We start from the raw sequence: 144,179 nt of genomic DNA, 5'->3' as shown, positions 1-144,179 counted from the left end.
AAAATGTGCCATTTTATCGCTTGCTCACATGCGGTGACGGCAGAGGAAACTGCCAGGCTGTTTGTGGATCACATTTTCAGGCTGCATGGCGCCCCCTTGAGGGTTTTATCAGACCGGGGGAAGCAATTTACTTCCAGGTTCTGGAGGAAGCTCATGAGTTTGCTGCAGGTCGAGGTGAGCTTCTCGACGGCCAGACACCCGGAAACTAACGGACAAGCGGAAAGAGCGAACAGTATACTCCAACAATACCTACGCTGTTATGTCAGCGAGAGGCAGAGCGATTGGGTGGAGAAGCTAGCGCTGGCCGAATTCGCGTACAATAACGCGGAACATGTGTCCACGGGAATGAGCCCTTTCATGGCCAATTATGGGGGTCACCCCAGGGCTTTCCCAGGGGAAGGGGAAGAGAGGTGGAGTGTACCGGCAGCAGAGCAGTTTGTGGAGGAAATGGAGGCCTTGCACCAACAACTTAAGATGAACTTGGAAAGGGCCAAGGAAGTGTACAAAAGACAGGCAGACAAGCACCGCAGGGAAGGGGGAACCATACAGGTTGGGGACCGGGTGTGGTTGTCAACCCAAGGGTTACCGTTCAAGGGAGGTTGCAAGAAATTGCGGCCAAGGCGGCTGGGACCTTTTGAGGTGACCCAGCAGGTAAATCCAGTGGCTTTCAGGCTCAAGTTGCCGACCAGCATGAAACTACACCCAGTGTTCCATCGGTCATTACTCTCACCATATAGGGAGGGACGGGAATTTCCAGGGCGAGAGAGAGAGGTCCACACACACCCACACGTAGAGGAGAGGGAACTTAGTAGTCAAGCCACGGAAATACTCGATTCAAGATGGCGTGGGGGACAGGTGGAGTATTTGGTGGCTTGGGAGGGGGAACCCGAGTCGGAAAACACGTGGGTTCCTGCGGAAACCATCAGGGATGAGTATCTCCGGAGAGAGTTTCACAGCAGGTTCCCAAGGAAGCCCAAACCTACAGAGAGGTTTTGGGAGGAGCAATTTGGCACCACAGATGAGGAAGACGATTTTATGGGGTTCCCGGCCTCCGAAGAGGAGGAAGGAGAGGTATCCGAGGGAGAGGAATCGGATTGGGAAGATTACCCGGTGCAAAGAGATAGCAGCAGGTGGAGAGCTATGTTTGACTCTTCAGAGGATGGGGATAGCTCCTTCCGGGGATTCCCCGCATCACCGTCAGAGGTAAGGGAGGAATTTAGGCCAAAGGAACGGGACGGAGGTGAGGGGGGTCCTGGGGGGGAGGTGGATGTCAGGGAACTGCCATCGGAGCCCAGAGTGGAGATAACACTCCCAGACGATGCAGGAGAAGGGACCAGCAGGGGGAGAGAGAAGTTTTCCTCCGGGGAAGGGAATGGGCGTGAAACCAGGAAGTCGGAGGGATGGCTCCAAGACTCTGCCACAGAAACCAGCGGGGAGAGCCCAGGAACCCCGCTGGCGACGCCCACTCTGCGCAGAAGACTTCCACGCAGAGAATTTAGGAGGAGACTTGGTGTCAAACAGCCTTTATGTTGGAGGAAGTTTAGGAAACACCCACTAACGGATTCTGCCAGCGACTGACACAGCCACGGAGTTAGTGCTGTGCAGCCAGGGAAAGGTTTAGCCAGAGAACGTTGCCTAAAGCAGCAACCCCCCCTTACGCACGAGCAACCCCTAATTCCTTTACATTGTCATATGAGAACCAAAGAGGATCTCACACATTACATGTTGTATTGTCCCATCTATTCGGCCTTCAGGGATGCGATGTTACAAACTATTCCCAAATCAATAGCCAACTCTGAGCACCAAGTAAAGTTTTTACTGGTGGACGCTGATCCACGGATTTCTCACGTGGTAGCGGTCTTTGTGGTGAAGGCTATGAAAACTAGGGTATGGTTCCTGGAGGAAATGGTGAGGTTCCTCCCATTGCTCTCCTAACCTGTTGCTGTATCTTCTTTCCTGAATGGCGAGGTTTTTTGGGTAGTTTCCTTGCTGGGACAGCATGGCATGAATTTTAGCTTATTTTTATAATTTTATTGTTTATCTTTTAATAATGTTTTATGATATTTTGTGTAAAGGCATGGACCCCACAAATCTAATAATAAACTTTGACTTTGACTTTGATTAGGCTTATTTCAATTCGCATGGTATTTTTTGAGTGTGCACCAGAATCACCCCCAACCAAAGCAAAAAGGTGTTTTGGGTTCCATCTACATAAAAAGAAGATGATAAAGCTCTGATTGGGATTATTTCAAATTGGTGTTTTGGGGGTTAGAATGCATATTCACCCAAAAATCGCAGAGTGAAATGTTTATTAGCCGAAATCAAACATAGGTGTTTTGGTTCCATCTCAATAGAAAGAGGACGAATAAGCTTGGATTGCTCTTTCGGTGTTCATTCAGCCTAAGCCTAAGCCTAAGCCTAAGCCTAAGCCTAAGCCTAAGCCTAAGCCTAAGCCTAAGCCTAAGCCTAAGCCTAAGCCTTTTTTTTATAAGATTTTTATTAAGATTTTTACATTACAAAAAATAAAAACAAACAGAAAAAGAAAAAAAAATCTTTCCATCACATTATTTTTCATTTACCTGTTTCTTGGACCTCCTCATACCTCTCTTTTTTGTATTCCAATTCAATTTATTAGCTCAGCAATTTGTTTTCCTCTTTATTCTACCCAAATCTTTATTCTTAAATTGCTGTGATCTTGAAATTTTACTTTTATAAACCCATTTTTTTCATATTCTTTTAACCCATTACAGCTAGAAACCTCTTAATTTTAATCCAACATTATTCTAAAGTTCATTAATTTTACAATATCTCTGTAAATAATCTTTAAATTTCTTCCAATCTTCTTCCACTGACTCTTCCCCCTGATCTCGGATCCTGCCGGTCATTTCCACCAATTCCATATAGTCCATCACCTTCATCTGCCATTCTTCCAAAGTGGGTAGATCTTGTGTCTTCCAATATTTTGCAATAAGTATTCTTGCTGCTGTTGTGGCATACATAAAGAAAGTTCTATCCTTCTTTAACACCGATTGGTCAACTATGCCCAGAAGAAAGGCCTCTGGTTTCTTCAAGAAGGTATATTTAAATACCTTTTTCAGTTCATTATATATCGTCTCCCAGAAAGCCTTAATCCTTGGGCACGTCCACCAAAGGTGAAAGAATGTGCCTTCATTTTCTTTACATTTCCAACATTTATTATCAGGCAAATGATAAATTTTCGCAAGCTTGACCGGGGTCATGTACCACCTATAAATCATTTTCATAATATTCTCTCTTAAGGCATTACATGCCGTGAATTTCATACCTGTGGTCCACAACTGTTCCCAGTCAGCAAACATTATGTCATGTCCAACATCTTGTGCCCATTTAATCATTGCAGATTTAACTGTTTCATCCTGCGTATTCCATTTTAACAGCAAGTTATACATTCTTGAAAGTATCTTAGTTTTGGGATCTAGCAGTTCTGTTTCTAATTTTGATTTTTCCACCTGGAAGCCAATTTTCCTGTCCAGATTATATGCCTCGATTATCTGATAATAATGGAGCCAATCTCGCACTTTATTCTTTAGTTTCTCAAAACTCTGCAATTTTAATCTATCTCCATCTTGTTCCAAAATTTCCCAATATTTCGGCCATTTAGCCTCCATATTGAGCTTTTTCTGAGCTTTCGCTTCCATCGGTGACAACCACCTTGGGGTTTTATTTTCCAATAGATCTTTGTACCTTATCCAAACATTAAACAATGCTTTCCTAACAATATGGTTTTTAAATGCTTTATGCGCTTTGACCTTATCATACCACAGATATGCATGCCATCCAAATACATTATTGAAACCTTCCAAATCCAAAATGTCTGTGTTTTCAAGAAGTAGCCATTCTTTCAACCAGCAGAAAGCTGCTGATTCATAATAAAGTTTAAGGTCCAGCAGGGCAAATCCGCCTCTTTCCTTTGCATCCGTTAATATTTTAAATTTTATTCTAGGCTTCTTGCCCTGCCAGACAAATATTGAAATATCTCTCTGCCACTTCTTGAAGCAATCCATCTTGTCCACAATTTGCAATGCCTGAAACAAAAACAGCATTCTCGGCAATACATTCATTTTTATAGCTGCGATACGGCCCAGCAAAGAAAGTTTCAAATTTGACCATATTTCTAGATCTTTTTTCACTTCACCCCAACATTTTTCATAGTTATCTTTAAATAAATTCCCATTTTTTGCTGTCATATTGATCCCCAGGTATTTAACTTTCTTGACCACTGTTAAACCTGTCATATTGTGAAACCTCTCTCTCTCGGTTTGTGTTAAATTTCTCTCTAAAACCTTGGTTTTTGACTTGTTCAGTTTAAACCCAGCGACCTGACCAAATTCTTGAATCAGTTCTAAAACCCTTTTAGCACTAGATTCTGGCTCCTGTAGAGTCAATACTAAGTCATCTGCGAATGCTCTCAGTTTGTACTGTCTAACTCCGACCTGTATACCTTTAACCAACTGGTCCCTTCTGATCATATTCAGCAAAACCTCCAGAAGCGATATAAAAAGCAATGGGGAAATTGGGCAACCTTGTCGTGTCCCTTTTTCTATTTTAAATTCTTCCGTCACCACATTGTTCACAATTATTTTTGCCTTTTGTTCTGAATATATTGCACTTATACCATTTTCAAAGCCTTGGCCTACCCCCATACCCTGTAAGTTCTTTTTCATAAAAGTCCAAGAAATATTGTCAAAGGCTTTCTCCGCATCCACAAATATCAAAACTGCCTTAGTGTTTATATTCTCTTGCAGTTTCTCTATAATGTTAATTATATTTCTCACATTATCAGAAAGATGTCTTCCTGGGAGAAAACCTGCTTGGTCTTTATGTATCACTTCCACTAACACCTTTTTTAGTCTTTTTGCTAAAATGTCTGCAAATATTTTATAATCCACATTAAGCAGTGATATGGGACGGTAGTTCTTGAGCTGAGTCTTTTCAGTCTCTGTTTTCGGTACAAGTGTAATATATGCTTCTTTCCACGACTTTGGTGCCATTTTCCCCTGCATTATTTCATTACAGACTTCTTTCAGAGGTTGCACTAACCATTCCTTTAAAGATCTGTAGTATCTAGAAGTCAGTCCATCCGGTCCTGGAGATTTACCCAATTGCATATTCTGAATGGCACCTTCTATCTCCTGTTCAGTTATTTTATCACTCAACATTAATTTGTTTTCTTGAGAGATTTTTTGTAGTCCATTTTTCATCAAAAATTGGTCTAAATCAATTTCTCTCTGTGGCCCTTGTGTATATAGTTGTTTAAAATACCTCTGGAAGCAATTTCTAATTTCAGCTGGGTTCTGTATATTCCTTCCTTCCACTTCTAAGTTTGTAATTGTGTTTTGTTTTTGTCTTTTTTCATTTGCCAAGCCAAGAGTTTCCCACACTTATTGGCTGACTCAAATGTCTTTTGTCTCATTTGTTTAATTTTCCATTCAGTCTCTTGATTCATCATTTTCATGAGTTCCACTTGGTATAACTTTATTTCTCTCAAAATCTCCTGCGATTTGGGTTTAACTCTCATTTTTTTTCCGCCTTCCTTTATTTTCTCCAAAAAAATTTCCCTCTTCTCATTCTGGATTCTCTTTTTCAGTGCATTCTGTTGTATCAAGAACCCTCTCATAACCGCCTTACTAGCATCCCAGATTACTCTTTTTTCCACATCAGTATTCATATTTATCTCAAAATAGTCTCTCAAGGTTTTTTGGGCCTTCTTTAAAACTTCTTCATCTCTAAACAAGGTGTCATTCATCCTCCATCTTAACAGCATTATGGTCAGAGCAGGTTTTAGGGCAGATTTCCACTTTCTTAATCTTCGGTGCCATTCCTCTAGTTACCCATATTTGGTCAATTCTAGTCCATGTCATTTTGGCTTCAGAAAAGAAGGTTCCCTCCTTAGCCAAGGGGTTCTTTATTCTCCAAATGTCCACTAAATCCAAGTTGTCTGTCATCTCAAAAAAGGTCTTTGGTAGTCTACCATCCTTGGTGACTACCTGTTTTTGTGCTTTATCCATATGTGCAGATACCACTCCATTCATGTCTCCCAGCAAAACGACATTGTAATCCATATAGTCCATCAGGGTCTCATGCAACCTTTTAAAAAATTCAGATTTCCCCTCATTTGGAGCATAAACAACTACTATCAAGAATTTCTCTCCCTGTATTTGAATTTCGACTGCCACAATTCTTCCTTGGTCGTCTTTAAATATAAATTTCGGTTGCAATCTTTCTTTTACATATGTAACAACTCCTCTTTTTTTCACTTTGTCCGATGAAATAAACTCCTGACCAAGTCTTTTGTTAACCAATAATTTCCTAAGTGATCTTGTTATATGGGTTTCTTCTAGACAAATCCAATCCAATCTTGTTTTTCGATTATTTCAAGTCGTGTTCTTTGGTGTTAATGCACACTGACCCAGAAATCGCAAAGTGTGTGTAATGAGACCAAAACAACACAACACCGTCTTTTCGCTTCCATATGAATAGAAAGACGACGAATTAGCTTTGATTGGGCTTATTTCAATTCATATGGTGTTTTTTGGGTGTGCACTAGAATCACCCCCTACCAAAGCAAAAAGGTGTTTTGGGTTCTGTCAGAGCTGCCCGAGATCCCAGCTCACAAAGGACCAACGCCGCTTCGTTGTTAAGTACGAAAGTCTTTACTGAAGTTCAGTTTCACTTCCAGAGCCGCAGCGTGCAGCTCTACGTCTCAACCTTTAGACCGCTGATGTTCCGTCTGAGTCTCCTCCCCCCAGACACCAGTTTAAGCCTTACTCCACCTCTTCCTCTGTTCTTTCCGCCTCTGGTTCCGCCTGTCCATTGGGGTCTCGCCCTTTCTAGCCTCTTCTGACGCTGAATCCCCTGAGCCTTCCCCCTCCCTCCGGCTGGCTTTAGGAGCTGGTTCCCAATCCGGGTCTCCTGCTGTCCCCCGCGCATGTACATTTGAACTTGGCGCGCGTGCCCAGCCAGCAACTTTCCTCTTGACCGTTTCACTGCTGCTGTCACTGCTTCCCCCTTCGGGGAGGCTAGCTGCAACTGACCTCCCCTCCCTTCCCCCACTCTCCGATGGAGGCGTGGTCAGCCCTGACTCACCTTCTCTCCCCGCTGGAGGAGACGCTGGCCCTGACACATGTGACTCTTCCCCCCCACTACGCTCTGGTGGGGAAACTGGTCCTGATCCCCCGCTGCTGCTTCGGGGTTCCCCGCTGGCTCCTTGTTTCTGGTGCGTCCCCCCTGGGACCCCCCTTGCCCTGACCATCGGCGCCCCCTTCTGGGAATCTTCTGATTCGCTGGAGAAGCTCATGGAATCTCTCGGGTCACTGTCATACTCCCCTACGCTGCCCTCGGATTCTTCCCCTTCGCTCTCCATTTCCTCTATCCCCTGTGCTCCTGCTCCTGAGCCCCTGACATCCATCCCCCCTCGAAGCCCCCCCTTCCCCCTCCCCCTCTTCGGGTGTGGGATCCGGGTACTCCAGTGCTGTGGGTGTGAGTGCGGGATACCATTCTTCCCCCCCGGTGTGCAGCCGGTCCGCGGGATCCGGCCAGACCGCAATGGGCTTGTCGACGTCGATTTCTTCTGCTTCCATCTCTCTGCTGTTGTGCTCGAATCCAGGATCTTCCCACAACACGTCCATGTCCTTCCCTCCCCCGGGTACCTCGAGTGAGACTGCGTGTAAGGGTCCCCGCAGCAGTTCCCTGCGCCACCCCACCTCCGGTTGAGTGTCCCACCAATAGGAGCGGTCTGTGGCAAACCCCGAGAGTGACCCCTCCGGGGAGCTTGTTTCCGGCGTCGTCTCTGCAGCTGATGAAAAACCCTGGAACGTACTGGCTGAAAGTGTGGGTGTGAAAAGCCAGTCATCGAAATACTCTGCCGGCATAGGTCTGTGTGGGAAGAGTGCATGGAACTCGTCTTTGAGGTAGTGCTCCTCCACGGCATAGCACGGTACCCACCTGTTGGCGCTGGCTGGGGTACCTTCCCTGGCGAGGAGATATTCCACTCCTTCTTCCCTCCACCTCGAGTCCAAAATCTCCGTGACCTCGTTGAGTGGCATCGCCCTCCGTGACCCCTTCCTCGTTGGAGATTTGTTAAGTGGGTCTGACGCGTTCCCTGGCGCCTGAAACCTGTGGGGTGCCCTGTAGGGTGTGAGCACTGACCTATGAAAGACTGGATGCATTCTGGAGCCCTCCGGGAGTGTTAACCAGAAGGCCACTGGATTGATTTGTGCCGCGACCTGGTAAGGCCCCAGCTGCTTGTGTTTGAGCTTCCTCTTAGCTAACGTCCTGGCCGGCACTGCCTGGGCTGCTAACCAGACCCAGTCCCCCACCTGGATGTCTTCCCCGACTCCCCTGTGCTTGTCTGCCTACATTTTGTAGGCGTGTTTCGCCAGTTCCAATTGCCTTCGGAGTTGCTCGTGGACCTCCTGTAACTCTGCTGCTAAGTGCTCTGCTCCCCGTGGCTCCCCCTCCCCCTTCGTCTCTAACCCCGGGAAGGTTCTGGGATGCCGCCCATTGTTGGCGAAGAACGGTGTCACCCCTGTAGACCCGTGCTTCGTGTTGTTGTAGGCAAACTCGGCCAGCGGTAGGTAGTCCACCCAGGTCGAGGGTTGTTGATTCGCATAGCATCGCAGGTACTGCTGCATGATGGCATTGACCCTCTCCGCCTGTCCGTTGGTCTGCGGGTGTCGTGCCGACGCTAAGTTGATCTTGACGTTCAGGATGCCCAGCAGCTTCTGCCAGAAGCTCGAGATGAATTGGCGACCCCGGTCGGACAGGATGGACCGCGGCAAGCCGTGAGCCTTGAACACGTGGTCTATGAACAGCTTGGCGGTCTGTTCCGCTGTGGCCACCTTCGCGCAAGGAATGAAGTGCGCCATCTTGGTGAATATGTCTACGACCACGAGTACGGCTGTTTTGCCTCGCGAGCTGGGCAGATCTGTGACAAAGTCCAGGGCCACTTTCTCCAACGGTTCGAGCGGCGTCTGTAGGGGTTCTAGCAGACCCGCCGGCTTCCTGTGTACTGGCTTGGCCCTTTGGCAGGTGTCACACCTGGAGACGTAATCCGCGACTTCTCCTCTCATCTTGGGCCACCAAAAGTCTCTGGTTACTAATTCCGCCGTCTTGTCCTTGCCGAAGTGCCCAGCGCTGGGCGCGTCGTGTAACTGCTGCAGGACTTTCACGCGGAGGTCGTCTCCGTGTACGTAGAGAGCCCCTTTGCGGATGAGCAGTCCGTCTCGTATCTGGAACTCGTCGTCCTTCGCTGTGCCTCTTCGCACCTCCTCCATCTTGGATTGTGCGAACGAATCCGTCTGCAGCGCTCGACGCACCGCGTCCAGGTCCACGGCGGCTGAAGCGCACGCCCACGCTTTCGGTGCGAAAATGTGTTTGGCCGCCACCGGTGCCGCTTCCTTAATAGTGCATCCGCCATGACGTTGTTGTCTCCCGGGACGTATTCTATCCGGAAATCGAAATCCGCAAAGAACTCCGCCCAGCGGATGTGTCTCTGGTTCAGGAACCGCGCCGTGCGCCAGTACTCCAGGTTCTTATGGTCTGTGCGGACCTGCACTGTGTGTCTGGCTCCGACGAGGAAGTGCCGCCACGCCTTGAAAGCTGCATGAATGGCCAGCAACTCCCTGTCCCAGATGGTGTAGTTCTGTTCCGACTTGCAGAGTTTCCTGGAGTAGAATGCGCACGGCCTCCAGTCCCCTTGCGGATCTTGCTGCAACAGGACCGCCCCCACCGCTCTGTCCGAGGCGTCCGTCTCAACCCTCATTGGCTTGCTGGGGTTTACGTGTAGCAGCTGTTCTTCGGACGCGAAGAGACGCTTGAGTCTCCTAAAGGACTGCTCCGCCTGGTCCGTACAGGTGAACTTCTTCTTCTTGGAGCTGAGTGTGTCCGTGATGGCCGCCGTCTCCTTCGCGAACCCCTTGATGAACTTGCGATAAAAGTTGGCGAAGCCGACGAACTTCTGGACCTCCTTCCGATTGCGCGGGCTCTTCCAGTCCAACACCGCGCGGACCTTGGTGCTGTCCATGGCGAGTCCCTTGTCGGACAGCTTGTAGCCCAGGAAATCCACCTCCGTCATGTCGAACTGGCACTTCTCTAGTTTGGCGTAAAGTCTGTGCTCCCGTAGCCTCTGCAGGACCTCCTTGACGTCCCCCTCGTGAGCCTCCTGCGATTCCGAGAAGATCAGGATGTCGTCCAGGAAGCAGACGCACTTCTTGTAGAGGAGTCCCGCTAACACGTGATGCATGAAAGCTTGGAAGGTATGGGAGCCATTTTGCAGACCAAACGGCATTACGCGATATTCATAGGTGCCTAAAGGTGTAAACATGGCCGTCTTCCACTCATCGCCCTCCCGCATGCGTATAAGGTTGTACGCCCCTCGTAGATCCAACTTGGTGAAGAGTCGTCCCTTCCTCACCGTCGCGAGCAGGTCGTCGATCTTGGGCATGGGGAAGGCTGTGGGCTTCGTCCTGGAATTGATGATCCTATAATCAACTACGAGCCTGCGTTGGGGCGTGTCTTTCTTCTTCATGAAAAACACGGGACTGCCCCCCACTGCTTTGGATTCTTGGATGAATCCCCGTTTCAAGTTATGATCTATGAACTCCCTGAGTTCTTGCAGTTCGTCCTCAGACATGGAATACAGTTTTCCAGTGGGCAGCGTCGCCCCCGGCAGGAAGTCAATCTTGCAGTCGTAAGGCCTGTGGGGAGGCAGCTTATCCGCTTCCCTCTCGCAGAAGACCTCCAAAAACTCCTTGTACTTGTTGGGTACCGCTTGCACCATGCCTAGGTGTAGCTGCGGTTCATCCTCTTGCCCCTCCTCTTCCTGGCGGGTCCGGATGCAGTGTTCTGCGCAGTAGGAAGAGCAGAAGGTCAATTGACGCTGGTACCATGCTAATGCCGGGCTGTGCCTATCCAGCCAACTCATGCCCAACACTATGGGCGTGTCCGACAGGTGGGTGACGTTGAAGCTGATGACTTCCCAGTGGTTTCCAATTTGCATTACCATAGGCGGTGTTTGCTGTACCACCTCTCCTCCCAGTACCTTCCTGCCATCGACCGTGACGACGTTTAGGGGCATCGTGGCTGGTAGGAGTGCTATGCGATGTTGCTTGATGAAGTCCACTCCTACAAAGTCTGCGTTGCTCCCAGAGTCAATGGTAATTGGGACTTCCAGGGTGAGCCCATTGGGCAGCTGGAGCGATGCGGTGAGTTGCACCACTGGTTTGGGTGGGAGGGGGTCTGTGGGCTGTAAAATCTCTGGGGACTGCTTCACTGACTCGCCTGGCTGGGCCCCAGTGCTTCTGCTTCCAACCAGGCTTCTTCTTTTCCCTGCAGCTGTTCTTGCTGCTGAACTGCTCCCTTTACTGTTGCTGAGGCTGCAGTGTGCTTCTGGATCCTCTGGGGACACTCTTTGGCCATGTGCTGTGCACTGTCGCAGATGTAACACTTCCTGCTCCCTCTAGGAGCCTTCGCCTTGACTGCTCCTGGTGTTTGGGCTCTGCTTGCTGTCTGAGCCCTGGCACCACCTAGCTACATCGGCTCTTCTCCCCTCCCCAGTGGAGGCGTGGATAGCGCGCGCCCTGTCTCTTTGGGTAGGAAGGGAGTTGTTCTGGCTGGTGTGCTTGCCCTACGTCCCTCCTCTCTGCTCCAAGGGCGGTCTTCCAGGCGCACCCCTATCGCCAGCGCTCTCTGGACGACTTCTGTGGTGCTTTTAGTTCTTTCTCCCCTTGCCAGCTCATCTTTCATGGCCCCATTCAGTCCCTCCCAGAACAGATCCCTGACGGCAACGGAGTCCTTCTCCCAGCCCAGCACATTCACTAACGCAAAAAAAGCGGGAGTGATATTGTCTCACCGTGGCTTTCCCCTGCTGCAGCCCATGCATTTCCCTCCTGGCCACATCCACATCTACCGTTGATTTAAAACAAGCGTCCATAGCTTTGATAAATGCGTCGGAATCTTGGAGGGCGGGATCATTTTCGCGCCATAAATTCCGCAGCCACGATTTAGCTTCCCCATGCAGATGAGTAATTATGAATACCACTTTCTCTTCCTCATCTCTAAAGTCTTTCCGAAGCAAATTGAGCGCGTAAACTATGTCGGCTCTGAAGTTAGGGTACTGCTGCAGGTTCCCGTCGAAGTGGGCTACTATGCTGCCCCCCCTCTTCCCGAGGCCAACTCCCTCCGGCTTGGGTCCTGGCAGCCCCTCTTTGCCCCAACGTTCCCACCTGGTGTGCAGATCCCGGCAGAGCGCTACTGCTTCTTCTTCTCTTTTCCTGGATGCTTCTATTTCTGCGTACAGCCTCGTGACTGCGTTTTGCAGTTCTGTCACCTTCTCCTCTGTAGTCATCTTTGCCTATCTTCGTGAGCTTGCAAAACGCCAAGTCTTGCCCCTCGCTGCGCCAACTCACGCTGCAAGGGTTAATTCTAAAGGAGACGGAGCATACTGTCAGAGCTGCCCGAGGTCCCAGCTCACAAAGGACCAACGCCACTTCGTTGTTAAATACGAAAGTCTTTATTGAAGTTCAGTTTCACTTCCAGAGCCGCAGCGTGCAGCTCTACGTCTCAACCTTTAGACCTCTGATGCTCCGTCTGAGTCTCCTCCCCCCAGACACCAGTTTAAGACTCTAGCCTTACTCCACCTCTTCCTCTGTTCTTTCCGCCTGTGGTTCCGCCTGTCCGTTGGGGTCTCGCCGTTTCTAGACTCTTCTGACGCTGAATCGCCTGAGCCTTCCCCCTCCCTCCGGCGGGCTTTAGGAGCTGGTTCCCAATCCGGGTCTCCTGCTGTCCCCTGCGCCTGTACATTTGAACTTGGCGCGCACGCCCAGCCAGCAACTTTCCTCCTGACCGTTTCACTGCTGCTGTCACTGCTTCCCCCTTCGGGGAGGCTAGCTGCAACTGACCTCCCCTCCCTTCCCCCACTCTCCGATGGAGGCGTGGTCAGCCCTGACTCACCTTCTCTCCCCGCTGGAGGAGACGCTGGCCCTGACACATGTGACTCTTCCCCCCCACTACGCTCTGGTGGGGAAACTGGTCCTGATCCCCCGCTGCTGCTTCGGGGTTCCCCGCTGGCTCCTTGTTTCTGGTGCGTCCCCCCTGGGACCCCCCTTGCCCTGACCATCGGCGCCCCCTTCTGGGAATCTTCTGATTCGCTGGAGAAGCTCATGGAATCTCTCGGGTCACTGTCATACTCCCCTACGCTGCCCTCGGATTCTTCCCCTTCGCTCTCCATTTCCTCTCTCCCCTGTGCTCCTGCTCCAGAGCCCCTGACAGGTTTCATCTACATAAAAAGAAGATGATAAAGCTCTGATTGGGCTTATTTCAAATTGATGTTTTTGGGGTTAGATTTTATATTCACCCAATAATCGCAGAGTGACATGTGTGTTATCAGCCCAAATCAAACATAATTGTTTTGGTTCCATGTCAATAGAAAAAGGACGAATAAGCTTGGATTGTTCTTTCGGTGTTCATTCAGCCTAACCCTAACCCTAACCCTAACCCTAACCCTAACTCTAACTCTAGCCCTAACCCTTACAAAGCGAAGTGTAATAAGACTAAAGACTAAAGCTTGGATTGTTCTTTCGGTGTTCATTCACTCTATGCCTAAGCCTAAGCCTAAGCCTAAGCCTAAGCCTAAGCCTAAGCCTAAGCCTAAGCCTAAGCCTAAGCCTAAGCCTAAGCCTAAGCCTAAGCCTAAGCCTAAGCCTAAGCCTAAGCAGTTACAGATAGGTAGCCGTGTTGGTCTGCCATAGTCAAAACAAAAAAAAATTTTTCCTTCCAGTAGCACCTTAAAGACCAACTAAGTTAGTTCTTGGTATGAGCTTTCGTGTGCATGCACACGAAAGCTCATACCAAGAACTAACTTAGTTGGTCTTTAAGGTGCTACTTTAAGGGAAAAAAATTTTTTGTTCCAAATCCTTAGCATGAATCCTTAGCATGAATCCTTAGCATGAATCTCACTTACATATTCACCCCCTCCCTGCTTCCAGCCATCTGCAGGCTTTTTCTTTTCTTTCCCTTTAGGCTTTGGACAAAGACGCTGCAAGTGGCCTTCGTTTCCACAATGCCAGCACTTCACAGCTGCCAACACCTTGGCTCCCCCTGGAGGCTGGAATGCTGTCCCACACTGCTCCCCCCTGAAACACACAAGCTGGTTCCGCTGCGTTCCTCCTATCATATTCATTTTGGAGGGTCTCCAAATCCTTTGAAGCAGTGAGCTCCTGCGCAGGTAAAGTTGCCAGCTGGCTTGCCACAGCATGGTAACTATCGTCTAGGGAATCCAGGATAAGGATTGCAAACAGAGACTCAGGTATATTAAAACCTCTCTGAGTCAATTCCTGTCTGAGATGCTGCAAATGCAAAACGTGGGCTCTAAGGGTCTTTCTCTGGCCCCAAACGCTTCTTGTGAAGGAATGGGTTTCCCAAATCTAAAATCTGACTGTGCAGTCAGTCTGAAATGGGCCCCAAAATCCCCATTTTTCCTTCTCCATTAGCTAAAATGCATTAACTTGAGCACTTGAGCACTTGAGCCAAGAACCCAGCTGTATAAACAAAGCTCTCTACTTTATCAGTACGTGACGCTTAATGAATGGCCTTGTCAGTTCCAAAGTGGAGACAGGATGGCAGAGCTGGGGCTTATCTTATCTTGTGTGTTGTAAATATCCTGACACACTGATGCACAGATCTTGCAAGACACCCCCACACTCGGGAATGACGCCAGGAGTGCTCTTAGAGTTGGTGAGCTTCTTACCCCAAGATAAGGAATACAGGAACAGGAACATCCTTTCATGGTCAAGAGTACAGGAACAGGAACATCTGTTTATGGTCATGGATGTCAACTTACGTGTATAAGCTGACGTGTCTGGATTCCTGAGGAAGGGGGGAGAGGGTGCCTGGAGGATATATATACTGTATGCAATTTCTTTTGCTTTTGTGCTTGCTGTGAACCGATTCACGCAGAACTTTCTGCTATCCGGAGAGCAGAATAAACTCTTTCTCTGAACCAAACCTCGGTGTCATTTAACTCCTTCCTCCCTGTTCTGGGAGCAACGCTCACCCTACCAATCGGTAAAGTCTAAAAAGGCTACACTTGTGCAGCTTTCTGAAGTAAAGCAACACAGACCCAGCTTCCTGTCGGAGATGAGAGGCCTCCAGCCCCTGCCACATCTCACGCGACCTGGTTTTCCCAGCCAGGGTAATCAACTCTTCTGGAGCTACCGAGAGCAGAATTATTCCCATGCCTTTCGAATCTGCTGCAACCCATGCATCTGTTATAGGAGCTGGGGGATCCTCAGAAACAGTGTGCCACACACCAAGCTTTCTCACCTGACCCTCGCAATACCTTGCGGCCATTAAGCTTTGGACACGGAACCCCATCTGAGGCTTGTAAAAGAGAGGTGACAGGCCTGAAGCCCTTCCCACATCTCACGCGAGCTGGCCTTGCCAGCCAGGGTGATTAACTCTTCAGGGTTGACTGAGAGCAAAATTACTCCCATGGCTTTTGAATACTGTGCCACCCATGCATCCGTCAGAGGTGCTGGGGGGTCCTCATAAACCATGTGCCACACACCAAGCCTTCTCGTCTGGCCCAGGTCTGATAATTGTGGCCATTAAGCTTTGGGCACAGAACCCCATCTGAGGTTTTTAAAAGCTCCATTTCAGCTCTTTACTTCCGCCATGAGCCTTATTCCCTTCAAAGGCTCCTTATCTCTGGCAAGTCGTAAATCAAGAGACCTGCCTCTCACTCTGGCCTAATTACTTGGCTCGGACTTCAAAGACTCTCTGCCGCGGCACAGAAAAGCCTCGCTTTTCCACATACCTCTGTTGCTGCCAGGATCTCGCAGTCTTCAGCAGTCTTACTCTCCTGTAAGCGCCGTGAATCTGGGCCCGAAACCCTGTTGTTGGGATACTGCCAGGGAGACGGGGGCTTCAGGCAGGCCCCCAGCTGGCTCCGGACGATCACCAGTCTCTCGTGGAACAGCATCAGTCAATTCGCGACACAAGCCTCAGATACGTTCCAAGACCCGTGCACACCCTGTCAGCAGAGTGTTTTGAATCATGCACAATGGAAGATGCAGACAGAAAGAGATGTACAAGCATATCTACAGTTTTATTCAGCATAGTCAGGAATAAAAGAAAAATATGACTGCATCCCTTCGACTTCAGCGAAAACAGCAGTAACAAAAGCTATATACAAAACAGATGTTCCCAGCAGAAGCTGGAAGTAAACAGGCACGTGACACACAACAGCCTGTTCCATCTTAAGGTGGAACAGAACTATATCCTAACAGTATCTGGGGGGTGGTCTTAGGTTACACCCCTTCTGTGATGTAGGTATGATGTTCCTGGGGGTGGTCTTGATCTACAGGGTGGCAATTTCAAAAGTCTATATAAGGCCTTGCACGCCATTGTTCTGGGTTCCTCCTCCCTCCTGTGATGTGGTGAGTGAGGACCCTGTTGCAACAGATCAATAGAGATCAGGCTTACTAGGTGCTTTGCCTCTCAATATTCTCTGGTTGGCCTCTGTTATTTTCTCCTACCAATAGGGAACCCATGTAAGGACTCTATACGGGCTCTTGGATACCCCATAAGGGAAAAGGGCAGATTTTGTTTACAACAGATGGCGATGCTCGAAGGGACGTTTGGTTACCCGGATTCTGGGAGCGAGGAAGGACTGGTGATCCAGCGCGCACCAGCCAGTTTGCCAGGAGGCATAACCAGTCCTCCAACGATCCCAGGGTCTGGAAATAACTGGAGGTCCAGCGGGGTCAAGCAGAGGAAGCAAAGCTCGATCAGGCTGGCCTTAAACAACCAGTCAAGAGATCCCGGGATCACCAGGAACAGCGCATGCAGAAGTGTGCATAAGTAGGAAACACAGGTAGTGGGTTGGGTTCTCTAAACCACAGCAACCAAAATTCTTTAACTCTTCCTTTTCCCTTCAAATCTAAACTTTCTCCCTCCCTTATTCCATCACCTAATTTTCACCACAAGACCCAAATCCATCGGAGTTGCCCAGAGGAGGGTCTTGTGAGTCTCTTCCCTTTTAATTCTATTTGCCAACCTAGTCTCTCGCAGGGTTTCCAGAAAAGGTTGTGAACTTACTTCTGAACCAAACTATAACTCCCAGGCGCAGCCGCACCTCTGCCATGGCTATCTTTGTTAGAGATGACCTGTGAGCCAGAGAACGCAAGGGCACCTGATTCCTTTCCTTGCTTTCATTTCTGAGTCCCGATCTGGCCCTGCACTGTGCAAGCGTCCAGTAGGGAACTCTGATTTTAGATTGTAAGAGACAGGAGGTTGCTGTGGGCTCCCCGGCTGATTTAATAACCACTAAGTGGGGGGTTGAGATCGCTGACTACACTGTTAGCTTAGTAGCCAGGAAGGCCAGCAGCTGTACCAGCCTAGTAAGTCAGGCCAGACGAACGGTGGTGTGTCACAGTACTAATCCTTGGAGTTGTCCAGATTGAGTCTACTGTGGGTTATTTATTCTGTTTCCTGAAAAAGTGGGGATAAAACCCTGACTGCAGTATAAAAGTAAAAGCTAGCACTATTAAATTCTTAAAATGGGTGCAACTCATTCAAAAGAAATAAACCCGCAGGCTATATGACTATGAAAATATGGCGTTCCTTCTAGGAAAAATGGTATTAAAGATAGATGCTTCCATGGCCAGCAAATGTCTATCTGAGTCCAGTTTTAACTTTGATTCGGTTGGACAGAAGGGTTATTGTAAGGCTCCTGATATCAGTCTCTGTAAGATCAGCCAGAATTTCCTGGCCTCTTTTCTTGGAAAATGCCCCCACCCCCTCGTTTCAGTCTCTTTCTGTCCCCCCCCCCTTACTTCTGTGCCAGGTAAATTTACTCCCGAGTAAGCTTCCTTTAACAAGGAAACTGCAAGGGGGGGGGGCCCAATCTTTACTAAAGGTACCCCGCATCTCACTTTCCTAAAATAGGCTTAGTATTCCTTTTCAAGTTCAGGAAAAAATGTTCACTTTTGTATTCCTTTTAAATCAAATCTATGGCTGTTTTATTATTTGTGAGTGGTTATATCAACTCTTGAATTAACCCTATTCTTTATAAAAGATTCTCTCCCTATTTTATCTTAGGAAAACTGTTCACTTATATCTTTCTTTAAAGATCATTTCTCTAGGAACTTTCACTCTTTAGTCTAAGGAAGTAAACTCTCACTCAAACCATCTTAAGATCTACTAAAAGGGTTCTGTATAAAGTTGGGTACTTTTATTTTCCTCTTCCTTAGTATACACGTGTGTGCTTGCATGATAGGAGCATAGCTTGTGTTTCCTACCCCAGTTGTGTCTGTGTACATAAGTATGTGTGTGTCTCTTTGGTAGTACAAATCCTTGGACTAGGTGACCCCAGGGTCCCTTCCAACTCTCCCAATTTTATGGCTATGTGGAAGGCAATGAGTCTGCAAGCATTGGAGGATAATTTTTAAATTCTGGTGTATGGTGATGGGTTGAAGTTCAGCCCAGCTTTGCTTTTTGGTACAGTGTTATGTACTGAGTTGAATAGGATCCAAACTGCAGCAGTCTGATTGGTCCTAGAACAATAGGATCCAAAATGCAGCAGTCTGATTGGTCCTAGAACAATAGGATTCAGAATGCAGCAGTCTGATTGGTCCTAGAACAATGCAGCAGTATGATTGGTCGGCAGGGGCCACCCAATCCAGCTCCAGATAGAAGTGAATCCACAACCTGATTGGCCTACAGGAGAATTCCAGAATTAGCCAATCACATGCAGCCCATTGTGTAAATAATGTATATAAAGCAGATACTTTGAGGGGACATCCATTCCCTCCTCACCACTATGAGCTGAATAAAGAGCATGAAATCCACTCTCAACTCTGAGTATATTTCACTGGCGATGAGGATGGGATCCCTCTGAGCTGACCGCCACACACAGCACCGCAGCACCGCCACCTGCCGCACCGCTGCCTCGTACCGTGTATCCAGGCTTCAGCTCCGGGACCCAAGGAACTCAGGATGGCAACCGACAGCAGCTTCTCGCCGTTCAACCCAGCATCCGGAGACTGGGAAGCGTATGCCTCCCGTTTCACCTTCCTCCTAGAAGCCAAAGGGGTCACCAACGAAGAAGATGCCAAGAAGAGGGCGATATTCTTCAGCGTCTGTGGAGAGGAGACGTTTGAAATCGCCCGGGCTCTCCTGGCGCCTGAAGACGTTGTTATGAAAAAGGAGCAATGCTGAAGAGTGCTCCAGATGGCTGGAAAGCCAAACAGGATGTTGATGTTTTGGGACTGTACCGTGGGAACAAGGGACAGTCTATTCTGTGCACTGAGCACCGGATGTTAGCTCAGAGTGTCACATGACCCTGTACTGGAAGTACATGGGAGGAGTTATTCTCTCTCTGCTGTTGATGTTGAGAGAGTGCAGACATGTTTTCTCTGCACTGCTGGAAAGACAGAAATAAAGGCATGTAAATACATTTCTGTCTGTCTCTTTCCCCTCCCTGGGGATGGGGGAGGAAAGGTGTGTTCTTCTCATGTTTGAGGAGGATCGCCGGGATCTCGCCTTGTCTTGCCGGGAGTCGCTGACGGGGGAGATCAACAAGGAATCCAAGCCGGGCACCTGGAGAGTGGCCAAATTCCTCTGACTGATTAGGGCTTGATTCCGACAGACGTCGCTACTGTTCCATACAAAACAATAATGGAACGGCTGAAGGGGCACTTTTCGCCGCAGCCCTCAGTGGTGGCTCGTCGAAATGCCTTCTATGCAAAGCGGCAAGCCCCTGGGGAAACCATAACTGGGTTTGTGACCTCTCTCCGCCAAGCTGCCCGGTTCTGCAACTTCTCAGAATTGGAGAACATGCTTCGTGACCGCCTCGTCGGTGGCCTGAAGGATGAGAAGCTGCAACGACGCCTCTACGCTAAGAAGGACCTAACGTTCCAGGTCGCCCTGGAGGAGGCCCTGACAACAGAAGCTGCCGAGAGGTCGACGCAAGAGGCACTGCCGAGCCTGCCGTCCCAACCAAGGGTCCACCATGAAGACCTCACCGACGACTCAGGATCTGACAGGAGGAGGTACACCGAGTACAGCAGCACACTCAAGCAGTGCACAGGCCACAGCTGCCTCGACGAGAAGGAGGGAACTGCGCAAGCTGCGGGGAGAGTCACGAGAGGAGGACCTGCCGTTCCTGCAATGCAGAGTGCAGGCAGTGTGGAAAATTGGGACACATTGCCCAGGTGTGTCGGGCTCGGCCCACCCGACGCCAGGCATCAGATGACCGATCCAAGAGCCCCAGGTCCCAGGGCCCAACGCACCAAGGCAACTCGACGGAGCTCACAGACTTCCAGGTATACCAGTTGCCTCACCCCAACGTAGAGAAAATTTATGTAGAGGTACAGATAGAGGGGGCCCCGTGCCGCATGGAGCTTGACACGGGTTCAACTCTATCCATAATCTCGGCAAGAACCTTAAGGAAACTGTGTCCTAGTGGGGGTCCCAAACTCAGGCCGTCCCCATTCACCCTCCGGGACTTCCAGAAACGTAAGGTCCCCACAATGGGGGTGGGGACCTTCAGGGTGCAATATTGAGGGCGAACGCGGCAACTGGACTTGCTTGTGGTCAAGGGCCCCTACATTAGCTTACTGGGATTGGCATGGTTTGGACCACTGGGGCTAGCCGTCACCGGGGTGAACCACACTAGCTTACAAGTGGACGTGGACGCCATATGCAAGGAATTTCCAGGGGTTTTCGATGGGAAATTGGGACAGTATACAGGCCCCCCATTGCTCTACAGCTTGACCCCGCAGTACGACCTGTCAGGCTCAAGGCCTGCTGGGTCCCGTTCACCCTGAAACCCCGTATAGACGAGGAATTGGACCGGCTCGTGGAGCAAGGAGTTCTGGAACCTGTGCCTAATGCCCCCTGGGAAACCCCGATCGTCACACCCGTCAAGCCTAATGGTTCGATCCGCATCTGCGCAGACTACAAATGTACTATAAACAAGGCCCTCACGGCCCACGCATACCCAGTGCCAGTGGTCAGCCATGTCCTTGCCACCCTGGTTGGGTCAAAAAATTTTGGCAAGCTGGACTTGGCCCAAGCATATCAACAGCTGCCAGTAGATGAGGCCACAGCAGAGGCACAGACGATTGTGACGCACAGAGGAGCGTTCAGGGTAAAGCGGCTGCAATTCGGTGTCAGCGTGGCACCAGGCATATTCCAGAATCTAATGGACTCTCTCCTTAAAGGGATTCCTGGCGTCACCCCCTTCTTCGATGATGTGCTGATTGCTGGGCCCACACCAGAGGAGTCTGAGGACCACCTCCGCACCATTCTGCACCGTTTCCAGACAGCGGGTCTCAAGGTGAAGCGGGAAAAATGTCTACTAGGAGTGCCTCAGGTGGACTTTCTGGGATTTATGGTGGACGCAGAAGGGGTCCACCCGACTGGGGACAAGGTAGGGGCCATTTGTGATGCCCCAGCTCCAAAGAGCAAGACTGAATTTCAGGCCTTCTTGGGACTATTGAACTTTTACCATTCCTTCCTTCCCCACAAGGCGACGGTAGCGGAGCCCCTACACAGACTCCTGGACAAGCGGGCCCCTTGGGTGTGGGGCCAGCGCCAGGAGGCCGCATTCCAGGCAGTCAAGGACTTGCTTGTCTCAAACTCAGTCTTGGCACACTTCGACGAGAGGCTGCCGGTGGTGCTAGCATGCGATGCCTCGCCCTATGGCATCGGTGCTGTCCTGGGACACCAACTCCCGGATGGAAGAGAGGTACCAGTGGCATACTTTTCCCAGACACTCAACGCAACCGAGCGGAACTACTCGCAAATCGACAAGGAGGGTCTGGCAATCGTGAAGGGTGTAAAAAAATTCCATGATTTCTTGTACGGGTGGCCCTTCACCGTGGTGACTGACCACAAGCCGTTGCTTGGCTTGTTTGCCCCCGAAAAGCAGACCCCCCAAGTGCTGTCTCCTCGCGTCCTCAGGTGGTCAATTTTCCTTGCCAGCTACCAATATGCACTGATTCACTGCCCTGGGAAGGCGATGGGCCATGCGGACGCCCTTAGCAGGCTACCACTACCGGAAACAGGCCCCCGACCCAGCACCTGCACAAGAGGTTATGAGCCTGGAGCTGCTTCCCAAGCGCCCCATTCAGGCACAAGAAGTTGTACACCATTCCAAGAAAGATAGGGTCATCTCCCGGGTCCTAGACTGGGTGTGGAGGGGATGGCCCAGCAGCAGCCCTGGGCCCGAATTCGCCGGCTACACAACCCGCAAACATGAACTGTCGGCCCACAAGGGGTGCCTGTTATGGGGAAGCAGGGTCGTTGTTCCCCAGCCCCTCCGCAAAAGGGTCCTCACAGCCCTACACAAGACACACCCAGGGGTAGTGAGAATGAAGGCCCTTGCCAGGAGTTATGTGTGGTGGCCGGGGATCGACGGAGAGATAGAGGCCTGGGTCAAACACTGCCAGGCCTGCCAAGAATCCCGCCCAGATCCCCCAAGGACCCCAGTCCAGTCCTGGGAGTCCGCCCGAGCACCATCGTCATGCCTGCATGTGGACTTCGCTGGCCCCTTTCAGGGGAAAACATTCTTCATAGTGGTGGATTCCTACACCAAATGGCTGGAAGTTGCACTGGTACCGTCCACTTCCACGTCCGCAGCCATCCAGGTACTACGCAGGCTGTTTGCAACCCACAGGCTCCCTGACACTCTCGTCTCAGACAACGGGACTGCATTTACGTCAGGAGAATTCCAAACCTTCACAGTGCAGAACGCCATCCGCCACATCCGTTTGGCGCCATTCCACCCTGCCACCAATGGCCAAGCAGAACGCATGGTGCGGACCACCAAGGACACCCTCCGCCACATGACGCAAGGGGATTGGGAGTACCTCCTTGCCACATTCCTTCTAGTACAGCACAGCACCCCCAGCTCAACGACTGGCCGGAGCCCCGCTGAACTACTAATGGGTTGGACCGCCTTCACCCCGATAGAGCTCAGGATGAGTTAGTGGTGGGGGAAGGCAGGAACCCCCAGACCTTCGAGGCCCAGGACCCAGTGTACGCAAAGAATTTTGGGGCAGGCCCAGCATGGGTACCCGCCACAGTCACCAGGGTCACTGGCCCCGTGTCGTACGAGGTGCTAACGGATGGGGGGCAATGCTGGTGCCGCCACTGCGACCAGATACGGTGACGATTCCCGGGAGAAAACCAGGAGGGGGACAGGTCAGAGGAGTCCCAAGGGAACAGTGGGGCAGTGAGGTCCATAGAACAGGAGGGGCCAGCAGGAGATTCAGAATCAGTAAATACAGAGAGGACCCGTGAGGCCGAAAGGACACCGGAACCAGAACCACGACTGAGCAAGCTGGTTACACCAGACCAAACGGCCCCATCACAGCCAGCATCCTCGGAACATGAGCCAGAACCTGAACCCCGGACCAGGGAACACCCCAGGCCGCAACGCATACGTAGGCCGCCAGCGTACCTTGAGGACTATGAATGTGACCTCCCGGGCAGGACTGGAACTAAGAGGGGAGAGGTGTTATGTACTGAGTTGAATAGGATCCAAACTGCAGCAGTCTGATTGGTCCTAGAACAATAGGATCCAAAAGGCAGCAGTCTGATTGGTCCTAGAACAATAGGATTCAGAATGCAGCAGTCTGATTGGTCCTAGAACAATGCAACAGTATGATTGGTTGGCAGGAGCCACCCAATCCAGCTCCAGATAGAAGTGAATCCACAACTTGATTGGCCTACAGGAGAATTCCGGTATTAGCCAATCACGTGCAGCCCATTGTGTAAATAATGTATATAAAGCAGATACTTTGAGGGGACATCCATTCCCTCCTCACCACTATGAGCTGAATAAAGAGCATGAAATCCACTCTCGACTCTGAGTATATTTCATACAGAAAGATGGAAAGATTGGTTTTTAGAGTTTAGAATAAAGTTTTAAAAGGTGAGAGGTGAAAGTCGTGATGTTTTTGAAGCAGAGCTAGTGATATCAAGCGTTTGAGTGATTAACAGTTTTTACCATTTTGTCTATAGTTTAAAAAAATCAGACTTCAAAGTATTCAAAGTTTAAGCACATACAAATTTATAATCAAGTAGAATGAGCCTTGCCCATCCCTGTAAATAAAGGGCAGAAAATTTTGTCTGCAAATGGTAGGGCTGAAATGACTGAGAATGTTAAATATCTTATGAATTCTGACTCTCTGGCCATTTTTACCCATACATAAGGGAGCAGGTGATTGTTCCGCAAATGACCAGAGGGGGAGCACACAGAATAATGATAGCCCACATTTTTTAATAGAGACCTGCACCCCAATTTCCTGTACATAAAGAAGACAGTACTCCCTTTGCCTGGGCTGCAGGAAACATGATCCCTTAGAACTGAGTTAACAGAAATTCAATTTGACCAACTTCTATTGCTGTTTTTGGTGAAAACTTGAATTCCTGAGTTTCTCTTTTTTGTTTTAAATCTAATCCTATTTTTTAAATCTATTCCTTACCCTTCCCTTCCTTTATTCAAATGGTAATTTAGCCAAAAGATGCAACACTTTTAATGGTAGAAGAAGAAGAAGAGTTTGGATTTGATATCCCGCTTTATCACTACCCGAAGGAGTCTCAAAGCGGCTAACATTCTCCTTTCCCTTCCTCCCCCACAACAAACACTCTGTGAGGTGAGTGGGGCTGAGAGACTTCAAAGAAGTGTGACTAGCCCAAGGTCACCCAGCAGCTGCATGTGGAGGAGCGGAGACGCGAACCCGGTTCCCCAGATTACGAGTCTATCACTCTTAACCACTACACCACACTGGCTCTCTCTATGGTATAAAAGATTTGCTGAAACTTGAACTCTGCACATGCACAGAGGCTATGTCAGCTTAAAATAGAGGAGGGGGAGAGAGGGAAAAGGAAAAAAAAAGGAGGTTTGGAGAGAGAGCAGACTGCAGGGAGAAATTTATTCAAATTTCTTTATGTAAAACTTGGACCCATTGAGGGAAATCACCCTTATGTGTCCTTTGCTCCAGGGGCTACTTAAGACAAAAGGGTTAAGTACTGGACCATCAAAAGTCAAGAGGTTGCCAAGTTCCAAATTTAACATGCAAATTCTTTTCACAGGTAAATATCAGAGCACTGCCACTGTGAGTTCCTCTCTTGAGTAGTCCCCCCCTCAAAAGGAATTTAAATGAATTTTATAACCGGTTTTGTTTGTGTGCCTATGCATTTTAGGAACAGCATTTCCTGAAAGATTTTCACATGGGGAAAAAAATTTTCCCCTTTCAACAGGATACGTGAACCTCTAAGAAGTCTCAACCCCATTAACAAAGTGTTTGTCCCTTCTTTTCTCCAACAGCACAAATAATAATGAGGGGATTCAAACAGTAATTTAAATATTCTATATCCGAGGTTCTCAGAAAAGTAATTGCATTTGTATTAGTGGCTTTGACAATTTTTAAGTTACAAATAATCTGTTTTCATTTATTAATCTAAGCACAACCAAACATTGTTTGTGGAACGGTATTTGTTTACCTTTTTGCCTGAGTATTTCTTATTAATTGTGTCATTGTTACAGATAGGTAGCCGTGTTGGTCTGCCATAGTCAAAACAAAAAAAATTTTTTTTTCCTTCCAGTAGCACCTTAAAGACCAACTAAGTTAGTTCTTGGTATGAGCTTTCGTGTGCATGCACACTTCTTCAGATACACATTGTGGCTAGTTCAAGGTACTTGCACAACTTTAAATTGCCATTCATTTTTTCTCGGTATTAACTCATTTCCCAGTATTTTGCTATTAACATTCTAGCCGATGTTGTCACATCAAGAAACACTCTTTTATTTTCATTTGGGATACTCATTGTTAGAATGACAAAATAGATAAGCTTCGGGTTTCTTAATTGTGTGTCCTAGCATTTATTTATTTTCGGTTCCTCATAGGTCATGTTGTTGTTGTTTTTTGTGTGGTTTTTTTTTTTTAACTTTGGGGACATATCCATCATATGTGGAATAAGGTTCCTTCATTTTGTTGCATCTCCAAAACTTATTGCTGATATTTATTTATTCTGACTGATTTGGATGGGATTAGGTACCATATGTAAGTCATTTCCATGAAGTTCTTTTTATCAGATAGCACATGGTGAATTTTAAGCCTTTTTCCAACGTTTTCCCATTTTTCAGTCCAGTAGTAATCTGTGTGGTTTTGATGATATCTTTGTATTATTTAATAATAATTCTTCTCTAAATCTGATGTCTTTGTGTCAAGCCCGTTTTCATCTGACTGGTAATCTAATTTTTTATTTTCTATTTTTTTAGAGATATATTCACCTTTCTTGTATTTCTACCCTTTTCTTCCTGTATATGTGGAGTAACTAAGTGAAGGAAAGCAAACAAACTTAGCAGATAATAATAATTATATGGAAATGTGATGATAATATTCAAATGAATAAAATGCTTAACACGCTAAGATGTTATTATTTGCAACTTCCCAAGATAACTCAAGGAGATTTTTTGGAGGGGCTTTTGCCCCTTTTCTAACTGTGTCTTTAAGTCGTCCCCCCCCCCCAAAGAAAACCTTTACAGGATATCCTTTCTACAGATGTTAATGCAGACCCAATGATGGAAAACCCTCAGCCCAATTCCTCGTGACCACAAGACTATTTATTACCTGCAACAAAAACAGACACCAGAGTTTTCAAAGTGGCTACAGCAATCTCTTTCCAAAGGATATAGACTGACAGGGGAGGGGGGAATGACAAAGGGGGGAAAGTTGAATTGCAAGGACATTCTCTCACTTTTAAACCTCAAGACTCTGTGCTCCAGGAATGAAAAGATATGCAAAAGATCACAATTGCCTCAAGATATGCAACTGATATTTAATTAGTTTGTTGTGTGATATTATGTAGAAATGCTAAAATGTGTCTGACAGTATGTTATTTCCACAAAGGGGGGACCCAATTATTGTGTGTACTGTAATTGTTTTTATGTTCAATGTATGGTGTCTTATTGCTTACACCAGTGGAGGATTCTCATGCATTTTAAGCCTTCTGATAGATCAGGCTATTGCGTAATCCAGTATTTAGATTAGATCATGTTCCACCTGGCACTCTCTGCAGTGTGCCAACCTTCTGTACCCATTTTTAAATTGTTTTAATTCATTTCACGAAAAATAAAAAAGCAAACTTCAGGATCCATGCAACAGCAGATGCATGAAGGTGTATATGCTTTGGTATAGCAGGAATGATCCCTTATAGAGTTAAATTGATTAATTTGGACAGGTGCCCATTTTAAGATTTTTTTTATTTTTTTTTACAGATTGGTTTGAAAAGTTGAGAACCATGGCACTATCTAAATTCTAATTGGACTCAGTTTGAATTTGACAAGTGTATCCAGGCTGCAACTAGCTTTTTCGTCCTTTAAGAGCAAGTGAGCAACTTCCCCACAGTACAAGACTAGAGCCTATAATAAAAAGATCCCATTGAAAGGTCAAGGCAAGGACATCTCTCTCACGACATGTCCAAACCTGTCCAAATCTATGGCAAGGTGACATGGTCTTTATGAAAGCCCTAAAGGGATTCACCAGGGATTGTTGCTGCTGTGGTATGATGGAGGAGAGCTAAGTTTGACGCCTGAGAACACACATACACAAAAGGCATAAATAAAACAAACTGCATTTTTCAATTGTTACTGGACCTTCCTGCTAAGTGAAAAGCATAGACCACTATTGAGTAAATGTTTCTCCCAGAGTGTTAGAATGCCGCAAGTAATTTAGTAACAATGCAACATGTTATTTTTATGTGATATCCTATATTTACACAAAGGCATCCATTTACAACATACCATGTGATTATTTGTGGGGCAAAATTTTTAAAGAAAAATTCTAGCCCCAAAGGGGGGATATTGTGATAGGAATTTTGAGGTCTTGATATATGGTAACGTTCATAAGTGTAACAACCAAGCACACACATAGACCAGCACAGGAAGACCGACCTGAAACCATTTTGATTCCCAAACTGACCAAATATTTTCCCTGCAAGGAGGGAGGGGGCGTCAGGGAACTTTCCCATTGTCTCAGGAATTGAGTAATCAGCATTTTAATGGGTGACACACTATCAGGAAAGGCAATCAGATAACCTGGCAAATAGGAAAAACTGTGGGAATGTTCAGGGGTGCAGGAGAGGATATATTGTGAGATTATATCCTAATCCAACTTGTGCTAACAGGTTCCCAAAATATCAGCAGAGTTTATAGACATTCCCCTTTAAGTTCGCAACGGTAACGCTTGCACAGGTTCACTAGAACCTCTATAATAATTACTCTGCTAATTTCCCCTTTTGTTCCCTCTTAAAATACAAGACACAACACAGTCTTCATAAAAGTATAAAAGAGTTTACTCACGTTCTGTTCACAATATGATCCCAGAAGGCAGACAGCTTAAAAAGGTAAAATACATTTAGAATCTATCTTGTAGCAAGATAGTCCTTATCTCCTCTCTTGGCTGGGAGCCAAGAGAGCATCCTTAGATGTTTCCTCATTGAAGGAAGATGGCAGAGAGAGAGAGAGAGATGGCTGCCTGCCCTGTCCTTTTATCATTTACCTGCACAGGTGAGGCCACACCCACCTCTGGTCACATGCGGAGGAAGTCCGTCCCCAGGAAGTTTACCTGCTTGCTAGACAGACATCCCTCCCCATGTTCTAACATGTACACTCTAGGAATGTTGTCATTGACTGCTCCTGTGTTTACATCCCACAAAAACAACATTCGAATTTCTGTTTTAGACCGCCTTTTCTGTGATGTAGGTATGATGTATCTGGGGGGTGGTCTTAGGTTACACCCCTTCTGTGATGTATGTATGGTGTTTCTGGGGGTGGTCTTGATCTACAGGGCGGCAATTTCAAAAGTCTGTAGAAGGCCTTGCGCGTCATTGTTCTGGGTTCCTCCTCCCTCCTGCGATGTGATGAGTGAGGACCCTGTTGCAACAGATCAGTAAAGATCAGGCTTACTAGGTGCTTTGCTTCTCAATATTCTCTGGTTGGCTTCTGTTATTTTCTCCTACCAATAGGGAACCTATGTAAGGACTCTATACGGGCTCTTGGATACCCCATAAGGGAAAAGGGCAGATTTTGTTTACAACAATCCCACCCACTCTAAAAGGCTGTAGAGATAGTTAAAAGCCAAAGGCCTGGTTTTTGCCTAGTGCCTAAAGAGGTGCAATGAAGGTGGCAGGTAAGCCTCGCTGGGGAGAGCATTCCTCAAGCAGGGAGTCACCACAGAAAAGGCCAGTTCTTGTGTTGCCACACTCCAGATATCCCACGGGGGGGGGGGGACACACAAAAAAGCCTCAGGTGACAATTGCAGGGTCCAGGTTGATTCCTGTGGGGGAGGGGCACCATGGTGGGGGGCAGGGATCCTGGTATTTTAAAATGCACCTGCTAGTCTTATGTAGCTATTTCCTCAGCTGAAGAGGAAAAGGCGGGGGAAACAGCAGCAACTGCCACCCTCCGTTGGGTGCCATCTGTCCACAGAGGAGTCAGTTGGGGAGCAAAGTTGTCTGACATGCAACAGACTTTGCAGCTAGCTTTGCAGGCTGCCTGGAGGACTGAGATTGTCCCACAGGCTGGAGGTTTCCGCACTCCTGCTCTGTGGTGTGGCTGCGTCTTACACGGGGGTTTGACTCCTAGGGTTCCACGTATATGCAGAAAACTAGCATTGCTTGCACAAGATCTAGTGGGAACTTGGATGACCCTAGGACAGGCATGGCCAAACTTGGCTCTCCAGATGTTTTGGAACTACAACTCCCATCATCCCAAGCTAACAGGACCAGTGGTCAGGGATGATGGGAATTGTAGTCCCAAAACAGCTGGTGTGCCAAGTTTGGCCAAGCCTGCCCTAGGAGATCTCACCAGCAGAATGACAAGTAGTCAGAATGCCACCACACACACACACACACGGGAGGATCCAGCAGATTTCAGGGACCCCCAAGGCCGTGACCATGAGGGTAGATGTCCTTTCCTAGCTGGTTTCACAAGCCATTGATCACATCCTTCCAAGCCCATTTTCAAAGTCTGAAGAGTTGTTGCAGAGAAAACAGGGTGCCAAATCCCCCCCCCCTTGCATAGTGTGGCTGTCTCTCACCTGGCTGTTGTAGATTGCATAGACCAGGAATATGTAGAGACCCTGTAGGAAGACAGAGGAAAGAATGACCTGGAAACAGACTTCCGGGTTAGCGCGAACGGCTAATGGCGGATTCCCTCCGAGCTCCGGAGGGAATCGGCTCTTCAGGAGCGGGGTTTTGCCGCTGCGGCGACGCGGGGACCCTTAGAAATCACAGGCGGGGAAGCCTGTGAACTTGGTGACTCGGCGGGCACCATTTGCGTCCCCCCCCCGACCCGTGAAGAAGCCTTTTTAAAGGCTTTGGAACGGGGAACGGGGTGAGCGGCGCAGTGCTGAGAGTCGACTGCTTCTCCTGGGGAGTGAAGCCACGAGCCATGGTCGGAGGGCGCTGACTTCTTCCTGTGAACAATCGGACCCTAAAAGTAACAACCCGTGAGTAGTACGGAAATTGGACTTTTTAAGGAAATTTCTTTGGAATTTGGCACGATCGGGGAAGGTGCAAACAGGAAGTCCGCCTCCCCGCCTTGTAAAAGATCTAAAGCAAGGACTAGTTAACTAAAGTCGAGAGAATTGTCTTTTTGATAAAAGATATCAATTTCACGATTTGGCGATATAAGTATAAGAAATTATGCTGGAGGATAAAAGTTAATTTTGAGAGTTGAAGTTCCACCCCACCCCCCCCCCGGACCCGGGAGTGATCCGCGAGAGAGCCTGCTGAGGAGACATAGAGAAGTTTGACAGCTGTCAAATTTAGCTGTCAAAAAGGAAAAAGAGAACTTTGTTTCTGCTGTCTCTGCTGGATACAGTTGCTGCAACTTGGCTATATTTTGTTGAAAATAAGTAAGAACTGATACAAATTAACCTGACTTTTGGATTTTAACTGGAAAGAATACTAAGTTACTAAATCCCTCTAGAGGAGGATTTGGGACACTACAAGAATGGCTGGAAAAGGGAAAATCCAGGCTGGGCTGGACAGAATATTTGTTCTCCTGGGAAAGTTACAAGGTCAAATTGAGGTTTTGTCTACAAATGTAACAACCTTGAGTTTAAAAGTACATAACATTACGGAACTTGATAAGGACTTGACTCAGGAAGCCCATGCAGCTGGACAAAAAGAGGACTTTGAGAATTCTGAAAGTGTGGAGAAAGAGATATATGTTGTTCCTGAGGAGAAGGAAGGAGGAGCTGTAACCTTGCAAATGAAAAAGGAGAGCCAGAGGCCTGACATCATGCTCAAAAAGGGAAACAAAAAATCAAACCAAAGGCCTGACAGGATGATTACAAAGGAAAATAAGTACTGGATGATGAAATTCTGGTTTAAATTGGTGAAGGAAGAATGGAGAGATTCCTTTGTGTGGAGACCTGAAGATCTATGGATTACAAATTTGTCTAAAGTGGAAGCTGGAGTCTTGGTGACAATTGGACTTTTGGACCTTGCTTTTAAGTATGGAGGTCTGGCTGGAAGAAATTTGGACTTTATTGAGACAGAGCTCCTCCGAAATTTGGAGTTTAATATTAAGGACTATCAAAAAAACCGGCAGAGAGGAACTGAGAGAGAATTAAGAGCCTCGGACATGAGATCTCCAGGCTGATAGAAGATTAAAACTGGACATTTGTTGGGGATCGAAACCAGGAAAGGGGGTGGTGGGGTTTGAGAATCCAAAGGGTGTATAATTATGATCTGTCTTTTTTTTGGTCTGGTTATTAATATGAAAATTGGGAAATTCGTGGAATGGAATCAGGGTCGACTTAAGGAAAAAGATTTGTGTACTGAGGTACAAATATTGATGTTTATAAGTTAAAATAAGTTAAAAAAAATGAATTAAATATAAAAAGGTTAAAAATTGGGGATAAGAACTCGTGGAAAAAACAACTTGAATTGGAATGCAAGAAGGGGAAGTGTGGGGAAGTCTGGGAAATATGGTAATGAAAATATGGAATTGTAAATTTTATGTGTTTTTAAATTTTTCCTTTTTTATTTTTTGTATTTTTTTTGTTTTTCTTGATTTTTTTTTGTATTGAATTTGAAAATCATAATAAATATTTCTTTTTTTTAAAAAAAGAATGACCTGGAAACAGCCGCTGGGCCAGCATCCTTGCTTCGTTAGCCCCCCAAACAGACATATAGGGAAGAAGAAGAAGAAGAAGAGGAGGAGGAGGAGGAGGAGGAGGAGTAACTAAGTGAAGGAAAGCAAACAAACTTAGCAGATAATAATAATTATATGGAAATGTGATGATAATATTCAAATGAATAAAATGCTTAACACGCTAAGATGTTATTATTTGCAACTTCCCAAGATAACTCAAGGAGATGTAGAGACCCTGTAGGAAGACAGAGGAAAGAATGACCTGGAAACAGCCACTGGGCCAGCATCCTTGCTTTCTTAGCCCCCCAAACAGACATATAGGGAAGAAGAAGAAGAAGAGGAAGAAGAAGAAGAGGAAGAAGAAGAAGAGGAGGAGGAGGAGGAGGAGTTTGGATTTGATATCCCGCTTTATCACTACCCGAAGGAGTCTCAAAGCGGCTAACATTCTCCTTTCCCTTCCTCCCCCACAACAAACACTCTGTGAGGTGAGTGGGGCTGAGAGACTTCAAAGAAGTGTGACTAGCCCAAGGTCACCCAGCAGCTGCATGTGGAGGAGCGGAGACGCGAACCCGGTTTCCCAGATTACGAATCTACCGCTCTTAACCACTACACCACACTGGCTCTCTCCCAACCAAGGCCAAATGATGTCTCTCTCCCAACCAAGGGGCAGAACTGCCCCTTTCACAAAGAGATGGGCAATTGCCAGCCCTTGGCCTGATTTCATGCAACCGTTGGCTTAATTCATCCGGGGGAAAGGAGGACAAAAGGGGGGGCAGAAAAGAGAAAGTGTGGGGATTGGTAGACAAAGTGAGAGAAAGGGTCCCGTCCATTTTTTATTCCTAGTAACTGAGACAAACTGCCTCCGACTTTGGAGGTAGAACACAGGCCAGTGTGTGTGTATGTGAGCCCCCAAACCAGCCCCCTTTTAAGGCAGCGTACAGCAAAAACTAACTTTTGACCAATATGGCCTCAATACCTAGCCAAATTTTTGTTTCCCTCAGTCCCCCCACCCCTGCCCACATCCTGAAGAAGAAGAGCTCTGGTGGATTCAGAAGCTTACCTCACTATTTTGTGACATTTTGTCTGGTCATAATGAAGGGCCTTTGGGCATTTTTCAAAATAAAAGTGGCACTGCATGCAGAAGTCTAACCTTCCTCTTCCTCCTCTCAGCACATTTGGCGTTTTCTGCTCTAGAGCTGGCACTTGCAGCAAAGAGAGGTTCAGTGATGTCTCAGACAAATACAATACAAATGAATTAACTGTGTGTTGTGTGAAATGACACTTCCTTTGGTCCATTTCTTTCTCTTGCATTCGGAGACAGGAAGCCACCTCAGAAGTCTCAGTTGATGAACCTTCAGAAACACAACTGCAGGCCAAGAGTTTTTCTAGTACCTCCCTCCCCCCCCCCAACTTAAACAACATCCTGCTCTCAAGTCCCTGAGCTCAAAAATTTCAACGGAAGATGTCTCAAAAGCCTCAAAAGGACAGTGTCTCCAGAATGATACTACTGTTTTGTAATAGTCTTCATCAGCTGGAAATAAGATACAAGGCATACAACCGATGAATGATAACAAAACTGAGCTACCTGCATACACATTGTAAAATAAAGCAGAGTATACAAAACACAATAAAAGGTACATACCCAATATTTTCCAACAGAATATGTAAGTGAGATTCATGCTAAGGATCACTCCAATCCAATCAAACCACATTAAGTACTCCAAATTATACAAATACATATCATATAGTCCAAATATTCTGCCAAATTATAAATTTTTGTTGGGGCTTCCCATGCTTCAAGTTCAGTGGGGCTCTAATCACCTTATGTTTCTACTGCCTTGAGTTTCCAATATTTCCTTCTTTAAATCTTCCTGTAGTTATCCTTCCTTCTTTTTGTGGCCTCTGAGTTGTTTCCACAGGCGAGTTGAAATAAACAATAATGTGCTTCTGTGTGAAATTTGTATGACTCTCCTTTTTTTTGCAGCTGGTAAGTCTGTTGTTTGCAGAATGTCCTCACATGCTGGTGTTTATGCCGAATCAATCCAAAGTCCTTCTCTGGTGGCAGACGCCATCTTCACTCAGTTCCGATGAAATAAAATCTGGGCGTTTGCACATTAATTTTCTCAGACAGGTTGCATCAAACATTAGTCTTTCTAGGGGAGATTTGCCAAATCGGACTTAAAGTACAGATATAATAACAAATTAAGAGCTCACCTCCCCCAAGACTATTTATCTCTGCAACTCGTTCTTATTCCGTAATGGCAGATCCCAATTAAAGAATGCGTCACATCACCCTTCTCAGAATCCGTCCAAAGTTTTTTGGTGTCTCTCCAGCGGCTAACAAGATCCTGCTTCTTTCTAATATCATATTTGGAGAGTCTTTTATCTTCTTCCAAACGTTTCAAAAAACAAAAGCTTTAGTTATATAGTATTATTATTTCCACACAGTTTATATTTTCCCATCTCACTTGCTGTAAATAATGTAAACGGTTCTTCGGGGGGTGGGGGTTGTTAGGTATTATCGTAGTAGAAAAAGAAAAAGTTTTATCCCCCCTCCTTTCTATTCCGTTCCAACATACCGGCTTAGATGTTATTCTTAGATGTTATCTTTCTTCCTCTCTGTCACTCTTGGCACCTCAGTGGCTGGCTTAATTAGCAGATTAATTACCCCTTCTTCGCTTGAAGTATGTCCAAAACTTAAATCGAAATTTTTATCTTAAGAAATGGAATTAGGTGCGCTCGCGGAGACAGCGTCCAGGAGATCCGAACTCCCTCGGGGGCTTTCCATCCAGTGCCCCCACCCCCTCCTTCTCTATGAACTTGGGGTGGTTTGTTGGGCACCGCGAATGAGACTGCATCTTCCCTTACACCGGGAAGAATTTGGGACACTGATTACTCCCATCTCAGCCTCTAAATTACCTTGTGGGAGCTGGAGAAATGGTATTGTCGGTCATCTTCTGTGGCACACCTAGCAGAGCCCCCTGAAAATGTGGGAATTTTCCAGAGTCACCCACAAGAGGATGAAGAGGCTGAGGAAGAAGAGGAAGCTGAGGATGATGATCAGAGTTCAGATTCCAGCTCAGTGGGCGGCGCTGCTGCTGATGTCAGCGACAGTGATGACACAGCAGACTACAAGAGCGCAAAGGCCTCAGTCAGACCATCTGATACATCTGACACTGAACTGGAAGAACCACTGTTCACCATTGGCCACTTTTCTCCTAAGAAAGAAGAGATGAGTGCAGAAGACTTGCGTCTAGTACGCAGATCTGAAAGGGCCACAAAAGACAAACCTCCAAACAGATTTGCTGATGAGTTTGCTAAGACAGCAACTGCGGTTCTTCGTAGCTCAGAGAAGGTGTGGGAACCTGCAAGCTTCAAAGAGGTTCAGGTGTTAACCTCTAAAGATGCTGAACCATGGCTTAATGCCATGAAGGCTGAAGTTGATTCCTTGGATAGGAACCAAACCTAGTGCCAGTAGTCCCAGGAATGAGGCTGGTTGGCAGCAAAAGGCCAAGACAGACCAGACTGTCAAGGTTGTCAGACACAAAGCCAGATTGGTCGCCAGAGGTTTTTCTCAGGTACCAGGACAGGATTACCACGAGACCTACTCACCCACCGTCAAGTATGAGAGCATTAGGCTAATGCTCAAGATTGCTGCAGAAGAGAAACTGCATGTTTCTCATCACGATGTGAACACAGCCTTTTTGTACAGGGTTTTGGCGGAGGAACTGTATATGCTTCCACCTGATGGAGTGCAGGTACAGAAGGGAATGGTCTGTAAACTACGGAAATGCCTATATGGTCTCAAGCAGAGTGCCAGGTGTTGGAACACAAAACTCACCGAGACATTGCTTTCTCTTGGTTTTCACCAAGGCAAAGCTGATCCATGTGTGTTTGTCAAGGAGGAGGGGCAAAACAAACTGTATTGTTTATGTTTTGTTGATAATCTTCTTTTGTTTTGGAAGAATCAGGCTTTGTACGAAAGCACCCTAGCTCAGCTGAAGGAGCACTTTGACATGAAGGATCTTGGTGAGGTATCCAACTATCTTTCTTTGCAGGTGAAGAAGGACCAAACAGGTAATTTTCTGGTACACCAGACACAGAAAATTGCTGATGTATTGACCAGGCTGAATTTGGTTGATGCAAACCCAGCAGACACACGGATGGTGACAGGTTACCAGGTAGATAGTACTGCTGAAGCATTTTCTGACACCACACTGTACAGATGCATTCTAGGCAAGCTGAATTTCATTGCTAGATGTTCAAGACCTGACATAGCTGTAAGCACTAACCTGCTTAGCACACATGCCAACAATCCTACTGTTCAGGATTGGAAAGCTCTGAAGCGCATAGCCCGCTATTTGAAGAGGACTTTGCACTACAGACTGAGGTTCACTAGTCAGAAGACTGCAGGTCTTGAAATCTTTGCAGATGCTTGCTTTGGAAGTGATACCACGGATGGTACAAGCACTTCTGGAGTATGCTACATGTACAACCATTGTCTGTTTGACTGGTTGTGCAAAAAGCAGACAACAGTAAACCTAAGTTCCTGTGAAGCGGAACTCAATGCCCTGTCATTTTCACTCATGGATTGTGAATGGTTGGTGCAACTGCTTCAGCACATCAGAGCTTCTGTGAAATGTCCTATACAAGTGTATCAAGACAATAGATCCTGTTTGGCTTTGCTGAACTCAGAGAGTTGCAAGCAAAGAACCAAATACTTGCAGATTAAATCCTTGTGTTTATACAATTCTTGTTGTCTTTCTGTATGCATTTACCACTACTGTTAGTTATATTACCGTATTTTTCACTCTATAACACGCTCCCAACCATAACACGCACATAGTTTTTAGAGGAGGAAAACAAGAAAAAAAATATTCTAAACGAAACAGTGGATGTATGATTTTTGTGGTTCATGCTGTGGCCACAGACATGTGATCTGACAGTGAGTTTGGGGTAGCCCAATGCAAAAATCCTGAGGATCCATGTGGATCCGTGCTTTGTAACCACGTTTTTGCACCACTGCGGCCCCAGGCAACAGTGGGTGTGTGATTATTTTGGTGCAAGCTGTAGCCATGGACATGCTATGTGATCTGATGGTGAATTTGGGGTGACCCAGTGCAAAAATCCTGAGGATCTGTGTGGATCCGTGCTTTGTAACCATGTTTTAAGTGGGGAGGGAAGGAAAAGCACTCAAGGGACAAGAAACACGCGTGGGGTGGGTGGAGAAGGATGCTGTTAATAATGCAGAAGAGGGGTATAAGAGGAGAAGGCTCTTATAAGAGGAGTGGGGAGGAGAGAGAGACAGAGAGCCTGCTTGCGAAAAACTTTGCTGCTATTTAGCGAGTGGGGAGGAGAGAGAGACAGAGAGCCTGCTTGAAAAATCTTTGCTGCTATTTAGCGAGTGTGGAGGAGAGAGAGACAGAGAGCCTGCTTGAAAAAACGTTGCTGCTATTTAGCGAGTGTGGAGGAGAGAGAGACAGAGAGCCTGCTTGAAAAATCTTTGCTGCTATTTAGCGAGTGGGGAGGAGAGACAGACAGAGAGCCTGCTTGAAAAAACGTTGCTGCTATTTAGCGAGTGTGGAGGAGAGAGAGACAGAGAGCCTGCTTGAAAAAACGTTGCTGCTATTTAGCGAGTGGGGAGGAGAGACAGACAGAGAGCCTGCTTGAAAAAACGTTGCTGCTATTTAGCGAGTGGGGAGGAGAGAGGGACAAAGAGCCTGCTTGCTTTAAAGGAGCCAACCGGACAGGAGCCGCTTACGTTCGTGTAAGCGGCTCCTCTCCTCTCCTCTCCCGCTTTGCTCCTTTAAAGCAAGCAGGCTCTCTGTCTCTCTCTCCTCCTCACTCAGCAGCTCTTCTCCCACTTTGCTGTTTCAAAGCGAGCCACGGAGGAGGGAAGGAAGGGGAACCATGGATCCTCTGCTCACGACTGCAGCAGATCCCCCCGCCATCCGTAGGCATTCGCTCCATAACACGCACAGACATTTCCCCTTACTTTCTAGGAGGAAAAAAGTGAGTGTTATGGTGCGAAAAATACGGTAGTTTCCTTATACATTTCCCTTCTTCTTATTTTCATTATCAATCACTGTTCTTAATCTTTCCTGTTATGAGGTTTGTTTCCAATTCTACTGGTTTTACTATTTCATCTTATCTTTCCTGTACACAACATAAATTTTCCCCATTCTAAAGATTATTTGAAAAAAAAGGAAAAAAGGAAAAATGGTGGCTCGTATTTTAATTCTGGTGCCCAGACAAATGCCATTGCAGAAGGCCAGCATTTGCCCACTGAAGCCAATTAGTGCAGGAGACTAATGAGTCTTTAGCTGAGGATTATGGGGAGGGTGGTGTGTGTGTGCATGCGTGTGCGCCCCTGCCTTTCCGTACAGAGCCGGCCAACTGTCCATGCATAAGAATTTCAAACTCCCCCAAACTGCTGCTATTCCCAGGCTCATTTGTGAGGACACTATTCGAACAGCTTCAGCCATGGGAGGTCTGTAAATAGCCTGCCTACCATCTGCTGCAAAAAGATGTCCTTCAGAGAGGGAGAGAAATGTGCAGAGACAGGGATGTGGCCCTGCTGCTGGAAACTTCTTGCACCCAAGGTGTTGACCACCCATATCATGCTCTCATGCAGGACTCAGCCCTGAACCTGTAATGTAGTGATAAATTGAGCAGAGTCTCTGATCAGGTGCAGAGTGCCTTTCTGCCTACCGCCCTGAATGGTACCCAACCAAAGATGCAGACTTTTTTGAGGAGGGGAGGAAAAGAAAACACGCACACACAGAGCTATAACTGAATTGAAAACTTTATTGGAATGTCTTATTTGGTAAGATAGTTCACCACTAACCAATGCTCAGAAGGACCTTCTGAGTAAAATGTTGAGAAGGGAGACACTTAAGAGCACTTTTTATTTCAGAAAAAAAAAGCACATACAGGCAGAGCCTGGCACTTCCAAACTGTCTTCTCCAACTCTTTCAAACCAGAAGAGACACACAAAAGTAGTCCAAACATTATATGTGGAGCAGAAAACGCTGCAAAGTGTAATCAAAACCCACAGGGAAATATATATGAGAATGCAACTAACAGATAACCAACGCAAACTATAAAAGGAGCACCGGACTTGCTCAACTCATAGCTGCAAGGCCTCGGAGAAAGGTCTCCCAAAATGAAGCCCCAAGGGGGAGAGTGGTTTCAGTGTATCTGAGGCACAACAAACTCGCTCTCATGGTGGCCCATGGGCCATAGAAATCATCCTTGTGGCCAACCTGGCCACTACCTGCAGAGGGACAGACGGGGTGCAGGGGCCTTCCAATGGGTAGCTGTACTGGGCCTTTTTCTCTCCATCTTTTCCCAGCCATCTAGCTAGAGGACCATGCCTGGAGAGCAGGTGGGGAGCTCGGGCAGATGCCTCCTCTCTCACAGACCCTGGGAGAAGACTCCTCTCCCGCCCAGTTAGGAAAGCCAACCCCCACCCAAAGCATCCCCTAAACAGTCTCCAAGGGCAGTCCCCACACAGCTTAGCCCCATGGCTTTTAGAGAGCGAGAGCCTGGAACTCAGGAGGAATCACACCAAAATGCAGGCAAGGGTTGGGGTTTGCTCCCGCAGCTGCCTGGTGGGGAAACCAAGCGACCTGGAGCTTCTCTATGGCATGTATGAAAGTCAGAACTGGGAGAGGTCGCCTGTGGGGAGGCGATGACAAGACACTCACCCTTCCCTGTCACCCTACACCCCCCCCCAATACTGGGGCCTGACCTATCTGCCACCACCCTTGCACCTCTGCTGCCGTGAGTCTCTTCCCCAGACGAAGGGGGGACAGAGAGCCTTGCTTTGCGCTCTCAAGTCCGCTTGGCGTGGAGCATTTGAATCAGGAGGCTGTTGCAGGGCACGTCCCCGCTCAGGTGCTTGTGGTACAGGTACTCCTCCACTTGCATGCTCAGGGACCGGACGTCAGCCAGCTGCATCAGAAGCTGGCGGAACTTGTCTGTGGCGTGTGGGTAGTTGCAGAGGGTGTACTCCATCAGGGCTGCGTTAGCCTTTTCCTGGGCTTCCTTCACCACACTTGAATTCTCCACGAATTTCACATCTGCAGCAGGGGGGGGAGGGGAAATAAGGGGGGGATGCATTGAATGGGGTAACCTCTCTTGAATGGAGGGACTTCCTCCTGGGCACACAGGCCGCAAACATGGAAGGTGTCGCTTGCAAAGGTCGCAGAAGCCATCGGCTGAAATCTGCAAAACGGCTGAGGTTGATGGAGAGGCTCCCCTGCGAGGAGAGCCTGCAGCGGTCGGGGCTTTTTAGTGTAGAGAAACGGGGACCAGAGGCGACCTGATGGAAGCATAAACAATTGCATGTGGTGTGGAGAAAGCGGAGTTTTCTTCCTCCCTCTCGCATTAGGCTGGTAAAGGCTATGCAAGATAAATAAACCATATCTGACAAGCGATCTTCTTCTTACTTTCTGATGTTCCCTAAACAAACCTTCACTTCAAAGCCACTCTGTTGTGTTCCTCTCTAAACACCAGCTGGAGGGATTGGGGCTTAATCTGTTTGGCCTTCCCAGGTGAAAATAGGGCTCAGCTGACATGGAAACCATGATCCAAGGTGCCTCAAGCAGCTCAGCCAAAGAACAAGGGGTAGGAGGATGAGAGAGACGGGTGTGAAGGTGCAGTGATAAGCACATCCCTCTTAAGCTGTCGCCCACCTGCCTGAAAATGTGCCTGCTCTATGCACACTGCTCTTGAAAACTCGGCAAAAGCTGCCAATGCAAACTTCCTTCCTTGGGCCTGACTTCATCTGTGGGGTGTGGAGGGGGGCCACTGAGGGAGGGCAGGGGCCAAGCAACAGCAGTGGGAGGGGGCTTTAGCTCAATGGTGGGCGGCCACCTGTTCCTTCTATTTTTGCCACGCTCACAAGGGGGAGATGAGACAGGGCCTTTTCAAGGCTAACTGGGAAGACACAGCGGGCCCTCTGGGGGTGTCGCCAAAATCTCTCCTCCCTCCCTCTCACTTCCAACACTCAGCCTAGAACCACAGAATTCTGGCCTCACCTCCAAAAGAGCATTGGAGGGGCTTTGAAAAAATGGCAGACGAGGTGGAGCAGCAACAAACCACAAATACTGTAGAAGAGCCCTTGGATCTCATCAAGCTTAGTCTTGATGAACGAATTGATGCAAAAATGAGAAATGACCGAAAACTTCGAGGCAGATTATTTGCTTGTTACCAGCACTTAAATAAGATTTTGGGTGATGTTGAGGAGACTGTGACAACAATAGAAATGGATGAAGAAACCTATGAAGAGATTTATAAATCTACCAAAAGGAATACAGTGGTACCTCGGGTTAAGTACTTAATTCGTTCCGGAGGTCCGCTCTTAACCTGAAACTGTTCTTAACCTGAAGCACCACTTTAGCTAATGGGGCCTCCTGCTGTCGTCACGCCGCCAGAGCATGATTTCTGTTCTCATCCTGAAGCAAAGTTCTTAACCCGAGGTACTATTTCTGGGTTAGCGGAGTCTGTAACCTGAAGCGTATGTAACCCGAGGTACCACTGTATTCCGATGCTGTTTGTCCGAGGAGATGGAGTTGTACTTGTAGCTCCTCCACTGTGGGTTGGCTGCAACCATGAAGAAAATGGTCATTGTTTCAAAAATGTTTGACCTCTGGACACTGTCTTCTGATACCCTTAAACATTAAGATTCTGCCCTTAATTCTGAAAGACCATCCAAACCTGATTTGTTGTGAAGGCGTAAGATCATTTCGCATATAAGTTGATATAAGGGTCTCCCCCCGAAATAGCTTAAGTGCAGGTGTCTTTATGTGTCAGATCAGTGGATATAACCATTTTAGTTGCTCTTGTGGCTGCTGATCTTTTTAAAGAAATAAATCTGTTTGGGGTTTTTTTGTATGTATGTGTCTATAAGCACTTTTCCCATTAAGGGGGGGGCATTGTGTGGGATGTGAAACACAAAAGCAGTCAAGTACAACATTCCTAGAGTGAACATGTTTACACATGGGGAGGAATGTTTGTTCAGCCAGCAGGTAAACTTCCTGTTTCCTTCTGGGCTGGGACAGACTTCCTTTGCATGTGACTAGAGGTGGGTGTGGCCTCACCTGAGCAGGTAATGACAAAAGCACAGGGCAGGGCAGCCATCTCTCTCTCTCTTTCACCACATGCATCGAAGAAGCAACATCTGCTTAGCCAAAGATGCCCTCTTGGCTTCCAGCCAAGAGATGACAAAGGGACTGTCTTCTTATGAGATAGTTTCCAGGTATCTGTTACTTTTCTAAGCTAAGTCTGCCTTCTGGAATCCTATTGTGAACAGAATGATATGTGAGTAAACTCTCTTTATACTTTTATAGAAGACTGTGTCGTGTCTTATCTTTTATGAGGGAATAAGGGGAAAATACCAGAACAGTTACTATAGAGGTTTTAGCGAGCCTGAGCAAATGCATCCGCTGAAAGTTTAAAAGGGAGAATGTTACTCTGCTAAATTGTGAACTTGTTAACACATGTTGGAAAGGCTATTATCAGACAATATATCCTCTCCTGCATCCCTGAACAATCCCACACATTAGAAAAGGTTCAGAAAAGGGCCGTCAGAATGACCAAGGGGAGGATGGAGCAACGGATGGAGGCTGCAGCACTGGGGACTTTTTGATTTGGAGAAAAGGTGAGTAAGAGGCAGCGTGGCAGAAGTGTATAAAATGATGGAAGGCACAGAGGAAAGAGAAAGTTTTTCTCCCTCTCTCAAAACAAGAGAACTCCAATGAAGCTGGAGTTTGCTGGCACTGAAGGACAGCAGCACTCCAGAGCCTCAGGCAAAGCACATTCCAAGCACTGCATGGAGATGCCACTCACTGAACCTGGGATTGAACCTGGGACCTCCTGCAGGTGAAGCAGGTGCTCTCCTGCAAAACTACAGCATTTCCCTTAAAAACAACAGTGAGATTTCAGTCCTCAGGGTTCTGAAGAAAGGGCTGGTTTAAATAGGGATGGAGGAAGCTGCTTCACTCACCCACCTAGATCAGTACTGTCTATTTCAGATCTGAAATTGTATCACGATGCAGTTTGTCTCACCTGGATTTGGGAATGGCTAACGTTAAAAAACACCGACTTGCTGGATCTAGAAGGATTCAATAACAGATACGGCTGGCATGCCCATCTGGGATATGAGAAGGTCCACAAAGGGTTTTTGAACCACATGATCAGGAAATTGCTTTACATGGTGTGGGCCAAATATAAGGACTTACTAGAACCAAAAACGCCATGGTGGCTGTCCCCGGCAGAAGCGTTCTCAGTTTAAAAAAACAGCACGAGAGAAGTAATTGGGCAACTTATAAAGACTTATTGGAAGAAAAAGAAAATAAGCTAAAATTAAAGAAATTTGAAGCAATTCGGACACATTTGATTGATTGGTTGCAGTATTTTCAGTTAAATGAAACATTCCAAAAGGACAAACAGAAAGGCTTTTCCACAGAAATTTCAAGATTTCCACGTACCTACGGGACCGCCTCTCCTGGTATGCACCATGGAGGAACTTAAGGTCCACAAATGACAACATTTTGGAGGTCCCAAGTCGCAAGGTGGTTAGATTGGTCTCAACTAGGGCCAGCGCCTTTTCAGTACTGGCCCTGACTTGGTGGAACGCTCTGTCACAAGAAACTAGGGCCCTGCGGGACTTGACATCTTTCCGCAGGGTCTGCAAGACAGAGTTGTTTTGCCTGGCCTTTGGTTTGGTCTCAGTCTGACCCTTACGTTTCCCTCCCCTTACGGTTTTGATCTATGGGCTACTTTGAAAATGAGGCTGCATTTTAAATTGCATTTTAACCTGCATTTTAAATTGGTCGGTCCCCCCCATTATGTTTTTATTGTAATTTTACTGGTGTTAGCTGCCCTGAGCCCTGGCCAGGGAGGGTGGGGTACAAATAATTTTTAAAATTTTTTATTATTACTGTTTAATAAACACACACACACAAACACTCTCTAACATGTACAGGTGCCTCCTTGACTGGGAGGTCAGGGAGGAAGAAGTAAAATCTGTCATTGTACAATGGGCCAGAGATTTTGGGCACAACATCCAGATGGAATCATGGGAGAGGTTGTGGAAGGAGGACCTAAAATTCACAGTGTGCTACAATTTGAAAGAGAATTTCATGAAGATGCCCTATAGATGGTACTTAACACCTGTAAAACTGGCCAAAATGTATAAATCTAGATCAAACATCTGTTGGAGATGCAAGGAGGCGGAAGGCACCATGATCCACGTGTGGTGGAATGACAAAAAAATCAGGGAATTTTGGGAAACAATCTACAATGAACTTAAAAAATTGTTTAAATGTTCCTTCCCAAAGAGGCCCGAAGCCTTCTTGCTAGACATAATGAGCAATGAAATCCCTAAACAGGTAAGGAAAATCTTTATGTATGCGGTAACAGCAGCTAGGATTCTAATTGCTAAGGTATGGAAAGGAGATTCTATTCCCTCAAAATTAGACTGGCAAAATAAAATGCTAGAATATGCAGAACTAGCAAGATTCTGAGACCATACAGATCAAGTATTTAATAAAGAGTGGAATATCTACAGAGAATATTTAAACAAACATTGTAATAACATAAATTCTTTGGCAGGCCTGGATTGATTTCTGCATGAATTAAGAAATCATTACAGAATTAAAATAACAGAAGAATTTAGGAGAGAAAAAGTTAAATGCGTAGCGTAATGAAATTTAGGAACCACAGTGGGGGGACCGGAAGTTACGTTAGAATTAGCGATGGATGAACTTAATCTTTTCTTTTTCGGTATGTACGTATGGTGTAGGGAGTATTAATTACTGGATTGCCCTTTGTGGCTTGATGCATCTTGTTTTGTTTTGTATTTGTTTTGTAATGTTATGTTTTTAAAATTAATAAAGCATGGGGGGGATTCTTAAAAAAAGGATCAGTACTGTCTACACGTACTGGCAGCCATGGCTCTCCATGGCAGGAGATATTTAGCCCCCTCCCAGGCCTACCTACCTGGAGATGCTGCTGAGGATTGAACCCAGGACCTCCTGCACGCAAAGCGGAAGCTCTTCCACTGAGCTATTGCCCTCCCCCGGGAGCCTTTTTGCAAATCTGCTTTTCCTCGAGATCCCTTCCTAGAACCTTCTCTGGAGAACTGGCTGTTAGAATTCCTGATCTATGATTGCAGTCATGGGATTGTTTATCACATGACGGTATATGTTTTGACTCCGCAGAGTGGGAAGTGACGGCAGCAGGATGTTTGTGTCACTGTGTTCCATGAAGTGGGACTATTGTCCTTTGTTCTTTTTCTCTTTGCTGTCTGATGCTAGAGAGGGAGGGAGCCATGTTGCAGTGCTCCATGTGTGTTTATACTGTATGTAAATAAAGTACAGTGGTACCTCGGGTTACATACACTTCAGGTTGCATACTCCGCTAACCCAGAAATAGTACCTCGGGTTAAGAACTTTGCTTCAGGATGAGAATAGAAATCGTGCTCTGGCAGCGCGGCGGCAGCAGGAGGCCCCATTAGCTAAAGTGGTGCTTCAGGTTAAGAACAGTTCCAGGTTAAGAACGGACCTCCAGAACAAATTAAGTACTTAACCCGAGGTACCACTGTAGATTAGCCAAAATGCTGAGTTGCTGAGGTCTGTTACGCAATGCTGCGAAGACTCTGCGGATCCCTAAGTGTGCCGATGTCGGTTGGCATCGGTCGCTGTGATGTTCGGGCTGAAGAAAGCTTATGAAGCTCCTGAACAAAAGACCAGGAGGGGGAGAACATGCCAGTCAGGCATGTGTCTCTGCCAGGGTCCTACTCGAGTGTAGGCTGAACTCCTGACAGTGGCAAGCTCTCATTTTGTAGACTCTCAAGGCATCCAGCAGCAATGTTGGAGATGGGGGCACCATGAGTGGCAGCCCTCCTTCAGGGCCCAGATTCGCTGTCAAAAGGCCCTCAAGTGTCCGCCAATGTCTCAAGAGACATCTCCTTCCCCCAGGGGTCTTGCAGACAACTGTGGACAGCCTGGCTTCAGTGGCACCTCACCCTAAGGCTTGCACACAGTTCCCAGGGGATACAACCGAGCCTAACCACCTGTAACTGAAAACAACAACAACATATTGCTTCCTGCTGCATCCCACCTGGGTAGAATTTTAGGCTGCAGGGTCCTTGGGGCAGGGACCTGCCCTTGCGTCCTCTGTAAAGCAGTTCTGGAAGGCCTGGTGCCCTCCAAACATTGCTGGACACACTGCTCCCATAGTCCCTGACCAGGCTGGCCACGGCTGATGGCAGTTAGAGGACTTCATGGCTCCCATCCCTATAAAAACACTCAGGTCATGCTTCTCTCAGCCGTGCCAAGTTCTGGATCCAGCCCAACTAAAGGCCAACAAGGCCTTCCCAAAAGGTTGTAGTCCAACGACATCTGGGGACCCACAGGTGGAGAACCAGCTGGAAAGAGCAGGAGGGGAGAGGGCACTCTCTGGCGCTTGGGCCCTGCTTGTGGGTTTCCCATAATGGGCATCTCACTGGCCACTGCGAGAACAGAACGCAGGGCGGGGAGGGCCACTGGTCCCATCCTGCCTCAGGGCTCTTTTGACATTCCCCTGACCTGGGCCTTGTGCTTAGCAGTTGAAGTGCTGACTGCCCCCTTTCATTTCTGAGTCACTGCTGGGATAATCAGGCACACAATTATGGAATCTCTTCATCTGCATAACATTACAGTCATACCTCTTGTTACATTCAGTTCAGGTTACGTTCTTTCAGGATACGTACTGCAGCGACCAGGAAGTAACTGAATGGGTTACTTCCGCGTTTTGCCGCTCGCGCATGCGCAGACACTCAAAATGACGTCACGCGCATACGCAGACGTGGCAATCTGCGCACGCGCAGACACAGGTTGTATTCTGCTCAGGTTGTGAACGGGGCTCCGGAACTGTATTGTGATTTTCATTTTCAGGAGAAAGGGGGGGGGGGACACGCAGTCCTCACACTCACACACCCTAGAAGTTACACTGCTAAAGCCTTCTCTTCCCTACCATCCCCCCCCCACACACACACTTTGAGGTGGCACAAAAATAGAGGGTTCGTCTTGATCAACTCACCTGGTTTGGAGAAGAAACCCTATTCACGATTTAATTGAATATTTGAATAATCTTTTCATTCCTGTAAGGCATAAAGAATGTTGTCCAAATAACATTGACGCACTCCACTGAGAGAGAGCGGCCGCAAAGACTCCGTCCTGCGACAAAAGCCGCCTCACACACAGGCAGAGCTGCCGGGACCATTTCTATGCCCTTAAGAGTTCTTTGCATTCAGTGCCGCTTTTGTCTGCTGGAGGCGTCAGATAAATTGCAATCGCTTAAGGGAATGCAGGCGCACAAAAGCCGCTCTTGCTCCATGTTAAATAGTGGGGAAGATGGATGAAGGACACAGCTCTGTTAGATTCTCAGCTCTTTATTACAGCAGTTAGAACTGCTCCTGGAGTCAGACTGACTGCAGCCTAGCTGGCTGCTTTATATAATACTAAGTAACTTGTAACAGTAACAACTCCCAACTAGCTAACCAGTCAGTGAGCGACAGTTCTCAGTCCTTCATTTGCATACTGGTGGCCCTGAGTGAGAACTGCAGCTGATCTTAATACAGTCATACCTCGGGTTACAGACACTTCAGGTTGTGTTTTTTGGGGTTGCAGGCGACCGAAACCTGGAAGCACCGGAATGGGTTACTTCCTGCTTTCGGCAGTCGCCCATGAATCGCAATCCGTGCGTGTGCAGACGTGCCGCTGCGGGTTGCGGACGTGCCTCCCGCACGGATCACGTTCACAACCCGAGCGTCCACTGTACATAACACTTCGCATCCCCTCGAGTGGCTGGCTGGAGAATGGAAGTCAGGCTGGCACATGTGGAGGTGGGGTGTTGATCCATTAAGCTTCTATTAAGCCCTTCTGGAGAACAAAGCTAACCTGTGCCGCCCCTCATAAATATTGCTGTTCAGAGGAGCCCTAATTTTAATTAAACCTCTTTTACCTGCTCATGAGAAAAATCTATTTAGACTCAAATGACGCCCTTTCCTCCCCCTCTCGCACGCCTGTGTTTGTGTGTGTGTGCACGCGCACACAGTGGCGTAGCGTGGGGGGTGCAGGGGGGGCCGGTCGCACCGGGCGCAACATCTGGGGTTAGGGCAAATCCATGGGTTAGGGGGCGCAAATCCACGGGTTAGGGGGCGCAAATTACTTGCCTTGCCCCGGGTGCTGACAACCCACGCTACGCCACTGCGCGCGCGCACACACACACACACACACACAGATGCCAAGTGCAGCTTGTGAGCTGGAGGGAGAAAGAGAGAGAGAGAAGACATTCTTTTCTTCAGGGCAAATACAGCCGGCATATATAAGCGAGGAGGTGGCAGCTCCCGTACAGCCGAGCCTGCAGAGGGCACACGGCTTGCAGCATAATCGGCACCACGCTCAGAGAGGGAAGTTGGGCACGGGGCATGGGCAGAGGGCAACCTTTTGTTCCTGATTTTCTTCGGTGAAGGAGAAAAGCTTCCACACCGGCAGGTGAAAGTTTTAACACAATGCGCAAAAAGGGAAGGGAAGGCATCATGGAGGCGGGGGGGGGGGTCCTTTGCCGCAAAGCCAAAGAGAAACACCAGTTGCTGAAAACCCACAGGAGAAGAGAGTGCACTGGCACTCAGGTCCTGCCTATGGGCTGCCCATTGGGGCATCTTTGAGACCAGGGTTCTGGACTCGATGCGCCCCCTTTGGCCTGACCCAAGTGGAGAGCTTGTCTTATATGCTCTGAAGAAGATCATTTGACCCAGAATTCTTCCGGCAGGAGGAAAGGAAGCCCTTCTTCACACAGTGCATGATTAAACTATGGAGCGCTCTCCCCTAGGAGGCAGTGATGGCCACCAACTTAGATGGCTTTAGAAGAGGATTTGACAGATTCGTGGAGGAGGAGGAGAGGGCTATCAAAGGCTAGTACAAAAGCTACTACAAAGGTTATTTCCCGCTTGGACTACTGCAATGCGCTCTACGTGGGGCTACCTTTGAAAGTGACCCAGAAACTACAACTAATCCAGAATGCAGCAGCCAGACTGGAGACTGGGAGCGACCGCCGAGACCACATAACACCAGACCTGAAAGACCTAGATTGGCTCCCAGTACGTTTCCAAGCACAATTGAAAGTGTTGGTGCTGACCTTGAAAGCCCTAAACGGCCTCGGTTCAGGATATCTGAAGTAGCGTCTCCACCCCCATCGTTCTGCCCGGACACTGAGGTCCAGCGCCGAGGGCCTTCTGGCGGTTCCCTCACTGTGAGAAGCCAAGTTACAGGGAACCAGGCAGAGGGCCTTCTCGGTAGTGGCACCCACCCTGTGGGACGCCCTCCCACCAGGTGTCAAAGAGAACAACAACTACCAGACTTTTAGAAGACATCTGAAGGCAGCCCTGTTTAGGGAAGCTTTTAATGTTTGATGCATTACTGTATTTTAATATTTTGTTGGAAGCCGCCCAGAGTGGCTGGGGAAGCCCAGCCAGATGGGCGGGGTATAAATAATAAATGATGATGATGATGATGATGATTAGTCACAATGGTTATGCTCCGCTTCCACTGCCTTTGCTCAGTTCCCGAGCTTGAAACCTTGCTCTCTTTGGGAATGGGGACGGCTGCAGTTCCTGTTGCTTTGCACCATGTGGCTAAGGGACAAGGCAGGGAATTGGTGGTATTTAGAAGCTTTTGAGTGTGCTAAATCTGAAGCAGCCAAACCTGCAACGTTCTTTTGTCTGTTTATGGAGCTCATGCTTTGAGTTCAAGATCAAGGAGCTAGAAGAGCTGTGTGTGTCTATACCAGTTCTTAATTTCCATTATTGCTCAAGTTGCAACCTTTAGCTAGCGGTTCTGACTTCCATACCCTAGTCTCTTGACCACTACAGGAAGCGTCCCTAGAGGGATGCCGTACAGAATGTACCATGAAGCCGTTTCACAGCTGTGCCACTCTGCAGCTGGGTCATAACTGGCTGATGGGAGACAGGTCCATAGCTAGGGGGTAGTGAGGTGGCCCCCTGCCAGGGGTGCAGGTGGTGGTGGGGCCCTCAAAATTGACTAAAAATATGTCCATAAATATAAATATTGATTATTGCCTCATAAGAATAGAGAGTGAATTGAATTGGGGGGGGAGAGAGAGGTGGAAAGAAGAGCTAATTTGTCCATGGCTAGGGGGCACAATCTGGACGGTTCTGCCAGGGGTGCAAGATCACCTAGCTATAGCTCTGGCAGGAGGGAAGAGTGTTCATGTGCTCAAGCCCTGCTTGTGGGTTTTCCACAGGGGCACCTGGCTGGCCAATGTGGGAACAGGAGGCTGGACTAGGTGGGCCACTGGCCTCATCCAGCCTCACGGCTCGATTTATGCAAAATAAAGAGGCTTGATTTGCATTCAGGTTGCACAATTCAGGTACAGAATCCTGGGCAGGTTTTAGGCATGAAATGGGCAAACACAGCATTTGCCAAAAGGAGAAAACTTTTCTGAACCTTTTTTCTCAAAGGAGCCTGGACAACAGTTTTGGCAAACGTCAGGAAGGATACTGCTGCTGGTGTCATTTTCCTCAGAGAACTGCAGCGCTGAGCACTTCCACAGAACAGGCAGAAGCTCTGCATTTCAGTTGCTGGGTTCAGTTGCCAAATGGCATTCTATGGGTAGAGGCTGGGATAAAACCGCAAGCCTGAGACCCCAAAGAGCAGCAGCTGCTGCCAGTCAGTGTAGGCAACGCTGGGCCGGACTGACCAAGATCCTGAGACTTCAGCACTAACAAAGCAGCTTCCCAGTACAGAAAAGGTCACTGCTTGACCCCTGCCGCCCCAGGGCTGGTGTGCAACCTTGCAGGCCTAGCAGATGCAGCCAATACCACCCTCAACCACTGCTGGTGCAACTATTTGTAGGAGAGGTTGTGGGGGGCGAGGTGTCGCTCATACCCACACAGACGGCCCTGCTCCACTGCCATGCGCAGGAGGGGAGGAGGCAAGGCTGCCTGAACTGGTGCAAATCAACTTCTGAGCAGAAAGAAGGGGTCTTTGGGGGCGGGGATCAGAAGCAGGTACCAGACAAGCCAAACCTGGCTCCTCTGCAGACTGCACTCCCACATTTCCCTGCATATATTGTGTCAAGGTCAGATGTTGTGCACAGTTCCTCTGGGCAATAGGCAGGGCTGGAATCTGCTGCAATCTCCAGTGTGGCTGACCACATCCGAGGCTGTCCTTGAATTCCTCTGGACACAAACACAGATGAACAGGAACTGCCCCTCACCCCCTCAGCTCTCAACAACATGCTCAAGGAGACAGTCAACATCCATGTTTTGGAAAGGCCTGTCCAGCAATGTTCCAGATTACCAGCTGCTGGAAGCCGCAAAGGGGGGGGGCTCATTGCTTATGTCCTGCTTGCCTGGGAGGCTGGTTAGCCACTATGAAAACAAGAGGCTGGAATAGATGGACCTGGTCCAGCAGCCAGGCTCTTATCACGTCCTTCTGGCAGTAGGGAGAAGGCAAAGACAATGGGGGCTCGGCTTCCAGCCCCACCCGCCAAGCAGACGAACCTATAAGCAAAGCAAGTCTCCTCCAAACACCTCATGTGGTTGAGATCTCAGGGTGGGGGGGCTGAAGCACAAAGCTCTCCATGGCAGCCCCTGTTTGCTCTTCCCAGGTGTCTCGCTGCCCCATCCACACCCCTTGGCACTTACCAAGGCTGAAGAGGATGAGGAACTTCAAGCAGACAAACTCCTGCCTGTCCACCTGGAGAGAATGGAAGTGAAACACCAGTTCCTGCACTCTCAGCACCAAGTTGTTCAGGATGGATCCCGCCTGCATGGCAACGGTCGACATGTCTACCTGGAAGAAAGGGGAGATGGGCAGGGCTCAGGACCCCCAAGAAGTACCATCTTGTCAGGGGAACAAGGAGGTTCAAGAGCTGGGTGGTGGGGGACAACCTCCATCAGAAAGACTTTTGAGCAATCAGCTGTTAAGGCTTTAAAGCAGTTAATGGACTCAGTTGTTGCCTAAATTACAATAAATATGGTTATATCTGGGTGCTGGCTTTACACAGAAGGATAAGCAATAACGACCAAAGTCTAACTAGCCAGGAATCCAATGCAGGCTGACTCACAAGTGATGTCCCTTAGCATCCCATAGGGCTTCCTCCCAAGTAAGTGTGCAGAGAACTGCAACCCAAAGTCTAAATATGTGCAATGGAGTACTTGCAGATTCTCTTCCCCCACCCCCATGTTTACTCCCGCCTCTATCTCCCTCTCCCGTGGGGCAGGGGACCTGTGTCCTCTTACACTTTGTACATTCCTGGCAAATCATCGCTCTTATATACCCACAGCAATAACAGCTCTCCATGTGTGCTGTTGTTTATGTAGCCAAAACTGTCCCACCCATGCTTGGTGGTGGTGGTGGTGGGATTTTGGGCGGAAGAATGTAGAGGGAACGCCCACACTCCCCCCCCCCAAAAAAAAAAACAGAAGCCCAGTGGGCAAAGAAGGCTGACCAACCTTTGGGGGTGGGGGAGATGAGACAAGGGGGGTGGGCATGGGGAAAGGAAAGGAAGTGGCCAGAATCCTGAGCCGCAGCAGTGGCACTTCATGCTACAACATTTTGCAGCAGTATTTCTGAAAATGGCCATTGTGGAACCTTGCAAACACTAGTGCTTTTACCTCCTGGCCTGTCACCAGCAGGATGCTGTGCTCCTTTCCATAATGCACTTGGCGGAAAATGTGGTCAAAGACCAGCAGCTCGCTCCAGCAGTTCTGCAGCAGCTTCATCTGGTCACCCACCTGGGACGAGGAGGAGGAGAAGGAGGAAAAGAAAATAGCTGAGAAGCTTCCTCCAAAGAGGATTAATAGTTGAGATGATGATGATGATGATGATGATGATGATAATAATAATAATAGCATTTGTATAATAATAATAATAATAATAATAATAATAATAATAATAATAATAATAATAATAATAGCATTTGTATATCATCCTTCATCCAAAAATCTCTTGGCAATTCACAACATAAAAATACAAAATGAGAACACAAAATACATTTAAAAAACCAAAAAAATAAATCAATAACCTTCCTCCTACAAACACATTTAAAAGGACATAGAATGCCTGGCTGAAGAAACACATTTTCAGCTGACCCCTAAAGATATATAATGCAGGTGCCAGGTGAGCCTCCCTGGGGAGAGCATCCCACAAATGGGGAGCCACTGCAGAAAAGGCCCCTTCTCATGTTGCCATCTTCTGGACCTCTCAAGGAGGAGGCACATGGAGAAGGGCCTCAGAGGATGATCTTGGGGTCCAGGTTAGTTCATATGGGGAGAGGCAGTCCTTGAGGTACTGCAGTCCTGAGCCATTCAGGCTGTAAAGGCCGAAACCAGCACTTTGAATCAGGCTTAGAGACTAACTGGCAGCCAGTGCCATTGGGTCACCCTCAGTGTAACACGCTCAAATTGTCTTGTCCCAGTGAGCGCAACCTGGTCACCAAACTCTGCACTAGCTTAAGTTTCCAAACCATCTTCAGAGGCTGAACTATGCATAGACGACAGAAGTTAGGCTTTCCCTGTCCAGATAAGGACATAGCTGGCCACCAGCCAAAGCTGATGGAAGGTACTCCACACCACCAAGGCCACCTTAGCTTCAAGTGACAGCAATGGATCCAGGGCCCCAAGCTACATACCTGCTTCTTCAGAAGGACTGTGACCCCATCAAGAGCAAGAATCTGACTGGAGTTCTCCACTCATGTTCAAGCCACTTCCTAGCTTGTTTCCTAAGCTCTGGCGTATACCAGGGAGCCAGGTGGGCTCCATGAAGCAGGAGAAGGAACTCCGGGGCATTTGGTGTCAATGGTCTGCGTCATTTGGATATTCCAGGGCTTTGACAAGTGTGGCATGACCTTCAGCATGCAGAGCAGATGTTCTGCCACTGAGCTGGGGCCCTTTCCAGGTCCAGGTCCTGCTAGGTGTTACAGATCAGTTAAACGAGAGGCAACAGGGCTATGCATCTGATGTAAGGACTCTTTTCTCACTTTATAGGCAGGGCCCCAGGACTTCAGCAAGACCTACTGAGGATGCCTGCCTACCATGCACCCTGTAATTCCCCCCTGCCCCCAGCCAGACACACTGATGGGTGCCTTGTGGCTACATACAGCCACTTTTTTAAAAAATTGTGCACAGCACCTGACCTAACACCATTCTGGGATCTTTTAAAAGCACCTAAGAACCAGAGGTGCTTAGAAGGCTGGTCCCCACAGCCAGGTAAGCCCACCTGGGCCACCAATGGAGAAGGCCACCCACCAGCAAACACATGGGCCCCACTTAAACCTGGAGCCAGCCCTGCCATAACTCCACGGGGCAAATGCAAAGTGTCCTTCAGTGGCTTCTAGGTCAATTATCACCAACCTGCTACTGTAAAAGGTTAAAGGTGTGCCAGTTGAACATATATTTAAGCCTTAATTGTCACTGACTAATTCTTTTTTTAATAATTTTTTATCAAATTTTCCATTTTAACAATCCAATCAAATCACATTAAAGATTCCAAATTATACAAATACATATCATATAGTCCAAATATTCTGCCAAATTATAAATTTTTATTGGGACTTCCCATGCTTCAAGTTGGGGGGGGGGGGGGCTCTGATCATCTCATATCTCTGCTGCCTTGAGTTTCCAATAGTTCCTTTAAATCTTCCTGTTGTTAAACTTCCTTCTTTCATGGCCTCTGAGTTGTTTCCACAGGCGAGATGAAGTAAGCAATGATGTGTTTCTGTGTGAATTTTGTGTACTTGACTCTCCTATTGTTACAGTATCTCCTCACACGCTGGTGTTTATGCCAAATCAATCCAAAAGTCATTTCGCTGCTGGCAGACGCCATCTTCTCTCAGTTCCGATGAAATCAAATCTAGGCATTTGCTCATTAATTTTCCCAGACCGGTTGCATCAAACATTAGCCTTTCCAGGGGAGATTTGCCAAATCGGACTTAAAGTGCAGATATAATAACAAATTAAGAGCTCACCTCCCCCTATGACTATCTCTGCAGCTCGGTCTTATCCCATAATGGCGGATCTCATTTAAATAATGCATCTCATCACCCTTCTCATAATCCGTCCAAAGATTTTTTAAGTCTCTCCAGCGGCTAACAAGATCCTGCTTCTTTCTAATATCAATATTTGGAGGGTCTTTTATCTTCTTCCAAGCAATTCAACAAACAAAAGCTTTAATTATATAGTATTGTTATTTCCACACAGTTTATATTTTCCAATCTCACTTGCTGTAAATAATGTAAACAGTTCTTGGGGGGGAGGGGATTTGTCAGGTATTGTAATAAATCATAGTAAAAAAGGCTTTACCCCCCCTCCTTTTCCATTCCGTTCCAACATACCAACTTAGATGTTATTCTTAGATGTTATTCTTTCTTCCTCTCCATCACTCTTGGCACCTCAGTGGCTGGCTTAATTGGCAGATTAATTTCCCCCTCCTCACTTGAAGCATGTCCAAAATTTAAATCCAATTTTTCATCTTAAGAAATGGAACTTGGTGCGCTCGCGGGGACAGCGTCCAGGAGATCCGAAAACTTAAATCCAATTTTTCATCTTAAGAAATGGAACTTGGTGCGCTCGCACCGAACTCCCTTGGGGGCTTTCCATCCAGTGCCCCCACCCCCTCCTTCTTTACGAACTTGGGGGTAGTTTATTGGGCATCCGCGGATGAGACTGCATCTTCCCTTACACCAGGAAGAATTTGGGAGGCTGATTACTCCCATCTCAGCCTCTAATTACCTCGTGGGAGCTGGAGCGATGGTATTGTCAGCCATCTTCCGTGGCGCCTCAAGCGGAAGTGTCATTGACTAATTCTTGCATCTCCTTGCCATTCTGCTCCCACCATACCGTTTCCCCCAACTAAGATTTCAATTCAGGCATCTGGCAGAGTGAGCTGGAGTAGCAGCAATAAATTTCTTGGCCTTTAAGGTTCTCTTGGAAGGAAGGCAGGAAAGAAGGAGGGAAGTGCAATGAATTGTTTCAGCCTCCCTACCTCCTCCTCGAGCTCCAGGGACAGTTTGTGGGGGTAGCTCAGCAAGGCTGGCTTTGGAGACCCCACCACCCACCACCCAGCTGCAAAGCAAACACAGCCCACAGCGGGAGAGCAACAATGGCTGCTTGGCTCATCTGCACTCTTATCTGAGTCCCTTCCTGGGCCAAGCATCTCGCCCAGTTCTCAACACAGTGTCTTGCTGGGCACATCCCCCGTCCAACATCCCTGAGGGAGGGAGGGAAAACCACCCCGTTGTTTGCACACAAAAAGGCCAGCGTCTCTCAGGAGGCTGCTGTCGATACATTTTGCCCTCCAAGACACAGTACGTGCACTTCCAACAGCCGTGGCTCTCCAGGGTCTCAGGAAGGGCGTGACCCCAGCCCTACCTCAAGATGAGGCCATTGGGGATTGAACCAGAGAACTTCTGCATGCAAAGCAGGTGCTCTACCCCCGGAGCTGTGGCCCTTCCTCTGTCAAGACTTGCAAAATGTGCTTTGAATACATGAAACTCCCCAAAAAACACTTTGGGGCCTCTCCAAACCAGGGATGGACACACACACACACACACACACACACACACACGCACTGTCAGGTGTCTTCTGCAATAGTAATAGCTCATTAGCGGTGGATTTGTTCTGGACAAAGTTCTCCGAAAGTTCCCATATTTTTGACACCTGGAGGGGCATCTCTTGTGTTATAGCTCAACAAAAGTGGGACAAAACAAACAAATAAGCAAACAGGAACATTTGTGGTATGCAATGTTGCAGGGTTTCAGCAGGAAGTTATGGGACAGGCACTGATTGGAAAGGAAGCAGTTTGTACCTGCAAACGTTTCAGTGAGGACATACCGCACCAAGTATAGCAAGATTGCCCATAAGTACCCAGATGCCTCCACGAGGAGAACAGGTCATCACAAACACGCCCTCAAATGCAAAGCAAATCCTGGCATCCCCACTGCCCAAGGCGGCTGCCAGCACAGCCAAGCCAGGGGTTCAGCTTCTCCAGGGACACCACCCTCAGAGAACAGTCTTCAGTCTAGGAGGCAGAAGTGAAACTGAGGATGGCACACAGAAGTGAAACTGAGTGTCAGGGGGACCTCCCCCCCCCCAAAAAAAAGGAACAGTTCAGTAAGAAGGGCAGTTTATTATTAGTTTAGTGTACGTACTTAGATAACTGTGAATTGTCCCATTGTATAGTTCTCTGGGCAAAGCAGAATAAAAAGTTTATTCCAACCCCCCGAAAGGGTTCAGCTGAGTGGATGGAGAATATTACCATATGTGGTGGACGTGTGATAAAGTGAAGCCATTTTGGGAGTTGATTTATAATGAACTTAAGAAGATAGTAAAATAGACCTTCCCCCCAAAGCCAGAGGCTTTTCTACTTGGCTTGATGGGAAAGGAGATTACCTGTAAGATAAAAGATCAAAGATTATTCGTGTATGCCACAGCTGCTGCAAGGACTTTGTTGGCCCAAAATTGGAAATCACAAGAAGTTCCTACCATTGCGGAGTGGCAGGCGAAGATGACAGACTATGCGGAGTTAGCCAAACTGACCGGAAGGATTCAGGATCAGGACAATCAGAGATTCCAGGAAAATTGGAGTAAATTTATTGTATGTTTAAAGGACAGCTGTATAAATCTAAAGACACTAGCAGGACTGAAGTAACTCCTACAATGTAGATGATAGAAGATGTGAAAAGATAAAATACGCAAATGGATTTGATAAGGGATACCAACTGAAGGGAGGGAGGGAAGTCATAAGCTCGGCAGAGCAAAAATGTTTATATGTTGATTAATGTATTGAAAGAAAGAATGTGTAAAGAAAATAATAAAAATTTATTGGGGGGGGGGAAGGGTTCAGCTGAAACACAGGACAGTCAAAAATACCACAGCAAAATCCAAAATCCAGCAGAGAAAGTAAAACTGACTCTCAATCAAGCTTGTCATAGTCCCAAAAGCTCTGGGCAGTGTCAGTTTGGACAAAGTTACTCTGGAGAGAATCAGAACTTACAGGGTTAAGAAGTTCTGAGTGACGTCTCACATTCTGAGGCGTGGTTTAGAATACTGAGGGGAGTGTTCTACTGTGTCTCTCAGAGAGTGTGTGTTGCTCCGTTGCGGGAGAGGAGCAGAAAAATGTGTGCTTTGTCACCAGGAGAGTTATGAACTGTTGTTTTTGCTATGAGAATAAAGCTATTTGTAAGATAAGGAAGACACCGTGCGTTACGCCTGATTTATTACGCACACACGGCAACAGCTTCTGTTTCTAGGCTGTGTATGCACTCTGCTGAAGCTGTGAGGAGCCCTTTGGAGCAGAGCACCGCAGCGGAAGCGTGTGGACTCCGGGGGCAAGCAAAGCTACTAATCAATCATCCCATAGGTTATGGGTGTTGTCAGCAAACGCTGTGAAGCAAGCTGTGTTCGTGTCGGTGTGTGTGCTGCGGCCAGCTGAAGAGACACTGGAGAAAAGCTGAAGCCGGCTGGAGCTGTGCCTACGTTTGAGGCAGGGAGCTCGCTGGGAAGATCTGCGCTTGAACCGGGTGCAAGAAGAAGCTACTACTGTTCGTAAGTAAGCTGGGCCCCGGGGGAGAAGATGGCAGACAGCCATGAATCGTACTCAGTCCCTTTTGAAAAGGTGGACGGGAAGGAGCCCTGGGTCGCGTGGCAGGCACTGAAGACGGCATGTCAGGCCGCAGTGGGAGCCAGACCAGAGGGGGCTAGAAGCTGCCCAGAGGGAGCACCAAGCCCAGAAGGAGCTGAGGGACGCCCAGAAAGCCCAGTGGGGGCTGGGACTGTGTTTGGAAGCTGTTGCAATGCTTCGACACGTCTGTGTGATGGGCTGTGTGCTGGAGAGCGGCTGAGAGCAAAGAAGAGGAAAGCAGCGGCAAGCTGTTCCTCTGGAAGCTGTGCACCCGGGAGTGGGGGTGCAGGCCAGATAGGCCATTCCAAGGGTCTTGAGAGTGCCCAGGCTGTTTGGCAGGAGCTGGAGAGGGTTTGCAGAGAAACCACAGCGGAAGCCAAAAGCCACGTCCCCAGATGCAGTATGGCCTCAAGGAGAGCTGCTGGCAAGGTTGGGGGGGCAGAGAAGACCAAAGGCAAGTTTGCAAAGTTTTCCACTCGTCGTTGCTTTGTTTGCAATTCCCCTGACCATCTGCGCCGCTGCTGCCCACAGAGAGCAAGGGAGACAGGGCAGGATGTTTCCAAGGTCGCTTCCCATGGGAACCAGCCGGGTTTCCTTTTTTTTTTATTATAAATTTTTTATTGGTTTTTCAACACATATTAAAAGACAATACAACACAATACATAAACAAACAAACATACAAACACGTATAATTTCTTGACCTTTTTTTCCTTAAACCTTCTTTCAGCGACTTCCCCATACCTCCCCTTTCTGCATCCCTGTTTTAAATCTTTCCAGCAACCCCTAATTTCAGTTACTTGTAGCACTTTCTTTAAATCCTTTTTCTCATATCCAATTGTTTGTCACTGCAATTCTATTTTGCATTACCCAAGACATTTTAACACTCATTAATTTTACAACAGTTCTTAAGATAAACTTTAAATTTCTTCCAATCTTCTTCCACCGTCTCTTTCCCTTGGTCACGGATTCTGCCAGTCATCTCAGCCAGTCCCATGTAGTCTATCACCTTAGTCTGCCATTCTTCCAATGTGGGTAGCTCTTGTGTCTTCCAATACTTCGCTAAGAGTACTCTTGCTGCTGTTGTAGGAACCAGCCGGGTTTCCATGGCAATCAGTCCAGCAGAGGAGGCAGGTGTGGGAAGACGCAGAGACGACCAGAGGGGGAAGACGGCGTTTATCATCTATCTGCTTCGATGGCAGTTTTAGAGAACACCTGCAAAGGCCCCAAGGACGGGGGCAACGGAAGGTCTGTTGCTAAGGCAACAACGAAGGACAGCTCCAGTGAGGACAGAGTGCTGCGTTGGGTTGTGGACTCTGCTGCAAATAAACATCTCGTGACTGAGACACCTGGTGTCAAGATAAGGAACTGCAGGGCTGTTTCAGCTGGGAAATCAGTGTGTTTTGCTGATGGGTCACAAAGACGTGTAACCAATGTGGGAAATGTGTTTGTTTCTGTTTTACAGGCGCAGCTGGAAGTCTACGTGTCGCCAGGGATAAAACATTGTCTTTTATCTGTACCTTGTCTCTTACAGGAGGGGTATATGGTTTGTTTTGAGAAGAATGTCTGTACAATTTCCAGAGGGGGGAAGCAGCTAGTACGTGTTGAAAGAAATCAGAACAACCTCTTTGTTCTGGAAACATCTCTGGAGGGTGAGGGGAATGCTGGCAAAGCCACCATTCACACTCATGTTTCATGTGCTTGCGTGTGGCACAAGAGAATGTCACATGGCCCCTGTGAAGACATTCAGATGTTATCAGAGTGCACCAAAGGGTGCAAGGTAAGAGAATGTGGTGAACTTCTAAATTGCAGGGCTTGCAGGAAAGCCAAGACTAAGGGATACAGTTATCCCAGGGTGGAGAGAGTAACCACAAAGCCTTTTGAGCTTGTGCACGTAGACCTTTTTGGTCCCATGCCACAGCCAAGTCTGGGCAAGGCCAAGTTTCTGCTGACGCTGACAGATGATTTTACGCAGAACTCATGGGCGTTCACGCTGAGAACGAAGGAGGACGCAACGCAACTGATCAAGGATTGGGTTGCAGAGGTGGAACTAAGGTTCTCCACCAAGGTGCAGGGGTTCAAGTGTGACCGAGGTTCAGAGGTCACTGGGTCTGCTCTAAAGAGGTTCTTTCGCCAGAGAGGGATACGTCACAAGGTGACTTCTCCTCAGGAGAGTGGCGTGGCAGAGCTGAGGAGTAAAGCTCTGGTTCAAGCATCAGAGATTCTACTGTGTGACTCTGGTTTGCCTCAAAGTTTTTGGGGGGAGGCGGTAAAGACGGCCAATTTCACGATGAACAGGTGCTACAATTCAGTGGTAGGTGACACCCCGTATTTCTTGCTCAACGGACAGAGACCGCAGGTGCATTTCTTCCATTCGTTTGGTTGCAGAGCCTTGGTGCCTGTACCAAAGTTTCAGCAGCAAGAGGGTGGCCCAAGGTACCAGGAAATGATCTTCTGTGGATATGAACCTGCGACAAAGGGGTGGAGATTTGCATGTCCAGAAGGTGATCAGACCAAGCTTCTGATCAGTAAACATGCTGAGTTCTATGAGCAGGATAGTAGGGCAAGGCGCAAAGCGAGCCCTGACGTTCACTCAGATTGTCTGTCTGAATCTGAGGAGGAGGGAGAGCCAGATGATGGGGACCAGGTCCATGATCAGGGTCAGCACCAGGGTAGGGCGTCTCCACAGGTTGTTAAAAGAGTGTCCAAGAGTGAGCCCTCATCTCCTGTTAGCATAAAGGAGAAAGCTCACAGACGGTTCAAGTCAGAGGGGGAGTCGTCTGATGAAGAAGACGCACTTGCTGGCCCCAGTGGGTCAGAAGAAGCACCCCAGTTTGTGCCCAGGCGGTCATCTCGGGCAACAAAGGGAATTCCACCTGAGAGGTTTCAGGTCACAAATGCGTGGGTTGGTCTCGCACAGTGCGAACCTGAGATTTGTGAGGAGGTTCAACAGGTGCCTGACAATGGTGCCAGGAAGGAGCGAAAGGCAGTGGAGAAGGTGCTGAACACTCAGAGGTCTGTAAATGTGTGTTCACAACTCCTCTCAGAAAGTGATACGAGAGGGGGTCTGGAGAGAATCAGAACTTACAGGGTTAAGAAGTTCTGAGTGACGTCTCACATTCTGAGGCGTGGTTTAGAATACTGAGGGGGGTGTTCTACTGTGTCTCTCAGAGAGTGTGTGTTGCTCCGTTGCGGGAGAGGAGCAGAAAAATGTGTGCTTTGTCACCAGGAGAGTTATGAACTGTTGTTTTTGCTACGAGAATAAAGCTATTTGTAAGATAAGGAAGACACCGTGCGTTACGCCTGATTTATTACGCACACACGGCAACAGCTTCTGTTTCTAGGCTGTGTATGCACTCTGCTGAAGCTGTGAGGAGCCCTTTGGAGCAGAGCACCGCAGCGGAAGCATGTGGACTCCGGGGGCAAGCAAAGCTACTAATCAATCATCCCATAGTTACATTATGCCATTCCCTCATTTCTCCCTCTGCCCCACAAAAGAGTGCAACTTGCTACCTTGACCCTCTTTCAAGCTCCCCTCAGTCCACCTGCTTCCTCAAAATGTTGCTACTCTCCTGCAACAGACACCTTGACAGTGTTGGGATTTTTATATCTCACCAGCTGCGAGGAGCAGCACAATGGTTGTTGACATCATGTGATGTCTGTGAGCGTGAGACAGGAAGTCTCTGCTTGTTCTCATGTAACTGGAGAGTTACTTTCACTTCTGAGTGAAGCGGGTGTTGAGTCGTACTTCTGTGCTTGCTGCTCAGGAGAGCAGACATGTTGGATGAGAGCTGCGTGTACAGTCTGTAAATAAAGTAGTGTGTAGACTGCTGACTGTTTCTTTCTTCTGTGATGGGATACCAGAAGACGAGTGTGCTATTCTCAGGATGGAGGGGTCGCTTATTACCCGTCTCTCTGGACTGAGGGCAATTTCCAGCTAGAGAGTGGCACCCTTCCTGGGGGCGTTTTCCCAACAGACAGTGTTGTGGAAATTACGGGGGGGCCCACATCTTTCAAGTTGTTAAATGTTACAAATATTAAGCATAAATATATCCTTTCGACTTGACAGCTCAGGGAAGTTACCTAGCTTTAACAATAATCTAAAATCAACTCCTTTGCCAGTTTCCTCCATTTCAATTCCATAACAACAGTGTTGGCAAAAGTGAGCAGAGCATTTCATGGACTGTGAAGATGCACACACACACACACACACACACAGCCCTACGCTTCCTCCCGAGAGCTCTGGCTTCTGCACCCATTGTGCAAGGCACTTATAATAGAAAAAAGATGGGTGTGGAACTAGGGAAGCAGAGGACACCGGGATTCCCCAGCAGAGAGTGGCAATAAAGCAGGAGCCAGGAGAAAGATTACTCAGGGAATGGGAGGTGGAGTTGCAGGAGACTTCCAAGACTCAACATTCCTGCCTCAGCCAATGCATAATCCCAGGAGCTGCCCCACTCAAGCAGTTCCTGTTGCTAGCAGAGGGCCAGTGTGGTGTAGTGGTTAAGAGCAGTATGTGTTTGGGGTCTGGATGTGGGTCCTAAAGATAATGTGTATTTCAAATGATTAAATATATTGAAATACAGAACTGGCTCTAAGTTCATTCACAAAACTTTTTGGTTTTTTGGCATTCTCAATATAGGGGGTTCCTTTGCTTTCTAAGTTCACATTTCCTGAGGCATGCTTTAGAAATGCCTGCAGGTGAGAGATCCAAAATGATAAAATACATCCTTTAATAAAATGCAGTCAGGATGCAAAGAAAGAAAGAAAGAAAAAGAGTGGTGGACTGGTAATCTGATGAACGGGGTTTGTGTCTCCGCTCCTCCACATGCAGCTGCTGGGTGACCTTGGGCTAGTCACACTTCTCTGAAGTCTCTCAGCCTCACTCACCTCACAGAGTGTTTGTTGTGGGGGAGGAAGGGAAAGGAGAATGTTAGCCGCTTTGAGACTCCTTCAGGTAGTGAGAAAGCGGGATATCAAACCCAAACTCCTCCTCCTCCTCCTCCTCCTCCTCCTCCTCTTCTTCTTCTTCTTCTTCTTCTTCTTCTTCTTCTTCTTCTTCTTCTTCTTCTTCTTCTTCTTCATGCTCCTTATTTGCAAAGACGTTAATTACGCCTGCCCACCTAACAAACCTAGAGGGGAAATAGGCCCCCATTGTTGCCATTTTGCAGATGAGCAACTGAGCACGAGTCTAGGCAGACGGGCCCCAAGTACAGCGGTTGAATCTGCAGCCAGCCAACCCAGACCTCAGAGACTACCACTTTCTCTTTCAACCTTGCCAGGAGTCTCCTCTTCCCTCCCTGTCCTACAAGGGTGTAAGCAAAGCACTATCTCTTCCAGCCCAGAGTGCAAACAAAGTTTCAAAGTGTGTGCATGGTGCAAACAAGGAAGAAATGAACATGAACAAAGTGCAATTCCCACAGTCTCTTTTTGTCATGAGATCACCTCTTTGCACATGCAGACTGAGAGTTTGCTTTAAGGACCTTCATGCTAATGGCCAAGGCACAGATCTCATCCAGGAGACCTAAGCAGAGACAGCTCACACCAATCAAAACATGATGCTACTGGAGCCCGCTGCTTGATGGTATTAGGCAATGAACCTCGGTTCACAGCCAAAAAGAGGTATAATCCGTGTGTGTGTGTGTGTGTGTGTGTGGGGGCTAGTGGGGAAAGGAGAAGGGCTTTTAATTGTCTTTGGAAACCTTCATAACAGCAGGATGCAATGTGGGCTAGAACTCCACTGCTTGAAGCTGACAATTAACTCCTTGGTAGTTACAGAAAGTATCTTTTCTGGCATCAAAGCTTTCCAAGAGGAATTAGGCTGGGGGGTGAGAGACACCTACAAGCCCATGTCACTCTGACCGATGACCTTTGGTGCACAGCACTCCAACACAAAGAGCACTGGTCCCAAGTAGCTATTTAGAGGTGCAAATTGTTTCAAGGTCTGGGTAACGTGCTTGGCTTGTGTAACAAGGGTGCTACAGAGTTCAGGGAGTACAGAGGAAATGGGTGCCTTGAACTGCAAGTGGAACAGGCCAAGGACACAAGAAGAGCCCTGTTGTTCAGGCCAAAGGGGCCCATGCAGTCTGGCATCCAGCTCTCACAGTGGGCAACCAGGTGCATCTATTGGTAAACCAGCAAGCAGGATTCAATCACAGCAGCCCTCTGTCCCCTCCTGTGATTTCCAGCAACTGGCATTCAGAAGCATTCCTGCCTCCAACTGTGGAGGCAGGGCAGAGCCATCGTGGCACGTAGATGTCAATAGCCCTCCTATCCATGAATCAAGAACTCCACAAGATTTGAAAATCTCAAGCCAAATTCTTCCATGCAAGTCACCAGGAGGGTTTTGAACACACCAGTTTTGCCTCCAAAGGAGGGCGGGGTCTGTGTGTGTTGGAAGATGTGCAGCCTCCGCCAGAGGCAGGGTTAGGGGAGCGGGACCAGTTCAGTTGTGATGGGTGCAGAGCACCGTTGGGGACACTGCAACTATGTAGAGGAGGCGGGGGGTGCTGAATTTGGGCGTTGCACAGGTCACCCATTGCCTCTGCTCCCAAACCAAGGAGAGCCCTGTGGAGCTTGGGGCTGCCAACTGCTTTCACTGCCCTTGCTTCTGCACCATTGAGAGCAGCCACAAAAAGGGGGAAAGGCAGAGGAGAGGCAGAGGCTTTCCCAAGCACCTGATCTCCAAGCCGCAGAAATGTCTGCAGGTGCTCAGCCTGCTGTTTGCAGTGTGTGTGTGTGTGTGTGTGTGTGTGTGAGAGAGAGAGAGAGAGAGAGAGAGAGAGAGAGAGAGAGGGAGAGAGAGCTATATTCCATGCCAAGGATCATTAGGAATAAGAGTGAAAATAAAACTGCCAGTACCATACTGCCGCTATGCACCTGGAATACTGGTTGCCTCATCTTAAAAAAGGACAGTGTAGAGTTGGGGTGTATGGCATGTTAGGGGAGGGGCAGTACCTCAGGTGGGGGGAACACATGATGCTCCTTCTGAGGTAGTTCATCCCCTTTTGGTCCCCACCCTGCACTCAGCTCTCAACTGTGGCTCCCAGAAGCTGTCAGCATGAGACAGGAGCCACAAGCCCAGCAGCAATGGCTTCGACTGGCTGGCTAAATCAGGTGAGGGGAGCTAATGGGTTTCAAACCCTCAGTGAGTTAGGAACTTCCCCTGCATGCGAAGACAAGGTTCTCACACATTGAACAGATGAGACCAAGAGCGGGTCAAGAAGGCAGTTTCTGCCTGCGCTGCAGAGGAAAGTGAGGGGTAGGTGGGGCTTGTCCACCTGGGAAGGGAGCCCATCTAGAAGAAAGAAAACTGATCTTAAACATCTGCTGCCTTGCAAGATACCTTTGGGAGGAAAAAAGGCTAAGGAGCAAACCCAACACAAATGTGGAGTGTGGTGCCTTGCACACCTCCTTCCGGCAACTCCTGCAGCCAAGCTGGTGCCAAACGTCTTGCTCTGCTCTCCTTTGGAAGCAGGCTGAGAGTATCATCTGAGCAGCCCAGAACCTCCAGACACACTGCCTGGGTTTGCATCCCAGGGAGGTCACTTTGGTGCTGCTAAAAAGAAGCAGCTTGCCTTCTCGAGACAGATGGATGCCAACCACAAGGTGGAAAAGGTGCAGAAAAGGGCAACTCAAATGATAGATTGGATGGAGTGACTTGCCTATGAAGAAAGGTTGTAACTTTGGAGACTTTTTAGTTTATAGAGAAAAGGCAAGTCAGAAGCGTCGTGACAGAAGCTTGTAAAATTACACATGGTGTGGAGGAATTCCAATGAAGTTGAATATTGGAAGATATTGGAAGAAAAGAAAAGAAAAGTTAAACTATGGAACTCCCTGCCATGGGAGGCAGTGATGGCCACCCACTTGGATGGCTTGAAAAGATGACCGGGCAAATTCATGGAGGAGGAAGAGGAGGCTGTCAATGGCTTCTAGCCAGGATGGCTCTGCTCAGCCTCCAAAGTTTCCCATCCTAGGCATCTGACTGGCTGCTCTGAGAGCAGGATGGTGGACTCAATGGACCACTGGCCTGATCCAGCAGCCTCTTCTTGTGCTGTTATGATCACTCAAAATGAAACATGTCCACAAGTCTCTCTGAGAGGCTGCTATGGATGCAGCCACTGCAGCCGGGGGTGGGGGTGGGGGGAAGAGTTGCAGAGGGCACAATTATTTGGTGAAGATTGGATGTGTCCCCTCGACTATTGGGAAGGGACAAAGCTGGGCCAGGAGATGACAATCAAAACCTTTCACAAATTGAAGGGGTTAATAAGAGGTTAACACCCTTCAGATGTCACAGTGACTGACCTATCCCCTCCCTCAACCACCACCAAGATCATCAGGAAAACAAGATGTTGTTTAATTGCCTGCCTAGATGTCAGTTCAGCACAACAGGCTTGCAACTTTCTCCTTCTCCTTCTCCTCCTCAGTCCTAAGAACTGTGTGTGCAGGACATTTAACCCTACCTAAAAGAAAGCAAAAAATGCAAAGAACTAACTTTGCTCCTTGCACAGCCTTGCCAATGGATGTTATCTGACTGCAACTCCCGTCGCTGCGGACCTCTAGCCATGTTGGCTGGGGCTAATGAGAGGAATCTGTCAATTTCAGTTTTGTGTTTTTCTAATATTAAATTCAGCTTTCCACATTTCCACAAGTAAAAAATAAGAAATCCTCATGAAAATTCATCAGCATTTAATTGTGAATTTCACCTAACAAACACTATTTTTAGATGCACCTTTGATGAACTTAAAACATTCCTGCAATCAGTTTCCCCAAACAGAATGCATTTCTATATCTAATTTTACTAATGCATGCCTTTTTAGGCACACTTCCTCCTAATGTATGCATTCTTGTACTCACTGGATGGAGAACCGCATTACTTAATTCAGAGAAGTACAAATTTTGAAAGATAATTGTGCTTCAACTCACTTAGAATCACAGATTTGTAGGGTTGGAAGGGACCCCAAGGGTCATCTAGTCCAACCCCCTGCAATGCAGGAATCTCAGCTAAAGAATCCATGACTGATGCCCATCCAACTTCTGCTTAAAAACCTCCAAGGAGAGTCCACACCTTCTGAGGAAATCTGTTCCACTGTTGGATAGCTCTTACCGTCAGAAAATTCTTCCCTAATGTTTAGGCAGAATCTCCTTTCTTGTAACTTGAATCTGATAGTTTGGTCCCTGCCCTCTGGAGCAGCTTGCTCTATCTTCCATGTGACAGCCCTTCAGATATCTGAATATGGCCACTTCAGTCTCCTCTTCTCCAGACTAAACATCACCAAATCCCTCAAACATTCATTTTAAGTCTGGGTCTCAAGAACCGTTATCATTGGTCGCCCTCCTCTGCCCCCGTTCCAGCTTCTCAATATCCTTCTGAAGGATACTGTTATTGGTTCAAATTGTGTGAACTGGGTACTTTTTCATCAAAATGCAGACAAAAATTATTCTCTCCCTTATAGCTAATTGGAGTGGAGATTCCCCCTATTACTTGGCATTCCAAGGGAAATGGGTGGTTTCATCTAGGTTTAGCTCAACTAGATTCAAAAACCATCCACATAAGTTAAGCACAAACTCCACAGTGGAAAGGCTGTCCCCACCTGCCCCAGCCAACCTCCGCCACAAATCTATAGGCAAATCAACAAAATGAGCCCATCCAGATGGAGCTGTAAATGTATCATAACTTTCAGTTTTAGTATCAGATAATATTGCTGCTGAAACATCGCATTGTTGTTCCTGTATACACACTGCTATAAGAAGCAGGGGTATATTATTACTGTTTTTTCATTGTTCTGGTGTATTTTGATATTTTGCTGGGAAAGCTATGGTTTTCCCAGTAGTGACGTATGGAAGTGAGAGCTGGACCATAAAGAAGACTGACCACCGAAGAATTGATGCTTTTGAATTATGGTGCTGGAGGAGACTCTTGAGAGTCCCATGGACTGCAAAAAGATCAAAACCTATCCATTCTTAAGGAAATCAGCCCTGAGTGCTCACTGGAAGGACAGATCCTGAAGCTGAGGCTCCAAGACTTTGGCCACCTCATGAGAAGAGAAAAGTCCCTGGAAAAGACCCTGATGTTGGGAAAGATGGAGGGCACAAGGAGAAGGGGACAACAGAGGACGAGATGGTTGGACAGTGTTCTCGAAGCTACGAACATGAGTTTGACCAAACTGTGGGAGGCAGAGGAAGACAGGAGTGCCTGGCGTGCTCTGGTCCAGGGGGTCACGAAGAGTCGGACACGACTAAACAACTAAACAACAACAAATTTTGCTATTATTATTACTGGTTTTTTAAATTTTTCTGGTGTATTTTGCTATATATTCACAATAAATAAATAAATAAATAAATAAATAAATAGACCACAAACCTGTCATGAGTCAACAGTGTGATGCAGCAGCAGCAAAAAGAAAAAAAAAGGGGGGGGGAGGACAGGCGTACCTTGGTTGTCGAATGCCTTGGTACTCATCCGTTTTGGCTCCCGAACACTGCAAACCCGGAAGTGTGTGTTCCGGCTTTTGAATGTTCTTTGGAAGCCGAACGTCTGACGTGGCTTCTGCAGCTTCTGATTGAGTGCAGGATGCTCTTGCAGCCAATCAGAAGTCACGCCTTGGTTGTCGAACATTTTCAGAAGTTGAATGGACTCCTGGAACAGATTCCGTTCAACAACCAAGGTACGACTGTAATGCAATGCTATGTTGCGTCAACAGAAGTCTAGTGTCCCGATCATTGGAAGTCATAGTATTGCTCTATTCTGCCTTGGACAGATCCCACCTGGAGTCTTGTGTCCAGTTCTGGGTGCCACAATTTAAGAAGGATGTTGACAAGTTGAAATGTGTGCAGGAGAGGGTGACCAAGATCAACGGTCTCAAAACCAGTGCTATTTTTCCAGAAAAAGAGGTGCCGCAACTCACCCTGAACGCCTCTATTGTTCTCTTATAATGGCAATGGTGCCCACCTGAGAGGTGCAGGAACTAAGTTCTGGTGAGTTCCGGGGGGGGGGGAGCTCTGTTCACAATCAAGACTTATGATGAAAGCTTGAAGGATTTGGGGATGTTTAGCCTGGAGAAGAAAAGACTAAGAGGTGATGGGATAGCCGTCTTCAAATATATGAAGGATTCTCACTTGGCAAATGAAGCCATCTGCTTTTCTGCTGCTCTGATGGGTGGGACCCGAACCAATGGATTCAACTTTTTAAAAAATGGGATTCCAACAAAACACTAGGAAGAACTTTCTAACAGTAAGAACTGTCCAGCAGTGGAATAGACTACCTGGGAAGGTGGTGGTGGGCTCTCCTTCTTTGAAGGTTTTTAAGCAGAGGTTGGCCATCTGTCCTGGATGCTTTAGCTGAGATTCCTGCTTTGCAGGGGGTTGGAGGTCCCTTCCAACTCTACAATTCTATGATTCTATGAAGATAATTACAGCTGAGTCCAAGAGCAGCCATGGCCCTCCTTTGCAGACCATCCCGCTACAGACTCTCCAATGAGCTTTCAAAGTATTTATCAGACACAGGAGAGCCCCAGGGAAGAAGGCTTCCATCAGGAAACTAGCCACAGATCTTGGAAGCAAACGAAGTTCCAAAACTGGTCATTGTACATTCATGATGGTATCAGTAGAGATGTAAAAATTCCAGAAATTTTGATGCCGTGAGAAAAAAATGTTCCCCTCCCTCCCCTGTTTTTTTCCAGAAAAAATAGAAATTTTGGGAAAATTGAAAAAATGTTCAGTGTAGAGTAGTTTTACAAATTGCATGAAATGCAATGTATGTAAAAGTATTATGCTTGCAATGAAACAGGTAACCACCCCGCTTTCCCTCAAAAGCAACAAAAAAAAAGCAAGAAACCATCAACATAAAAAATAATCAGATTTGCCCCTTAGCACCAACAGCAAATGAAGTTAAGGTCCACCTCAATATTTAAGCCCCATAGAAGGTCTATCCTTTGAGTAGTGCTTAAAAAAGAAAAGAAACAGAAGACACAACATATGCATGCAGTTTCTTCTATCTCATTTCCTGAACTACTGCTATCATTTCCATTTCTTCTTCCTCTTTGTCATTTTTCTCATGGACTTCTAAAAAACAGCTTTCAATTTTTTTGCATGCCAGGCCCAGAAGTGTTGCACTAAGGCTCAAACTCTGTTTGAAAGGAAAAGGAGTGTGTGTGGGTTTTTTAATTGAATTTGTTATTATATATTATAAACTGCATGATAGTAAGACAGCTTCTAAACAGTTAACACAAATATACAACAGAACATTAAAATGATTGATAAAACACAGTTAAAAGCAGGTATTTAAGAGTATTCAAAAGATGATTAAAGTCAGCAGTGGTTAAAAGGAAGTAAATCGCATGCAGCTTCTATGTGTTCAGATGGGCTGTTTACAACAGCCCTAACAAAAATGTTTTGAGCAGTTGCTGGAAAGAGTACAGTGAGAGCACCTGCCTCCTGGTGTCAGTGGGGGGGAATTGAAAAATTGGGGGGGGGACGGGACCAGGCTTTTTTCTGTTTTTTCCCAAAGCCGTTTTTTTCAAGAAAAATTGAAAAAAAATGTGTGGAATATTGAAACTATATCAAACTATTTTAAAAAAAAAATTCCGGGGGAAAAGAGTTTTGGGGAAAAACAGAAAAAAAAACCTGGGGGTTTTTTCGATTTTTCCGGGGGGTTTTCCAGGCCTTCCCATCTCTAGGTATCAGGGTGGTTATAGGTTATCCCACTTTCAGGACAGTTTGCCCCTGCAAAAGTTTCAGGGAGCACAACTGGTGCAGGCCCCATAACTTCCTGCTGAAATCCTATAACATTTCATACCAGAAATGTGAGGGCTATTGTGTGGAGCGGTGGGCTGGGGCGTCTTTTCATTCAGCATCTGTTGCACAAGAGTTGCTCCTTCAGATAGTAATAGCACAATAACACTGCAGAACAACTAATAAAGCAGAATGATATTTGGACAGTCTGGTGCAACTCCACCACAAACGCGCTCTTATTGTGTCAGTGAAATGCTGCAAAATAGAACCCACACACCAGTCTGGAGGGAGAGCCCAGACACTGCAATTGTCCAATCTATCGGCAGGAGGCGGGGAGTGGGGTGGAGGGGGTCTTAGCTTCTACCACCAAGGCACTTTCCTGCCCTCTCCAATTATTTCAGAGTCACTTTTGCAAAACATTTTCCATCTCCCACAGTTTGAACACAACACCACTCCCCGCCCCCGTGTCGACTCATCAATTCACAGCACTGATCACTTGCACAGTACTAATATCTTCAAATGTTTTATCTTTTTTTTTTTATTACAGTGGACACTCGGGTTGCAAACGTGATCTGTGCGGGAAGCACGTTCGCAACCCGCAGCATCCACAACCCGCAGCGCCGTGTCTGCGCACGCACGGGTCACAATTCGGCACTTCTGCGCATGCGCAAAGCGCAATTTAGTGCTTCTGCGCAAGCACAAGTGCTGAAACCCAGAAATAACCTGTTCCGGTACTTCCAGGTTCGGCGCGGTGCACAACCTGAAGCATCTGCAACCCAAGGTATGACTGTATCATTATCATTAGCATTAGCATTTATATCCCAGCTTCCCCCCCCCAAGGAGCTCAAAGTGGTGTACATGGTTTTCTCCCCTTCCTCATTCAATTCCCACGACAACCCTGTGAGGTGGGTTAGGCTGAGAGAGGCAGCGAATGGACCAAGGTCACACCCAGTGAGCTTCATGGCAGCCAGGTGGGGATTTTAACCCTGGTCTCTCCCAGGTCTTAGTCTGACACTCTTAATGACTACACCACACTGGTTCTTTCTTGTAGCCAGCCTCAGATTTCTCCATCCACACCCTCAAGCCTCCCATCACCGGGAGAAATCCATCTCTATATAATTTATTAAATTATAGGTTGTCACTGGAAGAGGACAGAAGAGCCCAAACCCAGGAAAAACCCCAGGAGCAATCTATCCCACCTCCCTGCCCAGAGGTGAGGGTCTACTTTGAAATCACAAGCGGGAGAAGCTTGTGAACTTGGGATTCGGCTGGCACCTTCTGCGCCTCCCCTACTCGCGGGGAAACCCTGTTTTGGGGATCCGGAGCGATGTGGGGTGAGTGGCGCGGTGCTTCGAATTGACTGCTTCTTTCACGGAGTGAAGCCGCATTGCTGTTGCCGGAGAGCGCTGACTTTTTCCTGTGGACAATTGGATTTTAAACAACTACCCGTGAGTAGAACGGAAAATTGGATGTTTAAATACCTTAATTTGGCATCGAAACGGGGAAGGTCTTAAACAGGAAGTCCGCCTTCCCCTTTTGTAAATAGATTGAAGCAAAGATGTTATAAGCTAAAGTCTTTGAAAGCTTTTGGCAAAGGATTAAATTTTCATCGGTTAAAACTACAAAACCCCCCTTGGAAGCAGGAGAAGAGGGGGGAAATTTTGGACTTAGCGAGCCTGCAGGAGAGAGTGAAAAACCAAATTACCACTGCTCCAAACCTGGAAAAGGGCTGCCAGAAAGAGTGAAGTTTTGGGAGAGTCCATTGACTGCGAACAGAACATTTTTGACAGCTAGTTATATAAGAGAAAGATACTGTTTCCATTGTCCTCTTCTGCGTTTAAAAAGGAGGAAAAGTAACTGGAAATTGAAACTATTTTTATGGCTTGAATTGTGTTCGAAAGGATTGATACAAGTGGAGACTGTTTTCCTCTAGAGGGAGTCTTTGAAACTGTCACAGGAGTGCAACTGGGGAATCACCAGCTGCAAGATAAGTAATTGTGAGAACCAGAGATTGACCTTGGACCATTCAAAATGTTGACAGGAGAAGCCATTGTGACGGTATTATGTAAGATAAGCTATTCGCTGGAACAGCTTCATAAGAAGACGGATGACATGTCTTTTAAAATTGACAACTTGGATCAAAAAGTGACTAATTGGAGTCAAAAAGTGAGCACCAACACAGAAACAATTCAGGACTTGGTACAAGAATCTACTTTGGCAGGACAGATTGTGGAGGAGAAAGAGAAAGCTGTGGTTGTTGAGCCTAAAGGAATACAAGCGGGATCCTCAGCCTTACAGAAGCAAATTGAGGATTACAAATTGAGGCCTTCTATGATTGAATCTAGAAAAAGCCAGATTTTGAGGATTGGATCCCGGCTTGGACGGAAGAAGGAAAGTTGGAAAGATCCCTCTATGCAGGGATTAACTGACTTTTGGGACATGGACTTGGGTCTGGAGGAGATTGGAGTTCTGGGGGCCTTTGGATTTGGAGGAATTTTGAAACATGTCATGAAACATCTTATAGACCTCAGCTTCAACTATGGAAATTTGGCTGACCTGTCCGGAAGGAATAAAAGCATTGTTAGGTTGGAGTCTTCCCGAGATCTGCTCTTTGGCATTAAAGAATATGAAGAAGACCTGCAGAAGGGACCTGGAAAAGAGTTAAGAGCCTCGGACATAAGATCTCCAGGTTGATGGACTATATGGAATTGACGGAAAGGACTGGCAGAATCCGAAACCAGGGAGAGGAGATGGTGGAAGAAGATTGGAAAATTTAAAGTTTATATATAGAAATACTGTAAAATTAATGAATGATAGAAAAATGGTGGAAAGGAATTTTATGGGCTTAGCAGAAATGTTATAAGGAGTTAAGCATATATAAGTATTTTAGTTTTAATGATAAAAAATATGTTAAGATATTTATAATATGACAGAAAATAGAGAAAGATGGAAAGGATTTGCTGAAACAATTAATAGAAGTGGAATACAAAAAGGGAGGTGAGAGGAAGTCGAGGAAACAAGGGAATGAAAGATAGAGTATGGAAAAGGTGTGATGTATGCTTTTAAATGGTTATTGTTTTGTTTTGTTTAGGGTTAAGGTGGGTTAGGGTTTAGTTTAGTTTAGTTTAATGTGTTTAGGTTGTGTTTTGTATTGCTTATATATTGTATTGTATTGTTTCTTTTCTATTTTTTGCTTTTTTTCTCGTCTTTTTTCTTTTTCTTTTCCTTTTCTGTAATCTTTAAAAGTAATAAATATTATTTAAAAAAAAACACACACAGAGGTGAGGGTCTAAGGCACGCCCCCTATCGGTGACCCCGGGGGAGTTCCTAGTTGATGTGCATCAGCAGGACTCCCCCTACTGGTGGTTAACCCTTCCTGGACTTCAAGCGGATGGGCTGAAGCCGGATATAGTCGGTTAGGACCAATGCCTAAGCCAATACCGTTCATCACCTGTAACCAATAAAGTTGTGGTCTTATTTAGCCCATTAACCTTAATAATTGTGTCATGTGTCTTTATTTCCACTGGGGGGGGGGCATGAACTCGCCATGCAAGCAGGACATTTGCGGGGGGGGGGGGTGTTAGCAGTTCTCTCCCACTGTTGAGCCCCAGGCAACTAGTATTCACTCTGGAGGTGCCATCATGACTAGTAGCCACTGTTCACCTTACACCCCACGCATTTGCCTAACCCTCCTTTTACTGTTATATCACATTTATATTCTACCTTGGCCTCCCCTCTATTTTATCCTCAAAACTACCGGTATGCTGTGAGGTACACACTGGTGTTAAGTTCGTCATCATTTCAGGACAGACTGCTAAGAGAATTTTGCTCCCAATCTACTGTTAACTTTTTCCTAGTCTGACACTCTAACCATTGAGCTCTGCACGTGCTCAAAGCAGGCCTCGCTTCAGCCAGCTCCAGCCACAGTTCAACCTTCCTCCTCACCACCCACCCCCACCCCCGGGACCAAACAAAGCAACCGCTGGAAACATGTCCAAGTCGGGGAGATGTAGGTCGTGGAAAGCCATTTCCTCTCAGGGTTCATCCCCCCACCCCACGAAAAGCAACAACCCCCCCCTCACCTCCAGCTCTTTGAAGAAGATGCAGCTGCGTGCCCACTCCACGATGGCGAAGAGGGTCTGATCTGCCATCTTACACATGAGGCCAAAGGCGCTGAGCTTGTTGTGGAGGCCCTTGCTCTGCTCCTCCTGCAGGCAGGACAGGATGCAGGCCTTGACTTGCGCCTCGTCGGGCTCCTGCTCCAGCAACTTCAGGATCACGTCGGGCATGTCGGCCCCAGTGGCTGGGGAGCCGCCACTGGGGTAGACCTCTGGGTAGGGGTACGGCGGGGCTGCCTCATTTGGATGCATCACGTATGGGTTCGGGAACTCGGACTTGATGGCCCAGCTGGCGAAGGGCGGGTAGTGGTAACCCGAAAGCGGCCCGTGACCCGAGGACACCGGCATGGCCAGCGCGGGCGTCCCGTAGGAGCTGCACTCATAGTCGATGGGCGTCATGGCGGTGGAGCTGCTTATGCCACCGCCACCGCCACCGCTGCCACTGCTGGAGCTGCTGCTGCTGGGCGGGGGTAGCCCCTTTGCCACCTCAGGCTGGTGGTGTTGGCTCAGGCCGTGGAGCGAGGCCGACAGCCCGCCGAACTCCTCCGCCGCCTGCACCGGGGACACGATGGGCGGCTGGGCCGCCGCCTCCAGTTTGAAGCTGTTGGCGTGGATCAGCGCCTTCTTCTGCTGTTTCATGGCTCGGTCCTGCTTGTACATGGGCCTGAACCTGTTCCAGCCACCCCGCATGCGGTTGGCACGCACGGCTGGAGGGAGGAGGGGGGGAGGAGAAGAAGGGGCAAAGGGAGAGAAAGCGGGGAAAAGGCGTCAGACAAAATCCGGCCAGGAAGGCCCAGTGTTATGTATTGAAGTTCTTACCCTGGCCAACAGGGGTATTGTGTATATAGTTTTCACTCAGGTCCACGTAAGTTAATTTAGGCGGGAAACCCTGGGCTGCTGTTGTTACAATGCTGACAGCTGGCTGCCTATAAAAGCAGGCCGGCTAAGCTGTTTGCTGTTCAGTTCAGTTCCAGCTTACTTATAAAGAACTACTTGGAGAAATCTCTGTGTTGCCTGCTATGTCCACCCACTATTTAATACTGGCAACGGGGATGGGATCAGATGGACATCAGAGCACAGCCACATTTGGACACTCACTGAGCAAAATCACTGAACAGAACCCAATTCAGAGCTGACCATACTGGCTAGAGCACTGTGTTCCATCCATCGCCCACCACGTCGGCATCGGAACCATGGCTTCACTCGTGCCTCTACTGCCATTTGCCCCAGCCTCTGAATCATGGGACTCCTATCTTGCTCGGTTCGGCTGCTGCCTCCAAGCAAACGAGCTGACGGAAGGGTCAGAGGAGCGTAAGTGGGGCCTATTCCTCAGCCTCTGCGAGCCCGAGGTGTTCGGAATTGTCTACACTGACTGGCAGCATCTCCTCATGAGTCTTCTCCCAGCCCTGCTTCCTGGAGATGTCCCTGGGGACTAAGCCTGGGACCTTCTGAACTATAGCCCTTCTCCGCCCCTCACGGCGACCCCTGGTGGATAAAGCCACGTGAAGGCCAGTCGCAAGGCATCAAAGGGTATGGGCACTCTGCATGCACTCAAAGGCACTGCAATGGTATTGCTAGAGAGTGTTGAGATGGGATTCAATCGGGAAGGGAGAACCCTGTACCTCTGCCACCTTAAGCTCCTTGGAGAACGAGGTGGGATATAAATGCAAACAAAGAAATATTTTGGACTACAACTCCCATCAACCACCATCAGCTGGGGCTGATGGGAATTGTAGCTCAGAAACCTCCAGGATGAGGCCCAAGGTTTCATCACACCTGCTCCGCCAAGGCACAGAACAGAAGAATCTGGCGGACACTGGTGGGGGTTCTAGCTAAGGGCCCATCTAACCCACCGGTATTGTCTGCTGTGCTGGCAGCAGCTCTCCGGCCAAGGGTCCTTTTAAATGGGGGGGGGGGTGCCAGGGATTGAACCTGGAGCCTTTGGCATGCAAAGTGAGGGCACTTCACCACCGAGCAGATCTCTCCCCCCCCCCATGGCGCCTGCTATCAGAGGGGTTCCAGCCAGCCAGGTTCTGCACAACGGGCGTGCCCAATGGACTCCAGTGAGTCGGGACCGTGGCCGAGACACTCGGTACTGCTCAGGATAGGAGGCTATTTCCTTGCAACGGTAGAAAAAGCTGAGCACCTGCCGGAATAAATGTCCGGACTGCTGGGATTTAAACAAAAAACAAATCTTAATATTTTTTTATTCCTTTCCCCTGGGATCTTTGGAAAGGGAAGTGTCTGCTAGGGTTAGAACTTTTTTACAACCTCATGTTCCTGTAGCTTAGTTAGATGAACTTTTGCCTAAAAACAAAGGAATGAACTGTCATTTCCAAACCTTTTGAAAAAAGGTCACCCTGAAATCAATACATCAATTTTTGTATATGTAACTGTATAATGTATTATGCATAGCATGTATACAGGAAAAATAGAGCTTGCAAATTTTCTAATACATGTACAATATTTTATACATGGTTCATCACTTCTATTGCTGAGAATAAATTGAGGATCTTGTGCGACATTGTAATGATTATGATTATGATTATATTTATACCCTGCCCATCCAGCTGGGTTTCTCCAACCACAATTGTATATTGCCACAGAAAGAAATATTAAAAATTAAGAAGTTTAGTTGTTTGCCCAAAAATCTTTCCCTATAGACCAATATTTGGATTCTTCTTGAACATTCGCCACAGTTTTAGGAAGTTCCAGGCAGCTGTAAAAGTTATAAACAGTTCCATGAAGTTTTTAAAAGTGCTGATAGTTATGAGTAGTAACTTTACATATACAGTGTTTCCAACTTTTCATTTCAGGGCAACCTTTTTCCATAACTGAGAATTAGTCCCTTTTTCAGTGTTTTTAAGCAAAAGTGCATCCCATTATGATACAGGAAATTGGTATACCCCTAGTGCCCAAACAAACACACAGACACGCCTTCTTGGCACTGCCTGCTTTCATCCACATGCCTTGGGATATGTGTAGAAGGTGCTTCTGAGCATGTACAAAGTATCTCCCGCAGACGTACACGAAAACCCTATCTCCACTGGCTTATCACACAGCTCACCCATAAGCATGTCTGAGTCTGTATGTGCAACTGGAGATGGTGAAGGGACAATCACCCTTAACAAAATTTGAAAATTACAATGGGTAGAGCAGGGAAAGGATTAGATTTTAATTATACTCTATATTGCTTAATGTAGGTTATCAATGGATCTATGGAACCCCTCAAAAAGATATGGGAACTATATATTTGCACACAAATATGGGGATATTTTTTGGGAAGGACGGGAATAAAATTTGGGAATCACAGTTCTTAAAATCTGCTTCCAGATTTCTTTGGGAAAACTCCTTGAAATTATTTCACAGATGGTATTGCACTCCTTTGCAAATGTCAAAAGTATTTCCTTCTTTATCACCTACTAGTTGGAGGGACTGCAATAAACTTCGTACATATTATCATTTACTGTAATTTGGTGCAAGATTTTTGGAATTTATTCTTGACATGAATTATAAATATTGCTAAAGAAACTATTGTTCGTTGCCCAAAATTAATGTTACTGAATATTTTTGATGATACAAATGTAAATATATTGTCAAAAGAATCGGTCTTATATATGACCTTGGCAGCATGAATAAGACAGTTTGAGCATATAATGCCAGGTGTGGCTCAACTGGCTGCCACTTAGTTTTCAGGCCCAATTCAGTGCTGGTTTTGACCTATAAAGCCTTAAATGGCTCAGGAGCACCACTCCTCAAGGACCGCTTCTATCCATAAGCTCTGAGGCCCTTTTTCATGTGGCCCCTCCACGAGAGATCCAGAGGGCAGCAAGATGAGAAGCGGCCTTTCCTGTGGTGGCTCCCCACTTGTGGGATACTCTCCCCATGGGGGGCTAGCCTGGTGCCATCTCTACATATCTTTAAGTGCCAGGCAAAAACATTCCTCTTCAGCCAGACCTTTGGCTAATTTTATTATGTTTTTAGATATGCTGTAAGCCACCCAAAGTGGCTGGGGAAACCAAACCAGATGGGTGGGGTATAATTATCATCATCATCATCTGTGGCCTTTTAAACTGTGGGGGGACATTGTTTTTTAATTGTTACTAAGGGATGTATTTTTGTGATTTTATATTGTACACTGCCCTGTGATCCTCGGATGAAGGGCAGTCTAGAAATGTAATTAATTAATTAATTAATAATAATAATAATAATTTCAACTCAGAGGAACACAGCCCAAAATCTTACACTGGACACTTTGTACCACACACTCTGGAATACAGCTTTAATGGAGAGAAGCACACATATCTGAGATTTTGAAGACGAGTAGAACCTCCGGACACTTTATATGATTTGGCATTCCTTTATGACATAGGCAACAGAACCATCATTTTCAAGACAACCCTCATCGCAAGCCTGGCAACTATGGAACTAGCCTTAATGATCTGATAAAATTGGTAGTCTTTACTTGGGCTTTGTTGGGAGGAAGCCAAAGGGTCGTCTAGCCCAACCCCCGCAGTGCAGGAATCACAACTACGGAACCCCTGACAGGTGGCTCTCCAACCTCTGCTTCAAAGCCTCCGAGGAAGGAGAGACCATCACCTCCCGCGGGAGACCCTTCCACTGTCAAACAGCTTTGGCTGTCAGAAATTTCTTCCTGATGCTGAGTCTGAATGAATCTCCTTTCTTGTCGCTTGAAACCATGGGTTCGGGTCCTACCCTCCGGAGCAGGAGAAAACAAGCATGGTCCATTTTCCATGCGACAACCCTTTATGTATTTGAAGATGGCTCTCATATGATCTCTCTGTGTGTCTATTTTTATCTTATTTTTATTATTTGAAACCCCAACTGGTTCCCGGAGACACATGTCCTTCCAGACCTAGACTACTATGCTGTGGAGCAGCCTCCTGCGGGACCAGCGCCCAGCCTCGCCTCCTCCTTTCCACCCCATGGAGGAATTTGCTTTCACTTTATGTCGTTCAAAGCCACCGCCCCATCCTGCTCTCCAGGCTGCCACGCCGCTGCAAGCTACAGGCAGCCCTCAGCTCTCCAAGGCAGGAAGGTCCCCACGAACAAGACAGCAACCCGCAGCGGCAGCGGCAGCGGAAACAGAGCTGGAAAGTCGGGTTTTAAACTGGGAGTACCAGCAAATATGTAGTGTGCATTAAATCGGTACTGCGGCTTTTTAATTGCTAGACTCTAAATGGGAAATATACCAATCTTCAGCTCACTCAGTGGAAACAGAGCTGGAAAGTCGGGTTTTAAAAGCAATATAAAAATAAATGCGGGTTTTTTTCAGGACTTCTCCAGCAAAGCGCACCGAGCATCAGGAATTGGGCCTGGGCAATGAGACGTGGGGAGGGAGTCCTGTCAGATTTAATTATCGCCCTATTGCTAGCCCTTTCTCAAAGAGTCAGCATTATGACGCGGGTGGGGCGGCGGGCACGAAACGCTCTTTGGACATAAGAGCGTCAGAAGAGGCTGCACAGGCATTTTGCCTCAAGAACATAAGAGGAGCCCAAGCGGGGGGGGGGGGGCATCCAGCCCCGCATCCTGTTCTCACAGTGGCCACCCAGATACCCCCATGGGAAACATGCAAACAGGATCTGAGCACGTCTGAAAGCATTGCTGCCATTGATAGCCTTATCATCCTGCATGAATTCGTCCAATCCTCTTTTAAAGCCTTCCAGGTTGGTTACCATCACTGGCTCCTGAGGAACCACAAGAATACTGTCATCATTATCCGACTTTCCCAATGATAACGGCCTTAGGGGGCCTCCACTCAAATGGAACACTGAATTAATAGTAATAAGGATATTGTGGCTTGCAACTAAGCTTGACAGCATACACAGAAAAAGCACTCAGCTCCTTTACATTTTACATGGTCTCACTTCCAAGAGTCCTTGCAGGGTAAGGTCCCTGCCCTTCTTCTAGAGACCCACACGGGACACATGGAAACCCAGCAGAAGGAGAAGGGGGGGATTACTAGGGGACGGGGTGGGTAGAGGGGAAAGAGGCTAAAGATATAAAGGAAGCAGATCTAGAACATCTCAAAAAGTCTCTTTTAAACCACCTGGCACTGTTGTTTGGGTGGACGCTGTGTGTGGAGGCGCGCTCTTTTCAAAAACGCACGTCCTGGCCAGGGAAGGTTTTGCATTCTAGGCAAGAAATGCATGTATACCTATATGTTTTGCTTCCCCGCCCCCTCAGAGGTAGAAAAGCAACGGGGGTTAAGAGGGGGAACGAGGAAGAAAATGGCTGGTAGGAGTCAAGTCACCAGTCCTTCCACCCACTCCCGCCCACGTCAAGTCTCACGTCCCCACATCTTGTTTGGGCTGAAGCAGAAGCCCTCCTGGCCGCGGTTAACTCAGAGGCAGCAGCATCCAGGACATAGGCTGGATATCAGGATCCCTCCCCCACCCCACTTGGCAGAAGGCACTTTCCCGTCAGCACCTACCTTCTGTGTTGCAAAGACTCACCCCCTCCCACCCGCCCAAGACTATGCCAACTGGAGTCACCTTCGAGTTTCATGCCCACCACAAGGCACTTCTGGAACCGGCAATAGGGACACCTCTTGCGTTGTGTCTTGTCGATCTTGCAATTCTGGCTCTCCGTACACGTGTAGTGCTTGTTATTCTGCACTGTTCTCTTGAAGAAGCCCTGAGGAGAAGAAGAAGAAGAAGAAGAAGAAGAAGAAGAAGAAGAAGAGAAGAAGAAGAAGAAGAAGAAGAAGAAGAGGAGGAGGAGGAGGAGGAGTTTGGATTTGATATCCCGCTTTATCACAATCTCCTTTTCCCATCCTCCCCCACAACAAACACTCTGTGAGGTGAGTGGGGCTGAGAGACTTCAGAGAAGTGTGACTAGTCCAAGGTCACCCAGCAGCTGCATGTGGAGGAGCGGGGAAGCGAACCGGGTTCACCAGATTATGAGTCCACCGTTCTTAACATCTTAACACCACATCTTAATAAAATGTGCGGGGAAAGTGTGAGAAGTTCAAGGAGTTTGGAAGTGCGAAGAATTCCCCAGAAACGGGGATCACAGGTGGGTCCCACACTCCTTGCCTTGAAGACCCCACCCTGCCCAAAGCAGCTGTCACTTGGGAAGAGAATTCAAAAATGCTCTCTGAGTATGCCCAGTGGAACTGTTTACGGGATCACCTCTCCTGATATGCCCCGCAGAGGTCCCTAAGGTCCATGAATAATCATAGTTTAGAGGTCCTGGGTGTGGGATGTGAAACACAAGAGCAGTCAAGTACAACATTCCTAGAGTGAACATGTTTACACATGGGGAGGGATGTTTGTCCAGCCAGCAGGTAGACTTCCTGTTTCCTTCTGGGCTGGGACAGACTTCCTCTGCATATGACTAGAGGTGGGTGTGGCCTCACCTGTGCAGGTAATGACAAAAGCACAGGGCAGGGCAGCCATCTCTCTCTCTTTCACCACATGCATCGAAGACACAACATCTACTAAGCCAAAGATGCCCTCTTGGCTTCCCAAGAGAGGACAAAGGGACTGTCTTCTTAAGAGATAGATTCCAAGTGTATGTTACTTCATTAAGCTAAGTCTGCCTTCTGGGATCTGAATGTGAACAGAATGTGAGTAAACTCTTTTGATACTTTTGTAAAAGACTGTGTCGTCTCTTCTATTTTATGAGGGAATAAGGCGAAATTACCAGAACAGTTATTATAGAGGCTTTAGTGAGCCTGAGCAAACGCTGCCGTTGCAAACTTAAAATAAAGGGGAATGTGTTACTCTGCTGAAATTGGGGAACTTGTTAAACACAAGTTGGATAAGGATATAATCAGACAATATATCCTCTCCTGCATCCCTGAACATTCCCACACTGGGCCCTAAGGAAGTCAGATTATCCTCCACCAGGGCCAGGGCCTTCTCAGTGATGGCTCCGACCTGGTGGAATGTTCTGTCCCATGAGACCAGGGCCCTGCAGGATTTAATTCCTTCCGCAGGGCCTGTAAAACAGAGCTATTCCACCTGGCTCTCAATTTGAACTTAGCTTAATCTTTTATTCCCCTTCCTTCCCTCCCCCTCCTCTTTTTATGAAGATTACCTGCTCTGGGATCCCACAGCTCATTCTCCCCTGGTCTCCTCACTGGCCCAAATAGGACTAACTCAGCCAGCTAGCCCTGGTGATCATCTAATGTTTGTTGGATGGATTTCCCCCCCAATTGATTTTTGAATTCTGAATTTATTGTTATTCACGTTTTATACTGTATTTTAAGCTGTTTTTTGTTGCCTCAATTAAGTGCTTTAAATTTGTTGTTAGCCGCCCTGAGCCCGGTTTTCTGAACTGGGAAGGGTGGGGTATAAATAATTTATTATTATTATTATTATAACTCTCGCTTTAGTACAGTAAATATGCCAGACCTTCCAGAGCAGAGCCTATGATTCTGAGGAACTCACGGTGAACCCGACACAGATGAAGCTCGGGTGCAGGAGGGAGAAGACTGTACCACCTGAGGCCCTTCTTCGTTTGCCCCCTCCACTGGAGACCTGGAGAGCTGCAGTAGGAGAACGGGCCTTTTCAGTGGTGGCTCCCCGCTTGCTGAACGCTCTCCCCAGGGAGGCTCGGCTGTCGCCTCCAATACATATCTGCGGCGCCTGGCGAAAATGTTTTACTTCAGCCAGGCATTCAGCCAATTAACATTCTGTGTCCTTTTAAATGTGTTTAGATAGCTAGCTCTGCTCCTTGTCTCAAAACCCAGTTCCCTCTGGCGCTCTTTGGGACACAAGGGGGGCAACTGGGAAAGCAGCAGGGTGGAATCGGGAGACCTGAATATGTGTGAGAGTGTATCCCACTACACATGTACCAAAGCATTATGATCATCAACTCTGCTCTGGGAAGGGTGACTGTAACCATTTTTGCATCCTTTATCACGGGTATCTGAAGGACTGTTCAAGGAACAGCAACACTGCAAAGGGGAGACCAACCTGGCCCCATCCGTGGGCCAGTCAGGAAGCAACTGCTCCAACACTTGCTTTCCTCTGCCTTCCTCCTTGTTTATTTCTTTTGTGCCATGTCTCTCTGGTGGTGAGTCTGTGGGCATAGACTGTTTTTGTCTTTACAGCTGATAGATACTTTGGGGCCCTTTGTAAGATGATAGTGATACTATTAGTAATCATAAATCCATTTAATTTCCCTCTGATTTCACAGTTAACGTTCTCTCTGTCTTTCAATCATTTTATTTGTGTGCTGCCTTTCCAAAGTTAAAACCATATTCAAGGCAGCTTACAACATGTAAAAAAACCCACACAATTACAAACATTCCAAAGTAGTCATAAATAATAAACAACAACAACAACAATCTCTAAACAATACCACAACCCAAGAGTCATGTCCCCATATGCATCTGATGAAGAAGCTTATACCATGTTAATTTTTTTGGTCTTAGCAGTTCAGGAAAATGGAAATCTGCTTCATACCTAGGCAGAACTTTGGTTCACCTGACTCAACACTGCCTGTATGGACTGGCAGCAGAGCTCACGGGCAGGGGTCATTCCCAGCGCTACTTAGAAAAGCTGGAGATCGAACATGTGGCTTTTAAAATAAAATAATAGTTTCCACGTTTGGATGTTTGCTTATTATAAAGTACCTGTTGTAAATTATCACAGTTTGGAACTACATGCAGAAGACCACACATCACACCAGGAGTGAAATCATATCATATCATATCATATCATATCGTATCATATCATATCATATCCACATGAGGCAGCTCGGAAATGGAAGAGGGAGACGTTTGAGCAAAGCAGGGATGGAGCAACGGTGAGAGGAGGAAGGAAATGTGGCACAACTGGGGAGAGTTTCAGGGCTGAGCAGGGACAATAACCGGAGCACCCTGGACCCAAGCACTTGATAGCAAAGGGTACAACTCCCATCACCCCTAACCAGTCCGGTGGCCATGCTGACTGGGGCAGAGGAGAATTGGGAAGCCAGGGACCCCTTTGGGGACCACAGCTCCAATATAATTAGCATCTAATCAAGCTGTCCCATTCTGGCCCCCACCATCGCCACCTCCCTGACTCCTATCAAGGAGGGGCGACAAGCACCCAAAACTCTGAGGTCCAGCTCCGAGGGCCTTCTGGCAGTTCCCTCACTGCGAGAAGCGAAGCTACAGGAAACCAGGCAGAGGGCCTTCTCGGTAGTGGCACCTGCCCTGTGGAACACCCCCCCATCAGGAGATCAGTAATTATATAACATTTAGGAAACATCTGAAGGCAACCCTGTATAGGGAAGCTCTGTAAGGTGTAATGTTTTACTGTGTTTTACTACTTTTTATATATATACTGAAAGCCACCCACAGAGTGGCTGGGGCAACCCAATTAAATGGGCGGGGTAAAAATATTTTTTTCTTATTATTATTCCAATTCCATCACATCACATCACCATCACCACCTCCACATAAGGAGAAGAACCACATTATATTGTGATTATTTTAAATAAAGCACATTTCCGCAAGTCATTTTGTCTTGTGAACTTCTGCACGCCGCCGATGACGTCACAACCTCAGGCAATTAAATAAAAAGATCTTCGACTCAGAACGGGGGGGGGGGGGGCGGCTCAGCTCCAGGGATGAATCCCTAGAAGAGGTGGCCTCACCCTGGGGAAAGGGAGCCTCAAGAGCGCGCCTCTTCTCAGAATGCAAGATGGGCACGGTTCTTCAGTTGGCTCCACTGCCCAGACCCCCTCGCTTCAGCCCCGGCACCTGTCTGCAGATACCCCATGCCCTGTCATATTCTGCCTCCTGGAATCTAACCTTCAGCCAGGATGTTAAGCTGCAAGAACCACGGGGGGGGGGGGGGGGAGCAGTGCCGGCTTACCACACATTGTTAATTCTGAATTTCAGATTGTTGTAAGCCGCCCTGGGACCTACTGGTGAAGAGTGAGCAATACATTTAATAATTCTAATTATAATTCTGAAGTGTAAGTGAAGGAATACACTTTTTCCAGCGAGAGACTGAGACAGGGTGGCAGATCTTTCTTAAGACTAGAGTTTCTCACAGGACCTAACTGGCAACCCACCCACCCCCGCAAGGCGCTTAGGGCATTATCAGACCCCAGGGAAAGCGCATCTCCCTTTCGCTGGTGGTGAGGGTGGGGGCGGCCGGGCCTTCAAGCTGGAGCTGCCGATCCCCCCCCCCCACACACACACATGATGGGGGGCACCTCCGGAAGTTTGAAGAGACTCCATGGACCTTGCCCTTCCTTTGTGGGAGCCTCACGACAAATGTGACAGACATACCCCGAGACACATCCTGGTAAACTGAGGCTTCCGTCTTTGGGCCTCTCCCTCCCCCACCTTCCTTGATCCTACCATTAAGGTGGGAATCTCAAAAGCACCGTCTCAAAACAAGCAAGCAAGCAAGCAAAAACACCTTTAGAGACAGCAAGGGAGGACGGGGAAACTGGAAAGAAACTAAACCGAACTGAACGAAGAAAAACAGAATAATGTCTTCCCAAATAAATAAATCCACAAAGCAGAAAAATGACCAAGAACAGACATTTTTATTTTATTATTATTATTATTAATAATACCCCGCCCATCTGGCTGAGTTTCCCCAGCCACTCTGGGCAGCTCCCAATGGAGTGTTAAAAACAATACAGCATTAAATATTAAAAACTTCCCTAAACAGGGCTGCCTTCAGATGTCTTTTAAAAATAAGATAGCTGCTTATTTCCTTGACATCTGATGGGAGGGCGTTCCACAGGGCGGGCACCACTACCGAGAAGGCCCTCTGCCTGGTTCCCTGTAACCTCACTTTAAAGGGATGCCCTTGCTGGGTGTCATCATTTGGTGGGGGGGGGGTGGAGGGCAATATTCGCTTCATCCCCCCCCCCCATTTCTCCCTAACCCTTCTCGCACCCACCGCTTGCAAAGCGGCCCTTCCCAGCAGGGGCCCCCGCCGAGCACCGTCCTCTGGCGGCCTCCGGAGACCCTGTTTGGCGCAAACCCGTTCCTGGAGAGAAGGACGGAGCGGGCCAGCCGGGTCTGGTCCTGAGCACCACTAGGCCTTTTGCACAGAAGGGCCGAGTGCAGCGCTCCGGGGCTCCATTTGGTTCACCCCCTCGACTCCAGGGAAAGAGGCGCGCAGGGTCCTCGGGCGTCTTTCGCGCAGCCATATATTTTCCCGCGCCTAAAAATATACAAGGCACTTCCTTGGAAAATAATTGCCATCACATCCACACCCCGACGTGCACATGCTGCTCACCGGAAAGCGTCCCCAGATCCCCAACCGCCAAACGCTCCCCTAGGTTCAGTTTTTTAATAATATTAACTGCTAAGACTTGCGGTTCCCCAAAAGATGAATCTCCTTCATTGAATCACCTTTTGAGAACTCCAGACTGGGATGCATTTTCCCGGACACATTTCCTGATCGAGTCGCCCGCAAACCAGTCGATTTCGTTTATTCCGGAAGCATTTTATTCATTCTCAGATAAGATTTCCAAAGAATTCCTACCGCGCATTTTTCGAAAAGAGTTTAAGGACGAAAAGGCCGCGCAGGGGAAGCATTTGCCCCCCGGCCCCCACCCTCTCCCCGGAGCAGACTTAGGGAACGTATCGCTCCTGAATGGGAGTGACATCAAATCGGCGTTACATGCGATTTTGGGCGCCGGATCACGGACTCCTTAAAACTCGCGATCCGTAAAATCGGGGTTCGAAGAGAAGTGATAAACATTCGCAGTCCTCCTGTGGCCTCTAAAATATCACAAATGATCGAAAACAAAACCCCCAAAGGAACTGAGGCCGTATTGTGGGTTCTACAGGGCGAGCGTTGTGGGGCTGCGCTACAGAGATGGGCCCGAGAAAATTAAGATGAGTGACGGCTTCTACAGGTCGAAATATGTACCGGGATTTTCAACAGAATATGGGAAAGGTTCTGGGGTTAATGAAATACTGTTCTGAAGCGCTGGGTAATCCAGAGTTCGATGTGGATGGCTTGGTGCTTAAGAAAAATATATTTAACAATAATTTTGGAGCTATTTTAATCAATATAATGATTTGCATTTATGTTGCTAATATTAGTAGCATGGCTTAATTTTAATGATTATTTTTAATAATACTGAAGCAGTTATCACTATTTCATATAACCATGAAGCAGTGATAGCGATAATAATTCAAATTTTGTTTGAATCCTAACTATTTCCTTTTCAATCCTGTACTCACCGTTTTGCCCTGCAAATATTTGTAAACCCCATCCCTAGCCGAGAGATGAACCTCTTTTAAATACGCACGTCCAGCGTCATGTATTAAAATACGCCACCATAATTTTCTGCACTGACGGTTTTGCTCTGGGGTGTTTTAGGGCGCTGCAGTTAAGAAGCCCAGGGCGATAGCCAATTTTCAATGCGGCATTTATTATGATAATCCCATCCGGGGGTCATTATTCAGTCGGCGGGTGGAGCGGAGTTCATTGGGGAAGGAGGAGCCTGCATTTTTTTTAAAGAAGGGCATCCGACCCCACAAGCCCACGCTGCTGCCCTGAAACATTTTTGGGGGTCCAAATTTGGGGATCCCTGATCTCAAACCTCTTCCCTCTCTCCTTCCTAAGAAGAAGACCACTAAGCCCCTTTCTCGACTGCGGAAGGCAGTCCCGAGCGGGTCGCTGTCCCTCGACGGCCGGCCCTTACCTTGCAACTCTCGCAGGTGAGCAGTCCGTAATGGTAACCGGATACCTTGTCTTCGCAGACTGGGCAAAGCTCGTCCAGATCATCGTCGTAGGAGCAATCCATCATCTCCTCTGAAAGTAGGAGAGCCGGGCAGCGTCTGAGCCTTAATCGGCGGTGATGGTGGCGGTGGGTCCGGGACCTAAGGGCGGACTGGCAGCGGCACCGACCGACCGATGGGCAGGGGAGGGCAGCCGCCTTTATAACTGGGCGGGGAGGCTGCGCTAGCCCAGTCTCTTCCACCGCCTCTTGAGGTGGGGGGGATGGGGGGTGGGCGGGAGTAAGAAGCGCCCAGCCGAGGAAGGAGGGCGCTGGGGAGTGGAGAGTTAGGGCTCCATTATACCCATGGGGTGGGGCGTCGGGAGTCAGAACCCCCACCCACCCGATGGGGGCAGTGCTCCCCCCCACCGCGGCCTTTTGAGCAGATCTCCGCTTGCCCCACCTCCTGGCGCAGCCCGAAGACTAAACGTCCCATCCTCATCAGCCCAGCTGGAGACTGGCTTCCATGCACTTGAGGCCCCGACGGGGCGCACTGGCTACTCAGGAGCAACAGTGGAGGCGAAAGGGCTACATTGGCTCCCAGTACCTTTCCAAGCACAATTCAAAGTGATGGTGCTGACCCTTAAAGCCCTAAACGGCCTCCGTCCAGGATATCTGAAGGAGTGTCTCAACCCCCTGTTGAATCAAGCCTTGTCTCAGAGGAATTTGGCCACCCTCCAGGTGCCCGGCTTGAATCCTTGTGACCTCCTGTCTGCGACTCCCGGCAGGATCAAGGGAGGTCTCCAATCGGCGATTCTTCCCAACGTGAAAGAAGAACACACCATTCCTCCCCCTCCTCTCCCAGGGAGGGGAAAGAGACAGACAGAAATATATCTACATGTCTTTATTTCTGTCCTTCCAGTAGTGCAGAGAAAACATGTCTGTACCCTCTGATACCCAGCTGCAGAGAGAGAATAACTCCACCCATGTACTTCCAGTACAGGGTCATGTGACACTCTGAGCTAACATCCGGTGCTCAGAGCACATAATAGACTGTTCCTTGTTCCCACGGTACAGTCCCAAAACATCAACATCCTGTTTGGCTTTCCAGCCATCTGGAGCACTCAGCAGCATTGCTCCTTTTTCGTAACAACCTCCCCCAAAAGAATCAATGCATGTTGCGGCAAGCAAAGCGTGATCCAGAGAAGAAAACAAACAGTTGTTATACACATAACACTCCCCTGTTGTTTTAGTTCCACCCTTGGAACTACCCGCCACTGGTTTCCCCAGTGAACCTCTCTGGTTGTCTGGCTTCCAAGGAATGAGTGCATCTGCATTACCTTGGCTAGCAACTCTCTGTTGTGTCTTTGTCTCTGACTTAGACACAGCTCCAACCTGTCCTCGGTTGTTTACAACAGCAACACATGCAACAGCTAAGTTAGCATACTCTTCTGAGTACCTTTTGGGTGGTTCACCCTTTGTGACTCTCTCAGACCTGCGCAAGAGGTGCTGATCCTCTCTGCTCACTGGTTCTGTCTCAGGACTCTTAGGAGAACCAGTTCCAACAGTAAACAGTGGTTCCTCCTTCACCTGTGAAGGTCTATCCATTGTGTGAGATTTCCTCTCAATGACTGTGACAACAGAGCTCTCTGAGCTATCACTGTCACTCTCAGTACCACTGTACTCTGTGAAATCATCATCATCTGAATCGTCCTCTGTGGGAAATGTGTGTACAATCACTCTCTCCTGTTCAGGAGCACTCTCTAGAAATTTTGTGAGAATCACCTGACCAGATTCAGACAAAATTACTCTGTAGAGACCCTTTTCATACCCCACAAAAATGCCTCTGGCATTCTTTACTCCACCTGGAGCTTCTGTCCTCACATGAGACCCAAAAACCTTGAAATGGGCAACAGAAGGTTTTCTCTGGAACAGTTTCTCAAAAGGAGAACTTCCCAACTCTCTTGAAACCTTTCTCACCCACGCATAATTAAACGACATGAGTGACTCCGCCCAGAACTCATGTGGCAGATGTGAACTAAGCAATTGCGCATTCATTCCCTTTTGCAATTCTTTGTTCACTTTTACACAGACACCCCTGTTCCACGCTTCCGCTGAAACAGCAATCTTGTGTCTTATCCCATTCTTCTGCAGGAACCTCTGGAAATCCTGTAAAAGAAAAATCTGCTTCTCATCTGTCAAAAGACAATCAATGTTAGCATCATGCATGTCTTTAACCTTGTCACAAAACTCCTGAAACCTTTCCAAGGCTTCCTGTGGTTTCTTTAACACATAAACCCAGACAAAGTTAGAGAAATGATCCACACACGCAAGATAAAATCTTGCATTGCCTCTAGATGGTTCTAGAGGACCAATCACATCAGCATACACCCGCTGAAACGCTCTGTCGACCCTGGCCACCTTCTTGGCGCTTGTTTTGGTCACACCTGCAAGAGAAATCATGTTAGACTCAGAATTACATTCCATGTAATCACTTTGCTCAAAGTCCAACAAATACAGTCCACCTTTCTGTCTGGCAGAAAGATATAACTCTCCATCTTTGAAGATCTCGCAGCTCTTATCATCATAGGACAGTTTCAGTCCTTTCTTTGCAATCTGTGAAACACTCAGCAGATTGAACTTCAATTCAGGAACCAAATAAACATTGTTTATTGTCAAGTTCAGACTCTTAAGATAGACAGTCCCTTTTCCGGTCGCTTCCAGCTCCTGACCGTTGGCCTGTGTCACAGCGAAGCTTTGCTTCTTAAACGATGAAAAGAGTCCTCTGTGTGGGGACATATGAACCGTCGCTGCAGTGTCGATAATAAACGCGTTCCCAACATCTGGCGTGGTTCCTTTCGCCATCAAAGCCCTTGCAGGTTCCACCATAGGCTTGGTATGACCTTTGCCTGACGCCTCAGGCTTTGCTGAGCGGCCCTTCGCTCCTTTCGGCTGGCGTGGCTTCTTGCAGCTCCGCTGAAGATGCCCAGCCTGTCCGCAATTGTAACATCGGACAGCGTTCAAAGCTACAGCATCCTCTCCAGTAGCAACAACAGTGGGGGAATTAGAACTCCGTTCTTCCCTCCCCCTGTCCTTTACTTCCAGTGCAGCATGCCGGCTGTGTTCATCCTGAACCACGGCACTCAGGGGCACTCCCCCCTTCTTGGCATCCATGCTGAATCCTAATCTCAGCTCTTGACTCTCGAGCTAGTTAAAATCCCAAAAGCTCCTTTTTGAGCTGTCTTTCTGCCTCTCTCTCAGGCAGGCAATCTCCAAGCTGTCTCAAAGTCAAAACAACTTTCGCTTTCCCGGCTCTGACTGAGCCAGCCCCAGGTGTCAGTAGTTTTCCACTTTCCTGACTGTCGTTGCTTAGCAACTGTGCATACCTCTTCGTTATCTCACCACAAAAATCTGTGGTATGCAAGCCTTCACCCTCAGAGCTGTTTTGCCAAACGCAGCTCTTGTGAACCAGAGAATAAATCAATCTGCATTCACACTTTTAGCCCGATATTCAGCATACCTTTTTGGGGCTCCGTTGCTTTGAAAACACCCCCTCTTGGTGTCCTTCCGTCTGTTCAGCTTCTGGCTGCAATGCAGACGTTATCTTCTTTCCTTGGTGCAGAGGATGGCACACGATCCATCAACCTCTCACCTCTCATGCTGATTCCCATGGATCAGATAACCAGCAGCGTCTGCTACCATATGTTGAATCAAGCCTTGTCTCAGAGGAATTTGGCCACCCTCCAGGTGCCCGGCTTGAATCCTTGTGACCTCCTGTCTGCGACTCCCGGCAGGATCAAGGGAGGTCTCCAATCGGCGATTCTTCCCAACGTGAAAGAAGAACACACCATTCCTCCCCCTCCTCTCCCAGGGAGGGGAAAGAGACAGACAGAAATATATCTACATGTCTTTATTTCTGTCCTTCCAGTAGTGCAGAGAAAACATGTCTGTACCCTCTGATACCCAGCTGCAGAGAGAGAATAACTCCACCCATGTACTTCCAGTACAGGGTCATGTGACACTCTGAGCTAACATCCGGTGCTCAGAGCACATAATAGACTGTTCCTTGTTCCCACGGTACAGTCCCAAAACATCAACATCCTGTTTGGCTTTCCAGCCATCTGGAGCACTCAGCAGCATTGCTCCTTTTTCGTAACACCCCCATCGTTCTGCCTGGACACTGAGGTCCAGCGCCGAGGGCCTTCTGTTGGTTCCCTCCCTGGTTTCCCACCCACCCCCACCCCCCCACTCCAGATTGGAGCGACCGAAACTCTGTGCTCCTCAGGAAAACATGGGGCGGGGGCATGGGGGGGGGGTATTCAGCGGCCTTCTCCTCTTGGGGGGAAAAGTCTCCCTCCGGGTTTGTTTTCTCTCACCCTGGATGGTTGGGTGGGTGCACGCGTGTGTGACGTCGACCGGGCCTCCCCAGTGGCGCGCTTCGCTCCTCACGGTCAGCCCGGGGAACTGGCCAGCAGCCCAAAGCGCGCAGACTGAGGCGCCGCGGAGATTCAGCCGGGCCGGTTGGCCTCGGCCAGGAGACTTCCTGGATTTCAGGGGAGTCCGGGACCGAGCAAAAGTGTGGGGGAGGGAGGAGGGAAAATTACACACACCCCCTTCCAAAATGTGTTTCGGATTGTTTTCAGGAAAAAACCAAACAAGACTCGGAAGGATCTTTTCTTTGCCTGTGTTGAAAGAGAACACGCGTCAGCCGGAGAACTTCATGCTGCTACCGCCGGTGAAAAGAAAACGGGGGTGGCGGTTTTTATTTGTTTTCCCCGCACCCAGCCTCATGTGCCGTTTTTATTTTCTTCCACCCACTCAGCAAATCACGCTCCAAATTATTAGAGATTTGGATAATTCATCATCATCATCAACCTTTTATTCGACCGTCAGTCAGAAAAAAGTACATTTGTCAATACACAGTTAAAACATCCAGGAAGATTTTAGAACTTAGCCAACACTAAAATGGGCTAAACAGATAGCCCCATATCAATACAGTCAATTATAGTCTTGCGACGCTTAAGAGCTAAAAAAAGAAATTTGGCCACCAAGGAAGGTATAGCTCTAGTGACATTATTCAGCAAGTGTAAAACCTGGTTTTCTCCGGGTAGGAAGCTAAATTGACATAGGTGTGGGTCTATAAAATTTTGTCTAAGCTCTGCATAAGAAGGGCAAGTCAAGAGAATGTGTTCGGTGGACTCAACCACACCCATGGCGCAATGACAGGTTCTCTGGGCGTATGGTACTCCCCTGTACCTTCCCCACAATATCGCAGAGTCAAGGACATTTAATCTAGCCGCTGTAAGAAGTCTGCGGTATTCAACATAATGGATTTCTGCAAGGTAGGGGGCTGGTATGGTTCGATAAATCTGGTCCCCTAGGAACATCTCTGGTTTTACCAGGGCTATGTCCTCTTGTCTAGCAATGTCACTCAGTCTCTGGGAGATCACAGCTCTAGCTTGATTGTACGTCATAGACTCAAAGTAAAGGTGAGACAATCCGCAGGATTGAATCTCGTTAATGACCTCCCTTTCCCACGATGATTGGAAATCGTCCCTCAATATCAAGGGGGCAATACCCACTGGTTTAAAGCAAAGCTTGAGCCATAGCCAGAGCTTTGTCTTCAAGGCCACATACCGTAGAGCTTGCCAGCCGACCTCTAATCTCATAACCGCACCCGCTACCGAGGGGGGAATCTTAAGGATGGCTCTAAGGAATCGCGTTTGGATAGAATCCAGTTTCAAAAAATCCCTACGGGAGCCTAAAGAGATGCCCACCAAAAGAAGGGGGAGGACTTTCATTTGAAAGAGTCTCAAAGCTATCTTCACTGATTGAGCCTGATTCTTAGCATATAGAGATCTAATCTGGATGGCTGTTTTAGATGCATTAGTTGTTATATAGTCTCTATGGGCCAGAAAAGACCTATTTGACCGTATTACTTGTCCCAGATATTTAAAGCAGTTAACCTGCTCTAGGGGGATCCCGTTCATCGACCATTGATGGAGTCTCGGTCGGGCAGAGAAGACCATGATCTTGGTCTTAGCATAGTTGGGTTGGAGCTCATGCTGATCACAGTATTCATGTAGAGCTTGCAACATTCTCCTCAGTCCAATAGGGGATCTGGCAAGAAGTGCGGCGTCATCCGCATACAGAAGAACATTCAGAGATCGGCCTGCTAATTTGGGGGGGTGGAAAGCATCATTGGCCATGTGAGTCACCAGTGAGTTAATGTAAAAGCTAAACAATGCTGGGGCCAATAGACAACCCTGTCTTACCCCTCTAGTGGTGGTAACAGGGTTGGAGACTAGGCCTTTATTGTCTAGCCTGATTCTCAGAAAGGTGTTTGTATGGAGGCTGATAATCAGATGAAGAAGACGACGATCGATCTTTGTAGCAGCCAGTTTTGTCCATAGCTGCTTTCTAGAGATTCGATCAAATGCCTGCTTAAGGTCAATAAAAGCCACATGAAGAACCTTTGGGGCTTTGCCGGCATACTTTTCCGCCAGGTGATTCAAGATTAATATTTGGTCTGTGGTAGATCTTCCAGGGCGAAAACCTGCCTGTTCATCGGCAATGATATTGTCGTCCTCCATCCATTTCAATAGTTTGTTTAGCAGGTACCCCGAGTAAATCTTCCCAATGACATTTAGCAAGCTGATTGGCCTAAAGTTGCTCGGCTCTGTACGTGGGCCTTTCTTATGTATTAATACAATCAACGCAGAGCTCCAGCTTGAGGGAAATTTTGCTGTTTTGTTTATATGCGTGTAAAGTGCTGCTAAAAGTGGGATCCACCAATCTTTATTTGCTTTGATGGCATCAATGGATATAAGGTCATCACCGGGGGCCTTGTCTGCTTTAAATCGATCTATGAGAGTTTCAACTTCAGGGCATGTAACTGGGTCCCAATCGGGCAGTACTTCCGGCTCCACCGTATCTCCGCAAGCATCATGGGCTGCATACAGATCGGCGAAGTATCTTTCCCAAGTGTCCGCTGAGATGTGGGGTTCTATTCTTGCAAGCGGCCTACCCAGGTATCTGGAAATTAATTGCCAAAAAGAGGCTGGATTTCTATTCTCTGCAGCTATCAAAAGGTTGTTCCAATTGTTTCTTTCTGCCTCGAGCTTCTTTTCTTTTAGTAGGACTTTGTAACTTCTCCTGAGGGTGATAAGGCGGTTATTTGGCATGGGGTCATTTGATGCTCTGTATGCCAACCATTCATTATACAGATGATTCTTGAAGTTTTTGCACTCCTCATCGAACCATTTTTTGTGGAAAAACTGTTTACCATGCTTTGTGGGGGACCGAGCTAATGCTGGTTTTAGAAGTTCTACTAAATCGTCATATATTGGTAGAGGCTCATCCGCCTGCATAAGGGAAGCCCTTTTTATTTGGAGCTGATCAGACCAGAGAAGTTCGTTCAACTGCTGGGCCGAGTTGGAGGTCCATTTAAGGGCTGTAGGTCTTATCTCCAGATGATCATTTGATAGGTGCACAAAGGAGTGCCTATCAAGTTCGTCAGCCAGAGTCAAGGAAATTTCTAGAGGGAAGTGATCACTCTCCAATCTTGTAGCCACCTTAAAGCTGGATATTTTTGGGGTAAGGTCGGGAGATATCCATACAAAATCAATAGTGGATGCACGTGAAGCTGACCAATAGGTGAATTCGGCAGGGTAGTCCGAGCTGACTGCCCCATTTAGCAGAAGGAAATTGAGGGCCAGCAAGGTTTGCCTGCATTTGAAACCTGCGTAAGTGGCTATGTTATCTTTGAATTTCCTTGGTAAAAGATCTGTAGTCATAAGAGGTGAAGAAGGGTACTTGTTAAATTTAGAGAATAAGATTTGGTCAGTATGTGACAGGCGTCCATTAAAATCTCCCGCCAACAGAAAAGTGGCTTCGGGGTATTTATCAAAAAGCGTTTCCAATGTCACTTGGATTTCCTGCCATCTCAGATCAACCAAATTTCTCTTATAAATTGGACATAAGTAGATATTGATCACTACTATCGTTTCCTTTGCTGTTTGCAACTTTATAATCAGCATGAGTGACGACTGGATGTCGATTTTTTCGGCCTGAAGATTTATGGCTAAGGAAACAAAAGTAGCCAAGCCTCCTTGCGGTCTACCATGTGATAACGAGTTCTGCGCGGCATTCAGGTAGAAGCCCTTGTATCCTGTTAGATAGAAGTCCTCACAGGTCCATGACTCTTGGAATAGAAGGATGTGGCTGCCATTTATATAGGCAACAAATGATGGATCTGTCAGTTTGGATTTAATACCAGCCACATTCCATGATAGTAATGTAAGAGGCCGCTTTGTGTTTCCCTCAAGTCATGATTTCTCTTGCGTGGTTAATCCTGGAGAATCCAAATGGGGGTGTACGCTGCGTGAAGGAGCAGTAGGGTGAAAAAAGGCAGTGATTTTTGATTGTTTGCATTTCAGGTTCAAGTTGTCACATGTCACAGGAACAGCCAGTGGCTGGGGCGAATTTATAGATCGCTGTAAGAGAGAATCTTGATACGAGGGGGTGTTACTAGCCGACAAGTCCATAGACTCGTCGTTTGCCGTATGCTCTGTAGTTGCAGGAGTCGTGCCTTGAGGATCGAGGCTTGTTGATGGGAAAGCACTATGTAAGACAGAAGAAAGACATCCTTTTCGGTTAGCTTCCAGTAGCTTGTTTAGCCTTGCCACTGCCTCAGTGTTTGTCCAAAGGGCTACTGGATCTCCCAGTGTCTCTTGCATCGTCATGGTATGAGCACAAGGAATGCAGCCATTTTGAGGATTGGAGATCGTTATCGCTGCAGGGGGGTCCACATGGGCTTATGTCTGCCAATCTTTAGGAGCATCTATAATGGCCAAGGCTGGACCCGTCAAAGCTCTACCCCTTAAGGCAGTCCCTTCTTGCCGGTGAGATGGTCGGCTAGTAAATCGTAGGGAGGGGTTCATAGGAAGGGTCCGTTGCTGCGAATTCCGGTCATAATCCTCAATCCTCCTTGTAGGCCGGCTAACCAAATTTGCTGAGTTTGGGATTTTCCCAATAATGCCCCTACAGTTGTTAAAGAAGCATCTTTGTGGGAAGATTCCATACCAGTTGAGGCGATTTTGAAGTTTGCTCAAAAGTGCAGGAAGCCTGGGAGAGTCGAACTTGAGCAACAAGCGCTTAAATTTTGGAGTCTCTGGCAGCCATTCTAATGATAGGAGATCACCCTGGGCCAAGTAGGACCTGGTCAACATTCGCAATGAGATCACAGCAGCTTTACAATTTCTCCAGGCATAGTAGGGGAAGCAGGAGTGAGCGATGTTCAAGCATATATTGTTAGGGGTGAGTTGGAGGTTTACCAGCTGCTGCCCCCTACTTAGGCTCTGTGCCTCATGATTATCAGGTCCCTGATGATTTAATGGCGGATTCAAAATCGAGGCAGGGGTTTTGGTGAAGGCATTTAGTTTTCCCTCTAACATATTGATGGAAGCTGATAGCACCTTTATTTCGTCAGCCAAGTGCAGGCAATATTTCTGCAAAGTGCTCAGCTCCGCTGATTGTACTATATCACATAAAGATTTACAATGAGGGTCGGGGTGGGGAGAGAGGCCATCTGGGCTGGAGGTTATATCCAACAGCGATTTGTCTCCTGGCAAGGGAGTATTTGAAGTCGTTGCGGGGTCATATGGACAGTCTACCTGCTTGGAGGTGTTTAAAAGGTTGTTTGGAGTCATTGCAGGATCATGTGGGCAATCTAACTGCTTGGAGGTAACAGGCGAAGGAGGCACAAGATTGCAGAAAAACTCCTCCAATGATGAGATAGAAGGCTCTAAGGTCTTAGGTGGTGAATCCAGCCCAGTAGGCTTCGAAACCTTAGACATAGGTTCTGAGGCATTAAAGGAAAGGTCTTCCACAGAAGAGGTACGACTACGTTTTAGGTTCGTCATGCTAAACCCCTTGAGTGGCTCGGTTATCTAAGAGTCCTCCAAAGGCCAAGCAAGAGCTGGTGGAAGGCCAGGGAAGCGTGGCCGGTGGCTGCCCAAGTTACAGCTAATCAGGTTGTTAGTGAAGCTCATTAGGGAGATTTATGGCGCTGACTTTGCAAGCTTCCACAGGGTGAGTTCCTGGCGTTATCATCAAAACATTATCGTGCCAACTTCGAGAGAAAAATAGGAGCAGAGTAACTTACAGCATGAACTGGAAAGGGGAGCTCCGGCAAGCGCGTCTTACTTCGTCGCCATCTTGGCCCCCAAAATCAGGGTTGGTTACCTGGGTAATTCGGAAGGCGGGGAGAAATATCAATCTTACTGTTATACCATAACATTATATACTTTAAATATATTACAATTCATAGCATGTTAATATAAATTAGAATGTATGATAATTATGTAATAATATATTGAGGGCAGAAGACATATAAATATTAGAGTTGTTATACAATATTGTGTTATATAATTTATAGCACACTCTGTAAGATATAGTAATGTTAATACGATAAAATATTATAAAATATTTATATTATTATTATTAATTCAGGGGGTACATTAATATTATTTTTGTTATACTATGATTGTACACTATACATTTTATATAATATTAAAATTTATACTTTGTAACATATTATAAACGGTAATTATGATAAAATATTGTAATGTATTAATTTTTTTATTGTGTAATAATAATATTGTAAGCCACCAGCGCGTTATGCTCTCGAGCAGCAGCCGCAGCACACACGTATCGCTAATAGATACATTAAACGTGATCATCATAACATAAAGAAGCGTCGGAAGACGGAGGAACGCGCCAAACCAATGTCCCATAGCAAGCCTGAAAAAGGATTTCGAACCACCTTCAAACGAAGGGATGAGCAATTTAAAAGAACGTGCTCCTAGTATTTTATCTTTTTTTAACGCGGTGATGGGGAAATCCACATGACAAAAGAGAGTGGCCAACGCAGCCCCTCTTTCTGCAGCGGTTCCCCCTTTCGCACAAGAGTATTTCCCCCAACCAGGTCTCCTCTGGGTGCTGCTGATGCGCTACAGGGCGCAGAGGCAAAGGACCAACAAGGTTCAGTGGCAGAGCATCCGCCTCGCGTTCAGGACGTCCTCGAGTGTATCCTGCTCAGCATCTCCAAGCAGGGCTGAGAGAGACTCTCCTTGCCTGAAATCCTTGGAGAGCCTCTGAGGCCCTGAGCAAGGCGGACCCAGGGGTTTGGTTCGGGTTCTGCAGGCTTTCAGCATCCCCGGAAACATCTACCAACAGACAGAAGCGCTCCAGCCTGGCTTCGCTCTTCCCCTGCGCTCTTCCTCAACGTGCGCGCCACTCTCCGGCAGGGCCAGCGAGCGCGATGTTGCTGCACGTCCATTCTTACCTTGCCAAAACTGCCTTTTTTCATGCATGTACCAAGTGGTCCCGTGATGATGATGAATGGATTGCAGCAAATCTCGACGAATGCTTCAATAGACTACTGGATTATTTCGTGGGTTGTCTCAGAGAGGCTGAGCTGAAACACTTTTTTATACACGAGTTCAACTTGCTTCAGACAGCTGAAAAGGCAAAATGTAATGCACTTGCAAAAGGAATCGAAAGCGAACAAAACAGTAGGTTTCCTCGCATTGTCCCTGGCCATTGACCGTGCTTCCTCGGGCTGATGGGAGTCAGAGTCCCACCAGGCCGAAAGGGCCAAGAGATCCTTGTCAGAGGCCGGGAAGGACCCCCTGAAGGCACTCTGTGCAGCCTCCCCCCGCCCCCGCCCCCGCTCACACGCACACAGGGCTGGGGCTCTCATCAGGACATCTAGAAAGCCGCCTAGGGCGCAGACGTCAGGGGGGGCCCCGTAGAGAACTCTGAGAGGCACAGTTTTATTCAGATTAGTTTTTGTTATATCTTATACATTCCTAATCATAGTTTACTTTTATTTTATATTTTGAAGAAGGCAATCAGTTTTCAAGTAGTACATACATTGGAATTCTTTTTTATGTATAAATGAAATAGATAGACCGTGGAGTTGCTTGGTAGTTATGTAACACACACACACACACACACACACACACACGAAGTGAAAATACACTTCATTTTAAATTTTACAGCTACAGCTTAATCTTCTATAGAAAATGTATTCATCTTTTTAGTGAGTTACAGCTGATAGAAAACAACCAGATGGACCTCAGCACCACAACCAAAAGACAGAAAAAGCTAAAGACCAAGCAAAGCAAGAGTTCTTCCTGAAATACCTTTGTACACAATTGAAAAACAAAAACGGGCCCTGAGGGAGCTGAATGCAGTGCTCCTCCTACAAATGATTATAACCCATGGGTAGGCAAACTAAGGCCCAGGGGCCGGATCCGGCCCAATCACCTTCTAAATCCAGCCCGTGGACAGTATGGGAACCAGCGTGTTTTTACATGAGTTGAATGTGTGCTTTTATTTAAAGTGCATCTCTGGGTTATTTGTGGGGCATAGGCATTCATTCATCCCCCCAAAAAAATATAGTCCGGCCCCCCATAAGGTCTGGGGGACAGTCGACCGGCCCCCTGCTGAAAAAGTTTGCTGACCCCTGAATAACCTCTATGGCAGGAGAAAAATCAGAGGAGAGGAAATGGTGTCACAGAAGGCCATCCCCCAAGGCTTAGGCAAGTTGGAAGAAGGTGAACCTTTGGTGTGCCCCACAAATTGTGTGCCCCACCGTACTTAACTCTGGTAAAATTGGCTAAAATTTACAAATTAAAATCAAATACCTGTTGGAGATGCAAAAAAGAAATAGGAACAATGTTTCACATGTGGTGGGAATGCCGACCTATTAAACAATTCTGGAATGAAATTTATGAAGAACTCAAAAAGATGTTTAAAATATCTTTCAGTAAAAAACCGGAGGCATTCCTTTTAGGTTTAATCACAAATGATATTCCCGACAATCAAAGGAAAGTATTCCTTTATTCAACAACATCTGCCAGGATGCTTATAGCAAAAAACTGGAAAGGGAGAAAAATTCCATCAGTGAAAGAATGGCAAATTAAATTTTGTGAATACATAAATCTGGCAAGACTCACAGCATTCATAAGGGGACAATTGGACCAGAAATTATTAAAAGAATGGGGATGTGCTAAAGAGTATATAAAAAAAAAACATTGTTCTGGAGTAAGTATATCGGTATGTAATGAATGATGCTTTACAGGGTTAAAGAAAAAGAAAAATGGTGTAAAAAAAAAGTACAAAGATGGAAGTAATCTAATTAGAAACAACAATACAGTAAGAGTAAATTTTTTGAGGTCTTAGAACAAAGGAAGGAAGTCAATATGTGTATATGTATGTAATGACTGGATTATAATGGCGATATGGTTTTTTTCTGTAGATGTGTGCCTTTTCGTTTTTGTTTTGTTTTGTTTCCTCTGCTTTTTTTCTTTTGCTTTTTTTTGTATGTTCCATTTTTTTTTGTATAGTATTATTTTGGATTCAATGTTTGTAATTTTTGTTATGATTCTGCATTGAAAATAAAAAATATTATTATTATTTTTTAATTGTGTGCCCCACCCTCACCCCAAGTGCCTCCTCAGTGTCCAGGTTGCTGCACCCAAAAACCAACCCCCTTTCCCACTGCCTGCCCTGGTTGGTGATTGGCCCATTTTAGGGAATGCTGCACCCTTCCACTTTAACAAATTGTTAAACTGTGGAACTCGCTCCCACAGGAGACACTAACTTGGAACTGTTTTAAATGAGGATCAGACAAATTAATGGAAGAGGAGAGGGCTATCAATAGCTACCAATCCTGATGGCTGTGCTCTGCTTTCATAGTTTGAAGTTGTTATGCTTCCAAATGCCAGTTGCTGGAAACAACAGGAGCGGAGAGGGCTCTTGTGCTTGAGTCCTGCTTGCTGGTTTCTCAGAGGTAACTGTTTTTATCCACTGTGAGAAATGGATGTTGGAATAGATGGGCCTGTTGGTGAGGACCAGGTCCAAGATGGGTGATCCCCTTGTTGCTTCTTCCACCTTCTGGGAAATGAAATTGTCAGCAAGGCAATGGGTGAATTTGTTGGACCTTACACTCTAGGCAAAGTGTATCTTGATTTTGACAAAGTCCTCCATGATATTCTTGCAAGGAAGCTGGTAAAATGTGGGTTGAACAAAGAAACTGTTTGGTGGATTTGTAGCTGGTTAACTGACTGAACACAAAGAGTGCTAACTAATGGTTCCTTGTAATCCTGGAGATAAGTGACAAGTGGGGTGTCGCAAGGTTCTGTCCTGGGCCTGTTGTCATTCAATGTCTTTATAAACAACTTAGGTGAAGGAAGTAAATTTGCAGATGACACCAAAACGGGAAAGGTAGCTAATGCTTCAGAAGGCAGAACCAGAATTCAAAATGACCTTATAACAGATGGGAGAACTGGGCCCAAACTAACAAAACAAATTTCAATATGGACAAATGTCAGGTTCTTCAGTTAGGCAGTAAGGACCAGCTTCACAAATATAAGATAGGGGGACACCTGGCTTACTAGCAATACATGTGAAAAGGATCTAGGGGTCTTGGTGAACCACAAGCTGAACATGAGTGAACAGTGTGATGCAGCAGCAGAAATAAAAAAGCTAATGCTATTCTAGGCTGCATCAACAAAAGTCAAGTGTCCAGATCAAGGGAAGTCATAGTCCCACTCTATTCTGCTTTGGTCAGACCACATCTTGTGGGAATGTTCAGGGATGCAGGAGAGGATATATTGTTTGGTTATAGCCTTTCCAACTTGTGTTAACAAGTTCACAGTTTAGCAGAGTAACATTCCCCTTTTTAAACACACAGCGGATGCATTTGGTCAGGCTCGCTAAAGCCTCTATAATAACTGTTCTGGTATTTTCCCCTTATTCACTCATAAAAGATAAGACACGACACAGTCTTCTATAAAAGAATAAAAAGAGTTTACTCACATTCTGTTCACAATCAGATCCCAGAAAGCAGACTTATCTTAGAAAAGTAACATACACCTGGAAACTATCTCATAAGCAGATGTTGCTTCTTCGATGCATATAGTCAAAAAGAGAGAGATGGCTGCCCTGCCCTGTGCTTTTGTCATTACCTGCACAGGTGAGGCCACACCCACCTCTAGTCACATGCAGAGGAAGTCTGTCCCAGCCCAGAAGGAAACAGGAAGTTTACCTGCTGGCTGGACAAACATTCCTCCCCATGTGTAAACATGTTCACTCTAGGAATGTTGTGCTTGACTGCTCTTGTGTTTCACATCCCACACATCTGGAATACTGTGTCCAATTATGGGCACAAGGAATTGACAGCAGAAGAGGAGGAGGAGAAGGGAGCAGCTGGAGGAGTAGATCCTATGGGAGGGAAGCACTTGAAAGAGAGAAGGGGAGAGAACGGAGAGAATTCGGACAAGGAACAGGAAGAGGAAGAAGAAGAAGATATAGACATATCATAAAGATTAATAATTTAAATTAATTTGAATCAGGAAGTCATCATGGCGCTGAAATTGTGGAGTTGGAATATTAATGGAATGAATGATAAAAAAAAGAAATAAAATTGAATATTATTTAAAAAAGAAAAATTTGGACATTATTTGTCTACAAGAGACACATGTGGCAAGGAAACATAGAAAATTTTTGATTAATAACAGATTAGGAAACGAATTCATATCTTCTGACAAAGGGAAAAAAGAGGGATTGTACTATATGTAAAGAAAAAAAATTGAAGCTGAACAAATTTTTAAGGATGAAGAAGGAAGAATTATTGCTATCCAGATCAAATGGCAAGGCGAAAAATTAATAATTGTCGGGATCTATGCACCTAATGGAAATAAGACTGATTTTTATAAAAATTTGGAAGAAAGGCTGTTTGAATATATGGACCAAAAAATTATAGTCATGGGAGATATGAATGGAGTAGTTTCAATGGAAATGGACAGATTAAGAGACAAAGATGTTAGCAAAGAGGGGAAACTACCTAAGACTTTTTTTTCGATGATGAAGAATTGTAACCTAATTGACATTTGGAGACTTAGACATCCATTAGAAAAACAGTTTACATTCTACTCAGATCCAAATCAGTCAATGTCAAGAATAGATCAAATTTGGGTCTCAAATGAATTAACTCCAAGAATTCTTCAAATTGAAATTCAACGTAGAGTAATTTCGGATCACAGCCCAATAAAATTGGAGATAAAGGGTTATGAAGAAAGATCATTCAGATGGAGAATTAACGATTCTCTCTTAGAAGATCAAAAAATCATACAAGAGGCACAAAAGAAGTTGATGGACTATTTCACGGACAACTGTAATAAAGGCACAAAGATGAGCACAGTTTGGGATGCAAGTAAGGCGGTAATGAGAGGATTCTTCATTCAGCAAAATGCAATTAAAAATAGAGAGAGAGAGGAAAGAAGGAAATTTTAAAACAAATAATGGAGAATGAATAAAAATTAATCAAGAAACCCAATAATTCAAAGATAAAACAAAACATTAAAGTTCTGCAAACGCAATTTGCTATGATAATAAATAAAGAGGTGGAATGGAACATCAAAAAGTTAAGACAAAATAACTTTGAGTTGGCTAACAAGTCGGGCAAATGGCTCGCGTGGCAAATTAAGAAAAGAAAGGAACAAAACACAATTAATAAAATTGTTGTGGATGGAGAAGAAATAGAAAATCCGAAAGGTATCAGGAAAGGATTCTTGGATTTTTATAGTCATTTGTACAGAAACAGAGAAAAGAATAATATGAAGAAAATAGAAAGATACTTAAAAGATAAAAAGGTGCAGAAGATCCCGACAGAAAAGAAAGACAGACTGAACGCCCCAATTGTGAATGAGGAAATAATAGAGGTCATAAAAGAATTAAAAAGAGGGAAAGCTCCAGGACCAGATGGTTTTACATCTTGTTATTATAAAGAACTGAGACATATCCTGACGGTACCACTGAAAGAAGTTATGAATAACATTTTGAAGGAAAAAGATATCCCGGAATCTTGGAAAGAAGCCTTCATTACACTTATTCCCAAGCAAGACTCTGATTTATCACAAGTTAAGAATTATAGGCCGATTTCTTTGTTGAATACAGATTATAATTTTTTTTCTGGAATATTAGCAAAAAGATTAAAAAAGGTTCTGCAAGAACTCATCCATAAAGATCAAGCTGGTTTTCTCCCAGGCAGACAGATGAAAGACAATATTAGAAATATAATCAATATTTTGGAATATCTGACTGCCAGGAATGAGAAACAAGCTATACTAATGTTTGTAGATGCAGAAAAGGCCTTTGATAATATATCATGGGAATTTATGTTAAAAAATTTAGAGTATATGGAGGTTGGAAAAGATTTTTATAATGGAATAAGAGCGATTTATACAGAACAGAAAGCAAAACTGATTGTTAACAATGTGATTACGGAAGAAGTGAAGATATCAAAGGGTACAAGAAAGGGATGTCCTCTTTCGCCACTGTTATTTATAATGGTCCTGGAAGTTCTTTTGAATTCGATTAGACAAAATGAACTAATAAAAGGGGTGACAGTAGGTCAGAATGAATATAAAGTTAAAGCCTTTGCCGATGATTTGGTAATAACGATAGAAGATCCATTAAAAAGTCTAAATGAGGTACTGGAGGAGATTGACCAATTTGGTAAGGTAGGCGGGTTTATACTAAATAAGAAAAAAACGAAAGTAATTGTAAAAAACATGGACCATAATGTAACAGAAATAATGCAACAAAAAAATAGGGATTGAAGTGGCGAAGAAGGTGAAATACTTGGGAATATGGTTAACTTCCAAAAATATTGATTTATTTCAAAATAATTACGTACCAGTGTGGAACGGAATTAAAAAAGACTTGGAGGTATGGCGAAGGATGAAACTCTCTTTTTGGAGTAGAATCTCAATGATTAAAATGAGTGTGCTTCCAAAGATGTTATTTTTATTTCAAATGATTCCTATAATCAAAGGGACTGTGATTTTTAAAGAGTGGCAAAGAGTAATTTCAAGATATATTTGGCAGGGTAAAAAGCCAAGAATACAATTTAAGTTATTAACAGATGCGAAAGAAAGAGGAGGCTTTGCCCTGCCAGACTTGAAATTATATTACGAAGCGTCCTGTCTCTGTTGGTTAAAAGCATGGATAAAATTAAAAAATAGCAAACTTTTAGATTTAGAAGGATTTGGTAACAGATTTGGATGGCACGCGTATCTATGGTTGGAGAAGAAGAAAAGCCACAAGGGTTTTGTAATGGCTTTAGGGGTTGCTTGTGCGTAAGTTACTGCCGCTCTGGGCTAGGTTGCCTGGTTAAACCGTTTCTGTCTGGACAGCCATCCACTCCGTGGCTGTTCAGTCGCTAGCAGAATCCGCCAGTGGGCGTTTCTTGAACCTCTTCCAGCAAAGAAGTTCTTTGACGCCAAGTCGCCGCCTACTTTCCCTGCGCGGAAGTCTTCTGCGCAGGGTGGGTGTGGGCAGCGGAGGACCTGTGCTCTCCTCGCTGGTCTCCTACGAGGAGTCCTGGAGCCTCCTCTCTGCTTCCCCCATCGGCCCCCCTCTATCCCTGGTGTTGCGCTGATTTTCTTCCCCAGCCGGAGACCTGCCTCTCTCCCTGCTTGGCCCCTCTCCAGCATCGCTGTGGAGCCTCGCCTCCTCCTCTAGTTCCGATGGCAGTTCCCTGACAGGTTTTGAGAGTCATATTTTCCGGAGATCCTTAATAGAAATATGGGATAGGTATAAAAATATATTAGAACCTAAAGTTCCACACTGGTTGTCCCCATTAGAGGTTATGAGCGTAAAGAAAATCAATATGAGAGGGAACTGGATTACATATGGAGAATTAATAATTAAAGAAGGAGGAAAGTGGAAAATGAAGCCATACGAACAAGTAAAAGAATTTGTGTTTGATTGGTTGCATTATTTTCAGGTAAATGAAATGTTTAAAAAGGACTGTAAAGAGAGTGGATATGCAGAAAAAGAATCGAAATTTCAAACAGAGATAATTAACAGTGATTATAAGATATTGTCAAAAATGTATAAAATGTTGTTAGAATGGCAAACGATGGATGAAGAAGTAAAGTCGGTGGTGATACATTGGGCCAAAGATTTTGGATACAATATACAATTGAATGAGTGGGGAAAAGTATGGAATGTAAATATAAAATTTACAGCATGTACTGCGTTAAAAGAGAACATTATGAAAATGGTATATAGATGGTATATCACACTGGTTAAACTAGCAAAAATGTATAAGACATGTAATAAGTGTTGGAAATGTAAAGAAAAAGAATGAACCTTTTTTCATATGTGGTGGGAGTGTAAGAAAGTGAAATGTTTCTGGGAAATGATATATAATGAATTGAAGAAAATGTTGAAATATACATTTGTAAAAAAAACCAGAAGCATTTCTGTTAGGAATAATAGGAAGTGAAATAAATAGAAGGGACAATAAACTCTTTCAATACGCAGTAACAGCAGCAAGAATATTAATGGCCCAAAAATGGAAACAGGAAGAAATACCGACACTTGAAGAATGGAGAATGAAACTTATGGACTATGCTGAACTGGATAAACTAACTGGGAAGATTAGATATCAACGGGAACACAAGTTCATCGAGGTACATGTGATGAACAAACAACGCTAGTGGGATTTAAAGAGGCTTTGTGAAAGATAGAGGAATATTTGTTAAACAGAAAGAGGATTGAAAAAGTAATATTAAAATGCAATATTAAGCTTAGAAAATGTGTAAAAATGGGAAAATATGGATGTTTGACAGAGAAGCTGATGGAAGTCCAAAAACTGAAATTTGTGAAAATTTGTTTGATGTTGGAATTGATATAATGAAAAATTTTAATAAAAATTATATTAAAAAAAAAAATGGGCACCACAGTTTAAGAAGGATGTTGATAAGCTGGAAGGTGTACAGAGGAGGGCAACCAGGATGATCAAGGGTCTGGAAACCTAGCCTTATAAGGAACACTTGAAGGAGCTGGGTCTGTGTAGCCTGGGAAAGAGGAGAGTGAGCAGAGATATGATAGTCATCTTCACATATCTCAAGGGCTGTTACATGGAAGAGGGAGCAAGCTTGTTTTCTCCTACTATGGAGAGTAGGACTCAAACCAATGGCTTCAAGTGACAAGAGAGGAGATTCCGACTAAACAAACAGAAAAACTTTCTGACAGTAAGAGCTGTTTGACAGTGGAATGGTCTCCCTTGGGAGGTTGTGGACTCTCCTTTCTTGGAGGATTCTAAGTAGAGGCTGGATGTCACCACTGAGGGCGGCACTCACTGTGGGGCCTGCAACGCACCCAAGCCACACATCTCTCCTGGGAGAGACACGGTGGCTTGGACACGCACAGGCTCTGCACTGCCCCAAATGGTCCACCCGCCACCTCCCCCTCAGCTGTAGGGCGGCTGAGTGGGAGGAGACAGGAACACTCCTTGGAGGCCCCACAGAGTGTCCTACCCCGCCTTGCCCTGGCTTGCCCTGCCCCACGGGTAGCTGGCCCTGTCCCTGGGCACAGGGCGCGCGTGCTGCCCCAGGCACCCAATCGGCTTGCTCCGCCGCTGAATGGGGTAATTGTGCCCCTGAAGTGCATAGCCTGGGAGTCATTTGGACTCATAGCTGTCCATGGAGGCGCAGGTCAATTCTGTATCCAGGGCAGCTGTCTACCAGCTCCACCCTATCTGCCCGTGGACTGTCTCACCAGAGTGGTGCATGCTCTGGTTATCTCCCGCTTGGACTACTACAACAAGCTCTGCGTAGGGCTACCTTTGAAGGTGACCTGGAAACTACAACTAATCCTGAATGCGGCAGCTAGACTGGTGACTGGGAGTGGCCGACGAGACCATTTAACACCAGTCCTGAGAGATCTGCATTGGCTCCCAGTACGTTTCCGAGCACAATTCAAAGTGTTGGTGCTGACCTTTAAAGCCCTAATCCATGGGTAGGCAAACTAAGGTCCGGGGACCGGATCCAGCCCAATCAATTTCTAAGTCTGGCCCGTGGACAGTCCAGGAATCACCGTGTTTTTACATGAGTAGAATGTGTGCTTTTATTTAAAATGCATTTCTGGGTTATTTGTGGACAAAAATGAACAAAAAGAATTTGTTCATTTCTTTTCTTCAAAATATAGTCCAGCCCCCCACAAGTTCTGAGGGACAGTGGACCAGCTCCCTGCTGAAAAAGTTTGCTGACCCCTGCCCTAAACAGCCTCAGCCCAGTGTACCTGAAGGAGCGTCTCCACCCCGACTGAGGTCCAGCTCTGAGGGCCTTCTGGTGGTTCCCTCACTGTGAGAAGTGAGCAACAGGGAATCAGGCAGAGGGCCTTCTCGGTGGTGGTGCCCGCCATGTGGAACACCCTCCCTTCAGATGTCAAGGAAATAGAGAACTACACAACTATTAGTAGACATCTGAAGGCAGCCCTGTATTGGGAACTTTTTAATGTTTGGTGTTTGGTGGAAGTTTTTATGTCTTGGAAACCACCCAGAGTGGCTGGGGCAACCCAGTCAGATGGGCAGGGTACAAACAACAACAACAACAACAACAATTATTATTATTATTATTATTATTATTATTATTATTATTATTATTATTATTATCTCTCCCCCTCCTTGCTTTATATTTTTATTGCAAAAGTCTTAAGCTTACAGAAGAATCACACATAAAATTGTGATGCATCGCTATAGCTATAATAAGATGCACAACTAACACTTAAAGATAAGTCAAGCACGAAAGAGCCCCACCCAAGGAGATTCACTTGGTGTCTGGATTTACAGCATTTTGAGCCATTCTCCACTCCCTTTGAGGCCCTAACTTCCGAAACTGAAACATGGTGGCTTCTAGGCATCCAGGTATGAGAAGGCTGTGGTTATATATAAGGCACTATTGTTTATCCACAAAGAAACCTCCTTCTTTCACACGTAAGTTCCAGAACAGAGCTTGCGGTCTAAAGGGGGGGGGGCTGCGTATGGACGCATGTTAAGTCCAGGTTGGAGCTGAGATGGATCCTGCAAAAACTGTCCTGAATTGTAGCTTAGCGTCCACCCTGCCCACTGGGGAAGAGAGTAGCACTGGCCCTCCTTGTGTGGGGAGCAAGCAGGCTGGCAGCTCAGCCTCTTCCCCCACCCCTGCCCCCCTTCCCCCTTCCCACCTCCTGGTCTGACAGGCACAGATTTGCTGGAGTTGTGAAGGCAACACCAAGAAAAAGAGGATCTGTGCAGGAAGCCAATGCAGAAACCTAGGCCCAGTTCAGTACCTTACTGGGGTTTCAATCTTCCAAGCAACCAATGCACAGAGAGTACAGGATGGACAGTTCAGCTGGGATCGTTTCAGGAGTGGAGGAGTTGCAGCTGTTGCAAATGGCCTTGGCATGGCCTGCTTTAAATCACTTACTTGGGAAATCCTTCTTGCTCTGCGTTGTCTGTTGAGCTGGAGAAGCCAAGGGCCCTCACGTGAGTCTCCAGGAGCAGAAACAGCCAGATCCTTGGGCTTAGGTTTCAATCCAAAAAGGATTGACTGGGGTTCCCCTCACCCTCACAACGTGGGCACCCCCATGTCAGGAGTCCCAGCCGCTACTGGACCTTCATCCAATTCACTTCCCGCCTCCAAATGGTGGCCAAGGTGGACACAGATTAGTTGCCTCCTTGGCTTTCTCCATGGCCACGTGACCATGTTAAAAAAAGAAAAGAAATTGTGATATGAAATGCGGCTCATAAACCAGCATCAGAATGTGGCAGCAAGGAAGATAAACTGGGACCTTTGCCATAAATAAAGAAGGAGGGGAAAGGAAGTTGCTAAAGGATGCTTGTGGGGGCTTTCATGGCCAGAGAAGAAGCTCATTAAAAAAAATGAGGGAGGAAGAGGAACTCAGCCTGATTTATTGCTCAGCCCTGCTGGGCCTTAGCAAGGTCTCCCCCGGGGCAGAGAGATGCCCTGCCAAGCCAGGCACTCTGCTGAGATGGAGGCTGGTGCCATGAGAACCTAAGAAGAGCCTGCAGGATCAGGCCAAAGGAGCCCGTTTAGCCCAGTGGCCAACCACATGCTTCAATGGGAAGCCCTCAATCACAACCTGAACGCAGGAGCCCTCTCCCCTCCTGCGGCTTCAGAAGCACCTCTGCCTCCAACTGTGGACGCAGAGCACAGCCATTGTGGCCAAGAGCCTCCCATAGCCCTCTCCTCCTGTGGGAGGGAGTTCCCTAGTTTAACTGTGCACTGTGGTCTGGCTTCTTCTGCACTGGTTAAACCACAGCAGCTGGCCCACAGCAGACCATCACGGTTCCTTTTCACAGACACAAACTGCCTTCTTATGGTTTTTTTGCTTTTGATACGGCTCTTTTTACAAATATGTATGAAAGGTACTTGGCATTCCGGGTTGATTTGTAGGGGCCAGTTTGGACGCTGTGAAGGTTCCACCAGGTGAGGGTGACTCGGATGGCTAGTTTAAGACATGCTGAGGCCCTAAGCTATGTTAAGTTTAAAAGGCCCGACAGAATCACCAAATAAATAATAAACTTTTATATTTGCATATGTATGCGAGGTTGCAACTAAAAACTAACAGAAGCTAAACCCAAAAGCTACACGGCTTAGGTGTGCCTAAAAGACCACATGACCTCAAAAGAACCTGCCCAGGCTCTGAGGTCTTCAGGACCTTCTCTTGGCCCCCACGACCTTTGGTGGGGATGCAGGAGAGGGCCTTCGCAGTGCTGGCTCCTCCCAGGCAACTTTGGAATTCCCTCCCTGGAGAAGCCAGGATGGCTCCTTCCTTGTTGTCTTTCTGCTGGCAGACTGTTTCATTCCAACAGACCTTTGGCTGACTGTTTTTAAGGAAAGGACTGGTGCTGTGCTTTTTTAAGTGTATTATCTGTATGTTTTTAACACACACAAATATATGGCCCACATGGTCCCTTCCAACTCTACAATTCTATGAAGATATAGATATATATATATAACATATATAAATGTTTATCAGTGTGTTTTTTAATTATTGTTTTCTATGTTTTCAGCCATTCTTATTTAAATAATAATAATAATTTTATTATTTATACCCTGCCCATCTGGCAAAACATAATAAAGCATTAAAAACTTCCCTGTACAGAGCTGCCTTCAGATGTCTTCTAAAAGTTGCATAGTTAGGTTTTGCTAAGTTTTCCTGAAAGTTTGCCAGAGAGACCTCTGAGAGAGCCACTCACTCTGAGCCCTGACAGCGGAAGGGTGTAGCCATAGGAAACCTCCACACCTGGCTGGTCTCTTCCTCTGGGCTCTTTTTGGCCTCTCTTCACTCTTACTTCTTCATCTCATCACCAAGCCAGAAAGGTGAGAACTGCAATCACAGAGCCAGGAATTCTAACAAGAAGAACCTGCATGTCTGAGCTCCATTGCTCAGACTCCCATCTTAAGCGGTATTTAAGTATGTCTTTGTAACTGAATTGCCATGTTAAGCCTGAACAAAGCTGCTGTATCTGTTACTCTTCAACAAGTATCCTGAGTGAGTAAATGTTATTTTTATCTTTTACAAGACTGCTTGTGTGATTATTGTTTTAAGTGGGAGAAAAGGAGGAAATACCAGGAAAATCCAACCTGCTTTAAAGCATCCTGGATTACTTAAAGTAAAAGGCTAAAACTGGCCTATGATATCTAGGCTTTTAAGCTGCAAAGAGATGCTCTCTGCTGAACTCACAAACATGAGGAAGGAAGGATAAGATCTAATAAATACACATTCCTACCATACGGTACATGGAAAGGCAGGATATAAATTTAACAAATAATCAATGTGGCTGATCAAACCTGTGGCCTTCTGAATGTGGATCGTGTGCCCTGTTGAGCTGTGGCTCTAGCTTACCTGTCCTGGGCCCACTTGCTTGGGAATAAGCATCCTTGAAGTATCTGGGGCTCATTTCTGAGTAGACATATGAGATAGCACTTCAAGCAACATTAAGGAGACACAGCCCACCGAGAAGAAAGGTTTGTTTTCCCAAAAATATATACAATGAGCTAAAGAAGATATATGTTTAGATATACGTTTTTGAAAAAGCCAGAGGCATTCTTGTTAGGAATGGTAGGAGAAGATATAGTTAAGAACGATCAGAAACTGTTTTTATATGCAACAACAGCGACGAGGCTACTGCTAGCCCAGGTTTGGAAACAGCAGCAATTACCAACAGTAGAAGAATGGCGACAGAAGGTAATGGAATATGCAGAAATAGCCAAACTAACAGGGGGAAATCGACAACAGGGCGAGGAAACATTTCAAAAAGAATGGGAAAAAATTATGTTGTATATAGGAAAGATAAGATGAAATAGCAAAACCAGTAGAATTGGAAACAAACCTCATAACGGGAAATATTAAGAACAGTGATGGATAATGAAAATAATAAGAAGCAAAATGTATAAGGAAACTAATATAACTAACAGTAGTGGTAAATGAATACAGACGGACAACAAGAATTGTATAAACATGAGGACTTATTTGTTTATGGATACACTATGGACAAATATGGAAAATGAATCACAATATATAAAATGGAAGAAAATAATGCAATAAAATTGCATGTGATATAAAAAACCAGAAGAAGGAAGGAGGGAAGTCAGCTCTGAAGAGCAAGTATAAATGTAAAATGTAATACAATATGTTTATGTGGAGTATCTAATTGAAAAACTAATAAAGATTATTTGGGGGAAAAGAGAGAGAAGAAAGGTTGGTTTTAGGGTGGTGGCTTACACATTGCCAAAGAGAGAGAGAGAATCATAGGGTTGGAAGGGTCTCTGAGGATCATCTAGTCCAACCCCCTGCAATGTAGGAATATGCAGCTGCCCCTTTTGGGGATCAAATCTGCAACCTTGGTGTTATCGGCACCAGAAGGAAGGAGAAAGAGGTCACTCCTGCAACACAGCTTCACCTCCCTTAGTTCATTTAAAACGGCGAGTCAAAACCTGAGTCAGAGTCAGTTCGGAAAAAGTTCAGAAGATTAAGTAAATTGTTTAGAGTTACGAGTCCTTGAAATAGGCTGGGCGGCCGCTGTTCGACTTCGTTAGATCTAATTTACAGCACCAACATCACACGTTCTCTGATATAAAACCCCAGGTTGCCAAACTTTGATAAGAAGAAGGTTAAAAGGTTAAAAAGTTAAAAGTTAAAAAGTTAAAAATGTTAAAAGGAGTAGGAGCCCCCAACATCTTTTCCAGGGAGTCTTCTCTTCTCGTGAGGTGGCCAAAGTATAGGAGCTTCAGATTCAGGATCTGTCCTTCCAGTGAGCACTCAGGGCTGATTTCCTTCAGAATGGATAGGTTTGATCTTCTTGCAGTCCATGGAACTCTCAAGAGTCTCCTCCAGCACCATAATTCAAAAGCATCAATTCTTCGGCGATCAGCCTTCTTTATGGTCCAGCTTTCACTTACATACATCACTACTGGGAAAACCATAGCTTTTACTATACGGACCTTTGTTGGCAAGGTGATGTCTCTACTTTTTAAGATGCTGTCTAGGTTTGTCATTGCTTTTCTCCCAAGAAGCAGGCGTCTTTTAATTTCGTGGCTGCTGTCACCATCTGCAGTGATCATGGAACCCAAGTAAGTCAAATCTCTCACTGCCTCCATTTCTTCCCCTTCTATTTGCCAGAAGGTGATGGGCCCAGTGACCATGATCTTCGTTTTTTTGATGTTGAGTTTCAGACCATATTTTGTGCTCTCCTCTTTCACCCTCATTAAAAGGTTCTTTAATTCCTTCTCACTTCCTGCCATCAAGGTTGTGTCATCTGCATATCTGAGGTTGTTGATATTTCTTCCGGCAATCTTAATTCCGGCTTGGGATTCATCCAGCCCAGCCTTTCGCATGATGAATTCTGCATATAAGTTAAATAAGCTGGGAGACAATATACAGCCTTGTTGTACTCCTTTCCCAATTTTTATTTTTTTTAAAATAATTTTTATTAACTGGCCAATCACATCAAATTAAGTCACATCACATAGATTCCAAATTACAAAGCCAAATTTTTAAATTTTGTTGGGGGAACCCATACTTCAAGATCCAAAGGGGGATTCAGATCATCTTCTTATTACTGCGTTAATGTCCAAATCAGTCCCAATCAGTCCAAACAAAATTCATAATTCTATTCAGTCTTATCTTGGTGTTTCCACATCATATCTTGTTCATATAATTTCTATTTTTCCTTTACGATCTCTTCTGTTAGTCTCCTTAAGCTGATAAGCAAAATAATAATCCTGTGTGGATTTCCCATTCCTCCACTAAGTCCAGATGGTTTCCATATATCTCCTTCGTAGATAACATCGCTCTTTCCATCATAAATTTGGCATTTTTCGCTCTTGAGTCCCACCGAGACGTATGTAAACAACTCTATTTCTCTCTTTCTCCTGCCAGACCCAAGAGCTCCAACAATGCCTCCCAAAATGGCGACGGCATTTTTAACTGCGTCATTCCAAAACTCTTAGCTTTCCAGCTTCATCTTGAAACATTGCTTTGGTTCGAAAGTTTATCTCCACACAGCCTTAAATCCACAGCTTAAGTCCTTAGTTCCTGACTCATTTGGGGAGGGGATTCTTGTTAAATCACATAATGAAAGGCAGGTTTTTCCCCCCCTCCCCCCTCAAGTCATACCGTATCTTGACGTATCTTCTCATATTTTATTCTTGTCTTGTCATCAGAGATCTCTTCTGTCAGCAGTCTTTACTCCCCTTTTTCCTTGAAGCACGTGCAATTTATCTCGTCCAAATTGTTTCTTTTGAAGATGCTTGCAACTAGCAGCGCGAATCAGGGACGGCGTTCAGGAGTGCCGAAATCCCACAGGAGGGCTTTGTGCCTAGTGCCCCCACCCCCACAAATTCGGGGGTGGTATAGGGCACAGCAGGCAAGGGCCGTCCCCCCCACCATCCTGGGGGGGTTAAGGAGGCTAATTACCCCCATCATAGCCTCCAAATTACCTCGTGTGGGTCGGAGCGATGTTATTGTCAGCCATCTTCCGATGCGCCACCTAGATTTTGAACCAATCAGTTGTTCCATACCCAGTTCTAACTGTAGCTTCTTGTCCCACATAGAGATTTCTCAGGAGACAGATGAGGTGATCAGGCACTCCCATTTCTTTAAGAACTTGCCATAGTTTGCTGTGGTCGACACAGTCAAAGGCTTTTGCATAGTCAATGAAGCAGAAGTAGATGTCTTTCTGGAACTCTCTAGCTTTCTCCATAATCCAGCGCATGTTTGCAATTTGGTCTCTGGTTCCTCTGCCTCTTCTGAATCCAGCTTGCACTTTTGGGAGTTCTCGGTCCACATACTGCTTGAGCCTGCCTTGTAGAATTTTAAGCATAACCTTGCTAGCGTGTGAAATTAGTGCAATTGTGCGGTAGTTGGAGCATTCTTTGGCACTGCCCTTCTTTGGGATTGGGATGTAGACTGATCTTCTCCAATCCTCTGGCCACTGCTGAGTTTTCCAAACTTGCTAGCATATTGAGTGTAGCACCTTAACAGCATCATCTTTTAAAAAGTTCAGCTGGAATACCATCACTTCCACTGGCCTTGTTATTAGCAGTGCTTTCTAAGGCCCATTTGACTTCACTCTCCAGGATGTCTGGCTCAAGGTCAGCAACCACACTACCAGGGGTGTATCTTACCGGCCCAGTGGTTTTTCCTACTTTCTTCAGTTTAAGCTTGAATTTTGCTATAAGAAGCTTATGATCTGAGCCACAGTCAGCTCCAGGTCTTGTTTTTGCTGACTGTATAGAGCTTCTCCATCTTTGGCTGCAGAGAATATAATCAATCTGATTTCGATGCTGCCCATCTGGTGATGTCCATGTGTAGAGTCGTCTCTTGCGTTGTTGGGAAAGCGTGTTTGCGATGACCAGCTTGTTCTCTTGACAGAACTCTATTAGCCTTTGCCCTGCTTCGTTTTGATCTCCAAGGCCAAACTTGCCAGTTGTTCCTTTTATCTCTTGACTCCCTACTTTAGCATTCCAATCCCCTATAATGAGAAGAACATCCTTCTTTGGTGTCACTTCTATAAGGTGTTGTAAGTCTTCATAGAATTGGTCAATTTCAGTTTCTTCAGCACCAGTAGTTGGTGCATAAACTTGGATTACTGTGATGTTAAAAGGTCTGCCTTGGATTCGTATCGAGATCATTCTGTCATTTTTGAGATTGCATCCCAGTACAGCTTTCGCCACTCTTTTGTTGACTATGAGGGCCACTCCATTTCTTTTACGGGATTCTTGCCCACAGTAGTAGATATGATGGTCATCCAAACTGAATTCGCCCATTCCCGTCCATTTTAGTTCACTGATGCCCAGGATGTCAATATTTATTCTTGCCATCTCCTTTTTGACCACCTCCAACTTACCCAGGTTCATGGTTCTTACATTCCAGGTTCCTATGCAATATTTTTCTTTACAGCATTGGACTTTCCTTTCGCTTCCAGGCATATCCGCAACTGAGCAACCTTTCGGCTTTGGCCCAGCCGCTTCATCAGCTCTGAATCTACTTGTACTTGTCCTCCGCTCTTCCTCAGTAGCATGCTGGACGCCTTCCGACCTGAGGGGCTCATCTTCCAGCGTCATAACTTTTATATGCCTGTTGTCTTTGTTCATGGAGTTTTCTTGGCAGGGATACTGGAGTGGCTTGCCAGTTCCTCCTCCAGGTGGATCACGTTTGGGCAAAACTTTCCACTATGACCTGTCAGTCTTGGGTGCCCTGCTCGGCATAGTTCATAGCTTCTCTGAGTTATTCAAGCCCCTTCGCCACGGCAAGGCAGTGATCCACAAAGGGGGTTTATATCTTAGACCTTCTAATTCTCCTAACACCAGGAATTGACCAGATGGTGCAGGATGCCCCCCCCAAGTATCTGTTAGAAGCAGATTTAGGAGTGGGGGGGGTGAAAGCACCTACTGGTGGGGAGCACACTTATTCTGGGGATGCTTCCTCCTCCTCCTCCTCTTCCCACTTCTCCCTGGGGCCTCAAGATGAGAAGTCAGGCTGGAAGTCTCCTCGGAGAAGACAAAGGAGCAAGCATGGCTGCCTTTACTCTTCTCCAGACCAGTTAGTTGGACTAGAAACCTTTCCTATCCCAGTTCTGCAGTGGTTTTCAAGCAGTGTGCTGTGGCAGCTGGGGTGCCTTGAATGATGGTCAGGGGTGCCACGGGAGACACTCGCCTCTGTCCCTCTTTCCTTCCCTCCCTCCTTGGATGCCATCTCTGCCTCCCCAAGGCTTGCCCAGCTGTTCTCCCCCAGAGAATGGTGCCTCTGGGGCTGGCCAGGGGGTGTGGGCTGCCAGGAGCTGAGGCGGCCTCAGAGTAAGCAAGCAAACTGGCGAGGGGCCCTTGCTGTTGGGAATGGACAGGCAAGTCCCAGCCCCCTGGGGGGCAGCGGGGGCAGCTCAGAGACCAAGAGGAGGACTCCTAAGGAGAGGGGAGAGGAGGCTGAGAGAGCACTGCGCAAGGGAGGCTGTTCGAGAAAGGGGGAGGGGAGGCAAGCAAGGGGGGACCTAACTGGTCTCCTGAGCCCCACAGGGGTGCCGCAGAAAGAAGGGAGTTGGTCCAGGGAGCCATGGACCCAAAAGGGTTGAAAACCTCTGTACTTTTATTTCCTCCAGTAAATTATTTTGCTATTATAGCAAGGCCACTGGACCCAAGAAGCCAGTATAATATTCATCTCCTCTCTTTGTGTCTCAATCAAAGCTGAGTTTTCCCTTTTCTTGTCAGGGAGAGATCTGTCGCCGCCTGGAGATTTGGAGGAAAGAGAGAGGGGAAATTCTGGCCTATCAAGCAGACCTGGACAAGGAAAGCAAAGACCTCCTTGTAAGTGTCATTATTGTTACTATTGAGGGAACAAGCACTTCAAGAAGCAAGTCAGGACTGAGGGGGGAGGGGGAAATCTGCCCATTTCAGCTTCTCCCCATTTTTCCTTTTTCCATATCAGTTTGTTATATTTATTATTCTGAATCAAATGCTAGGGTGTCTACCTTCTCGTATAAATATTTTGATACGTGCTTTACCCTCATAAATGCATTTTTTGTGAACATTACCTGGCTGGGTCAACCTTGAAAAATTCAGAGGTGTGAATTTCAAAAGATTGCTGTTTTGGTCTTCATATTTTTCCAAGAATTGCGAATTATGTAAGTTCACCTTTGAATGCAGCTAAATGGAGTTTATTTCCCATTGTTGTTTATTATGTGAAAAGCAGTCAAGGAGAAGCCTGAGGACTTGTTAGCTGAGAGGGTGGAAGCAGTTCAATTCAAATCCTAATTCTCTTGCTGATGTTTTGAAGGCTGACCATCTTCCTCACTCAGACCTCCTCAGAACCGGAGAGGCTGAAGACTGTGGAGAAGTTCAGACAACTGCGCCAGTTCCTGGAAGAAGAAGAAGAAAAGCGTCTGCTGAATCATGTGGAAGAGGTGGAGAAGGAGATTGCAGGGAGAAGGGATGAGCAGCTGGCCAGACTCTGCAGGAAACTCTCCTCTCTTGAGAGGATCATCCAGGTGATGGAGGAAAAGGGTCAGCAGCCAGCGAGTGAACTGCTGCAGGTAAGACGGTAGCAGGAGCAGCCCAAGGTTCCAGGAAAAGGCTGCCTCCCATCCTTTCTGTGCCCCTTTCATGTACGCAAGGAGTGTAGGGGCTCAGTTGACGGAGCCTCTATGGAGAGAGTCAGAACTTACAGGGTTAAGAAGTTCTGAGTGACGTCTCACATTATTGGAGGCGTGTTTAGAACACTGGGAGTGTCTGTCTACGCTGACACACAGTGTGAGCTGAGTCCGCTCACGGAGAGAATCGAAATGAGTGCTCTGTCGCCGGGATTTATGATCTGTTGATCTGTACGAGATTAAAGCTCTTTGTAAGATAAGGAAGACACCGAGCGTCTGACTGATTTATTGCACACAAGGCAATCATCGCATTGCTTCTACCGCTGTGTACTTAACTCTGCTAACTGCAGCTGGGGGCCCAGAGCAACAGAGACACGCAGGCGGAAGCGTGTGGGCTCCGTGGGCAAGCGAAGCTGCCAGTCAATTTCACCAAAGCCTCGAGTCAGCTTTGTAATGGACAGGAACACCCCAGAGACCTGGGATGCTGAACTCACCTGAATGCCGACTAGAGATTCTTCAGTCTTCTTAATGGAACGGGAGGGGATTTTCTGCTCCTTGCTGATGGTTTGCCTCCGAATGCCTTCCCGCTGGGCAATGCTGCCTTCTTGCCCTGCCCTGGGCTTCACCAAGGATGCATTCAGGCCTCCTTCTGACATGAGCCAATCTCTTGACCAAGCTTCTCTTCCCGTTCCCTCCAAAACTTCTGGGTTGATCCCCTTCCCCATAGATACTGATCGGCCCAAAATGGTGCTCGGTCACAGTGACCAAAGAGCAAGACAGAGGGACTCATCCAGACTGCACCATCTTCTCCACTCACAATCCCATATGGCCAGACGTACAAGTGCTTCTGAAGTGCTTTAAGGAGGCTGAGAAGGCTGACATACTGGCAAAGGCAGGAGAAGCCCTATTACGGAATGATTACCAGATGTCCCTGTCTCCCGGGGACAGTCCCCAGATTTACAAATCTGTCCCCAACAAAATCCGTCCCCGGAATGTCCCCGGATTTTCTATAAGGTCCCCAGATTTATATTTTAAGTGTTGTAGATTTATTAGTAGGGAAGGAATGTTGTGTGATTGGTTCAACGGCACAATACACATCATATGGGGACTTCCGGCGAGGCAAAATGGTGGGTGCCATGGTAATGAGCAGCTCCTGAAGCCAGCCAGAGCCAAGTGCACTACCAGGCTGGCTCCAGGCTGCTGAGACTGCCGCTACCGCTGCCACTGCCGAGGGGGAACCAGGGATGCCCGGTGCGTCAACTGGGGGAACCACTGACACACACACCCAGGACCCAAATCGAGGCGGGAGCGAGAGCGCCTAGCCACTTGGCCGACTGCCCAGTGGTGCTCCAGGGCCAGTAAAAACCCCGGAGCCAACCCAGGGAGGAGGAAAGGAGAAGGAGAAGGAAGAGAGAGAAAGAGGAAGGTGAAAAAAGAGGGGCGGCCCTGAGGAGATTTCACCCCTCCCATATCCAAGAATCTGCTGATGTTCTCTGCTGATTCTCCAGAGAGGAGGTGCGGTTTTCTGCTCACTACTTATTCCGCTCCAGCCTCACATTAAAGTGTCGGAGAGAGAGAGACTGAGTGTTAGAGAGAGATCGTGTGTATAGATAAGGTTGCTGCTAAGAGCAGCTGCAGACACTCAGTGCAGTTCAGCATTTTCGTTTAGACCTCATTTAGCTCTGTATATAGTTGTGTATTATAGTTGTAGATAGAATAAAGAAGATATTCTACAGAGCTGCTCTCCGAGTCGTTTATGTTGTGCTATACTCTGCTATACTCTGCTGTGCGACGACTGTCTTCTTGTTGGAGTGAATCCAGTGCTCACAACTCTAAGCTGTGAGTCCACAGCACTTTGACCTGTTCCTGTGCAGAAGGTGGTCTCTGGAAGTGCTACCCAGCTCACCTAGCCCAGTCGGGGCTGAAGTGGATGAGTCCAGTCCGTGGCACTGGCTCAAGGGCAATGCTGACAGCTTCCGGAGGCGGCGCCAACGGCAATGGTGGTCTCCTTCTAACCGGGAGGGAGAAGCTCTGCGGAAAGTGGGTCTGTCCGCTACGGCGAAGCGGAGACCCTTCCAAAAATCATAGGCAGGAGAAGCCTGTGAGCGTGGGACTCGGCGGGCACCTTTAGCGCCCCCCGAATTGGCAAAGGAACCCCGTAAGGCGTCCCGGAGCGTAACGGGAGGCGCGGTGCTGAGAGTCGATTGCTACTTCCGTGGGGCGAAGCCGCACAGCTGTTGCCGGAGAGCGTTGACCTTTTTCCTGTGACAATTCAGCTGCTAAACAACTACCCGTGAGTAGGTGAAGCTTAAGAAATTGGGACTAAAGGAAGAAAAAAGGGATCAATTTGACACTGAAGCGGGAAGGTGTAAACAGGAAGTCCACCTTTCGTTTTTGTACACAGATCAAAGCAAAGACGCTTCTAAGCTAAGACCTGGAGAGCGGTGCTTTTAAACTTCTAAATCCGGACATTAAAGCGAAAGAACTCCCCCCCCCCCAGGATAGTGGAGAGGGGGGGAGAGGGGAAAGTGACTTTGTTTCTTCTGGGGAAAATAGAGACAATTGCTTAACTCCTGGGATGGACTGCCAGGTGCATTAGAACTGCTGCATTGAGAGTTGCACTTTCTATGGACATTGTAACTTTTTAATGGTTAACTCTGCAAAGGAGATACTTGTTGAAGGTCTTCTCTGGACTTGAAACTCTTGCTTGCTTTTTCTCTTTTTTCTTGAGGGGGTTTAAGAAAGTTGGAAAAGACTTTTTTACTATTGTAAATTGAATGACTGCTACAGTATCCCCCTAGAGGAATACTGAAGTTGTACATCCAGCTGGGGGATTTTTCCACTCTGGACTTTGGGGATTTTCCACGGCAAGATCTGTCTGTGGGAACAACCTTGACGCATAGACAGAGGTGGGATGACGGATAGAACAACACGTTCGGGAAAGGCCAAAGTGCAGCAGCCCAGCACAGTTTCCCAGCAACGCAGACCATCTGTTCCTGGCCCTCCTGTGACACAGGGGGAAGACTTTGCACAAGTTGAGCCAAAAGGAATGGCATCAGAAGGGGATTTTACCTCTGTGCTAAATAAATTTTTTGAAAAATTGGAAGGCCTAAGCAAACAAGTTACGGAACAATCAACTAAAATAGACAATTTGGGACAGAAGGTGAATTCTAATACAGAATCTATTGAAAAACTGTTGGAAGAATCTGCGTCTAACAGAAAAATAGCTGAGGAAGCAAGAGAAAAAGCAGTGGCTGTAGAGGAAGAAATAAAACCTATGCGTAAACAGATTGGGGATCATCAGTCACTTCTGTCTATGATTGAACTGAGGGAGAAACAGATTAATTTAAGGATCAGGGCAGTACCAGAACTTGAAAAGGATAATTTAAATGACTATCTTACGCAGGAATTTGGAAAATTTTGGAATTTGGAGTTGGAGAAAGACTTTAAGATAGTGAGTGCGTTTAGACTTGGAAGAGGAGAAAGGAAAAACAGGGTGAGAGACTGTCTGGTTACCCTTCGAACGAAAGAAGAGAGAGATAAAATACTGAGTGCGCACTTCCAGAAGACTTTGGAGATAAACGACTCGAGAGTGGAGATTTTTAAGGATATACCGAAACATCTATTGGACCTTAGATCTAACTACGGTGATCTGGTGACCCTACTGAGAAGAAACAGAATTGTTTTCAGGTGGGAATTCCCCCAGGGATTATCCTTTAACTTTAAAGGGAAAAAGTTCAAAATAAGATCGTTGGAAGATAAGGAAAATTTTTTGAAAGACCACGAAGAAGACCTGCAAAAAGAAGTGATAGAAGAATTAAGAGCTTTAAGAGCAGGAGTACTAGACATAGCACCACCACCTTTGGGATTGGAAAAACAAAAAGAAGTGATACCACCGTCAGAACAAGAAGAACTTTTGGGAGCAGTTGGAGGAAAATAGAATAACTACATCATGTCTCTGCAATTATTAAGTTGGAATATTCATGGATTTAACTCCCCGGAGAAGAGGAAGAAAATCTTTCATTTACTGAAAAAGGAACAATTGGACTTAATTTGTTTACAGGAAACTCATGTGATAAGGCTTCACAGGAAAGTACTGATTAATAAAAGATTGGGTCAAGAGTTTATCTCATCGGACAAGGTTAAAAAGAGAGGAGTTGTTATTTATGCTAAAGAGAGCCTATCACCGAAATTTGTTTTTAAAGATGAACAAGGAAGATGGGTGGCAATTGAAATTCAATCACAAGGAGAAAAATTCCTGATTGTAGGAGTTTATGCACCAAATGAGGGGAAATCTGAATTTTTTAGGAAATTGCAAGAGACATTGCTTGACTACATGGACTATAATATTATCCTGATGGGAGATATGTATGGAGTGTTATCTACAAATATGGATAAGTCGCAGAGACAAGTTGTAACTAAAGATGGCAGACTACCAAAAACCTTTTTTGAACTGACTGACAATATGGACTTGATTGACATTTGGAGATCCAAGAACCCCCTTGGAAGAGAGGGAACATTCTTCTCTGAAGCCAACATGACATGGACAAGAATTGACCAAATATGGATAACTAGAGGACTGGCACCTAAGATTCGAAAAGCGGAAATTTGCCCAAAAACCTGCTCCGACAACAATGCGGTGAAGATGGAGATGAAATTAACACCAATCGGTTCCTTCGGATGGAGGATGAATGACACCTTATTCAAGAGGTTATTAAGAAGGCCCAAAAAATCCTGAGAGACTATTTTGAGATAAATTTGAATACTACGGTTGAAAAAAGAGTAATCTGGGACGCAAGCAAAGCGGTTATGAGAGGGTTTCTGATTCAACAGAATGCATTAAAGAAGAGAATACAAAATGAGAAAAAAGATAAAATCTTGGAAAAAATAAAAGGAGAGAAGAAATTAAGAGCGAAACCAAAGTCGCAAGAGATTCTGAGAGAAATAAAATTATATCAAGTACAATACATGAAAATGATAAATCAGGAAGTAGAATGGAAAATTAAGCAGATGAGACAAAAGATATTTGAATCAGCTAATAAATGTGGGAAACTGCTAGCCTGGCAGATGAAAAAAAGACAAAAATTAAATACCATTACAAATCTGGATGTGGAAGGAAAGAACATACAGAATCCATTGGAGATTAGAAAGTGTTTCCAGAGATATTTTAAACAGCTATATACACAAGGGCCACAGAAAGAGACTGATATAGACCAATTTTTAAGAACAAATGGATTACAAAAAATCTCTCAAGAAAATAAGATAATGTTGAATCACAAAATTACAGAACAGGAGGTGCCATTCAGAATATGCAGTTGGGCAAATCTCCAGGGCCGGACGGTCTTACCTCCAAATACTATAGATCTCTGAAAGATTGGTTAATTCAGCCACTAAAGGAGGTTTGTAATGAAATTCTGGAGGGGAAAAAGGCGCCAGAGTCATGGAAGGAAGCTTACATTACACTCATACTGAAAACTGAGTCTGAAAAGACACAACTTAAGAACTACCGTCCCATATCCCTGCTCAATGTGGATTACAAAATTTTTGCTGATATTTTGGCTAACAGATTAAAAAAGGTATTAACTGAAGAGATACATAAAGATCAAGCCGGCTTTCTTCCAGGTAGACATTTGTCTGACAATACGAGGAACATAATTAATATTTTGGAGAAGCTGCAAGTGAATATCAATACCAAAGCAGTTTTAATTTTTATAGATGCGGAAAAAGCTTTTGACAATATTTCTTGGAATTTTATGAAGAAAAATCTTCAGGGAATGGGGATGGGCCAAGGGTTTGAAAATGGTATAAGTGCAATTTATTCAGAGCAAAAAGCTAAGCTAATAGTCAATAATGTGATGACAGAGGAATTTAAGATAGAGAAAGGGACACGACAAGGCTGCCCAATTTCCCCATTGCTTTTTATTTCGGTCCTGGAGGTTTTGTTAAATATGATTAGAAGGGACCGTCTGATTAAAGGTATTCAGGTTGGAGCCAAACAATACAAACTGAAGGCTTTTGCAGATGACTTAGTTTTGACGTTACAGGAGCCAGAATCTAGTACGAAAAGAGTGTTAGAACTGATTCAAGAATTTGGTCATGTGGCAGGATTTAAACTGAACAAGTCAAAAACTAAAGTTCTTGAGAAAAACTTAACACCGATTGAGAAAGAGAAGTTTCAGAAGGAGACTGGTTTGACATTAGCTAAGAAAGTAAAATACTTGGGGGTTAATATGACTGCTAAGAACTTAAACTTATTTAAAGATAACTATGAGAAATGCTGGACAGAAGTGAAAAAAGACTTAGAAATATGGTCAAATTTGAAGCTTTCCTTGTTGGGTCGAATTGCAGCTATAAAGATGAATGTATTGCCAAAAATGTTATTTCTGTTTCAGTCATTGCAAATTTTGGACAAGATGGACTGTTTCAAGAAGTGGCAGAAAGATATTTCTAGATTTGTCTGGCAGGGCAAGAAGCCCAGAATAAAATTTAAAATACTAACTGACGCAAAGGAAAGAGGTGGATTTGCCCTGCCGGACCTTAAACTTTACTATGAATCAGCAGCATTCTGCTGGTTGAAAGTTTGGCTGCTTCTTGAGAACACAGACATTTTGGGCTTAGAAGGTTTTAATAATGTTTTTGGGTGGCATGCATATTTGTGGTATGACAAGGTTAAAGCACATAAAGCATTTAAAAACCATATTGTCAGGAAAGCATTGTTCAATGTCTGGATAAGATATAAAGACTTATTGGAAAATAAAACCCCAAGGTGGTTGTCACCAATGGAAGCGAAGGCTCAGAAAAAGCTCAATATGGAGGCCAAATGGCCGAAATATTGGGAAATTTTGGAACAAGAAGGAGATAAACTGAAATTGCAGAGTTTTGAGAAATTAAAAGATAAAGTGCGAGACTGGCTTCATTATTATCAAATAAGAGAGGCCTATAATTTGGATAAAAAAATTGGCTTCCAGGTGGAAAAATCAAAATTGGAAACAGAATTGTTAGACCCCAAAACTAAGATACTTTCAAGAATGTATAACTTGCTGTTGAAATGGAATACGCAGGATGAAACGGTTAAATCTGCTATGATTAAATGGGCGCAAGATATTGGTCATAACATTATGTTTGCTGACTGGGAACAGTTGTGGACCACTGGTATGAAATTTACGGCATGTAATGCCTTAAGAGAGAATATTATGAAAATGATTTACAGGTGGTACATAACCCCAGTCAAGCTTGCAAAAATATATCATTTGCCCGATAATAAATGTTGGAAATGTAAAGAAAATGAAGGTACATTCTTTCACCTTTGGTGGACGTGCCCAAAGATTAAGGCTTTCTGGGAGATGATATATAATGAAATGAAAAAGGTATTTAAATATACCTTCCTGAAGAAACCAGAGGCCTTTCTCCTGGGTATAGTCGGCCAATTGGTGCCAAAGAAGGATAGAACTTTCTTTATGTATGCAACAACAGCAGCAAGAATACTTATTGCAAAGTATTGGAAGACACAAGAGCTACCCACCCTGGAAGAGTGGCAGATGAAGATGATGGATTATATGGAATTGGCGGAAATGACTGGCAGAATCCGTGACCTGGGAGAAGAGTTGGTGGAAGAAGACTGGAAGAAATTTAAAGACTATCTTCAGAAACACTGTAAAATTAATGAATGTTAAAATGATGTTGGACTGAAAATAAGTGGCATTAGCAACAAAGTTAATAAGAATATGCAAAAATGAATTGATAAATGGATGAAAATATAGAGTTATAATATGTTAAGATATAGAGTTAAGATAAACGAAAGAGGGTAAGGATTTGCTGACTTGATTATTTAAATGGGAATACAAAAAGGGGAGGTGTGAGGAGGCCAAGGAAATAAGATAACGAGTTAGGGTTACAAAAATGGATTTGTTTTTATTATTATTTTCTTACTTTATGTATTTTTCTATGTTTCTTTTATTGTATTTCTTTCTTTTTATATGATCTTTTAAATGCATATTTTTGTAAAACTCCAATAAATATCTTTTTAAAAAAAACAACAAAAAAAAAACAAGGGCGATGCTGACAGGCCCGACCTTGCCATGCTAGTGTCGCTGAGGAAGAGAGGTAGGAGAGCACCAGGAGGGCAAGGGCACGGGGTTGAGCCCAGGCCCGACCCAAGCCTACTCCACGGCAGATAGCACTCCAAGAGATCAGGCTGGGGCGCAGAGGAAGGCAAGAGGAGAGGAAGGCAGAGGAAGGCAAGAAGACAGAGGAGACAAAAAAGAGAAGATATTACTTCTTATTTTTTTAAAAAAAGATTTTTTAAAAATAACATTTTTTTCTCTTTTGAAAAAAAAAAGTGTCCCCGGATTCTTTGAAAAAAAATCTGGTAACCTTACCTTAAATCCTAACCTTCTAATTCCAAGTCTCTTCTTTCTCAATATCCCCCATTCCGTTAACCGCACCAAGCAACAAGCTGTAAAATACAAGTTTTAAACACAAGCTTTCCTTTGCATCTCGCAGAACTTTAAATGTAATTCATGGTTTTTTTTCACCTGTCCTACAAACTTAGGTCTTTTCCCATCCTTTAAATGGGAAATCAGTAGTCAAGCCATACTTTTTGGTAAAACGTACATCAGGCCTACCTGAGAAGAACAATGGGAGTTTCCGCCAGCACCAGCCGCTTCTCCTTCTGCAAGCAGCGCCACCCGAATTCCCACCTGGGATGAGCCTCTTGACACACTAAACTGAGCTGTCGAAGAAAGACTGGGGTGGGCGGCAAGTGGGAGGAGGAAGTCGTGCGCTTCTGTCCCGTGAGAAAAGTGCTGGGCTCTGTCTCTCCAGTTGCGCTTCCTCGGTTCAGAGGTGGACTATAGCAGCTGGGCTGGGCTGCCACAAAGCCCATCAAGGCCACAGGCTGCTAGCATGACTCATCCCGGCTTTCTCATCTGAGGGGAAAGGATGCGCGGTCTTAAATGCTGGCCTTGGCAACTTGGCTGAGCTACCTTGGGCCAGTCCTTGGGCCAGCTTAGCCTCCCTCACAGAGGGTTGTTCTGAAGATACACTCAGGAAAACACCCAAGGCCATGGACATGGGGAGGGAGACCAGGCTGGAAGGAGCGAAGAGGGGGCATGAAGAAGAAGAATGAGGAGAATGGGGTCTGGAAAGGGGGGGTGGGGAGTGATACCCCCCCCAGCTGCTCCAGGATGGGAAGTGCGTCCCAGGGGAAATGAGATTCAGGTGGAGGGGGACGTCAGGTTGGGTGGGGGTTGCCAGGAGCAGCACGATGTCCCTTGAACCCCCGGGTTCCACTCTCCAGGCAGGCGCCCAACGTGGCCAGCTGGCAAGGGTTCTTTCTTACTCCAGCCTTGGTGTGCAGATCCCAGGTTCTGCCCCAGATCTCTGGAGCGGAAAGGCTCTTGGGCATGAATATGAAAAGCAGCATCTGTCAGAATAGGTCATACTGAGCCAGTACAGATGAACGTGACTATTGGTTTGCTTCCTCGGCATCCCAGAACTGTGAAGGTTGCCTCAGCTGTTGAACAACACAGCTAAGGAAGAAGGAGTGGAGTGTCTCGGGAGGAGCATAGCTCCCATTCCCTTCCAAACACACAGACAGGACAGTGTGGTGGCACCCAGGGAACAGTTGCAGCAGTCGGATGGCTGGCTAAAATACACACCATTGCACTATTTTTGAATGAGATTCAATCTGAATCAGCCAGTTAGTGAACTTGGTGCTACTGTGCAACAAACCCACTACAAAATTGCTCTTCCCCGCACACTTCCAGGTCCCTCCAGCTGGGCTTTTTGAGTGTGATGGATTTTTTTCCTCACTCCAAAGCAGTTTGTGTTTAAGCTGAAGGTCACCAGGAAAGCAAGTGAGTCTAAAAATTTTGCATTTGTTGATATAATAAGGTTTTAATAACTCTAATAATTACTAACTGTGTGGAAATGACTGGAAAAAAAGGAAAAAAGGAAAATCAAGGCTTTCGACTCTTGGTTTCCTGGAAGAAGATCAAAAGACTCCCCTGGACTAGAAGAGACATCTCATTAACAACTGGAGAAATGCCAAAGAACTTTGGATATCTGCTTGGGAGGTTTCTGACGCAGTATTAATGTAACAAGGAGCCAGGAATGAAACCGAAAGTAGACTGACCAGCTAGCTAAGTGTTTATCAGTATGTGGTTAGCAGCTTCAGATCTTACTGTTTTACAGAGGCTGTTTAGCTTGCTCTTTTTACCCCTTTACTAGACAGGCTGTATTTCTGTGCTGTTTTCAGAGTGGGGAATGCCCATTCCTTCATGGCCAGCATGGAAACACAGAATGCTAGCCATTTAGGAGGTTTGCAAAGCGGACAAGGGTGTTACGGGGTAATCTTCTAGCAAACAAGCTTGGCACAGCAGATCTGAGAGGTGGTTTTCTGCTCCCTGAAAGCCAGCCTGGAAACCAGGTTGCCAGGTGAAGGAAGAATGGAGAGATCAACCAACTCACTTGCCTTCAAAGAATTTCTGGTTGCCTGTGGCTACTGGGATAGTGCTTAAATATCAGGCTGGCTGACACATCTTTAAAAATACAAGGAAAAAGCTTTTTTTCTTTCATTAGCAAAGCTCATTTGGGGCCCAGAATAGCTAAGTTGAGGAAGAATTGGCTGGTATTACTTTTTTGTTCTTGGTCCTGATCTTGCCTGCCCTTGTAATCCTACCTGCCACACACTCCTGTTGTCTTTGCATATTTAACCAGCACGTCTGTTCCGATTGGAGTCCTATTCCTGCAGTTCCACATCCTTCTCTTTGGCACTTGGGCATTCGGTTCCAGGAGCTGGACCTGAGCACAGAGGCTTTCTTCTACTTGGACTCGACAAAGGAGCAAGAGTGGCTGACAGCTGTGGAAAAGGCTTTGTGTTCCAAATCCAAGTACAAGAAAGTAAGTCCAACCCCACCCATTTCTTCAGCAGCCAGACAACTGTCAGGAGCTGGAGTGAGGAGGAGAAGGAGGAGGAATAGGTCAGCAATAAAAAACACCTGGTGTCAGTGGTGTTTTATTCAAAAGAAGCCAAAATTCTTTATTCAAAGAAACCAAAACCGTGCAGGCCTAGTGATCACAGAAACCTTTCCCAACAGGTCTTGCCCCAGTGAGGTAGTTGTGAAGGCTGAAGGTTGCTACCCTCCCACCACTCTCTGAAGTCTCCTCCTCCCCCTGGGCCTTCCCAAGCAACCTGAGACTCTGACACCTTGACTGTCTTTGCTCCATCCTCTTAATTTCTCTGTGTTCTGGGAGACCAGCAGGGAGGGGAGCTGATGGGGAGACCCCCTGGCTTCTTCAGCAGCCTGCCTGATCTCTGCCTCTTGACCCCCGCCTCCAGCCTCCACTTCTGTCTCTGATTCTGGACTGCTGTTTGCCACAGAATCTTCCTGCCCTCTTGCCTCTTCAGTTTCCAACACCTCCTCTCGCTCACAGTCTGCTCCCTCTTCTCCCTCTGACAACTCAGCGTCATCGTCCCCCCACCAGTTCCCTGGCTCTGAGCCTTCTTCCCTTGGGGGATCCCCAGTTGGTGCCACCTACCACTCCTATCTGCATCCAGCCAGCCCATGACAGCAAGTAATGAACAAAGCTGGTAGACATCCCAGTACCTTGCATCTTCTAGGTGCAGCTGGTGCGTCTAGTCGGAATGATGTTGCTCATCTTTGTCAAGAAGGACCAGCTCAGCCGCATCAAGGAAGTGATGAGGGAGACAGTGGGCACAGGCATCATGGGGAAGATGGTGAGTAGACCCTGACAGCGGAATTCCCTATGTCTATCTTTCTGTCTGTCTATGTTTTTTCTAATCTCTGCCAACCAGTTTCCCCCTCTTTCCTGCTTGCTCGCTAACAGCCATCTTTGCTCCGCCCCTGCAGGGTAATAAGGGGTGTGTGGCCGTGAGGTTTGTCTTCAACAATACCAGCTTCTGCATTGTCAATTCCCACCTTGCTGCCCACGTGGAAGACTTCAAGCGCCGAAACCAGAATTACAAGGATATCTGTGCCCAGATGAGCTTCCTGCCCCCTGACCAGGGTCTGCTGCAGCTGACAATCATGAAACACGAGTGCATTTCGAGGGCTTGGAGGGAGAGAGCCTTGGCTGATGTAACTTGTTGGTCTCCGCTATCTGGAGAAGCAAATTGAGTCACGTTTCTGTAACTTTCCTGCCTGTGTGTAGCTCAAGGGTAGGCAGCATAGTGCTCTCCAAATGTTGATAGACCAACATTCCCATAATTATTAAGAATTGACCTTGCTGACTGGGGTTCATGAGAGTTCCACTTCAGCAACACCAGGAGGGTGCAGTGTCGACAATCCCTGCTGCTGCAGCTGCACCACTAAGGTTTCTACTAGAGCAGCCAGAAGTGCCCAACATTGTAGGCTCCTGCTTCATTCAGGGCAGACAGATACTAAACATCTGTGGAGTCAGAAGACTGGAGGTCTTGAAATCTTTGCAGATGCTAGTTTTGAAAGTGACACCACGGATGGTACAAGCACTTCTGGAGTATGCTACATGTACAACCACTGCCTGTTTGACTGGCTGTGCAAAAAGCAGATGACAGTAAGCCTAAGTTCCTGTGAAGCAGAACTCAATGCTCTGTCATTTTCACTCATGGATTGTGAATGGTTGATGCAACTGTTTAAGGACATCAGAGTTTCTGTGAAATGTCCTATACAAGTGTATCAAGACAATAGATCCTGTTTGGCTTTGCTGAACTCAGAGAGTTGCAAGCAAAGAACCAAGTACTTGCAGATTAAGCTACATCGTGCAAGAGAGTGTATTCAGAAAGGACTCATTCAGGTGTCCTACATGCCAGGAAATGAAATTCCTGCTGATCTGTTGCCTAGGTTGTTAACAGAGAACAACTTAAGGTTTATGTACAGAGGTTGCAATTGGGTTGAACCACAGGTACTACAGGTTACACGGAAAGGGGGAGGATGTTAGGATATTTCCGTTCCACCTTAAAAAGGGGACAGGCTGTTGTGAGTCACAGCCTACGTATTTTCTGCTCACAGGAAGTTTCTGTTTTGTCTATTGCTTTCGTTTTTCTCTCTGTGCCTGAGACATCGAAGCAGGCAGTCATGTTTTTTTCTTTGTTCTGACCAACGCTGAATAAAGTTATAAATAATGCTCTCCTGAGTGCGCCTTTCGTTGTGCGAACTCTGCTGATAGAGCGTGCACGAGCTCTGGAATGTGGCAAGCTATTTCTGAGGCTTCGTGTTGCTAATTGACTGATACTGTATCTACGGGAGATCGATGGATCGTCCGGAGGCGACGTGGAACCATGATGGCCTTTGTCTCCCTGGCAGTATCCCAACACTCCTCCACCCATGTTCCTTTTGTATTTCCCAATAGCCCACCTGTGGCACCACTCTGCGCAGCTCTGCATTCCTCCAGCCGAGATTGCAAGTCTGAAGCCCTCATTTCAAGTCCGGCATTCCGTTTTCTCAGGTCAGCAATTTCCTTCTCCATAGCGTCTGTTTTAATCCCCTTTTCCACTAGCTATCAGCGAGGAGATGACTCATGCTGTGAGGGATGAGGGTGCTGATAAGCTAGTAAAGCAACTTTCCGGGCTTCGCACCATCTCTTCACAAGATTTATTGTTCAGCTTCAAAGCCGTTTACGAGAGATCAAACACATACATCCATACTCAGCTATCCAGATGAGTCATCTGACTTTCGTCTGTGACGCTGCCAACAAGCCCATTCCCGGAAAAGATGCTTCCTTTTCGTTTTGCCCTGTGAATGGCTGGGTCCTGCTTTAGGCTCCCCCCTGCCAGTTTCCCCCTCTGACGAGGAAGAGACGCTGCTGAATGCCGGCTTGGGCTCTCTATATTTGTCTCCCTCCCTCATGGTTTCCCCTGCAGCCTCCAATTCCCTGACACTGACCTTCCCCTTGTGCCATCTTGCCATGTGCCAGCTCCCTTCCCTGTGCTTCGCCCTTTCCACCTTTTCCTCTTGACTCCTGACACGGTTGAACACTTGGTTTTCCACATGATTCCAGGGCATTAGCAGATTAAGGGTGTTTTGGGAGGGACCCTGTTAGAGGACAGTCATTCCCCTGCCCATCCTACCACCACTGCTGCTCTCAGTCCCTGTGCAGTAGTCCACTCTCTCCCCTTCTGCTGCAGCTGAGCATGTGATACTCTTGGTGGGTACAAGGCATAAGGATTCCTAGCCTGTCCTGGGATTGCAGGACCTCTTTCTCTGTTTCCAACGGCCAAATCCCGGCAATTCCAGGCGGATGGCAACCCTACCCACTTGTGCCAGATTGCCTGGCATACATTACAAGTATCTAGTCACATAGATTATCCAGAATCCTGGAGCTAGCCGACCTGACTAGAAGAGACCATGACCAGAAGGAGGAGGAGTACCAGGAAGAATGGACAAAATTCAAAGCTTATTTAGCTAAATATGTCAAGATAACCTAATTGGAAAAGCTTGCAAATATGAGATAGGCTTAGGATTTAATTATGTAAGGATAGGAATTAAGATGTTTAAAGCTAGATTAGAAAGAATGAAAGATGTTAAGTGGTCAAGTTATTTTTTTTTATTTTTTTTGAGAAGATTGATTTTGGAAAACTGTTAAAATGAAATACAATGAAATTCAACCAGGGGGATTTGAGGAAGTCACTTAACAATGTTATCAAGATTGGTTTAATTACAATTAGGATGTATGTTTGTTTGTTTGTCTTAATTTTTTTTTAATTAATAAAATTTTTTTTGAAAAAACCCATAGGTTATCCAGAATCCCAAGCAGCGACATTGTGAAATTTTAATAGGTATAAAAGGTAGGGGGAAAGGAGGCACAATGTCAAGCAGGCAATAGAATAAACCCGAGCACTGTGGGTCTAAAACCGGCCCCTGAATTTCTTCCTCCCCACTCTGCCCTTCTAACAATAACATTTTTTTGTTTGCTGGATGGATGTGTGCATTGAGACCTCAGTCACTGAGGAAGGATGCTGGCCCAGTGGTAGAAGTATGTGCTTGGCATGCAGGCGATCCAAAAATCAATTCAAGACCAAAATTCCAGTTCTCATGTTTTCTGTATACATGGCTAATTTAAAGGGGAATAGCATGGTGCCTTCCACAGAGTCAGACCATTGAGCCACCTAACTCCTTAAGGGAGGACCATAGCTCGCTGGTGATGCAGGTCCCAGAACAGTCTCCAGCATCTCCAGGTGAAACTGAAAACATCACCTGCCTGGAACCTTGTAGAGCCACTGCCAATCAGTACAGACAGTGCTGAGTTAGGTAGCTATGATCCATCCACCATCACCCTTTGCCCGAAGCAAAGGCACATTGCTGGTCCAAATCTTTGAAAGAATTTCCCTGCTCACCCAGCCACCTGCCCTCCTTTATGCATTGTCGATGGCTTATCAAAGGGATCCTCACTGAAAGTATCATCAAGGCAGACAGCTTTATGAAATCTTGGTGCCCTTTCTTACAAAATGCTAACAGGGACAATGGCACCAGTTGCCCTCTGGACTCACAGGGTGCAGCTGATTCCAAATTGTACACATTTGGAATGGCCCTTGAGAAAGGATAGTCTGCCTATATTCATCAGCTTACCACCTTGTTGTTTGTTAAAAACTTTAATAAAAAGCATGCTTAAAATAAAACAGGAAAAATGAAATTTTGCTGGCTTCTTGAGAGAAGAATAATGCCTCATTATTTGTATCTGCTTTAAAATGTTGTGTCTCTTCTCTTTGTAATGAGTTTTACTGGGTCTGTGGTCATTTTAAGTTGCTTACCTTCACTAAAATATATACATCTACTCGACTGGAAACTTTTATTATCCAAATTCAAACCCACTTTTCTTTCTTAGAATGTCCTCCATGGAAATTAGATGAGCAAATGGATAGCAAAATTCCTTGAGTGGGGAGGAGGGTTCAATGTTATAATAGATTAGATATGGACAGTCCTTCAGTACAGCAAAACTTGACACTTTGAAACCTTTGAGTCCTTTCCAAAAGGACTTCACCCACTATTTAGGGGGGAAGTATGTCAGAACTGACCTTCTGCAGTACTCATTTCACATTCTTGGACTCGTAACCTTACACGTAAATTAGAGCTGGAACCATCTCAGGCCCTATGGCTCTTGAAATGACCATGACCTATTGAGCAAAACCACAGAATCAACCTCTCTGGTGACTAAACCCCACTTGCTTTTACAAAATAAATTAACAACAGAGGAAAATCATGGAAGAAATAAAATGGCTTTTGAAATTAATGAAGGCGATTCCTATTATCCACATGTATTACGGGACATGTTAAAAGCGCCCCAAGGGGAAATTCTGTAAGTAAAGGCTTTGAAAAGCTTATGCAGATACACAAGGACACATTGCTAAAAGAAACAAAGGGATTTGGAGTGACCATGAGTGAAGAGGTAGTACCAGAATGTACAGAATTGTACCTAGAAAAAGGTTACAACTGGATTACCTTTTGGTAAACAAAAACAACAACAACCCCCAAAATAAAACTCAGAAGCAGCAGGACTCCTTAGGAACTCTTAAAAAAACAAAACACATAACTGCATATCCCTACCTAGTCACCAAATGTGAGGGGAAACGTAAACAAGCATCTTACACTGCTTTAAATGATAACCAGATTCTGCAATTTTTTTACCACACCAGAAGTAAAAGCACGGGGCATTAATAAGTTTTTGAAAAATCATGCAATTCATTTGTAGGCAAGGGAAAGCTTTCTGAAATGGACAAAATCTTACCAAGACACACAATCTGTTGAAATGACAAAGCAGTGGAAGAGATTTGGGGACAGTGGTGTGCCGCCTGAGGAAATGTTCCTTTCCATTCACCTTAAGCAAAGATGTGGTGACCTTGTGCATCCATAAATAACTTTCAGAAATGTATTTCATTACTTCCCAAACCTTATCAATGGGCTACCAAATGGCATTTCTTTCTATTTTTGATGAAACTGGGGAAGCAGCTTTAGAAGAAGGGGTAGTTGACATTCACTGGCCTGGAAAACACCTGATGCCAATATGATGGCATAGCGGTGTCTGCAAATTGTGGGTGGTGCATTGATGGAGAAACTAAGGCAACAAATGGGGACATGACGCCACCTGTGTTCTAAAGATACATTTCACACAATGTGGGTTTTCTTTATTAAACATGTAAAGATTATGATGGGCTTCTTCAAATGCACATAGCCTCTTACAAGCAGAGGTTTTAGATTAATTTTCTGTAAACATCTGTAATAAATAGTTGACACTGAAAATACGACCAAACAATGCAATGCTGGACTCATCCCTCCCGTCAACGTGCCTGGAAAGCACGGGTCCAAGTAGTTTCCGCCTTACTCTGCTCCTTTCTCTGTGAAAGCCTGCTCTTTAGCTTTCACATCGGAGCAAACGTCAATCCACCCCCTCCCAAATAAACATTTTTTTATGAGCCCCCCTACTCTGTGTGTGCTTTCTTTGGCTCCTGTCTCAATGTGCAGAAATTGAGCACATGATTTTTTCAGCATCGTGAGTTTCCCCCAAGACAGTGTCGAGATAAGGCGTGTTTGTGTGGCTCCACACTTGCAATTATTGGGGCTTTGGCTAAGAGGAGTGCATGCACTTTCAGCAAGACATAGCTAGCTAGATAACTAGATCGTTTACATCACTTTGCCTCCATGCCAGGAGAATGCTACAGCTTAAATTTCTGCATGCCATCTGCTGTTATGGAACAAGTCATCCCCATGATCCCTCTAGCCCAGTGTTCTCTAGGTTGGCCCACAGAAGCTCTCAAGGGTTTCAGACAAAACATTCGTTCACTTCATCATATATTAGTCAAAATAAATGTATGATCTAGAAGGTCACAGGCTCCCCCGTCTTTGGGGTAGAGGTTTGACGTCTGAGACTAGATCTGCAGTACTCATAAACATTTCACTCTGTAGAGATGAGTAGTCGGCACCGTCCGAGTATAGGAGGAGGGGGGTGGGGGTGGAATACAGGGCTGAGAAATAGAAGAATGCGTTCAATCTCCTACACGAAGCCAGAGCCAATTATGAAGATTTACCAGTTGCTTATAGATCAAATGCATGGATCATGCAGCTGCAAAGAGGTCTACCCAGCCGCTCCCACAGGCAACATGGAATTCTTCTGTGCAATTTACTGTGTTGTTGTTGTTGTTGTTAAAGATGTAAGACAAGCCTATATTGCACTTCATTAAAAATGCCAGGTCACTTCACAACAATATACTGATGGACTCAGTAGAATCAGCAATCAATACTGGGGCACGGGCCTTGGTTGGCACCCTGAAATGCACAGCCCCTGCGCCAGTCCTGAGGAGGCCAGGGGTCAGCAACCTTTTTCAGCCGCAGGCTGGTCCACCATCCCGCAGAGCATGTGGGGAGCCGGACTATTTTTTTTGGGGGGGGGGGAATGAACAAATTCCTATGCCCCACAAAGAACCCAGAGATGCATTTTAAATAAAAGGACACATTCTACTCATGTGAAAACACCAGGCAGGCCCCACAAAGAACCCAGAGATGCATTTTAAATAAAAGGACACATTCTACTCATGTGAAAACACACTGATTCCCAGACCATCTGTGGGCCGGATTGAGAAGAAGATTGGGCCGCATCTGGCCCCCGGGCCTTCGGTTGCCTACCCCTGCTCAAGGCAATCACTTTCTGCACTTCACGTTAACTCAGAAGACGGCCCAGTTGTGCTCAGATGCTCAAAATTCCCTTTTCACCTTTGAATCTTTGGAGGGTCTGTTTCAATTGGCATCGGGACAGCTCACCTAGCAGTGCAGATGCCTTTATTGTAGAGGCAGGAAGTTTCCTTCCTTTCATATTCAGGATTTCTGTACTTACATAAAAATAATAAAATTGTTTATGCTGTTTTTTAGAAGTCATGAATGAACTCTCACAACTCATTGATAAGGTAGCTTGCTTGTGTTTCGAGAAATCGTATAAGAGGAGCATTCATAGGAAGTTGCACTTTACAGAGTCAATCTAGCCTAGCACTGCCTACACTGACTGGCAGCAGCGCTGCAGGGTTTTCAAACAGGGGACAGTCCCAGCCCTGTCTGGTGGAGATCCTGGACTGAACCTGGGATCTCCTGCATGCAAAGCAAGGCCTCCCTAAACTTGGGAGGCATGAGTTCTCTACTGTATTTCAACAAATGCTTGGGTGGCCTCTCTTGAGAAATGTTGCAAGAAAATGTATGAACTGGTTTGTGATAAAAAGTGATTCGTAAAGCTGCAAACAGCAAGTGTCCCAAAGTTAGGGAGAAAACATTGCAACTAAAGAGGGGGGAGATTAGTTCAGGGTCAAGCTGGGTGGGTTGTCATGGAAACAGTGTCCTGCCCATCTTTGTGACATCTCGTGCTGCTTGTAGAAAAGACAGAAGCTACACATCCCCATCGTGGGTTAGTTGGGAGGAGTTGGCTGAGACAGAACTGGGATGGAGAAGCAAGCGAAGGACCAACAGGGGAGATAGGTGTAGACTTTGCTTTGCTTTGCTTTGCTTTAACTTTATCATTTCATTTTCATTTGTATATTTTGTGCACATATTTTCCTGTATATTTTAGACAGAGAGGAGTAGCAATAGGGTTAGAGGCAAGGTTCAGAATTAGTGTTGTGTGAGCATTTTAAAGCAGTTTAGCGGTGCCAACGGCAATGGCGGTCTCCTTCTGAGTAAGAGGGAGAAGCCCTGCAGAAAGTGGGTCTATCCGCTACGGCGAAGCGGAGACCCGATCGGAAATCGCAGGCAGAAGAAGCCTGCGAGCGTGGGACTCGGCGGGCACCATTTGCGCCCCCCGAATTAGCGAAGGAACCCCGCAAGGGGCTCCGGAGCGTAACGGGAGGCGCGGTGCTGAGAGTCAATTGCTCCTTCTGTGGGGTGAAGCCGCGTAGCTGTTGCCGGAGAGCGCTGACCTTTTTCCTGTGACAATTCGGCTGCTAAACTACTATCCGTGAGTAGGTGGAATTTAAAGAGGGGATTTGAAGAAGGAAAAAAGATAACAATTTGGCACTGAAGCGGGAAGGTGTAAACAGGAAGTCCGCCTCCTGTTTCTGTAAAAGATCAAAGCAAAGACGTCTCTATGCTAATACTTGGAAAGCGGAGCTTTTAAAGTTTTAATCCGAAACATCAAAAGCGAAAGAACTCCCCCCCCCCCAATTGGGAGAGGGGGGGAAGAGGGAAAGTGACTTTATTTCTTCTGGGAAAAATAGAGGCAAAACTCTCTTTCTTTTTTTTCTGTTGGAATCCTTGGGAACGGACTGCCAGGCTTATGAGAATTGCTACATTGGGACTCGCACTACCTTTGGACATTGTAACTTTTTAATGATTAACTCTGCAAGGGAGATACATTTTGAGAGTCTTCTTTGGACTGGAAACTGTTGCATGATTTTATTGAAGGGGACATGGAAAGTTAGAAAGACTTTTCTATTGTGAACTTTATGGCTGTTACAGTGTCCCCCTAGAGGAACATTGAAGCTGTGCATTTAGCTGGGGGAATTTTCCACTTCGGACATTAGGGAATTTCCACAGTAAGACCTGACCTTGACTCAAGATAAAGGGGGATGACTGAACAAAGAGCAACAAGATCAGGCAAGGTCAGAGTGCAGCAGCCCAGTGCTGTTTCCCAGCAACGTAGAGCATCTGTACCCGGCCTTCCTGTGACACAGGAGGAAGATTCGGCAGAAGTTGAACCAAAAGGAATGGCCTCAGAAGGGGATTTTACTTCGGTATTAAATAAAATTTATGAGAAATTGGAAGGCCTAAGTAAACAAGTTACAGAACAATCAAATAAAATTGACGGGAATACTGCCAGCATTAATTCAAATACAAAATCTATTGAAAAATTGCTGGAAGAATCTGCGTCTACCCGAAAAATAGCTGAGGAAGCAAAAGAAAAAGTAGCGGCTGTGGAGGAAGAAATAAAACCTATGCGTAAACAGATTGGGGACCATCAGTCTTTATTGTCTATGATTGAATTGAAGGAGAAACAGACAAACCTGAGGATCAGGGCCGTGCCGGAACTTGAAAAAGAGAACCTGAGTGACTACCTTTCACAGGAATTTGGGAAATTTTGGAATCTGGAGCCGGAAAAAGACTTTAAGATAGTGAGTGCCTTTAGACTTGGAAGGGAGAAAGAACAGGGTGAGAGACTGTTTGGTTACCCTCTGAACAAAAGAAGAGAGGGATAAAATATTGAGTGCACATTTTCAGAAGTCCTTGGAAATTAACGACTCGAGAGTCGAGATCTTTAAGGATATACCGAAATATCTTTTGGATTTGAGAACCAACTACGGAGACTTGGTGGCCCTACTGAGAAGTAATAGCATTGTCTTTAGATGGGAATTCCCCCAGGGATTATCTTTTACCTATAAAGGGAAAAAGTTCAAAATCAGATCAGTGGAAGACAAGGAAAAAATTTTGAGAGACCACGAAGAAGACCTACAAAAAGAAGCACTAGAAGAGTTAAGAGCCCTGAGATCAAGAGTTTTAAACACAGCACTACTACCTTCGGGACCGGACAAACCAAAAAAAGTGATACCACCATCAGAACAAGAAGAGCTTTTGGGAGCAGTTGGAGGAAAATAGAATAAACACATCATGTCTCTGCAATTACTAAGTTGGAACATTCATGGTTTTAACTCCCCGGAGAAGAGGAAGAAAGTATTCCATTTACTGAAAAAGGAACAATTGGACTTAATTTGTTTACAGGAAACCCATGTGATAAGGCTCCATAGGAAAGTTCTAATTAATAAAAGACTGGGTCAAGAATTTATCTATCGGACAAAGTTAAAAAGAGAGGAGTCGTTATCTACGCTAAAGAGAGTCTATCGCCGAAATTTGTTTTTAAAGATGAACAAGGAAGAATTGTTGCAATTGAGATTCAATCACAAGGAGAGAAATTTTTGATTGTAGGAGTTTATGCACCAAATGAGGGGAAGTCTGAATTTTTTAAGAAATTGCATGAGACATTGTTGGACTATATGGACTATAACATCATTATGATGGGAGATATGAATGGAGTGGTATCCACAAATATGGATAAGTCGCAGAGACAGGTGGTAACCAAAGATGGCAGACTACCAAAAACCTTTTTTGAACTGACTGACAATATGGACTTGATTGACATTTGGAGAAATAAGAACCCCCTTGGAAGATAGGGAACATTCTTCTCTGAAGCCAATATGACTTGGACAAGAATTGACCAAATATGGATAACTAGAGGACTGGCACCTAAGACTCGAAAAGTGGAAATTTGCCCAAAAACTTGCTCCGACCATAATGCGGTGAAGATGGAGATGAAATTAACACCAATTGGTTCCTTCAGATGGAGGATGAATGACACCTTATTCAGAGATCAAGAGGTTATTAAGAAGGCCCAAAAAACCTTGAGAGACTATTTTGAGATAAATTTGAATACTACAGTTGAAAAAAGAACAATCTGGGACGCAAGCAAAGCGGTTATGAGAGGGTTTCTGATTCAACAGAATGCAATAAAGAAAAGAACTCAAAATGAGAAAAAAGATAAAATTTTGGGAAAAATAAAAGAGGGAGAGAAGAAACTAAGAGCGAAACCAAAATCGCAAGAGATTCTGAGAGAAATTAAGTTATATCAAGTACAATATATGAAAATGATAAATCAGGAAGTGGAATGGAAAATTAAGCAGATGAGACAAAAGACATTTGAATCGGCTAATAAATGTGGGAAACTGCTAGCTTGGCAGATGAAGAAAAGACAAAAATTAAACACTATTACAAATTTGGAAGTAGATGGAAAGAACATTCAGAATCCATTGGAAATCAGAAAGTGTTTCCAGAGGTATTTTAAACAACTATATACACAAGGGCCACAGAAAGAGACTGATTTAGACCAATTTTAAAGAACAAATGGACTACAAAAAATCTCTCAAGAAAATAAGATAATGTTGAGTCACAAAATTACAGAACAGGAGGTGGAAGGTGCCATTCAGAATATGCAGTTGGGTAAATCTCCAGGGCCAGATGGTTTAACCTCCAAATACTACAGATCTTTGAAAGATTGGTTAATTCGGCCACTAAAGGAGGTTTGCAATGAAATTTTAGAGGGGAAAAAGGCACCGGAGCCGTGGCAGGAAGCCTACATTACACTTATACCGAAAACTGAGTCTGAAAAGACGCAACTTAAGAACTACCGCCCTATATCCCTGCTCAATGTGGATTACAAAATATTTGCTGACATTTTGGCTAATAGGTTAAAAAAAGTATTAGGGGAAGAAATTCATAAGGACCAAG

The 144,179-nt window shown here is 46.1% G+C and overlaps 3 protein-coding genes and 1 long non-coding RNA gene across 4 annotated transcripts; 3 read left to right on the top strand and 1 right to left on the bottom strand.

The window, feature by feature from the left end:
• The first annotated feature begins 37,016 nt into the window (after nucleotides 1–37,016).
• On the top strand, nucleotides 37,017–37,945 carry LOC310753822. Its single transcript, XR_014543467.1, has 2 exons — nucleotides 37,017–37,228; nucleotides 37,491–37,945. It is a non-coding gene; the product is annotated as an uncharacterized lncRNA (long non-coding RNA).
• A 2,087-nt stretch (nucleotides 37,946–40,032) lies between these two features.
• LOC310753896 (steroidogenic factor 1-like) lies at nucleotides 40,033–89,510 on the bottom strand (the record flags this gene model as incomplete). Its single annotated transcript, XM_083595242.1, has 6 exons — nucleotides 40,033–40,302; nucleotides 51,939–52,086; nucleotides 52,911–53,030; nucleotides 75,726–76,468; nucleotides 82,277–82,418; nucleotides 89,406–89,510. 6 exons carry the CDS (start codon nucleotides 89,508–89,510, stop codon nucleotides 40,055–40,057), a joined length of 1,506 nt encoding a protein of 501 aa, XP_083451368.1. The 3' UTR covers nucleotides 40,033–40,054.
• LOC310753728 (U6 snRNA-associated Sm-like protein LSm3) lies at nucleotides 41,295–41,870 on the top strand (the record flags this gene model as incomplete). The annotated part of the gene is made up of 2 exons (XM_083595073.1): nucleotides 41,295–41,540; nucleotides 41,769–41,870. 2 exons carry the CDS (start codon nucleotides 41,295–41,297, stop codon nucleotides 41,868–41,870), a joined length of 348 nt encoding a protein of 115 aa, XP_083451199.1.
• A 39,504-nt stretch (nucleotides 89,511–129,014) lies between the features above and the next one.
• Nucleotides 129,015–133,140, top strand: LOC310753727 (inositol polyphosphate 5-phosphatase OCRL-like; the record flags this gene model as incomplete). The annotated part of the gene is made up of 4 exons (XM_083595072.1): nucleotides 129,015–129,039; nucleotides 131,690–131,838; nucleotides 132,560–132,676; nucleotides 132,810–133,140. The coding sequence occupies 4 exons, from the start codon at nucleotides 129,015–129,017 to the stop codon at nucleotides 133,074–133,076; spliced, it is 558 nt and encodes a 185-aa protein (XP_083451198.1). The 3' UTR covers nucleotides 133,077–133,140.
• Between the last annotated feature and the right edge of the window lie 11,039 nt (nucleotides 133,141–144,179).

This window comes from Podarcis filfolensis (assembly GCF_964270895.1).
Source record: "Podarcis filfolensis genome assembly, chromosome: W".
Taxonomy (NCBI): domain Eukaryota; kingdom Metazoa; phylum Chordata; class Lepidosauria; order Squamata; family Lacertidae; genus Podarcis; species Podarcis filfolensis.
The sequence above is the reverse complement of the archived record's forward strand: the minus strand, read 5'-3'. Positions and strand labels throughout refer to the sequence as shown.